The 117,785-nt window shown below is 38.8% G+C and overlaps 2 protein-coding genes across 2 annotated transcripts; one reads left to right on the top strand and one right to left on the bottom strand.

Annotated features, from left to right (window-relative positions):
* Positions 1–42,375: 42,375 nt before the first annotated feature.
* On the top strand, positions 42,376–89,053 carry LOC140228008 (integrator complex subunit 2-like). Its single transcript, XM_072308403.1, has 22 exons — positions 42,376–42,806; positions 44,597–44,729; positions 45,860–45,959; positions 56,268–56,381; positions 62,454–62,584; positions 63,057–63,230; positions 65,845–66,014; positions 73,666–73,791; positions 74,204–74,272; positions 75,292–75,406; positions 75,716–75,784; positions 76,105–76,239; positions 77,044–77,368; positions 78,079–78,384; positions 78,964–79,165; positions 80,822–80,938; positions 81,905–82,151; positions 84,653–84,763; positions 85,159–85,266; positions 85,750–85,855; positions 86,635–86,805; positions 87,590–89,053. Exons 1-22 carry the CDS (start codon positions 42,523–42,525, stop codon positions 87,751–87,753), a joined length of 3,477 nt encoding a protein of 1,158 aa, XP_072164504.1. The 5' UTR covers positions 42,376–42,522; the 3' UTR covers positions 87,754–89,053.
* On the bottom strand, positions 89,054–116,549 carry LOC140228010 (probable ATP-dependent RNA helicase DHX37). The gene is made up of 29 exons (XM_072308406.1): positions 116,136–116,549; positions 113,411–113,511; positions 112,360–112,777; positions 111,420–111,568; positions 110,731–110,820; positions 110,327–110,423; positions 109,122–109,235; positions 108,454–108,555; positions 107,473–107,556; positions 106,428–106,527; positions 105,369–105,531; positions 105,006–105,120; positions 104,479–104,679; positions 103,907–104,031; positions 101,824–101,920; positions 101,313–101,378; positions 100,908–100,986; positions 100,271–100,416; positions 98,509–98,553; positions 97,766–97,828; positions 97,339–97,495; positions 96,433–96,500; positions 95,306–95,358; positions 94,618–94,778; positions 93,791–93,928; positions 92,740–92,834; positions 92,084–92,157; positions 91,418–91,515; positions 89,054–90,757 (listed from the first exon to the last, which is right to left on the bottom strand). The coding sequence occupies exons 1-29, from the start codon at positions 116,448–116,450 to the stop codon at positions 90,669–90,671; spliced, it is 3,603 nt and encodes a 1,200-aa protein (XP_072164507.1). The 5' UTR covers positions 116,451–116,549; the 3' UTR covers positions 89,054–90,668.
* Positions 116,550–117,785: the final 1,236 nt, after the last annotated feature.

Below are 117,785 nucleotides of genomic sequence, written 5' to 3'. Positions count from 1 at the left end.
TGTACTCAGAACATCCGAACGGCAAAAAGAGTCGCTGCAATGTTGCGCAATGTGATGTAGAATGTACACCTTTGTACCACCTTACGCTTCGTTATATATCAAAGCTATATGCTAGATCATTGATTTTGCAGTGTTGCTTTACAGACTAGTCTATATTAAAATGCGTTGCTTTGCCAGTAATAAACTTGACCTGGGCTATTTCCTAACTTTTCCTATGTAAAACACACACACACACACACACACACAACACAAACAAGTAGGGGATGTAAATGCAGATTTTGGACATCTTTCCCCCGCTTGGTCACCTCGACGCCCCCTCGCTGGTCATACCTCCCCCAATCATGAACATAAACCGACACCCTTGACTACCTGGATCGGGGGGGGGGGGGCACCGGGCGCGCCCCTCCCCCTCTTAATTTCCAAAACGAAAAAATATAGCTACAAACGGCAGTTTTTGGACTGTAAAATGTCAAAATTTTCAAGCTCGCTCGCATTTAATCGTTATGCCATTTTCCTGATGTTGCTGCCAGTAATTGCCAGCACTTGCGCCCGGTGCCCCCCCCCCCCCCTTAATTTCCAATTGAAAAAATATCGCTACAAACGGCAGTTTTTGGACTGTAAAATGTCAAAATTGTCAAGCTCGCTCGCTCCGCTCGCTCGCATTTAATCGTTATGCCATTCTTCTGATGATACTGCCTGCAGTTGCGCCCGGTGTGCCCCCCCCCCCCTTAATTTTCAAAGCGAAAAATATAGCTACAAACGGCAGTTTTTGGACACTAAAATGTCAAAATTTTCAAGCTCGTTCGCTTCGCTCGCTCGCTTTAATCGTTATGCCAGTCTCTGATGTTGCTGCCAGAAATTGCCAGCAGTTGCGCCCGGTGCACCCCCCCCCCCCCTTAATTTCCAAAGCGCAAAAATATAGCTACAAACGGCAGTTTTTTTGACTGTAAAAATAAAATGTCAAAATTTTCAAGCTCGCATGCTTCGCTCGCTCGCATTTAATCGTTCTGCCATTCTCCTGATGTTGCTGCCAGTAATTGCCAGCAGTTGTGCCCGGTGCGCCCCCCCCCCGCCCCCTTAATTTCCAAAGCGAAAAAATATAGCTACAAACGGCAGTTTTTTTGACTGTAAAAATAAAATGTCAAAATTTTCAAGCTCGCATGCTTCGCTCGCTCGCATTTATCGTTATGCCATTCTCCTGATGTTGCTGCCAGTAATTGCCAGCAGTTGTGCCCGGTGCGCCCCCCCCCCCCCCTCCCCCTTAATTTCCAAAGCGAAAAAATATAGCTACAAACGGCAGTTTTGGACTGTAAAAATAAAATGTCAAAATTTTCAAGCTCGCTCGCTTCGCTCGCTCGCATTTAATCGTTCTGCCATTCTCCTGATGTTGCTGCCAGTAATTGCCAGCAGTTGCACCAGGTGCGCCCCCCCCCCTCGCCTTAATTTCCAAAGCGAAAAGATATAGCTACAAACGGCAGTTTGGGGACTGTAAAATGTCAAAATTGTCAAGCTCGCTCGCTCCACTTGCTCGCATTTAATCGTTATGCCATTCTTCTGATGATACTGCCTGCAGTGCGCCCCCCTCCCCCTTAATTTTCAAAGCGAAAAAATATAGCTACAGAAGATATCTCTCCACTCTAATTCTTCTAACTCAACTAAATGATAATACTCAATAAGAAACTGCCATATCGGCTTTACTTTCGCACAATCAAAAAATGTATGTGAATAAGTTTCCCTTTCCAATTGGCAAAAAGAACAAAGATTATCATTCACAAAACCGAACTTAAACAAATGTTCCCTTGTATATATATATCACCCCGTGTAACAACTTAAACTGAAATTCCCTATGTTTACTAAGTAAAGTCGTGCTTCTAGGTCTAATAAGTAAATTTCTAATTTCCTTATCACTGAAATCATACTTCACTTCACCATATCTTATTTTCAGGGTATACAATTCTTGTAAAGATGTAACAAAATACTCATACAATATTTTTGACTTAATATTTTGAAATTCTAATATTTTGCCAAAAATCTTCACCTGTATATCATAATTTAATACATCAATTTGCTGAAACCTTGCACTCCCTGTGGACTCTTTCCACTTTTCTGGAAAAGCATTATAAATATCATTTATCTAAAATATATAATTTCCCATGATACCTAAATTTCGAAAATACCAAACGGGTTTAATAAAACCTCCTTGTAAAATATGATGTACAAACACCCTTTTCGTATAAATCGCAATCAAAAATATTCTTCCCTTTTATACATATTGTTCTATTATTAAATATAACTGGATTCATCACTTCATCTTAAAAATTCCTACATTTATCCATTTCCTGCCATAACACCTTAACCATTTCTACATAAAAAGGTGGAACTGGATTTGTCAATGTCAATCTAGACCATTTGTTTTTTTTTTTTTTTTTTTTTTGTTTTTTTTTTTTTTTTGGTTTTTTTTTTTTTACTCTTTAGACTATGCACAAAGCCGGGCCTCATGGTCAATGAGCTATGTTATTCTTGAATTGCCTGCTTAACTATGACACCACATTCTAACTGAAAGTCAATTAACTTGGTCTGTGGGATTGTCCGGACATGAATGAATAGATTATTTCCGCATCCCCTTAATTGCCAGTCTACAAAACTGTCCTTCTTCTTCGGTGGAAAGCGTCTATTGTATTAAATTGTTTAAAGAGCTTCTGTCTTCTTTGTAATGATGACGGAAGAGAAAGTTAATATCCTGTTTGTTTGTTTGTTTGTTTGTTTGTTTATTTGTGTCCTTTTCTGTCTGACAAGATGTCTAGATGGCACATCAATTCAGTTGTATAACTACCTGGTTGTCTATGGGGGTCCACTTGTGAGTACTTGGAGTGGACCACCAGGTACAGTGGGTTGATACACCCTGGTCTTTACGATGATTAAATGAAGCCAGATCTTTTACGTGAGTGGGTTAGTGACTCCCTCACACATGGGACCTCCATTTTATGTCCTACCCGAGACACAGAGCGTTTTACCTTTTTTAAAGAATGGACAACATGTTAACACACAGCGTTGCTCAGTATGAGACTCGCTATTGGATCGAACCAGGGCTCGAACCCTAGCCATTAAATTGTAAGGCAGAGTACGCTACCGACTGGGCCACCCTGCCACTCTATAGATGCTTTAACCCAGCTCTAGGAGTGTGTGTGTGGGGGGGGGGGGAGGAGGGGGGTGAATGTGACAATTTCCGAGAGGAAAGCATCGACTAATGACTGGATGGTGAGGATGCTATTCATGATCACATCATGATATGTCTGAAAAGGTTGCACTGAAAAGGCGGCAAAGTATACATGGTGGATTTTAAAATACATTATCTTCTGTATATACGTTTTGCTATCTAGTGTACATAAAGATGTTCATCAAAATTATTCAGGGCTCCATGGAAGACCACTACTTAATGGTGAATGGGCTACCCTGACAAAAGATTATAAATGAATAAAGAAATAAAATCAATAAATATGGGGGTGCCCAACCCCTTCCGTCCACCTCCGTTTCCCGTCTCTCTTGAGGAGGAAGCAAAACCTACACTCATGAACGGCATAAACGACAGAACAATAAGCGAGGATAAAAGCATCATAGGAAAGGATAGCGCGAAGGAAATGAAACTGAAAAAGATCCCGTCTGAGTGGTTTATGAACTCCAAGTCACATGATATCGCTCAGCTACTTTTTGTTTTTTTTTCACTCGCGCTTAAAGCAATACTGGCGTCCATGAACACAAGACAAGCATTACATTCGTCTATATTACTAGCTCACAAGGTGACGGTTTACCATCGATCGTCTAACGGTCATTAAAACGGCACAGCGAAAACATCTTGTCTCTTGTGATAAATAGACGGAACGTTTTCTTTGTAGGCACGGGTCTTATCGTTCGACGTCTATCAGAGCTGCAGAAACAAACGTCATGATGAATACATTGCCCAGCGAATCGTGTCCGTCTATGTATGGCAGTGTTCAACTTTTCAGCTTTGTCCTTAGTATTGGCGTGTGCATAAGTTTCTTGCCATTTTTTCCACTAAAGACAGACATACCGCAATCTTGTAGAGAAATCCTATATCCCATCTCGTGTGCCATTTACGGCGCGTGTATGTTGATCGCCAGTTTTCTTGCATTGGTTTTTCTGTGTTGTAAATCGAAGTTTCATCGGACGCACACAATACTCTGGCCTACATCATGTCGACACTGCGAACGAGTTTTGCACGTTTCATCTGACATCAACACCGAAAGTGAAGAAGAGCAAACCGTCACTCCTGGACCAACTTATCATGGCGTCGCAACTCGTCGTGGCTCCAAAAGAGACCCACTGACTGAATCACTGATCTCGCCTCACCATGGTCGTCCAGTTGGTTCACTCTCTCCCGTCGCATCAGGGGAAGATGTAAATAAATCTTCAGGACGTATGCCATTTGATCCTGTTCCTACTAGCGCGCATATTGACTCGTGTGATCCACAGATCCCATCACATGAAATGTCACCCTCGACAAGGACAGTCGAGTCAACTGCAGGTTTAACACATAAAGTATTATCAAGCACATCTGTTTACTCTGCAAACGTGCCAATATCTGACCAGTGTGGCAAAGTTTCGGCTCCTACTTTTCATCGGCACAAATCGATGCTCAGGTTGTATCAAATCTCGAGCATGGTGGAGTTCATCGGCCGCATTTCGGAAATTTTGTTCTTGACTTCATGCGCGCTGGATAACACCGGATCAATTGCAGGGCTCATGCCCATACTATTCTCAAATACCAGCTGTTTGATTCTGTTTACCCTAATGTTTTGTGTTGTTACAAATAACTATGACGTCGTATTTATTGGTAAATCGTCCTCCTTTTACGCCCTCGCATTTATGTCCGCAGCATTTTGTTGGGCATCTATTCGTCAGTTCGTTTTTCCAATTGGCAGACTTGTCATAGACAATGACGCTGGGCTGCATCAGTGCTTCAACGCTTCGCACATACATGATTCGCATTTCGCAAGTTTTTTTACTGTCAGGAAGGAGACATTTCCTATTTTGGTGGAATTGCTTATCACAGGAATGGTAATAATGTGTGAGACTTGGTCGTCAGTTGGTCTCTACTCTCTACAATCGCAGCCACAGGGTGACATTACATTTGATTGGATGGAATCTTCAAGTCACTTTTCTGTGCTCCACAGAGCAAAGGGCCTCTTTGGATGTGACATCGTGCAAAATGAACCGTGTAGTTATGATCGGGATACGTCACTCCAAATCCCGACAAAGGGAGATCGTGGGTGCAACAATAGGCTTGTAGTAACATTCTTAGGCCTCTCGGCAGTAACGTACGTCGCCGTGAACAAAGTCCTGGACTCACACGACATCGTATCCAAGTTACCGGAGACAACGCCGGAGTATCTTAGGTGTTGCTGCGACATCTTTTTTACTTTGCCCTTAGTCATTCTTTGTATTGGTCATTTCTCGATCACGAAAACTTTGTTATGGTTCACTCCCGGAAAGCTGCGGTCCATGCCCACGGATTTCTGGGAGGACACGATGTCATGTTGTTAGTCTGCACATTTGGGATGTTTGCCAGTAATATCTTTGAAATCTGCTCCGCCATCGGCCTCATGGTATCCGAGGGGCACACTATTCTCTACTCCCTCGACATCGTAAGGTCTGTTGTGGCGATAGCCAACGTCGGACTGATGACGCTCTTCCTGATTATAATTCAACGACAGACAGTTGTCGGTGGTCGTGAGAGGAAGTGGTCTTCGACTTGCCTACTTTACGCCATGACACTAGCGGGATCCCAGTGGGTGGCGGAACTGATAGATACCTCCTCGATATCCTTGGTCAACAGATACTTTCACGAGACATACGGCCATGTGATACATGTTCTCTTGGAACCATTCAGGACGATATATGGATTGCATTCTGCGCTGATTGCCTACGAAGCCTACAAGTCTCTATTTATGAGAAACACTCATTAACACTTTATCTTAAGTATTCCGCAGTATTGTAAACTGGTCAACAATGAAACTGATAATCGTGAGGATCATAAAAATACATAAAGATAGGTGAATATATATAGTTCATTGATAATTTTGTATGGGAATTTGTGTGCGAGATACATTAGTGGATTATTTCATTTCAATCATCATGTTTTCTCTTTGGTGGAACACATATGAATTTTAGATACCATAGCAATCACCAAGAATAAGAAACAAAAAAATCTAACTTTTCAAATGCCGTACATTAAGATATTGTCATTGTTTGAAGTCTATTACTGTTCCTAAAACTAATGGACATGATGTCCATAATAAAACGTAAAATCTTAACCAGTACTCCATGTATTCTTCAAAGCATTTTCCTTCTTAATCGAAAACATAGGAATGAAGCCCATCATGCGAGAGTCTGGTATAGGGCCTACATGAAATGTTACATTCAAAATTCACAGTTCCTTCATGAAGTATGAATATATATATATTACAGGAATGATAACAGATTCGATTTTGTATATCACTCGAGATAGTGTTCTGACCAATCCGTGTAGCAGTTTTTACACTTTTAATCAATGTTTCTTTACGCACGTATTTCCGCAAAGTACACACAGTGTTATACATGTCATCAGTGAAAAAAAAAAAAAAAAAAACAGGTCTAGAACTAACATAGTTATTTCACTAACTTTGAATTGTCTTTTATTTTGCCTAATTTTGAGATATAAACTTTACACAGTGTAAGCTTTCTAAAGAAATATGCCTATAACATAGAATAAGGAGTTGGTTGGAAAATAAAATGATATCTAAGACAAATTTACCTAAGCATAGTCATGTAAGATACGGGTATAAAACGCAGACTCGAGTGCCTTCAGTCAACATCAGTTGAATCATTAACTTTCCAAAAAGTTAGGAATGTTTTCTACTAGACAGTTCCATTTCGTCCACACATTTTTGTACCTATATGTATGTATCTATATGTATAAATGGAAGTTGATATCACACTATCATATATAATTTTATGTATGTATATAAATCAGGATACGTATAATGTATAATGTTATCTATCTAGTTGCTGAACATGTCTCGGTGTAGGTAGTTGCCATGATATTCCTGATAACTGTATGGTTTTCTAGTGTACTATACGCGAGCCATCAATGATGGTAAACGGTATTGTATTTTGTAAATACAGAATAAACCTCTCATACAAGATTAACTTAGACGGATTGGTTGAATTCAAACTATGAGAACGGTCTCATTATCAGCTGATATCAAATCGTCCTCGGGTCCATTTCATGTGGTCACAATCGATATCACCGTTTCTATAGACAGCACGGGAAAATCTTAATTTCCATAAGATTATTTTGTTTTAAATCAGATTTTGAGCAAAACGTCTTTCGTTCTGTTTGTTGATAGGCCTATACAAGATACTTGGCATATCGCTGTAACTCTAAAGTAATTATATCAACTCTTAAAAGGAGCAAGAAAGATGTGAATACGAGGATGATATTGGATGAAAAAGACCAAGACCAGAAAGTCCTCAAACATGGTGTGCAATGAACACCGACACTTTATACCGTCTCATTGTAAATCACACGTCTTATGTTTATACGGTATTATTGTGGGCTAGGTCGGTATCGTAGGTATCCAAGCCTTTGTTCGAAGTCCGCCGGACTGACTCGAGGATCTTTAATGATTATGATTACTGGTAATGGGTTTGTAACTCCACTCTTTATGCACTGAACAGAAACAAAAAGAAAATCTAAAGACTGATACTTGCTGTTTGGGGTATTTCTGCAACCTAAGAACAAATAATCCCCTAAACACAGAATGTGAGCGCACACAATAGGCCTATATTATCAGAGTGAGCTCAGATACATTGAGGGATCATTCTTGCGCGATCTCCCCACATGAAAGACCCGAGTTCATTTCGGCAATCATGACGACACTTCATTAGTACGTGTGGTTTCATTAAGTTGGCATTTGCATTTGACACAGTATATTCGAACAAGACGGCTCTCACACGCAACTTGGGAGATTTTTTTTTTGTCGCGACCGTCCCTCATTGCCATGTTATAACGTTGCTTGATTTATGATGATGGAATTGTGTGAGGGGCCCACATTTTATTGCCATTGTTTGTCTAGTGGGTCCTCCATTTTTCGCACAATGCATATTGATATACTTCACTTTGATTACTTCACTACACACTACAATGCATCGTTACTTTAAGGTTTTAACTATGAATCTGTTCAGTCCACACTGTCTTGTTTACGTTATTTCTGACCCTGAAGAAAGTGATGAATATTGTGTTATTGTCGAAAAATGGAAATAAATTTGAACTTGAAAACACATGAAATATACAATGTAACATGTATTATATTCATTATGAGAATGTACAGACATAATGTAGTATGTAATGTGGTATACTAAAGACAAGACACAAATGGAGAATAAAATACAAAATGGCAACAGTATTCAATTTTGGTCAAGTGTATCAAGCACAAGTCTTGTAAAATCCAACAATAACAATTAGGGCCTAAAAGAGAATGGCAAAGAGACTGTTTGAAGAAATGGACTTATTTTCCACATTTCATGGAGTGAGAAGTATTTTTACATATTTCATGTACAAAGGCATTGACAGTTGGATGTAAATCAAGATCACACCAAGATTCCTGGCAGACTCAGCAACCTCTTGAACAACTATATAAAAAATTAGGTTACCATGGTAACAGAATCGATTTAAATACTCTCTCTCTAAATTTACTAGTTAAGTCAGTTAACTCTCTATAAATTTAACAGTTAACTCTCTCTAAATTTACTAGTTAAGAAGTGAAGTATGATTGCCAACCATGATGATTGCAGTGATAAGGAAATTAGAAATTTATTTCTTAGACCTAGAAGCACGACTTTACTTAGTAAACATAGGGAATTTCAGTTTAAGTTGTTACACGGGGTGATATATACAAGGGAACATTTGTTTAAGTTTGGTTTTGTGAATGATAATCTTTGTTCTTTTTGTCAATTGGAAAGGGAAACTTATTCACATATATTTTTTGATTGTGTGAAAGTAAAGCCGATATGGCAGTTTCTTATTGAGTTTTATGATTTAGTTCAGTTAGAAGAATTAGAATGGAGAGATATCTTTTTAGGTTTACGAGGTAGTTCAAATCGAATCAAATGCGTGAATGCCTTAATAATTTTGATGAAAATTGTAATATTTCGGTCAAGAGAACAAAATAAGTTACCCAAGAGGGAAAAGATAAAGAAATTTGTTTTGGATTTAATAGAGGAGGAAAAGAACGTTGCGGTTAAAGCAGGTAAGCTCGGTTTTCATTTGCAAAAATGGGAGCAGTTGAAACTTTCATAGAGTCAGATGTATGGTCAGTTTAGGTTTTAGCCGTATTAATGTTTAGGAATCGGTATATGTATCAGCATTATGGTGGTCACTTTTTTTTCCCCCATGTAAAATGTTTAGTTAGCTTCGGTTTTAATTTGGTGTGTGTTTAACTGTCAAAGAAACAGGTAACCAAGATACCACAAGTATGTAGTGTGATTTGGCGTGCAAATGTTGGTGTTTGTGAGTGCGCACTGGTGGGTATGTTGTTGTTGTTTTGGGTGATATCTAGTACATAATATGGGTGTGTGTGTGTGTGTTGAAGGAAGGCTACGGGGGGGGGGGGTATGTTAGTGGGGAAATAGGTGGGGATGGTTAGGGTTATAGGTAGATGTAGTTAGGTTAGAGTAGAGTAATGGTTAGCGGGGAAATAGGTGGGGATGGTTAGGGTTAGGTAGATGTAGTTAGGCAATGGTAGAATAATGGTTAAGGGGTCAGGCAGGAATATGGTTTGTTTTGATGATATACACATATGGTTATTTTGTGCTTGTACGGGGGGTGGTTGATAGGTTAGATGGAAAAAAATGATGAGTTTTGTTCGGTTAAGTAAAGAATGCTTTTTTAATATGTTTTAGGAACTGCTGTATTCTCAAGAGAGTGTAAGAGAATTTATATAATGACGTGGATATTGAGCAATCTGATCAAGTTGATCAAGATTTTTTTTCCCTTTAAGAGTTATACTTTATCTGATATATTTATGTATATAGTGTGTGCTCTGCCAAAAAAAAAAAGAAAAAAAAAAGGAAGTTAAGTGAAAAAGTGATTGAGTAGCACACATTTCTTAGTCGGTGTGTGAGTGATAAGGCACATTCGGATTGGCTTGATTAGGCTGATCAAAATAGCTTTTTCTGAGAATTATGCAGATTTGTATGTCATTTCTCTTATAAAAACAGGGTATGATTTGGTAAAAAGAATCAAATATATCGTACTGTATGTTTGAAAAATGATTTAGCAGCACAAGAAAGAAGAATACAGCTGCTTTCTTTTTTTGTTGGTGGACGTATTAATTCTATTGTTAATATGGATTTCACATGGAATGAAACTCACATAAAAGAATATTATTTTTAAAAAAAGTGTATGTGTGTGTGTGCGCGTGTGTGCGCGCTGTCAGTCTGCAAACTTAATGGGGACTACAATACATTTGAATAACGGAATGTGATACATTCCACACCGCAGTCATTGAGCAACATTGCCACGAATAGGAGTCTTCCTTTTACTGTACGTGTAGTCAGGGGCGGATCCAGGAATTCCGTAAAGGGGTGCGCAAAGAGAGCGTAGCGAGCGAGGGGGGGGGGGGGGGGAACGTCCCCCCTCCCACGGTAGGGAGATCTTTTACATTCATGTTGGTCATCGTGCGATTTCATGCATACTTTTGGTAGATATTTTAATGATTTTGTAACACTGAATAATTCTGGAAAATGGAATGGAAATATTATTTTACTCCAGGAATGTGAAATATGAATGCAGTATAATATAAACATAGTTTCTGCGCTCATTATATAAATGATTGATTGATTGATTGATTGATTGATGATGATGATGATTAAAATGGTCTACATAATCCCAATGTTGCATTGATTATAGATTATTAATTATGATCATGTTCTTCACTACGAAATAGATTATATGCGCGAGCGAGCGTAGCGAGCGCTCTATATAGAATACACAATTTATGTAAGAGAAAGTTATCTTTCTGATAACCCAGGACGTGTAGCTCCAATCTCTTATTGCGGGCTATAACTGCTGGCATTGCTGATAATTTATTGCAAATACCTCATAACAATACCCTCTTAAGTCATTCCATATATCCAGAATCGTCATTTAGTTCACTTAGTTGTGTGTGCGAACGAGCGAAAGCGAGCCATTACCTAGAAGAAACATGATCATTTTATGTGTTTTGAACACATATGTTATCATTTTTACCCAATGAATACCTTTCCGAAAAATATAAGTTCCAGGTGCAAAAACTCCTATCTTTCTTGTCGGCGCAATGTTTGCTACATGTTAACAGTTTTCCTTACATTGATTATGGAATGACGGTGTGAAACAATTCAATTCAATTCAATTCAATTCAATCATAGTTTATTTCCAATAAACGAAAATCAAAACATAGTACAAAGTATACATGTCATGAAATTATATTGTTCAAACATTTGCAAAAGAATCATGTAGTATCCGAGATAAATTATATATCATATATTTATATATATACAATAATTAGGAGGAACAATGCATATATACTTCATGGGCGTGCGGAAAATAGATTCGATTATGGAAAATAGTGATCCACTAAAAAGCAAAGCTTGTGGGACGTGGATCGCTAGATAAATAATGAGTAAATAATATACTATTCGAGGGTTTTTTTTTAATAACTATTGTATTTGATATAAATTATTTAAGTCATTTGTAAAGATATACATGTAGTTATATTGAGATACGCAGGTCGGGAAAAAAAAATAGAATATCAGTGTTAATGCCCGGACACTGTTCACTGAACCACGTGTACCGGGAAATATGACAAGGACAACACACTCTTACACACATTACCCACACATTATAAGACGCGAGACAATACCGAGAGGAGAGAAGACGGTAACAATACAAGTCTACGAAGAACAAAAGACAGGAAAGGAAGAGGAGAGAAGTAAGAAGAGAGGTCTGCATACAGAACACGCCAAGTGCTGCGACATCAGGACAGGTGAAAGCTCTAGCATGAATTAAAGCAATTTGAATTATCTAGAATTATAAGTAGAGAGTAGGTGTTTTCTGAATTTGTATTTAAATGTGACGAATTTGGGGGAATCTTTTAAACTATTATCTAGATTATTCCAAAGTCTGGGTCCGGTGTCCGGTATAAAGAAATGTATTTTGGGCATGTGCGGTTCTCATTAATGGAAGATGAAATTCGTCGGAATGTCGCGTGGGATAGATGTACATGACTGTTTCGATGAAATGAGTCGTGAAATATTTTAGGTAAGAAGTTGCTGTTATAATTGAACATAAACTGGCCAAGTTGAAACACATACAAATCTTTTATTTTTAGTAGTTTATGGTAAAAAAAAAATAGCATATGTATGTTCTCGTGTAGCTGTAGATTAAAAACAATTCTGAGCGCTTTCTTTTGCAAAAAAAAAAAAAAAAAAGTTTATCAAGTAATATCTGATATGCATTACCCCAAGCAAGGATCCCGTAGTTTAAATAAGGTAGTATCAAACTAAAATAAAGAGTTAATAATGCAGATGAGGGAAGATAATATTTTAATCTCTTCATTACGCCAATGTTACGTGAAATAATTTTACATATGTTATCAATATGATTCCTCCATGAAAGCTTGTTATCAACACAAACACCAAGAAATTTAAAGGAAGAAACTTCTTCTAGTGGAGTAGTATCAAAACGACAAAGTACTGGCAGCAACATCAGGAGAATTGTATAACGATTAAATGCGAGTGAGCGGAGAGAGCGAGCTTGAAAATTTTGACATTTTACAGACCAAAAACTGCCGTTTGTAGCTTTATTTTTTTCGCTTTGGAAAGTAAAGGGGGATGGGCGCCCGGCGCCCTCCCCTCCCCCCTGTTTTGTGTTTTAAGTTCTCCATCATTTTGTGTCTTTTCCTATAATATATACCAGCTGCATGTTACATATATGTCTGTATATTTTCAAGATAAACATAATACATGTACGTGTTGTTGTTGTTTTTTTTTTTCAAACCGCTTCATAACAAAATACTCGGGACCGCAAGAACGTTCGCGTTATGATATCCACAAACAAACAATGAAGGACTTTTAAATAAATGGTCGTGATAAATAAAGCTCCAAATTGCAAGTGAGAATCGTCTTGTTCGCATGTGTTTGTGTCAAATACTAAGTATTTTGGAATGCATATTTGTGAACGTGTACTAGTATATGAAAATTCAATTAAACCACCCGTACTAGTGATATCTCGTTATGACTTTCCGAAATTAACTTGGTTCTATCGAGAGGGGGAAATCTTACAATACATGTAATGAACTCTCCATGTACCGTATTTGCTTAAACAGTGTTCGGCTATTATACAGGCCTACTACTGGTATGTCTGTGTGTGTGTGTGTGTGTGTGTGCGCGCACACACACACACACAGAACACAGACATACTGGTAGTAGGCCTATATAATAGCCGAACACTGTTTAAGCAAATACGGTGTGTGTGCGCGCACACACACACACACACACACAGACATATAGTACGACTGTTATATACACCTGTACTATGACCCGAATTCACGAAGGTGGTACAAATGAAACCATGGTTTAAACCATTGTTACGACCAAAATCACTCTGAGAATGATCGCACAAAAGAAACAATCAACTGATGTTCAGGCGGTTTATTAACAGTGATATTGTGGGTACAGACTCGTACTCATCAGCCATCAAGGCTGCTTTATGCAAACTTGTCACTTTGTGATCATCCAAATGCGACCTCACACTGAAAGCAACACTCTTTTTGAATTCTTCCAAGAGAACAACCTCACGTAGGTTATCAAAATCCTGATCCACTTTCAGGGATCTGTACCACCTATCAAACATCATTTCTTTTTCACGAGCAAACTCAACATGTGTCTGGCCTGGTTTGCGGTACGAATTTCTGAACTTATGTCTGTATGCCTCTGGCACCAACTCATGAGCATTCAACACTGCCTTCTTGACTGTAGCATAGTCACGTGATTGCTCTTCAGAGAGAGATGAGTACACATCAGCTGCTTTGCCGACAAACACACTTTGAAGGAGCATGGGCCAAAATTCCTGTGGCCATTTCAAACTGTTAGCCACCTTCTCAAATGACACAAAATATGCATCAACTCTGTTTTCTTCAAACTTTGGCACCAATTGAATGTTCTTGGCCAAATCAAATTCAAAGGGAGCCCTTTCACGATTTCCAACAGTCTGTGCATGAGTCAATTCCATCTCACGCAATTTCAGTTGTTGCTCCATTTCCCTCTCAAATTTCTTCTCTTCAATTTCAAGTTTCTTCATTTCCAGAGCCCTTTCCCTTTCCTTCATTTCCATTTCTCTTTGTTCTCTTTCCCTCTCTCTTTCTAATCTCATCTTCTCTTTCTCCATTTCCATTTTAGCAAGCTCAAGCCGTGTCTACGATCAGATATTTGAGTTTGATCTGAAATTTGAGTTTCTTCTTTGAGCTCCATGTGACCAGCTACCAAGTCAAGAATTTCTGCCTTTTTTACACCTTGTGGAACATCAACATTTAAATGCTGTGCAATGGCAGTCAAATCACATCTGCGTAACCTTTGCAAGTCTTTGAGGGACAAATCTGTCCTCTGAACAAATGCCTGAACATCCATTGTACTGATTGACATTGTCACATGTATTACACACAATGTACAATTGAACAATCAACTCACTGGTATTTTGTCTGTACCAATATTCTGGATTCCGGAACGTTTCAAATTCTAAGTTTTGGCTTTAAATTCACTTCTCGGACACAAGCCCCCAATTTTGTTACGACCAAAATCACTCTGAGAATGATCGCACAAAAGAAACAATCAACTAATGTTCAGGCGGTTTATTAACAGTGATATTGTGGGTACAGACTTGTAATCGGTTTTCACATCAGTACAATAATGATCAATAAAACAATTATAAATCAGTAGTGGAATCACTTACACGTATCTGAAATCAGGTAATCCTTTAATTGAAAAGGTTCAAATGCGATGTTCGATGCACAAATGAATAAGCCTTGACGTGCCGATGAATGATTCCTCCGACGTAACTCCAGAGGCACAGGTTGCATTAATCCACAGTATAAATCCGGGGTAAAATCCGCGATATATGTATACACGGTATAATGTTCACAGCGAAACGTGCAGAATCCAAACGTTATGACGACCACGTCCAGTTGATGCGTTGAATGATGATTCACTTTATAATGTCCAGTGAGGAATCCAGCCCGTCACAGCTTTGCCGTAATAATGTCCGTTGACACTAAAATATGGAGTCTATCTCCAATAAAGGCAAATTAATTCTCTGCAAGCAAAATGTCTCCCAGGCCGTATCTCCACAAACACAGTTTGTATAGCAGGTCAGCAGGTAACACAGGACTGACTATAACAAGTCGCTTCAGAGCCAGAAGTGACGTAACTCTCAGAGCAGAGGTGTTGGGTACTCTGCCTACTGCAGAATTTCTCCGGCTTATATACTATCCATTCACCCCTTTCTAGTACATTCTGTAATTTTCTCCAACCTGGGGCCACATACCTGAACATACTAGCAAGTCCAAATTCCAGGAATCCTGGATGACTCACTGCCTAACTATGTGCATAACATCATTGCCAAAATTAACTACCAATCACATTGGGCTACAGGGACAGTGCCTTTCTCATCTAAATATGTAAGCACTTCCCAGAATATTCTGGAATGGGTTAAATCATTAGATTGAGTGAGCTATAATGTATTTTCTGTCACATGCATACATGTACTGTAGCTACATTGTATACCACGTAGAAAATTCTCCACTGATCTGGTCAGCCTGTATGTACTATATCCAATATCATATAGAATGTTCTACATTAATCTGGTCACCCTGTGTACATACAATGTACACATTAAAACAACCATGCATACAGCCTTGATATATTAAACATGTACATAACTACTTGTGTGTACATTTGTGACACCATGGACAGAAACCATGGAGCGCCAAGTGTCGCACAATATTTCGTTACGAAATTGGTCATTTCGTCGACAAAATGACCGTTTCGTTAACGAAATTATAATTTCATGGACGAAATGTTCATTTAGTTACAAAATGTCATTTCGTTACAAAATAATCATTTCATCGACGAAATGACTGATTTCGTAACGAAATATTCCATGCAACACTTGGCGCTCCATGGTTTTTGTCCATGGTTTAAACCATGGTTTTATTTGTACCACCTTCGTGAATTCGGGCCTATATGTCTGTGCGTGTGTTTGTGCGCGCACACACATAAACACACATTCAGTATATTTCTTGGGTTGATTTGTTTTGGGGGTCTTAAAAATGCATAACACGAGAAGTGTCAGTCTTCAGATTTTTTATTTTTGTATTAACTTTGTTCACTGCACAAACAGTGAAGTTACAAACCCATTACCATGAGTAATCGTAATCATCAAAGACCTTCAAGTTAATCCAGCGAACTCCGAACACAGGCTTGGATGCCCACAATACCGAGACAGCTGACATAATATAAGACGTGTATTTAAGCTGAGACTGCAAACTTTCGATGTTCATTGGACGCCATGCTCAGGGACTTCCTGGTTTGGCGATGCGTTCTTTTTCATCCAGTCATCCTCGTATTTACATGTTCTTGCTCCTTTTAAGAGGGTGGGTGGAGGAGACAGGTATGGGGAGGGGTGTGGAAAGAGATGTGAAATGAAATGACGTCGTTCAGACATTTCTGACGTAATGTTTGGGAAGGCATCAATCCACAAAGACCTAGTGTATACATTGTATAGATGAAGGGAAACCTAATGAGGAGGGTTGATTGGAGGGCAACATGAGTGAACTTTCGAATTTTTGGAATTGAAATGACACGTCTGATGTGCACACTTTGGTATATTTGGGAAATTTTCAATAAAAAAGCAAGAAAAATATTACATTCCGTGTATTTTCCTAATGTCTAAATCCATGTAAAAGTGCAGGGAACCTTTGGAAAGCAGTTTTGTACAACTGAATAAGCCAGCTCTGCAGGATGATAGAAAGAAAACAAATAAAATCAAATGAATAAATTAAACAATAAATAAATAGATAAGTTACTTAATTGATAAATTAACTTCTCCATGATCCGTGGATAATGATTACCAGCGTATGTGAAAGCAAATCTCATTTGCAGTTATTTTCTTTTTTACTCTTTAAATTATGTACAAAGCCGGACCTTTGGGTCAATGAGCTATGTAATTCTTGAATTTCCTGTTTAATTATGACACCACATCTAAACTAAAAGTCATTGTCCTGACATGAATGGATAGCTGATAACCCCGTCCCCTTAATTGCTAGTCTACAAAACTGTCCATCTTCTTGGGTGGAAAGCGTCTATTGTATTAAATTGTTTAAAGAGCTTCTGTCCTGTTTGTAATGATGACGGAAGAGAAAGTTACTATCCTGCTTGTTTGTTTGGTTGTGTCCTTTTCTGTCTGACAAGATGTCTAGATGGCACATCAATTCAGTTGTATAACTACCTGGTTGTCTATGGGGTCCACTTGTGAGTACTTGAAGTGGACCACCAGGTACAGTGGGTTGATACACCCAGGTCTTTACGATGATTAAATGAAGCCAGATCTTAAACGTGCGTGGGTTTGTGACTCCCTCGCACACGGGACCTCCATTCTATGTCCTACCCGAGACACAGGGCGTTTTGCCTCTTCTATAGAATGGGCAACATGATAACACACAGCGTTGCTCAGTATAAGACTCGCTATTGGATCGAACCAGGGCTCATATCCGAGCCCTTCAAAGGCAGAGTACGCCACCCCGCAACTCTATAGATGCTTTAACCCAGCTCAAGGAGTGTGTGTGTGTGGGGGGGGGGGGGGTGTGAATGTGACAATTTCTGAGAGGGAAGTCTCGACTGATGACTGGATGGTGAGGATGCTATTCATGATCACATCATGATTATGTCTGAAAAGGTTGCACTGAAAAGGCGGCAAAGTACATGGTGGATTTTAAGATATATTATCTTCTATATACGCTATATATGCTATCTAATGTACATAAAGACGTTCATCAAAATTATTCAGTGCTCCATGGAAGACCACTACTTGTTGGTGAATGGGCTACCCTGACAAAAGATTAGAAATAAATAAAGAAATAAAATCAATAATATAGGGGTGCCCAACCCCTTCCGTCCACCTCTTCGTTTCCCGCTTCTCTTGAGGAGGAAGCAAAACGTACACTCATGAACGGCAGTAACGACAGAACGACAATGAGCGAGGATAAAAGCATTATAGGAAAGGATAGCGCGATGAACATGACACTGAAAAGATCCTGTCTGAGTGATTTATGAACTCCAAGTCACATGATATCGCTCAGCTACTTTTTGTTTTTTCACTCGCGCTTAAAGCAATACTGGCGTCCATGAACACCAGACGAGCATTACATCGATTACCATCGATCGTCTAACGATCATCACAACGGTACAGCGAAAACATCGTGTATCTTGTGATAAAAAAGACGCAACGTTTTCTTTGTCTGCGTGATCTTGTCGTTGGATGGGAGTCTATCAGAGCTGCAGAAACAAACGTCATGATGAATGCACTGCCCAGCGAATCGTGTCTGTCTATGTATGGCAGTGCACAACTTTTCAGCTTCATCCTTAGTATTGGTGTATGCGTGTGTTTCCTACCATTTTTACCATTGAAGACAGACATACCGCAATTTTATAGAGAAATCCTATTTCCCATCTCGTGTGCCATTTACGGCGTGTGTATGTTGATCGCCGGTTTTCTTGCATTGGTTTTTATATGTTGTAAATCAAAGTTTCATCGGACGCACACTATACTCTGGCCAACATCATGCCGACACTGCGCGCGAGTTTCATCTGACATCAGCACCAGAAATGAAGAAGAACTAGCCGTCACTCCTGGACCAACTTATCATGGCGTCGCAACTTCTCGTGGCTCCAAAAGAGACCCACTGACTGAATCACTGATCTCGCCTCACCATGGTCGTCCAGTTGGTTCACTCTCTCCCGTCGCATCAGGGGAAGATGTAAATAAATCTTCAGGACGTATGCCATTTGATCCTGTTCCTACTAGCGCGCATATTGACTCGTGTGATCCACAGATCCCATCACATGAAATATCACCCTCGACAAGGACAGTCGAGTCAACTGCAGGTTTAAAACATGAAATAGTGTCAAGCACATCTGTTAACTGTGCGAACGTGCCAATATCTGGTCAGTGCTACAAAATTTCAGTTCCTGCTTTTCAGCGGCACAAATCCATGCTCAGGTTGTATCAAATCTCGAGCATGGTGGAGTTCATTGGTCGCATTTCGGAAATCTTGTATTTGACTTCATGCGCCCTGGAGAACGTCGGATCGATTGCAGGAATTATGCCCATAATATTCTCAAATACCAGCTGTTTGATTCTGTTTTCCCTAATGTTTTGTGTTATTACACGTAACTATGATGTTGTATTTATTGGTAAATCGTACTCCTTTTACGCCCTCGCATTTATGTCCGCAGCATTCTGTTGGGCTTCTACTCGTCAGTTCGTTTTCCCGATTGGCAGACTTGTCACAGACAATGCTGCTATGCTACATCAGTGCTTCAACTCTTCGCACTTAGATGATTCCCGTTTCGCAATTTTTCATATGGTTAGGAGAGAGACATATCCTATTTTGGTGGAATTGCTTATCACAGGAATTGTAATAATGTGTGAGACTTGGTCGTCAGTTTGCCTCAACTCGCCACAATCGCAGCCACAAGGTGACATTACATTTGACTGGATAGAATCTTCAAGTCACTTTTCTGTGCTCCACAGAGCAAAGCGCTTCTTTGGATGTGACATCGTGCAAAACGAACCATGTAGTTATGATCGGGGTACGTCACTCCAAATCCCGACAAACGGAGATCGTGGGTGCAACAATAGGCTTTTAGTAACATTCTTAGGCCTCTCGGCAGCAACGTACGTCGCCGTGAACAAAGTCCTGGACTCACACGACATCGTATCCAAGTTACCGGAGACAACGCCGGAGTATCTTATTAGGTGTTGCTGCGACATCATTTTTACTTTGCCTTTAGTCATTCTCTGTATTGGTCATTTCTCTATCTCGAAAACTTTTCTATGGTTTACTCCCCGGAAAGCTGCGATGCATGCCCACGGGTTTATGGGAGGACACGATGTCATGTTGTTAGTCTGCACGTTTGGGATGTTTGCCAGTAATATCTTTGAAATCTGCTCCGCCATCGGTCTCATGGTATCCGAGGGGCACACTATTCTCTACTCCCTCTACATCGTAAGGTCTGTTGTGGCGATGGCCAACGTCGGACTGATGACGCTCTTCCTGATCATAGTTCAGCGACAGGCAGTTGTCGGTGGTCGTGAGAGGAAGTGGTCTTCGACTTGCCTACTTTACGCCATGACACTAGCGGGATCCCAGTGGGTGGCGGAACTGATAGATATCTCCTCGATATCCTTGGTCAACAGATACTTTGACGAGACATACGGCCATGTGATACATGTTCTCCTGGAACCATTCAGGACGATATATGGATTGCATTCTGCGCTGATTGCCTACGAAGCCTACAAGTCTCTATTTATGAGAAACACTCATCAACACTTCATCCTAAGTATTTCGCAGTATTGTAAACTGGTCAACAATGAAACTGATAATCGTGAGGACCATACAAATACATAAAGATAGTTGAATATAGTTCATTGATAATTTTGTATGGGAATTTTGTGTGCGAGATACATTAGTGGATTACTTCATTTCAGTCATTATGTTTTCTCCTTGGTAGAACACATATGAATTTCAAGTACCATAACAATAATCAGGAATAAGAAAAAAAAATCTAGCTTCCAAATGCCGTACATTAAGATATTGTAATTGTTTGAAGTCTATTACTGCCCCTAAAACTAAAAGACATGATGTCCATGATAAGATGTAAAATCTTAACTAGTACTCCATGTATTCTTGAAAGCATTTCCTTCTTAATCGAAAACATAGGAATGAAGCCCATCATGCGAGAGTCTGGTGTAGGGCCTACATGAAATGTGACATTTAAAATTCCCAGTTCCTTTTTGAAGTATTATTATGTATACAGGAATGATAACGGATTCAATTTTGTCTATTCCTCGGGACGGTCTTCTGACCAATGCGTGTAGCAGTTTTTTTACACTCTTAATCAATGTTTCTTAACGATTATATTGCCAGTATTTCTGTAAAGTACATACAGTGTTATACATGTCGTCAGTATCAAAAAAAAAAAAAAAAAAAAAACCAAACAAACAAACACAGGTCAAGAACTAATATAATTTTTCACTAACTGTAAATTGTGGTTATTTTGTCTTGTTTGAGATATAAACCTTACGCAGTGTAAACTTTGTAAAGAAATATGCCTAGAACATACAATAAAGAGTTGGTTGGAAAATAAAATAACTAAGACAAATTTACCTAAGCACAGTTATGTACTATTAGTAAAACGCAGACTCAAGTGCCTTCAGTCAACATCAATTGAATTATTAACTTTCCAAAAAGTTAGGAATGTTTTCTACTATAGACAGTTTTCTATTTCGTCCTACACATTACCTGTACCTATGTAAATATATGTATCTATGTAAATGGAAGTTGATATCACACTATAATTTTATGTATATGTATATGAATCAGGATACGCATAATAAATGACACACTTCTTGAATAATTCACATTATATAGGCCCTATATATGTCATGTTAGTTACCGAGTGAACAGCCATCAATGTTATCTTTCTAGTTCTGTGCTGTCTAGGTGTACTCCTGGTAGTTGACATGATATTCTTGATACAACTGCACGGTTTCCTAGTATACTATACGTGAGTCATCAATGATTCATATCGTAAACGGTATTGTATTTTGTAAATGCAGAATAGAATTGTCATACAAGATTAAGCTAATATAGACAGATTGGTTGAATTTATTCAAACAATGAGAACTGTAGAAGTCTCATTATCAGCGGATATCAAATCGTCCTCGGGTCCATTTCATGTGGTCACAATCGATATCGCCTTTTCTATAGACAGCACGGGAAAATCTTAATTTCCATAAGATTATTTTGTTTTAAATCAGATTTTGAGCAAAACGTCTTTCGTTCTGTTTGTTGATAGGCCTATACAAGATACTTGGCATATCGCTGTAACTCTAAAGTAATAATTGTAACAACTCTTCAAAGGAGCAAGAAAGATGTGAATACGAGGATGATATTGGATGAAAAAGACCAAGACCAGAAAGTTCTCAAACATGGCGTGCAATGAACACCGAAACTTTACCGTCTCGATATAAATCACACGTCTTATGTTTATGCGGTATTATTGTGGGCTAGGTCGGTATCGTAGGTATCCAAGCCTCTGTTCGAAGTCCGCTGGACCGACTCAAGGGTCTTTAATGATTATGATTACTGGTAATGGGTTTGTAACTCACTCTTTGTGCATTGAACAGAAACAAAAAGAAAATCTATACTGATACTTGCTGTTTAGGGTATTTCTGCAACGTAAGAACAAATAACCCCCTTCACACTGAATGTGAGCACACACGTAGGCCTATATTATCAGAGTGATGAGCTCAGATACATTGAGGGATCATTCTTGCGATGTCTCCCCACACGAAAGATCCGAGTTAATTTTGGCAAGTCATAACGACACTTCGTCGGTACGGGTGCATGGTTTCATTTAGTTGGCCTTTGTATTTGACACAATTATATATTCGAACAAGACGACTCTCACCTGTAACTTGGGACTTCCTTTGTCGCGACCGTCCTTCATTGCCTATGTCAACGCGGCTTGATTTATGATGATTGTGTGAGGGCCCACATTCTATAGCCATTGTCTTTCCAGTGGGTCCTCCATTTTTCGCACAATGCATATTGATATACTTATGCTAACTTTGATTACTTCACTACGCATTTATACAATGTATATCGTTACTATAAGGTTCTAACTATTAATCTGTTCAGTCCACACTGTCTTGTTCACGTTATTTCTGTCCCTGAAGAAAGTGAGATGTATATTGTGTTATTGTCAAAAAATGGAAATACATTTGAGCTTGAAATGACATGAATTTAATGTACCATGTATCATATACAGACATGACATTGTAAGTATGCAGTGTGGTATACTAAAGACAAGACACAAAATAATGGAAAATAAAATAGAAAATGGAAACAGTATTCAATTTTGGCCAAGTGTATCAAGCACAAAGTCTTGCAAAATCCAACAACAACAATTAGGTCCTAGAAGAGAGTAGTAAAGAGACTTTGAGACTTTATAGCTAGACAGTTATGCAGTAAGAAATGGACTTATTTTCCACATTTCATGGAGTGAGAATGAAGTACTTTTACATACTTCACATCATGTACAAAGGTATTGATAGATGTAAATCACGTTCACACTAAGATTCCCGGCAGACTCAGCAACCTCTTGAACAACTGTATCAAAAATTAGGTTACCATGGTAACAGATGCGATTTAAATACTCTCTCTGAATTTACTAGTTAAGTCTGGACGCCATCAAAATAATTCATAATAGGGATAGAACCTTGACGTGATGTAGGTAGAAAAGTTGCACTAACTGCATGTTCATCTATAGACATACGCATGATTAATGGTACTTCTGTCAATGATAAAGACTTAAAGTAGAGAGATGAGTTATAATAAAAAACAAACAAATAAACAAACAAGTACAGAACTATTCCAGCATGTTCATGATAACTACTTACTAGTACACTATACCTGAATTACAGCTCATTACAACGTATTATGGCAATGTAACTTTTCATTTTGTTATTCTGAATTATATGGTTCGTTAATCCGAAAATGAGATACTAATCCGAACATTTAAAAAAAAAGGTATATCTCGAAGGTCTTTTAATTCGAAATTGAAATAAGGTTCTTTCAAATATATTTACCATAATATTGAAAGATAGCTGAAACCAAATTAAATGTAAAACCTTCACCAGTTTCCCTATAATCACTGGTCTTTGAATATACGATAAGTCAATAATATTTAGGTCGTATCCTAGCCCGGACAGAGTGCTGGCCATTGTGATATCTAGCCACAGCGGTTTTATGACACAGTAGCCGTCGATCGGGGGGGGGGGGGGAGGGGGAGGAAATATCAATTTGCCTCCCAACAATTAAAAAAATGATAATGCAGGCAAACTGTTAAAACATACATAGAAAATCGTAGGGGAACGTTGCATTTAGCTATCAATACTTAACAAATGTTTAACAATAATTTTGCAAATATTCCACGGAAAGAGTGTATCAGATCGTGTTATGTCAAGTCTAAAAGTGCAAAAGCTCCCTGTCATGGAAGTAGGCCTACCCAATAGGGAGCTTTTGCATCCCGTCATAGACAAAACTCGCAACAAACCAATGTTTGGCAAACGCCGAGCCTCATGTGAGTCGGAGTCAACAGTTGATATTCAGCGCACTGTTACGTTTACTTCTGTGAAACTGTCATTGTATCCCTTCCTTTTTGAAACACGTTTTCCTTCAGAGCATCGACACCGTTATGTAAGGCTAACAGTGGCCAATATACATTTATTATACTACAATGATAGTAACTAAAAATAGGACTTACACACTTTACAGTGTACTCCCACGCGAAGGAGATTTTGCATTTTGCAGTTCAGAGTTGAAATTCAAATGCCGCGAAATATTTTGACAATTTTGGTCCAAAAATTGGTTAAAAAGGCTAGAAATTTTCCACATATCTGGAATTATGGTGGGGGGAGTTGAAATGAAACTTGAAATTTGCTCCAAACATATTCATTTGTGGCAACAGCCTCATTCCCCCCGCCCCCCTTCCTCCCGATCGACGCCCCTGAATTTATGCTGTCTGATTCACTCTCCAGTTGTATAACTTGATGTGTGTAATTCATTTACATGATAGATTATGTTCCTTGTATTTTCATGATAAAATTGCAACAAGGCGCCTTATGGCAGCAGTTTTGTGAAACTGAAGAGGGTAGGACCCTGCAGGACGATATGAAGAAAATAAATAAGGTAAATGAATAAATAGATAAGTAAATTAATTCATCAATTAATTTATTAACTTACTTAATGAGTAGTGCAGACTGTTGTTTGAAAACTGAATCCCATTTGCAATGATTTTTTTAACACTTAAAAACTTTAACTTAAAAATACTTAACGTATAAAGCTGGGCCTGTTGCTTATTGAGTAACTTATTCTTAAATTTCCTGAATATACTATGACACTATACACCTAAACTGAAAGTTATTTGACCTGGTCCGTGGGAGTGGAATGAACGAATGATAACCTCATCTCCCAGGGACGTCGATCTGTTTTCATGATTGGGGGGGGGGGGGGGGACTTGGAAGACCTGCGCGAGGAAGCGGGGGGGGGGGTATCCCACACCAGGGTAACTTGCATTTTCAGTCCTTTCAATTTTTTATATGAGAAAATAAGATTGCTTGTTTATTATTTTGTTTATTTGTTTCATTTTCCATCTGACAAGATGGCTGGATAGCCCATATTCAGGTGTACTAACTGGTCTTCCACGGGGTCCTGTTGTGAGTGCTTGCATGGAAAGAAGCACCGGGTTCAGTGAACAATATGCACCCTGCTCTTTAGATGAATGAATAAAGCGTGATTTTTTTTTTTTTTTTTTTTTTTTTGCGTCCCACTCGACGGACAAAATGTTTCGCCTCTACTAGCGGGGACGTAACCAGTTTGACTGAAAAGGCAGCAATCTACATGATGGATTTTCGGGAGGGGAATGAGATCAACCCCTTCCGCCCCCCCCCCCCCCTTCCCTCCATTCCCGCCTCCCTTGAGAAGGAAACAAAACTTACAATCAATTGCAACTAAATATTCTTATATTGGGGGGGGGGGGGGGGGGATAAACCTCATCATACGGAAGGATAGCACAATTGAAATGGAACTGGGAAAGATTCCGTTAGGTCACATGATATAACTCTACCACTTTTTATTAGGTGATCCGAGTATCCTCTCGGATCACCTTCTGTATCTGTACGGATTCTTTGTTCTTCTTAGGTGATCCGAGTATCCTCTCGGATCACCTTCTGTATCTGTACTGATTCTTTGTTCTTCTTTTTAATCTTCTTTATTTCTGACAAAATTTGTGCAGAGGTTAGCTCAGAAAGTGCATTGCCTCTCAATGTCAAACTTATACCATATATGTATCATGTCGCAAAGACGACAGCGCAAGTAAAATCATAGTGATCAGTCGACCGTGACGTCACTATGACGTCATTATATGAAACACATTTTCATGCATATCTCATTAATAGAATGGAATTCTTCAATGAAATTTACGTCACACATATTTCAAGTCAAGTGAATTCTACTCATATTCTCAAAATTCATTTTTATCTCAAAACGCGCGCGTACGCGCGCGTTGAAATATTTGTATGCTCAAATCGAGCTCAAATTTTTTTTGCACACGTTTCAGACCATTTGGAGCATTTTTTGAAAAATTGAAAAAATTGGACGGACGCGTACGCGCGCGCACATATTCGCACACACAGCTCATATGCAATAGAAATTTCCCGTTTTTTTACATTTATCGGATGCCTGAAATGTCAAGGAATATTTCTACCAAGTTTCAAGTCAATCCGACTTAATATGACGTCATACGGGCCCGTCAAAGTTGAAATTCCGCGCGCGCGTCAATGGCGATATACAGTGCAACGATGCCAAAAAAACGCCAATTTTAAATCCGATTTTACTTGTCAGGATGGACGGTGACCCCCCATTTTCTTTACATATTCTGAAAGCTGATGAGTTGAATATGTTATTTCATGGGTTGGCGATGCTGGAAAAATGATTAAAAGATATCAAATATCTTAATAAAGTAAAAAAAGTAAATTTTCAAAATGACGTCATCAAATTTCAAGTTCACTCAAGCGTATCTCACTTATCCTTTGCCAATTTACACCCAGATTTCAGTATGTTGTAGCTTATTATATGATCTTTCATTAATATAATTACAACATTTTGATTGGATGACGGCATCACCTCGTAAAAATGGATTGAAAGTAATATTGTCAAATTTGACCAGTGTACGTGTTATCTCTATGGGAGAGCAGTTTTTCTGGCAGTGAAAATTGACATGACTCTCTTTTTCGAGCACTAGCTCACTTATGCTTCGGTGAATTTCTCCCAGATTTTAGTATGTTGTAGCTGAGACTTTGGGCTATCGTAAGTGTGCCCTCCATTTTTTCATACGATGTCGGCATCACGTCGAAAAACTTGGTTGAAAATGGCACGAGGCTTCGATGCAGCGTCATTTTGCTTAATACACAGGGCCTATGGAGAATGAAATACTGTAGGTCATTGCGTAGCGCATCCGACTCGTAATCCTAAGGTCCCTGGTTCGAGGCTCACCCCTGCCAATATTTTTTTAAATTTTTTAAACACTTTTTTTCTCCTTTTTCTTTAGTTAATCTTAATCTCCCTTTCCTTACTTTATCTTTTTCTGATTTTTTATGCTTCTCCTTCAAATTCTATAAAATAACATAATTTTTTCTTTATTTTTCTTTCTTTCTACTTTCTGTGCAATAGATGAACAACAACAATGGCTATCAATCCCATATTTTGCACATGTTTAGTACATGTCACGTACATTATTTCATAAGATAACAACTACTTGATCGGACACCATCTTGGGTATGTAAATTAGGGTCAAAGGTCATAAATGTTTCATCCAGTATCTTGGTGAATACATGTCCTATCTTTCCCATATTTTGCACACGCAAAGACCATGTTACAAGAATCATTTCATAAAATAATCACTTTTGCTTAGACGCCATTTTGGGTGTGCAAAGTGAGGTCAAAGGTCAAATATACTTCATTCTGTATTTCCGTTAGTGTATACGGAATTCGGTACCAAAGATGGCAGGTCTCACTCCCTTTTCTAAATGAGAATCCAAATATCACACGGCCAATGTCTCTAAACAAGGATGAAACCTTATGGTCATGCCTATTGTGATCAGGACTCGAATCATTGATTTAAAAAAAATCGGATCACCTAATTTGTCAGTCTTGACAAATTCCGGGTCTAGTTCTTCTTCTTCTTTCTTTCTGGACAAAAGTTGTGCATCTACTTACTCAGAAAGTTCTCAGTGTATCAATTTCAAACTTATAGCATATATGTATCATGTCCCAAAGACGACAAATCTAATGTATCATTGTGATTGGTCAACCGTGACGTCACTATGACGTCATTATAGGAAAACACATTTTCATTCATATCTCATTAATGGAAAGGAATTTTTCAATGAAATTTACGTCACATATATTTCAAGTCAAGCGCATTCTACTCATATTATCAAAATTCATATTTATTATCAAAAAGTGCGCGTACGCGCGCGTTAAAATATTTGTATGCTCCAATCGAGCTCAAATTTATTTTGCACACGTTTCAGACCATTTGCAGCATTTTTCGAAAAATTGAAAAATTGGACGGGCGCGTACGCGCGCGCGCATATACGCACACACAGCTCATATGCAATAGAAATTTCCCGTTTTTTCACATTGATCGAATGCCTGAAAAGTCAAGGAAGATGTCTACCAAGTTTCAAGTCAATCCGACTCAATATGACGTCATACGGGCCCGTCAAAGTTGAAATTCCGCGCGCGCGTCAATGGCGATACACAGTGCAACTATGCCAAAAAACCGCCAATTTTAAATCCGATTTTACTTGTCAGGATGGACGGTGACCCCCCATTTTCTTTACATATTCTAAAAGCTGATGAGTTGTACATATCATTTCATGGGTTGACGATGCAGAAAAATGATTAAAAGATATCAAATTTCTTAATAAAATAAAAGAAGTAAATTTTCAAAATGACGTCATCAAAATTCAAGTTCACTCGAGCGTATCTCACTTATACTTTGCCGATTTTCACACAAATTTCAGTATGTTGTAGCTTATTAAATGCTCTTTCATTAATATTATAACAACATTTTGATTGGATAACGGCATCACCTCGTAAAAATGGATTGAAAGTAATCTTGTCAAATTTGACCAGTTTACGTGTTATCTCTATGGGAGTGCAGTTTTTCTGGAAATGAAAATTGACATGACTATCTTTCTCGAGCACTGGCTCACTTATGCTTCGGTGAATTTCTCCCAAATTTTAATATGTTGTAGCTGAGACTTTAGGCTATCGTAAATGTGCCCTTCGTTTTTTCATACGATGTCGGCATCACGTCAAAAAATCTGGTTGAAATTAAAGCTTATCTTCGATGTATTGAGATATTTCTTTCTTTCTGCAACTTTCTTTGCAATAACTCAAGAAAGACAGCCCCTATCACCTCCATGTTTTGCACATGTTTAGTTCATGTTACGTACATTATTTCATAAAATGACAACTACTTCATCGGACACCATCTTGGGTATGTAAATTAGGGTCAAAGGTCATAAATATTTCATCCTGTATCTTAGTAAATACATATCCTATCTTTCCCATATTTTGCACACGTAAAGACCATGTTACAACAATCATTTCACAAAATAACCACTTTTTGCTCAGATGCCATCTTGTCTGTGCAAAGTGGGGTCAAAGGTCATATGTACTTTTTTCTGTACCTTCGTTATGACGTGTTATCTCTATGGGAGGGAATTTTTCTAGATGTGAAAGTTGACATGATTGTCCTTATCGAGCACTAGCTCACTTACCCTTCGGTGAAATTCTCCCAGATTTTAATATGTTGTAGCTGAGACTTTGCGCTATCGTTAGTGTGCCTTTTGTTTTTTCATACTATGTCGGGATCATGCTAAAAAACTTGGTTGAAATTAAAGCTTATCTTCGATGTATTGAGATATTTCTTTCTTTTTGCATCTTTCTTTGTAATAACTCAAGAAAAACAGCCTCTATCACCCCCATATTTTGCACATGTTTAGTTCATGTCAAGTACATTATTTCATAATATAACGACTACTTGATCGGACACCATCTTGGGTATGTAAATTAGGGTCAAAGGTCATAAATGTTTCATCCTGTATCTTGGTGAATAATTGTCCTAACTTTCCCATATTTTGCACACGCAAAGACCATGTTACAAGAATCATTTCACAAAATAACCACTTTTTGCTCAGATGCCATCTTTGGTGTGCAAAATGGGGTCAAAGGTCAAAATATACTTCATTCTGTATCTTCGTTAGTGCATACGGAATTCGGTACCAAAGATGGCAGGTCTGACTCCCTTTTCTAAATGAGAAATCAAACATCATATGGCCAATGTCCCCTCAACACAGATGAAACCTGTATGGTCATGCTATTGGGATCTGGACTCAAATCATTGATTTCCCAATAGATCGGATCACCTAATTTGTCAGTGTTGACAAATTCCGAGTCTAGTTATTTACTTGGGCTTATATAGGCATTATTATATAGTATACGTCAATTACACTTTCAGACCATTACATCGATATTATAACCAGCTCACGACGTGTCGGATTACCATCAACGATCATTACAACGGCACAGCGAGAACATCTCGTCGCATAATCTTCTGTGTCTGTGATTGTTCGACGTCTATCAGAGCTGCAGAAACCAACGTCATGATGAATGCATTGCCCAGCGAATCGTGTCCGTCTATGTATGGCAGTGCTCAACTTTCAGCTTCATTCTTAGTATTGGAGTATGCGTGAGTTTTTTACCATTTCTTCCATTGAAGACAGACTTACCGCAATCTTATAGAGAAGTCCTTTTTTCCATCTCGTGTGCAATTTACGGCGCGTGTATGTTGATCGCCAGTTTTCTTGCATTGGTTTTTCTGTGTTGTAAATCGAAGTTTCATCGGACGCACACAATACTCTGGCCTACATCATGTCGACACTGCGCGCGACTTTTGCACGTTTCATCTGGCATCAGCACCGGAAGTGAAGAAGAGCAAACCGTCACTCCTGGACCAACTTATAGTGGCGTCGTAACTCCTCGTGGCTCCAACAGAGACCCACTGATTCAACCACTGATCTTGCCTCACCATGGTCATCCAGTCTGTTCACTCTCTCCTGTCGCATCAGCCCGCGCATCAGGGAAGATGTCGGTACTTCTTCAAGACATATTATGGGCCTACCACACGAGTCTTTTCCTACCAGCGGGGACATTGACACGTGTGATCCACAGAGCCCATCCCAAGAAATTTCAACGTCGACTAGAACAGTCGAGTCAACTCTGGGTCCAACACATGAAGAACTATCAAGCGCGTCTGTGATCTCTACAAACATGCCAATATCTGGCCAGTGTGACAAAGTTTCGGCTCCTGCTTTTCATCGGCACAAATCGATGCTCAGGTTGTATCAAATCTCGAGTATGGTGGAGTTCATTGGTCGCTTTACGGAAATCTTGTTCTTGACTTCATGCGCGCTGGATAACATCGTATCAATGGCCACACTCATGACCATACTTTTTTCGCATATCAGCTTTTTGATTCTGTTTACCTTATGCCCCAGTCACACAGTGCTTTGCGATGGGTTACGTCCGCCGCGGATAGATACGAATGAGTGAACGCAGGGGGACGCAGCGTGGACGCAGGCATCCGCTGGGACGTATGTAGACGTAACTGTCCATAACTCATCCGTAAAGAAACGCAAAATGACGGCGCCAAGCCTGCGAAATTTTGAAATGTTCAAAATTTCGCAGAGGGATTCTACGGATGTAGACTTTCGCAAGTAACCGTAACCAAACGTAATTATCCGTAACTGAACGTAACTATCCGTAGCCTGGACGCAGACCATCCGCAAAAAAATTTACCTCCCGTCCGTTTGCGTTCGTTTACGTCCACCGTAAGTATCCGAAAGTAATCGCAAGTTAACGTATATCAACACTTTCATCCGCTTACGTATATTTGCGGACAGTTACGGATGCCGCGGAAGATTACGTCCTTCGACGTTTTCCGTTTTCCACTCGCATTGGAACACAGAGACTCGTGGGAAGCCACACAACTCGTGTTGCCAAGCTGCAGCGCATTTACCTGAAGGAATGCTACAATACAGTCGGAGCAGTGGAGAGGCAGAACCGCATGGTCAAATTATGACATTTCTACCACAAATGGTCATTTTAGGTGGCACCCATATACTCATGACATCGGTTGACCCTTGGTGCTGAACTTTTTTTTCTTGCACTCTTTGAATGTATATTTTTCGAAAAGGCAATATTTTGATTACGGGAAGGGGTGACAGCATTTCATTCACTTTTCTGGCCGGGAAAGGTGTGTGACAGCGATAACTATATAAAATTCTCTATGTCAATGGTATGTCAAAATTCTCTATGTAGGGGATGGGGTGAGAGCATTTCGTTCACTTTTCTGGCCGGGAAAGGTGAGTGACAGCGATAACTATATAAAATTCTCTATGTCCATGTCAAAATTCTCTATGTCAATGACATGTCAAATTCTTCAAACATCCTCTCTTTCTTATTATTTGCGGATGATAATAATGTGTTTTATCTGATTCTGATTCTGATCGATTAACACATGATACTTTAAACTGTGAATTAACGAAGTTACTCCTTTGGATAAGAGCGAACAAACTGTCAATAAATTTGCAAAAAAACTGCAAGAAAAAATGCATGCTGTTCAGTAATTCGCTAGAAAATCTACCGAGAAACGTTTTCCTGGAAGACACGGTCATAGGACGAAGTCTCCTCCATCAAATTTCTAGGTTTGATTCTGGACAATAAACTTACCTGGGGTTTGCATATTGATTCTGTTTGTCGTGTTATTTCAAGGAATATAGGTATTATAAACAAAGTTAAATTTTATCTTCCCAAAAAGTTACATTTTATGTTATATTCTGCTTTGATACTACCTTACTTAAACTATGGTATACTCGCATGGGGAAACACTTTTTCTAAATATACAGAAAGAATACTATTATTACAGAAAAAAGCTCTTCGTATCATTTGTCACGAATCGTGGAGAAGTCATACTTATAATTTATTTCACGAAAATAATATTTTGAAAATTTGACCTTTATCGTTTGCAATTAGGACAATTCATGTATAAACTCACCAACCATTCTCTCCCCCTTGTGTTTGATTCCATGTTCTTAAAGAATGAAACTGTTCATGCATATCCAACCCATCAATCCCATGAATATCATTTGCCTTTGACTAGGACGGTTTTTACAAAATCTTTATTCTCCTTTTCTGGACCAAAATTCTGGAATTCTTTTGATAATAATGTAAAAGAAGCTTTAATTCTTAATACATTTTCTTTAAAGTTAAAGAATTATTCAAAAACTTCGTATGCAGCAAAATGAATAATTTTTTTTTTTTTTTTACTTTTGATTTTCAAAATCGTCTGTGCGTCGGTAACCTCACTACTCTTTGTTTATCAGCGAGCCTGTGCCTCCAGTGCCCACCATTTCCCTCTCCTCCCCCCCCCCCCTCCACCTCGGACTTCCTTCCTCCCGTACTATCTTTCTATCCTCTCATCAATCTTTCCTTACAAGAGAGCCTCTTTCTGTTTGTTAATGTGAGTTGGTATGTGTGCATGTATGTGTGTATTGCTCTGTCTGTCATTTTTTTTTACTATCGTTAAGGGAAATTGTTGTTGTTGTTGTTGTTGTTGTTGTTTTTTGCTATTATATTTTTTTTCTGTATGAGGGGACTGCATTCTACAAGCCCTGTTTTTTAGCAGTCCTCTCCATTTCCAGCAATATTGTTTATGCATTCACCACAGTGACGTAACAGTTATTTGTATCTCTGTTGATAATTTACCTGTATCTCTTTTACAATGTTATTCTGTTCATCGCATTGTGGTACTGATTTCATGACATCTGTGTATTCGAAATGTTTCATTGTATTTCTAATTATTTCGTTTGATGGAAATGAAATAAATCAACTTGAAAAAATGAGAACGAATTTGGTATTTCTCTATAGTCTTACCCACTTTACGCTCCATGGAATGTGTATTACATTTTTTGTATATAATACAGTGCTTGGGTGTGGGAGGGGTGTTTGAATGTCTCGATGTCTTTTTTTTCCTGGAAATTTAATAAGCATTACTTTATTATAAAAATCTCCTTAACAAAACCCAATAAGTCATGAATATCGCTGCACAACGACAGCGTAACCACAGTTTGTCTATTCCATGACTGTAAGTAATAATTTTCTTACTCTAATGTTTAACTTATCGAGCTATATTGTATTATATTTGTGGTATAATTATGTTATGTATTCTTTATGAAGTTTATTCATATTTGAGTTGCACACATAAAATTTAAACCTCAAGTTCAAAAATTTCATATATCTTTTATCATTGCAAAGCAAATTAAAGGATTACGATTTTTTTCACAAATTGTACGTAATTGAATTTCAGTTTTCCCCAGTCATGCCAGTGCACAATGTAAGACAGTCCACTATGTGATAACCATAACCTTGCTGTCATAACACACTGACTTAGCAGGGATCGTCACAGAAAACAATACTGTCCATAATTATCTATAACAATCTGTAACTATCCCTAACTATCCGAAAATATCCGCAACTCTCCGTAAGTGTTCAGAACTATTATGTGCCAATTTGTAAGAATATCCGCAAGTGGACGCAAGTATTCGCATCTGATCGTATTTGTCCGTATCACCCGCACTTTTTCTCGGTATGTTTTGAATAAATTTTCTAGTGATGGCAAAGGATCCGCGGGAGTCCGCAATAGAAATTACTTTTTTGGACGTAACGCCGGACGCAGAGCATTATGTGACTGGGGCTTTGTTTTGTGTTATTACACGTAACTATGACGTTGTATTTATTGGTAAATCGTCCTCCTTTTACGCCCTCGCATTTATGTCCGCAACATTTTGTTGGGCATTGACTCGTCAGTTCGTTTTTCCGATTGGCAGCCTTGTCACCGACAGTGATCTACATCCGTGCTTCAACTCCACTTACATGAATAATTCGCATTTCGCAGGGTTTTTTTACTGTTAGGATGTCGACATATCCTATTTTAGTGGAATTAACTATTTCCGGGATGGTAATAATGTGTGAGAGCGCTCTACTCTCTACAATCGCAGCCACAAGGTTACATTACATTTGATTGGATAGAATCTTCAAATCACTTTTCCGTGCTCCACAGAGCAAAGTGTCTCTTTGGGTGTAACATCGCGCAGAATGAACCATATGATCGGGATACGTCACTCCAAATGCGGACAGACGGAGATCGTGGGTGCAACAATAGGCTTGTAGTAACATTCTTTGGTCTCTCGGCAGCAACGTACGTCGCCGTGAACAAAGTCCTGGTCTCACACGACATCGTATCCAGGTTACCGGAGACAACGCCGGAGTATCTTAGGTGTTGCTGCGACATCTTTTTTGCTTTGCCTTTAGTCATTCTCTGTATTGGTCATTTCTCGATCACGAAAATTTTGCTATGGTTTACTCCCCGGAAAGCCGCGATGCATGCCCACGGGTTTATGGGAGGACACGATGTCATGTTGTTAGTCTGCACGTTTGGGATGTTTGCCAGTAATATCTTTGAAATCTGCTCCGCCATCGGTCTCATGGTATCCGAAGGGCACACTATTCTCTACTCCCTCTACATCGTAAGGTCTGTTGTGGCGATAGCCAACGTCGGACTGATGACGCTCTTCCTGATCATAGTTCAGCGACAGGCAGTTGTCGGTGGTCGTGAGAGGAAGTGGTCTTCGACTTGCCTACTTTACGCCATGACACTAGCGGGATCCCAGTGGGTGGTGGAACTGATAGATACCTCCTCGATATCCTTGGTCAACAGATACTTTGACGAGACATACGGCCATGTGATACATGTTCTCCTGGAACCATTCAGGACGATATATGGATTGCATTCTGCGCTGATTGCCTACGAAGCCTACAAGTCTCTATTTATGAGAAACACTCATTAACACTTCATCTTAAGTATCCCGCAGTATTGCAAATGGTTAACCATGAAACTGATAATCGTGAGGACCATACAAATACATAAAGATTGGTGAAAAGTCCATTGATAATTTTGTGTGGGAATCAGCCTGCGGGTTGCATCAGTTGATTACTTCATATCAATTATCAGGTTGTCTCTTTGGTGGAACACAGTTGAATTTCATAATATACCACAGAAATCAACAGGAATACAAATAACTTTTATAAACTTTTCAAATGCCCTACATCAAGATATTGAAAGTGATTGTTTGAAATAGATCCATACTCCCAGAACTGGTATTCATGAGGTCTAGAAAGTAAAATGTTTGTGCTCTTGAAAACATTTTCATATTAATCGAGCACACCATTACACAAAAATCTGGTATTAATATTATGTACCAACAGCTATAAATGTTACATTGAAAATTACCTCCTCCTCTCTTGAGTAATATAGGGAATACTTTTCCCTTCTTTATTTAATTATCTCTTCTTCTTTTTTCTTTTTTTTTTTCTTTTGCTAACAGCTTTGTCTATTGCTCGGTACAAACTTCTATACATGTACTATAAAACCAATGGAAGTAATAGATTTGATACTCTTAAAGATGATATTACACACAATTATTTACGTAAAGTATAAACACAGTGTTATAGGTACATATCGTCAGTTGAAAAAAGAAAAGGTTTCGAACTCGAGTAATCCGATTGACTACCATTATATAGGTACACACCCATAGTCGTTATTTGACATTGTTTTATACGCTGAACGCATGTGTATAAGCTTTGTAAATACATTCATCTAGTCACAGTCATGTAAGAATAGTAAAACTTAGACTCTAGTACCTTCACTTAAAACATTAACTTTCTAAAACGTTAGGAAAACGATACGCTATAATGAATTTGCTATTTGCTGTCTCTTGTTCGGAGAGTGCGAAATCACTGAGGCTATGCAGGTGGGGTGGCGGGAGGGGGATATCCCCTCCCACATGAAGGAGCTTTTGCATTTTTAGAATCGGAAAAACACAATCTAATGCACACTTTTTGTGGAATATTCGGAAACTTGTCAATCCCCAAAGTGTTCTATGTAAGTCCACGGAGGGGAAGCAAGCAAGGGAGGTTGGGTTGGGGGGGGGGGCCTTCCACACGAGGGAGTTTGCGCTCTTTTTATTGTAAGTCAACGATCTGGTGTACATGTAGTGTTTGATCTAAGTAAGTCTTCTGGTAAATCATGAAGCATTATAAAGAATCTGCATTCCATATCCATTAATGGAGGGCATTCCAAAGCTTGGGTCGGCCGGTCCAGAGATGTAAGGCTCTGTCTGCCCAAGATGTGCGGCTGAGAAATTTCTTCAATTGAACTTGGTTCGCTGATCTCAGACTACAAGCTGGTTGATGCCTCTGTATAAGAACTCGGAGATGTTAATATAGGATATAGGGAGATTTGCGCTTTAAACACAAGAACTCCGAGTTTGAAGTTAATGATAGGAAGCCAATGAAGATCTTGCAAAATGGGGCTATAACTGTGAGCCCTCTTCCTTTGTAGATCGAGTCGCCAACCGTGCAGCCATATTTTTTGAGTCTCTGTCTATGCCGTAGACTTTGGCTCAAACCAATCAGAATTGAGTTGCACATGTCCTGCTGATTTGCCAGGAAGGCATGAAGCAGTTCAGCACCATGTTTATTCACATGCTTGCAGATTCTACCGTGTGGACATCAAACACTTCCCTCGAAAGTCATGACAAGGGTTTGTTTGCTAAAACCTTTACATATCGGGGCGGATCCATAGAATGAGGCAGTTACTCTTGTGACATGTTTGAAAGTAATGCAAACAATGCTGGTGAATTTACTCTATCACGAGTAATGAATATAATGCTATGATAAGTACCTCTCCCGAAGGAAACTATATTGGTGTCGGTTCAGTTCATTGTATAGTGAAGGAGAAATTATCATCTACGTCGCAGAGACGGAAATATGGACAACTTTAGGTGATGTGTGCTTCAGGTACATATACATCTGAAGATATACAGATATCCTTTTCTTGGCGTGAAGTTGATAGTTTATTGTTGTCGTTGTTGTTTTTGTTGTTTTTCGTTACGATCATCAGTGGCGGATCCAGGCGGGGAGCACCGCGGGCGCGCGCTCCTCTTTAATTTTGGTTAAAACAAAAAAGAAAAAGAAACAAAATGGTGGGGGGGGGGGGGCGTGCGCTCCCTTTTAATTTTGTAAAGGCGCCCCTCCTTACGGAATTGCTGGATCCGTCCCTGTTTTTTACAAGTCACTCCCCGTCCCCTTGCCTTACTCCAAGGTGCTAGCCGCTGAGTGTGATTTATCCCTGAAGTTGAAGCTATGATCTGTACTGTACATTGGATATTGTTAGCCTTATCTAATGGTGTCGATACTGTTATGAGGGGACATGATTGTTTCACAAATGAATGATACAATGACAGTATGAAAGTAAACATGATAGTGCGCTAAATATATCAACTGAATCCGACTCACATGAGACTCAGCCTTTGCCAAACATTTTGTTGTGGGTTTTGTTTGTACGGCAAGAGGAAACAATAGTATAACTGTAAAAAAAAAAAGAAAAAAAAAGATGGACGTTAAGGGGCCAATCAATACTTCAGTGTCATTCAACTGATGTTGGCTACCTCATAACTTTTTCAGTGAACAGTAACTGTATAATCCCACCTTCTCGGAGCATGACGACAACATTCAGCACACTTTCCACGGATTAGAACTATACTCCCTCCCACAACCCCCGAAGAACCGCCCGACCTAACAGGTTTTCAAGGCGGATCTTCACCAAACTTGGCAAGTCAGGAATCCGTAGGGAGATAGGATCGGGGGGGGGGGGGGGATGTACCCCCTCGGGGCTTGGGGGCAAATTGGGGTCCAATTTTCACATTTAGGACTTCTTGAAAACGCATGGTCAATAAATTTTCAACCAAACTTGGCCACAGGAATTACAGCTAATAGTAATAATTTACATGGCAGAATATGTTTTCATACAATACCATGGGGACCATGCATGACCCATCGGGCCCCCAGCAGAGAACCCCCAGATTCTCCATATTAGAGATTTAAAAAAGATCTGTAACACCAGAAATACTATGAGGAAATATATTAGTGAGTTTACTTACTTCTAATCACTTGAGTTTTATGACAATGTATCATAAGATGCTACAATCATTGTACATTCCATTCTTTTGATCCCACATAGCTATACGCACCTTAATTTCTGTTACAAAAAAAAAAAAAAACAATGATGTCTCCATGTTCTTATCGAAAAATGAAATAAAAATTGAAATTGAATTCAATTTAATTGAGTGTTACTTTCAAGTTTGTTTATGACAGGGGTGGTCCCCATTTGGGCCGGGACCAAACTGTGGGACCAATTTTCCACATAGGCCTATTGATCTTCTTGAAAAAACATATGGTCAAATATTTTACAGACTTGACATGTATTTATATCGCCAGTGTGACAAAATATATACGAATGGATACCACATTCCCTAGGATGCTTCCATCCCCCCCCCCTCCCCGTTTGCTATTTAGATGATTAATATACATAGTCTGCAAGAGTGCGTGAAAGGTGAACCTGGGAGACTCACCATCAGGTGAGTGTATGGCAGACCAGACCGGGCCACTGAGTTTGTTGTTGAATTAATCGTGTCTTGATATAACAAAACGAGAAGACAGTTCCAATAATAATCTATCAAATGGATAACTAAAAACCTAATATTAGAATAGATTAATCAAACTGATATCACAGGTACTGATAACATTACCATATGTGAGTGTGTATATAAATACGTGACATTAAAGGGGGGGGGGGGAGGAAAATTAGACACAGATCAAACAATGACAAGATCCGGGAGACTGTCTTATGTACTCCACAATCATGATGAACGAAAATTCTAGTCACATGTGTCTTGGCATTAATTTGGTATAGTTAGTGAGGGCACGGTGTGTCTGTGATATACGATAGATAGACTCACCCGTTGTCGGTTCAGAGGATGCGGAAGTATAGGTTAGATATGGGCCTACGTCTCTGGGCAATATTTATTACATTGGGTACACGAGATATTCGTCATTTATTTAAGAGTTATAGCTTTCGGTCATCAATAGAGAAATGGATCGACTATTTATTTATAAGAGAAAGTGTTCATCGTTTGCGTGTATTATTTAAAGTACGCTTTCAGTCCACCTCCATGTTGGTGCAAATCTAAAGAAAATCCAAATATCGAAATAATAAACGTTTCGGCAAAATCTGACGTTATAGGGATGATTATGGTTTTGGTTGAGATGGGGGATTTAAGTCTTTAACTGCGTGATACCAATTAGAAATCACTTACATGAAATATCAAAGAGCATACAAGTTCTAAGAGGAATTCAATGTTTATTTGATGAAAATCGGTTTGGAATGGCTGAGATATCCAAAAACAAAGTAAAACAAAGTGGTAATACAATAAAAAGTGGGTTCCACTTTCTATCAGGACAATTTTTTGTTGCTTTTAAATATCTCAGTCATTTCAAAACCGATTTTATCAAAGTAACTTTTAACTCCTCTTAGAACTATGTGCTCTTTAAAATTTCATATAAGTGGTCTCTAAAATTTCATATAAGTGGTTTCTACTCGCAAGAATCTGAATCCCCTTCTTAGCCAAAACTATCCATCCCTCTAGGCAAGAAAGTTTCAAAACAAGTTTCAAATGTCTTTAGAACAGTGACTCGCAACACAACACCCAAATAATGAAGAACTGATACGTGGCATTGTGATAAATAAGTTTCCAATTGACCAGCACTCAGATCTTCCCCAACACATAAAACAAGGGCAAAAAGTTTGTATCATTCGCATTCATAGTTGCGCTGACCTTGTAATGTTGTATAGCTCTAAATATTTATTCTAAAAACTTTAACAATACGCCTATATCACTGTTTCATTTTGGATGTTACACTTTAAGATTCAATTTGTTAACATCTTATGTCCGATTTTAATGAAAATGCGACTTTTTTTCCCTATTTTTTAGTCAATCAACAATACGTGCCATTGCATTTTGTTTTTGCTTTCTGATCCAAGTATGTAACAACATTCTGAGATGAGCAAGATTTAATCGTGAATGAATTCAAACGAAACTATCTACATATTAACATAGATACCCATTTCATTAACCTCTCAACTGGCAGGTTTGTTTGTTTGTTTGTTTCACTATATAAAAAAGTGAGAGTAGTCTACCACCTCCGGACCACTTTCAGCATGATACTCGGTATAGGTGCCTATTGCCAACTGTTATTAAAAACATCTCAGGGAAAACATGATACCATAACTCAAGCACTACCATAATTATATATGATGGAAATTTAAGTTGACCTGCGATGTTTGCAATTAATCTCATTTATGCAACCAAGGATGATGAAGACGGCAGGTCATTATTCGTTTAGAACTATATATACCCCTGGGCAATTACCCCAGACCCTTCCCCTACTGACTCTAACCCCAGCCCTAATCCTATAACCCTAAACCTAATCCTTAACCCTAATCCTTACTCTAACTTAATTATCTCTAACCGGTATATTTTAGCCGGGGGTAATTGTCCTCCGAGGTAATTTCCCTGATACGCATTATTCATCTCGCAATGGGTAACACTCAGTTTCAACCTCTCTCTGATGTGAATCGACGCGAGTTGGCGCCACTTCTGCAAGGTTCCCCAGCTAGTGATATCATTCTGATCTTGGACATGTAGTCATTTTCCAGCTTCTGTTCGCTGATGCTTTGTTGTTTATTTGTAAACTAGTCAATGTTTTCACATAACAGGTTTGTTGCCTGAGGCGGTTTTTAAATTACTCAGAATGAATAGGCCTATAGCTACCCTGTCCAGTCAAGTGTCTTGTCATCCCACAAGATGGAAGAGGTTTCAGTAGGTATCCCGAAGGTGCACCACCCCTCTCTTTCAAAGGGGAAATGTTAAGTTCCTCATACGTTTTTTCTGTTCATTCCCTTTAATACTAAATATGGTATAGTAGGCTTTTGTATGTTGAGATCTATAACTGATATTTTTGTACATTATCTACGGAAATTCTTATTGCTTATGTCTCATCGGCATCCCATCGGTAATTGCAATTTTGCACAAAATGATCTTTGTGTTGCAGTTCGCACTTCTCTTTCACGGCTGTGATGTGCATGCACGCTGTGAGCATGCAGACTCGCTAGCGCAGCTAGCTTGCAAGCTTGCAAGCTTGCAAAGAGTACTAGCCAAAGAGATTATACACATTGTACCTATAATCTCTTTGGTACTAGCAGGGAGGTGGAGGAGGCGCACGCAGTGGCGCACTGCGTGCGCCTCTATACTCTTTGCTAGCTAGCCATCTTGCTAGCTTCGATCGCGAGATCGCCTCTAGCTAGCTAGCTAGCTAGTTATAGCTCTTTGGTTCGCATAATGTACCGTACACCACGACTGACTACAGACACGTTACTGATCCGAAGTATGACTTTCTGTATCTCCTGAAATACCAAATCAAAAATCTGGAACTTATGGCAGTCGGGCCTGTTGTGTCGCCTGCAGCTTTCCAGGCGATGCAAAATGTCGACATTGACGCTATTGTTGAGCTAGAAGAGAAAAAACTTCGCGTTCTTCTGCCTTGCCTTGTCCGAATGTCACTGTGCGCACCGCTGGACACGAGCGAGGCCTGGGTGCAGGGACGCAAGAAGTTACTGCGAGTGCTCTCGGGGCTGGAGGTGGTGAATTCGATCGTTGCTCTGCTGTCCGTGGATTTCAGCACCCTGGAGCAGGACGCACTGAAGGAAGCTCGAATGAGGTATGGCCAATGGGTAAACGGTTACGAGTACAGTAGATGGTGGTAGACGTGAACTCGCGGGATCGGGATCTACTCAGTATATATCCCCAACGTGTTGACCTCTACGTTTTTACATTGGCATTTTTGTCTGATACAAAAGAACACGACGTAATCTATCCTACTAAAGCTCTACGTCTACTAGAAAAAAGCAACAACAACAACAAAAAAAAAAAAAACATCTTGCGACATCACCGCAGCTCAGGCACGTCAGGGCATTATTAATCATGTTAATAGTAGTTAATAGATTTAATAAACATGGATAAACGTTAACGGGAATTCAAGTAACACATTTAAACTTCTTTTAGAAAACAGGGGGAATAACCCCGGGCTGGAAGTTCAACATAGTTCTATGTCAGCAACAAGTTGAGGATGAGGGAATGCTGATTAATTTTGAAATGAAAACTATACAGCTGGCTGTACACAAGTGTCACAATGTCGCTGTACACAAGTGTCACAACAAGCTTTGCACGGCGTCTGGTAGGGCTAAGGCCAGTAAGGGAATGTGTACTGTTAATTATGATAATAATGTAAACCCCCCCCCCCCCCCCAAAAAAAAAAAACAAAACAAAACAAACGAAAAAAAGAGAAGATATTTTGTGGAATTCACTTTAGATTTTATTTATTATTATTATTTTTTAGGTCACTTTATTGTCATGCAGCCACTGCGGGAATGATTTGCTGCATAGATACAAGATTACAAACTAAAAAATGGTATAAACTACAGGCAAGATCATGTTGCTGGTATTGGCTCTACCTGAGGCTGTAGGGTTATGGCTTTGCACGTAACAAGACTTAGGGTATATTTCAGAAATTGAAAGGGCGCCCGGGGGGCAATATATTGTGCACACGGCCCTAATCAAGCAGTGTGTGCGAATTTGAGTACCTATCAGGCACCGCGGGTTTGACAGCATGTCTTCCGGTACTGTACTGCGTGTATTGTGTGTGAGATTTGGCATTGGGATGCAGTGTGTGTACACCGTATGTGTCAGCCTGTGTTTGCGTGATGAAAGCACTTAGGGTACGCCACATGGTTGCTCTAATGCCCTTCCCTGTGCCCGCGGCGAGGCGTGATCGAGCGCGAGCGGAGACAAACAGGGTGCTGGGCATACTGTATCGATCTAGAACCCTGCTAGTTGGCACACAAACGGAACACAAAGAGTGGTAAACTTTCGTCCTTCAATCATGATTTTAAATGAATGAATGCTGAGTTAAATCTTAAGCAGGGAATCACTAGTTAATCCATTGAAGAGGACATATGTCCACTTGCGGCCAACCTTAGCAAAATTATTCTGTGAAATAATCATGACAAACCCCAAAATCTTATCCCGATTCGTCAGTCTGTTAGTGTTTATATCATCTACAGAGTTACCATTTTACTAGCCCGACCAACCAGAGCAGAGACAGACGCCGTGCAAGCGATATCGCGATCTCACAGTGTTTGATTTGCTAGCTCCGCAGAAGCACAGTAAGGCGGGCTTTCAGTGACCTTATCACTTGTCAAACGGTGTTCCATGCAGCAAGAAAAGCTCGCCAGCTGCTCAACAGTGCATGGTGGTTCACGGGATATCACCTTGGTATATGGCGAATGAGGTACTGATAATATAGGGCTGTAAAGTGCACAAAATGCCGAAAGGGGTTCTGGTACCAGTAGTATTACAGTACATCATGGTTATGTCAACTAATGTAACATCAGATATTGCGTCTAGCATGTTTTTGTTCCCAACATTTGTGTATTGTGTTGATTTTTAAAGGCAAAAGCTTGGTGATGTGGAGAATCATCTAACTGCTCACATCCAGCATGGTTTGGCCCTGGAGTTTGAGAAGAGTGACTCTGCCAGGAGACTGCGATTGCTCATCAGTGAAGTTCTCTTCATTTCAAGTCAGGTATGCTGCAAGAAGACATTGTTAATGTCCAGCTAATACTAAAGTAACCAGCAATTTTCACAGATAATAGATCAATCCAGAGACCATTTTATGAAATCATTTGTAGGAAGAACATGCAGGTAAAACTCTCTTTTAAAGGATAAATGCATTAAACATGGAACAGTCGTAATGACTTTACTAACACTTACTGAGCCTTCATTGCTTATTAGCACATATATCTTGACTCTTAAATGTCAGTGAACAAAGATTATCTAGTCCCCTTCATCCCTTTTGCATCACCTGTGGCTTCATGCACTATAAATGTGGCATGTGGCATTGTTACTTGTACATTTGTAAGTGGACTGTCCTAAATTTACGATAAGTCCATGCATAAGGCACATACATGAAAAGGGATGTATAATGTATGCCAAGGGTGTACACAGTCTTGAAGTGAGATGCTGGGAAACCAAGCCCACTAAAGAGGGTTTAAGTCTGGCACTAAAATTACAAAGGTAAAGCATGCCTGCATTCAGTCTATACCAAGAGTACCACAAGTCTCAATTGGCATAGATATAATTTTTTTCATTTTTGGTATTTTTTAAATCTCTAGATGAAATAACAATGAATATTTTTGAATATACATTTATATAACATTTTTGATATTTTTTTTTTAAGTCTAGATGAAATAACAATATTTTGCTATGTCATTGGTACAGAGTCATGCAAATCTCATTCACACAATCCAATTGAAATGCAAAAATTTGGATTAAAGTTAACAGTATAAATGTGTTTTAAATACGTAAATTTGTGAATATGCATATCTTTACATTGTATGTGTAATTTTTTTCTTCTTTTTTTTCCCCCTTCAAGGGATGACAATTTTTATGACTTGTAACAAATATCCTCTGCATTTTGGACATAATGCAAGTTCTCACACACAAAAATGAATATGCATACCAGGTTACAGGTATTTAGGAGGCAGATTCGCGTGCAAGTTGCTTAAACAGAATTTTTGTCATAAACAGTGGCAGGGTAGCCTACATTGTAAGATCATTCTGGACTGATACCTTTGCCTTGAGTTACATCCACATTTCTAGCCAAACTTCCAGTACAGTAAGTGTCATGTCTCTCTCTTTGCTTGTGATACACAGATCAAAGAGCCCACTGACTTTGCCACCAGATCCTGTGAGCTGTTTGAAAATGAGGTCTACCAAGAGGAGGTATCAGATGTGATCTGCATTGCACAAGCAGGTATGCTAATCAGATTCTTCACACTTTCCCAGACTTGGAACTAACTGATCTCTAGGGGGACACAGTATTTTCCTCTCTTTGAGCAGGATGGACATCAAAATTGTATTTGTTATGCCATGCTGTGTTACAAACAAACAAAGCTACTGTTTGCATCTAGCTATGATATTACTTCAAGACCTCCTATCTGAAATTTTGGTGAAAATGACTATTTCTTATTAATGGTCGGATTATCAGTTAAGTGATGTCCTGTCCAAATCCTAGCTGTCTAACTCTAACCCCCAAAATAAAGCCACCAAGGCATGGCAGAGGAAAGGCTCTCCCATTTGATGCAGTGATTTGGCTGCGATGTTTTTTGCTCTCCTGAACATTTGACATTTTGTAGATATGAGGTCTTGTCACCCCAGCGATGATATGTGCTTCTGAATTGGCATTGCTACAAGCATTATCTTGTGCTGTATTCTAAATTCTTCCAAAGCAGGTTGTGTGCTTGTATGAGTGTTCATGTTTCATGGTGTCTTTATTGTTCATGATCTTTAGATTCTTAAACGAGGAGGCCCCTGTAGGCTGGGGTGGTAGAATAAGCCTACTGTATCCATGCATGTCGTAAGAGGCAACTAAAATTGACAGTCTGTTTGCCGTGGACTGCAACCCGTGTCGGTGGAGAAGGGGATCCTGGTGATTGAGTGGAAGGTATAGCTGTGGCATACCCAAAGCAACACATCACTTTGGCCCTGGATTCACCTAGTCGGAGGTTTTACAGGCCTGGGTAAAACCAATCGGCTGGTGGTGTTTAGCCCTTAGACATTTTGTAATATTGTTCATGAAGTGAGCTCTATCTATCTTTGGCTCGTGAGCTATAGAGTTGTGGCATTGCTACTGTTTTAATATTTTGGACAACATGTCTAAGAAGGCAACTGCTTAATCAGGTCAATCGGGTTAAGCCCTGGTTTGCCCCGAGTATATCGCTGTTGTATCTCTGGTGCCATTGTGAGTGGTATGCCTCACATATAATGGCACCCCCTTGTTGGGCTCCGTGGTGGGTGGGGAGCAATAGTGATGAATTGTAATCATTTTAATATGGATACTTCAAACTCAAACCAGCCAAAGAAAAGGAAAGGTAGTGATTCTGACCCTGACCCTGGTCCAGGGTCATTTCCTCGTTTTTTGTTGATCCAAAGCAAAGATCTGGATCATCCACTCAGGTTGTCCCCCTTTGCGATCAGTAAAGGGGTTGAGGCTTCTGTGGGTACAGCCAGATTGGTTAAATGGTTGAGATCGGGTGACATACTTGTAGAGGTAGACCGCCCAAGTCAGGCAAAGAATTTGCTTTCACTTGAACGTTTCGTGAACATCCAAGTTAAAGTCTCACCTCACAGGACACTGAACTCATGTAAAGGAGTAATACGATGCCCCGAATTAAGGGATTGTAGTGAGGAGGATATTGTGCAGGAGCTGGCAGATCAACAGGTGACCGGTGCACACTGTAAATCAAAATAGAACAAAGCGACCCGCAAACACAATCTTCCTAACCTTTAAAGGAGAAGTCCGGACGATTTTGAATAAATATCGCCATAATCTACATAAATCAAGGACAATAATGCCTAAGTTTCATTGAAAAAAACCCTCCCAACTCATCACAATCGATTTTTTAGCATCACCAATTTTGAATCGTAACTGTTCAATTTCTGTACGGCGGCGAGAAAGATCACGTGATGGTGTGACGTATTAGCATCACATTGCTTTTTGTTTGGAGCGTCAGCTGGCTCGGGGAGCCCTGCTTGAGCAACGGCGATACGGGCCGAGTAAGCGGTAGCATTCCGCGTGGTTCCGGCCACGCAGCGGATGCACGCGGCATGATCTATTGCTTCACTTCGAAAATGCCAATGTGTGAAGCGTTGGGTGTTCTAATAAACCGGGCGATGGCCAGAAGAAGAGTTTTTTGCCATTCTGAACCCAGAAAATGAGCGGGAAAGGTGTGCAAGATGGCTCTCCAATATTTTAATTGACAAGTTTGTCGTCAAGACTTACAAATACTACTCGATGCAGCCTCGTCATACTCCCCACCAGCAGCGTAACTGCAACCAGCAGCCCCATACGCATAGCGTAATGGGGCTGCGCACTGTAGCATTCAGGATCATGATAAGGTAGTATCGCGGATAAATATCAACTTGAAATCAAAAAATTTCTTTAATTTGAAGACTTACCAGTGAAGTTGAAGTATTGACAACAGGCTTTGGGCAACGTTTGGTTCTGCCGATAGTCCCCTTCTGTTCGAATTAATGACTTGATGTGACTCGGTCGAGAGGAACCTGGGAGAGCTACATTGAATTGACGGCCAGCGCATAACCGGAGATGTGTGCGCAAAGAGATGTATCTTTGTGTGTGCGCCTGTGCTGGCCGTCAATAATTCAGTGTAGCTCTCCAAGGTTCCTCTCGACCGAGTCACATTAAGTCATCAATTTGAACAGAAAAGGACCATTGGCAGAACTAAACGTTGCCCAAAGCCTGTTGTCAATACTTTAACTTAACTGTTAAGTCTTCAAATTGAAGAAATATTTCAATTTTAAGTTGATATTTATCCGCGATGCTACCTGATCAATATCCTGAATGCTACAGTACGCAGTCCCATTACGCTATGTGTATGGGGCTGCTGGTCGCAGTTACCGGTGGCGGTACTATGATGAAGCTGGCGCTGGCGTTTCTTCCGTGGTTCAAGTTATACTGTCGTAATTTACCACCGTCAGACATACTCAACAGTCTCGGACAACACGAGAGGCAATAATTCTGAAATTGACAGACTGATTTCAGATTGTTTACACTCAGAAGTAAAAAAAAAAAACGATCACGGATTGTGAGAGCATTTTGCAGCAGCAGACGGTTTGTAAATGTATGCCTGATCACTCTGATGACAACAATATCCAATGAATTGTAAATTATGGGGTGGCAATATTACAATACATATAATATTTCAATAAAATGAAAATGTTATAACATTGCAACTATTTTACCTTAATCTTTGACGGATTTTGTATAGATATGTACCGAAGATTATTTGAATAAAGAAATACAGCATTTGGCAACAGCACTCCTAAAACAGTATACGGACTCCTGCGGTAGAGCCAACTAGGCAGACCTCGGCAGGCATGCAGATACCGCGCCGCAGTCAGCAGTGCAATGGGAGATCGCTGCGTAGCTGGGCTGCACTGGCGGTGCTCTGCTGAGGAAAGTGAGTCTGTGACGTCACGCGCAATGCGTACTAGGACAGATAGTACGAAGGGCTGCTCGCAATGGATTCGAACATGAAGAATTACCTTATTTTAAAAAAAAATCATAGTAAATGTATCTGATGGTCTTTTCTCGTCGGGAAAAGGGTATTAGATTCATGAAATATTGTTCTTTACACGGGAAACGGCTAATAATCGTCCGGACTTCTTCTGTCCCACAGTATGTGAAAGCAGGTTATCTTCTCGTCAGAGTTGAGACTTATATACCGAATCGGTGCTTTAGGTGTCAACGATTTAGCCATTTCCATGGGAACTGTACAAGAAAGGCATGTTGTGAAAAGTGTGGCAAGGAAGACCATGTTGCCACAGACTGTAAGGGCATGGAGAGCTGCGTAAATTGCTCCGGTAATCATGCAGCTAACTCCCGGGCATGTCCTCAGTGGGTTGAAGAGAAAGAAATCCAAAGGATCAAAGCTCTTAATGCTCTTTCGTACCCCGAGGCACGGAAAGTGTACAAGTCCCAACATGCCCAATTGACAGCCTATGCCAAAATCACCAAACAAAACACTGACAAGAATAACCAACGACCAGTAATGAGACAGAGAATGGCAGTAGCCACTCAAACTGACTTAACATGGGTGAACAAAAAAGAACCTGTTTTGATTGAGAAATCAATCAATCCGGACAAACTGCAACCTGAAATGGCAGTAGCCACTCAAACTGACTTAACATGGGTGAACAAAAAAGAACCTGTTTTGATTGAGAAATCAATCAATCCGGACAAACTGCAACCTGAAAAACAGAGTCAACAGAAAACAAAGAAAGTACAGACTTCGACAACAGACACCTGGCGTAGTCGTAGTCTGCCACGTGATCACCCTGGAAAAACAAATTCCAGCACCAATCTGCAAACCAACAAAATAACAGCTAACAAAAATAGAACTCAAAGTGATGTAGTGAATCCGACGTTAATGGATACAATAAAGACAAAGAACAAATTTCAAGTTCTGGAGGATGATGCGATGGATGTCACCAATCACCACGCCTCCTCCAAAAATCAAGGTAGCTCCTAGATCAGATACTACCTGACATGTCGAGTTATAGGAAAGGTAAGGCCGTCGTACAGTGGAATTGCCGTGGGCTTAAAGGGTGTGTACAGTTCTGGTCGAGGTGAGGATTTACCTTTTAACGTTTTGCGAGATATTCAGAAGCCACCCTATGAGATGTCAAAAAGCGTGCAGTTCTAAGGGGTATCAAAAGTTTATTCGATGAAAATCGGTTTTGAAATGGCTGAGATAGATAAAAACAAGGTGAAACAAAGAGATCCTAATAAAGTTGTGGCATGTCGCCTTTTATTATTAGCACTTTTTTGGATATCTCAGCCATTTGAAACCAATTTTCATCAAATAAACGTTGAATCCTTCTTAAAATTACATGCTCTTTCATATTTCATGAGAGGCTTTTCATTATCTCACTTAGGAATGTTCAAAACATGAATCACCACCTCAACCAGTACTATACAGTCCCTTTAAGCCTAACTATGAAGAAATTAAATGTATTTTGTGTGATTATAACCCTTATGTTATGTGTTTACAGGAAATAAAGTGAATTAGATAATACTAGTCAATATACCCGTGGAGTGCCAGAAATCCTCTTTGGGGATTCTCCCAAAATGGTCAAAGTCACTGGGTCAACGGAGGTCAAATAACTGTTTTGCGCTACTCCTTGGTCCGATCTTGGCCAAACTTGCTGGAAGCATAAGTAGGCGTACACCTGGGAATCCCCATATTATGAGTAGGACTACATAGCGCCCTCTATCGGGTGTCTGATTATATTTCTGGGGAATCCCCGTATAAGTAGGCCTACATAGCGCCCTCTATCGGGTGTTTGCTTATTGCAGCTGACGAAGATTAGAAGTTATTTGACCTTTGACCCCAGTGACCTTGACCTTTTCAAAAATGAACCCCTCAAGGGCAATTTCGTGTTCAACCTGCATCCACCCACTAAGTTTGATGGAGATCGGACCAAGGACCTGGGAGGAGTAGAGGAACAAACAGACAGACAGACAGACAGACAGACAAACGTTGCTCAAATTATAGTATGATGATGATTTCATTTCGGGGATATGATTTGTATAGTAAAACTAAAGTTTCTCCGGTGGATCAAAGACGTATTGGAGGTACTTCTATATTAGTTAAGAGGGGAGTCCCACATGAAGCTATAGAGCTCCAGACTCCTCTACAAGCGATGGCAGTGAAGGTAAGCCTTCACTGCACATTTATCATATGTTCCATATATATCCCCCCAAGTTATGATCTCACACAAGCTGTACTAGACAGATTAGTCAACGAGCTTCCAGCACCTTTTTTATTAGTCGGTGATTTTAATGCTCACAGCCCTTTTTGGGGTGCCAAAGATTAAACAGATTTGGAAACATTGTTGAATCAATACTGAATAACTTTGATTTATGTTTTTTAAATGATGATTCTTTTACTTATCTTCATCCGGCCTCCGGTTCCATGACGGCTATTGATCTCTCCATTTGTTCACCAAATATCTTTATGGACTTTCAATGGAAAGTTCATAGTGAACAATGTGGGAGCGATCATTTTCCTATATTCATTGATATTATCAACCAGTTGCCAAAAGAGAGGGTACCAAAATGGCAACTTGAAAAAGCAAATTGGGATACTTTTTTAAATCAGTGCTTGCAAAACATTAATCATGATTCTTTTCAGGATGAAGAAGATCCTTTGACATTGTTTGTTGAAAAATTAGTTAGTATAGCTAGTGACACAATACCCAAGTCTTCCGGTAATGCACACTCTAAACATAACCCATGGTTTAATGCCGAGTGTAAAGAAGCTGTCAAATGCCGCAAAAGGGCATTACGAAAATTCAAAAAATACCCAAGCAGTGAAAATTTATGGAAATACCGTGAAGCACGAGCAAAAGCACGTCATATTATAAAGAAAAACAAACGTCTGTCGTGGAAAAACTATGTCACTAAATTAAATGTCCATACTTCCCTTACTAAAGTGTGGGAAATGGTGAGAAAGATTGCAGGAAAACATTTGAGTGCTTTTGTATCGTTTCTGATTGGATCAGACGGTGTTAAATACACAGAGAAATGTGACATTGTCCAGCTGTTAGCTGATGAAATTGAATACAATTCATCAACTAACCATTACACTCCTGCTTTCCAGATTTATAAAAATCAAGCAGAAAACCAACAACTTAATTTCACATCGAACAATAAAGAGAATTATAATGTTGAATTCAACATGACAGAGCTGAAAAATGCTCTCAATAAATGTCATGATACATCAACAGGTCCAGATGAAATCCATTATCAATTTTTAAAGCATCTTCCAAAAACATCACTTCAGATTTTATTAGACAATCATATTCAACAAAATTTGGAGAACGGGCCATTTGCCGATTCTTGGAAGGAAGCAATCGTTATTCCTATACCAAAACTGGGTAAAGATTTGTCTAAACCAACAAACTTTCGCCCTATTTCCTTAACGAGTTGTCTTTGTAAGTCTATGGAGAGGATGATAAATTTCCAACTGGTGTGGTTGTTGGAAAAGAATGGCATGATATCCAACTTTCAAAGTGGTTTTCGTCACAACCGGAGCACAGCTGACCAATTAATCCGACTTGAATCTTTTATTCGTGATGGTATTATTCGTGGTCATCATGTTGTATCTGTCTTTTTTGATCTTGAAAAGGCCTACGATACCACTTGGAAATACAGTATCATGAGAGACCTGTACAATCTTGGGTTGAGGGGCAGGATGCCCATTTTCATCCAGAATTTCCTCTCAGATCATGTATTCAGAGTTCGCCTTGGGGCGACATTGTCTGAACTACACAATCAGGAAATGGGTGTTCCTCAAGGTAGCATCCTTTCGGTCACCTTGTTTTTGCTGAAGATCAATAGCATTGTGGAAGTTGTCAGTCCAGGGTTTGATAGATCTCTGTTTGTTGATGATTTTTGTATTTCCTGTTCATCTGAGAGTATGTCAACCATAGAAATTTTGTTGCAAAATTGCCTGAACAGAATTGGAATGTGGGCAGATGAGAATGGCTTTCGCTTTTCCAAAACTAAGACTCAAAGTGTGCATTTTTGTAATAAGCGATCTTTACATCCTGATCCTGAAATAAAAATGAATGATACAATCATCCGAGTAGTTCAACAGACAAAATATCTAGGCCTCATTTTTGATAACAAAGTGAACTTTAAAGCTCATATTGATCATGTAAGACAAAAGTGTCAGAAAGTTTTAATTCTTTTGAAGGTTGTTTAAAAAATGAACTGGGGTGCAGATCATGTTGTTCTACTCCGACTTTGCAGGTCATTGGTTCGATCGAAACTGGACTATGGTTGTGCAGTGTATGGCTCTGCCCGTAAGTCTTACCTTGAAAAGTTGAAACCCATTCAGAATCAAGGTCTTAGGCTTTGCTGAGGGGCTTTTCGTACATCTCCTATGGAAAGCCTATATGTTGAGGCTAATGAGCCACCCTTGCATTTAAGGTACGAAAAGCTATCACTACAATATGCCACCAAACTAAAAAATAATCCTCGCAATCCGACGTATACTGGTACTTCCATGCCTCGTTACAGTAATTTCTATACTCTCAAACCATCGGCCATTAAACCGTTTGGTTTCAGAGTCAAAGAAGCTTTGCTACATATACTCAACATAGCCAACATAGCTCCATTTGTAATTCCTAATATACCACCATGGAAGATTGTTGAACCAGTAATTGATTTAACATTGAAGACACTTAAAAAGGACTCTACAAGTGACTTAGTTTTCTTAAATAGATTTGGAGAACTTAAACACAAATATCGAAACTACCGGGCAATTTATACAGATGGCTCTAAAGATGGACACAAGGTTGGTGCAGCATTTTTAAGTAGATCTGAAAAAGGGCAACTTAGAATACCAGACCATTCATCTATCTGGTGAGCTACCGCCTCTGAAAATGGCGCTCGATTTCGCAGAGAATAGTGATGACAGACGCGTTGTTGTTTAAACCGATTCGTTGTCTAGTGTCATGGCTTTACAAGGTAGAACTCATAAACACCCTTACATCGTTCAGCTATTGGAGACTCAGCATAAACTCGCTTGTCTCGGTAAGCAAGTCATTTTTGTTTGGATACCAAGTCATCGAGGAATTTTAGGCAATGAAAAAGTTGACAAGTTAGCAAAAGAAACCCTTAAAGGTAGGGAATACCTTTTACAGACCTCCCAAAATGCAGCAAAACATTAAATATGAACCTCAGGGGACTTGTTTAGGCCACTGCTGAGAAATTTGGAAGTCAACAGTTATCTACAATTTGAATAATGCACAAAACTCAACTACTCAGTAGTTCTGTGTGTCAGCCACACTTAAGCCTTTTTGTTTCAGTCTTCTGTATTTTTTTATCTATAAACACAAATCTAAAAGTTTAAGAGCTGATGTAATAACATATGGAGTGTGTGGCAAGAATGTATATAGAAATGTTTGTAAGTTTTGATGAACTTTCTTCACAAAATATACATGATGGACACACATGCAGTGCATGGGTCTGCAAAGGTAGCCTAGTAATGTACTGGAATTTACAGTGAGCCCCGACAAAAAATTCAATTCAAAATCTAACGGTCAATAAAAATGTACTAAATGTTACCTTCCACTTTCAATACTTTATGGGAGTTTCTAAAATGATACTCTCTTCAACATACCACTGTATTTATACAACTATTCATTTAAGGCATGCAAATGGGATTCCCTACCTTTAATATGGACATAACAGACATCAATAGTAATACCTTACACAGATTTGAAATCTGGACTGATTTTGTACATAAGCAAATGGCAGTCACAGTGGGATGCAAACCTCGATAATAGACTGCGCCAACATCACCCTGTCCCTGTCATTCAACCACCTAATACTCTGCCATTAACAAAACGACGAGAAGATATTGTGTTGACCCGTGCTTGCATTGGTCATTCTCATTTAACACATGCTTATTTATTTGCAGCCGAGAATCCTCCTCGCTGCATATCATATGATTGTTTATTTACGATGAAACACATTCTGCTTGAATGTGTGGAGTTCACTCACATTCGCACAACTTATTACAATGTTCCTGATTTGTTAACTCTATTTAGAGACGTTTCACGTGGAACAATAGTATATAGCTTTTCTAAAAGCTTTTCTAAAAGCTATCAATTTGTTATCAGTTCTAAATACATGTAGGCAACTGTTTGAATCCTAGTCACAACAGGTATACCCTTGGGCAAGGTATCTTATGCTAATTGCCTAGTCTTTCGGAGGAGACTTTAAATTAGTCGGTCCCATGTAAAGGAGAGCCACACCATTTGCATGTTAAAGAACCTCTTCACTTTTCGAAAAGAGTATGGAGTTATCCCGGTGAAATAGTTCACTGTGTTTTTAGTCAATACGTTATATGAATATTATGATTGAGATGCCTATTATTTTTACTGTGCATGTTAAAACTGTATATGAACTTAGATTAAGCTAAACTGTTCAACAATTGAATAACACTAAACGTGTTGATAGTGTCGTTAAGCATATATCAATCAATCAATCTTAAAACGAGGAGCTCTTCTTCAGTTTCTGCAGTGACAATAGAGTTGATGGCAATACTTCAGAATTACATATGTATGTTTTAAAGGGATTGATAGTAACTGATCAGTGGGAATCAGTGGGGATGCTGGGGGATGATTGTTCCAATTCTTGTGGGATTCATTTAAAAGTACATTATATATCTATTGTTGTGTGAAAATTATTTGCTTCAGAACGGTCTCATATTCAAGTAATGTGCAGTTTAATGCCTCGTCAGTGTACAGGCATGCTAACCTGGAAACATTTGAACATTTTAAACTACAAGAAACCCAAACAGAAAAGACCAGAGGATAGTGACCTCAGTTGTATCAACTTACAACTGTAAATGTCCACATGGACTTCTATAGAAATTCTTGCCAATCTGATAATAATTATTAAATAGGCTATTCTACCTTTTCTACCCCTTTCTACACTAACTTTATGTGACTTTGACACTGTCAGAGCTGCCATCTCTGCTACCAATGAACAAGCTAGCTGAAGTACTACTGAGGGTTAAGCTGGGTCCCACAATGCTTTGCCGTTTGGTGGCCAATGTTCCAGACAGCTTTTTCCAAGGTATATATTGTGGCTTCTCACTGTAAGAGACATCGTCTGGTTTCGTTTTGTTAGACTATAAGTATCGGTATGTAGATTAGCTCTTACTGCATTTGCGCAAGTGGTGCTGCAACATACATCAGACAGAACACATAATCTCTTTTCTATAGACCGATTCAAGCGACTGTTCATGGAAGTGCGCCCTCTTAAGGCGACGCCATAACTGGGGGCCAAACAGGCCGGGTCGGCAAGCGCCCCGCGTGCGTGGCAAGGGTGCCAGCGACAGCCAGTGCTTTTACCACCCAGCGCCAGCCGGCCAGCTAGCTATCTCTGGCGCTGGCAGCGATCGACGCATCTGGCTTTGTCTCAACTGTAGTCTACATTTTTTTTTTTTCGCTAGCTGACTAAATATAAATAAAATTAAACAACTTGTACCGACTGTGAGCGAATGGGTAGATGACATACGGCTGTAAAAAACTTGAATTTCAAGGTAAATATCGGTACGATCCGTGAATGTTTGTAGACTCTATTTCTTTAGCGATGACTTTTTAATGGGTACTCGCATGTAAGCCCCGTATATTCACATTTGTGTATACCATCTGTAAGAGAATAAAAACCGCTGGGGAGAATTATTGCTAGGCGCAGGCAGACGACTTGCTAGTAAGCCTAGACTATTGACAAGTTTTCTGATATAATTAGATACAATATGGATGGGTCAATCCACGTCAAATCAACCAATTTTCAGACAATTTGTAACCCGACCCCCTTCAATTTTTTTTTAACCCGCACCAAATGTGCCCCCAAGTGTCTGACGGAAGATTCTGAAATATTTTGTCCCAAGGTCAAACGGTTGCTAAGATACGGCCTCCCTTAGCAACCAATGCGTGGCTGAATAACCGAGTTTAAATAAAATTTGCTATTTTTGATTGACTGCTGGAACCCAATTAGATGAGATACATTGCTCATTTTCTGTAAATTGGAAGAACTTTATGACCTTAACATGTACAATATATTATGGCGCGGATCTGACAATCCGTTATTGCGCAAGAGGTCACTGAAAATTGTGTTAAGCGTCAAAGTTAATGTTTTCGGGTGCATGTTTGGAAGCTGATAACTTCAAAATTCAATTAGCTGAGATCCCACTATTATGCATATTTGGAGACTCTCACTTGCTCTACACACCTACCAAAAATCGGCCAAAAAGTATGCGTCGCTTTCTTGTAGGGCGCCCTCAAAGTTGGATTTTTTCAAAAAGTTGTCAAGTTCAAGGTCACAAATCACCCCACGTCCCATCGAGGAGTGACACCAATTTTTGTGTATTGATAGACATTTACTTATATTTTCATTGGTTACCAAAAAACTTTTGTAACCGGAATGTTTAATAGCTGGTTTACGCATTCGAAACTGGTCATAAACACCCCCAAAATCAACGTAAAATGACACCTGGGGTTTACAGCACATTTCAAATTGTGATAAATCAGAGATGAAGTGCCAAGACACAATGGTATCTTCTGTGATGATAGTCTGTAATTAGTACAAAAAGGATATACATCACAATTCGTTTTGTCTTATTGGCAATGACCTTGAAAATGTAGCTGAAAACAGCAAAAAAACAATAAATCAGTCAATTTTCTGTAGCCACAATGGTGTTAAAGTGTGTTTACACTGACTTTCATTTGTCTGCCATTTCAGTACTCTTGGTGACTTTAAGCTGAAAACTGCTAATCATGTTCCATTTTTATTCTATTTTAATCTACAAATAATATTTCAGGTCATCTTTAGATCTTTTGACCTTGACAATGTTCTGAAAATAGCTATAAATTCCTTAATATTAGCATATTCCCAACACACAAGATTTAGCCATATTTCAAAACTGATTTTTCTCTCAGGTAGAATGCCTGATCATATTTATATTTACAGTACTAATTGTAGTCTGTGACCAGTATTTAGAGGATCTGGGATTAATTTATTTGTCTAACATGACAATGACCTTGAAAATACAGCTGAAAAACATAAAATCAATAATTGTTCAAATTTCCAGTAATTATAGGGTGTTTGCACCGACTTTGAATAGTACGTCATTTTAATATCAATGATGAGTTACAGCTGATAATTGCAAATCATGTTCCCTCTTTTTTCCATTTTGAGCTACAAATAGTAACAAAAGTCATCATTTGACCTTGACAGTATTCTAAAAATAGCCATAAATGCCTTGAAATGAGCATATTCACGACACTTGATCTTTACAGCACATTTCAAAATTGATTTTTTTTTTCACAGACAGAATGCTGAGTGTGTGAAATTCAGAACCAGAAAATCTAAGTCAATGACATTCATAGGATGGAAGTAGTCTTGAAATTGTTAGTGTTTTGATCACTGTAGGTTTCTGGTTAAAATGTTAATGGAGATAATAATGTGCATCCACAATCTATAGGCCTACAACCTGGATAAATTAGAAACTACTGCATGTGTGTACATTGATCATTACAGATCCTCAAAGCAGGGAGGTGGAAGAAACCTCCCTGCTCAAAGTATCCATTACAGACTACCAATACTGCAAATATCAACAAGATCAGGCATTCTGTCTGTGAAAAAAATCAATATTGAAATATATGCTGTAATGCTCATGACTGCGTGTTGTGAATATGCTCATTTTAAGGCATTATGGCTATTTTAAGAATAATGTCAAAGTTAAATGATATGGATGTGACTTTTGATACTATTTGTAGCTCAAAATGGAAAAAAAAAAGGAACATGATTTGCAATTATCAGCTATAACTCATCAGTAATGTTAAAATGACGTACTATTCAAAGTCGGTGCAAACACGCTATAATTGGCAATTTGAACAATTATTATTGATTTTATGTTTTTCAGCTGTATTTTCAAGGTCATTGTCATGTTAGACAAATAAATTAATCCCAGATCCTCTAAATACTCCTTACAGACTACAAGTACTGTAAATTTAAATATGATCAGGAATTCTGTCTGAGAGAAATATTTATTTTGAAAATGGTTAAATCTTGTGTGTTGGGAATATGCTAATATTAAGGAATTTTCAGAACAATGTCAAGGTCAAAAGATCTAAAGATGACCTGAAATATTATTTGCAGCTTAAAATAGAATAAAAATGGAACATGATGAGCAGTTTTCAGCTTAAAGTCACCAAGAGTACTGAAATGGCAGACAAATGAAAGTCAGTGTAAACATGCTTTAACACCATTATGGTTACGGAAAATTGACCGATTTATTGTTTTTTGCAGTTTTCAGTTACATTTTCAAGGTCATTGCCAATAAGACATAACGATTTGTGATATATTTCCTTTTTGTACTAATTACAGACTATCATCACAGAAGATACCATTGCGTCTTGGCACTTCATCTCTGATTTATCACAATTTGAAATGTGCTGTAAACCCCAGGTGTCATTTTACGTTGATTTTGGGGGTGTTTACGACCATTTTCGAATGCGTAAACCAGCTATTAAACATTCCGGTTACAAAAGTTTTTTGGTAACCAATGAAAATATAGGTAAATGTCTATCAATACACAAAAATTGGTGTCACTCCTCGATGGGACGAGGGGTGATTTGTGACCTTGAACTTGGCAACTTTTTGAAAAAATCCAACTTTGAGGGCGCCCTACAAGAAAGCGACGCATACTTTTTGGCCGATTTTTGGTAGGTGTGTAGAGCAAGTGAGAGTCTCCAAATATGCATAATATTGGGATCTCAGCTAATTGAATTTTGAAGTTATCAGCTTCCAAACATGCACCCGAAAACATTAACTTTGACGCTTAACACCATTTTCGGTGACCTCTTGCGCAATAACGGATTGTTAGATCCGCGCCATAATATATTGTGCATGTTAAGGTCATAAAGTTCTTCCAATTTACAGAAAATGAGCAATATATCTCATCTAAACTGGCTGCAGCAGTCAATCAAAAATAGCAAATTTTATTTAAACTCGGTTATTCGGCCACGTATTGGTTGCTAAGTGAGGCCGTATCTTAGCAACCGTTTGACCTTGGGGCAAAATATTTCGTGAGGGCACATTTGGTGCGAGTTTAAAGAAAATTGAAGGGGGTCGGGTTAACAGCATTGGTTGATTTGACGTGGATTGACCCGGATAAGAATCGTGAGCTAAATATGGCGCAAGTATAATAAATAAATTGCAAGCTATCAGTTAACTTAATCTTTTTAGGGCAGGCTTTTGCCTCGGCAGGCTTTTTTTTTTTGAAACTCGGGAGTGTCGGGCCAGCAGGGTAGAATCTGTCTAAGGTTAGATCTTGTCTAGAAATCTAGGCAAGAGTCCAAACTAGGTCTAGACCTATTGACTTCTAGAATCCTACATCCTATATCAGTTTCGGTTGTCGAAAACTTCAGGCAAGCCTAAGTAAACCAAACGGAATATAAATCTAGGCGTTTCTAACGACTACGTCGCCTGATGTCTACAACCAAAACTTCTAGGAGCCTATTGTTTTAGGTCTAAGTAACCTTGCATAATGTCACGCGGCTAACGCCTAATATTATAATCTACAAAAGTGATTTTTAAATCATACTTTCTTAGTATGATTATGAAACGGATATGCTTGTCACCATCCATGGTTTAATATTTATAAGTATCACTTTATCAAAAGTCAAATTCAGAGTTCCAGGCCAAAATTGAATAGGCCTATGGTCAATTCAGTGCTGAACATTGAAGAAGTGAAAACAATATAAGAATTTAACGCATCTTGAAACATTTATTTAGCTGTAGTGTAGGCTGTAAAATGTTTGTCATAATAATGAAATCTAGCCAGGAAGTGTATTCTTACTTTTGCAAATAGGACACCAAGGATAAGAAAAAAAAAATCAGTGAATTATCAAATTCTTTGATCTAAACTTGTCTTCTAAGATGAACAACATGTTTTACGAATATGCAGTGATAACTTAATCGAAATAGATAAAAGAGAATCTAGTAGACATAGTTTGTTTCGAAATCTGTGTATTTTTTATACCGTTGTAATTCACTTAATTGTCTTTAATTCTTGCCTTAATTTATCATGCGTCAGCGGTGTCTAAATTTCACACACTGCCGTGCCAGCTTCCATTTCCATTTTTCTGTTATTTGTGCACCCAGCAACTGCACAATATGTTTTCCTGATCCTTCCTTTGAAGCTTTCATTGTAGATCAATATGTCTGAATCACTCATATCAATTTGTCTAAAAGAAAAGCATTAAAAACCGCTGAATGACTTTTCCCACAGTGAGTAAACAATCACAATATTAGCGCGGCGGTCGCCGGCCGCGGCGCAGTGGCCAGGCCCGGCTAACTATGCGCGATGGGTACGCTAGGCTGCTGAGCTGTAAGTGCAACTCGCTGGGTAGCTAGCTCGCTGGAAGCCCCCGTTGGCCCCCAGTTATGGCGACCGTTATAGCGCCGCTAGCGGCGGTAGGTGAATAGGTCATCGAAATTGAATCGGTCTATACCTTGGGATTGGAAACTATTCTTATTCCAGATCATGTTACACTTCTCAGGAGAAAATTCTGTGTTTAGACATGAACAAATCAAAGTTTGCATGCTATGTGAAATTTACTGGTGTGCTAGCCTTACACAATTTCTCTGTCAGAGAAAAGGAATAATTATACAGTCTGAGTGTAAATACTGAATTCAATTTTAGTCTTGCAGCAAGATTTTATCTCCAGAAAAAAAAGAAAAAAAAATCTCTCAAGATTTTTAAAATAAGGTGGGCTCAGGTGGGCTGCCATGAATGTAAACTGTGATGCTTAGATGAGAGCTAGACCTATGGGTTCTTATTTGTATTTAAAGACACATTGCTCAGCAAGAGAATTTAATCTATAAATGTATATGCTGGTGTGCAAAGTGTATAATGTAACATTCCTTACCGCCGACATCATTCTCGAGTGAAGTCAGCATTTTATGAAATCGGTTTATCAGCATTTCCCACAGTTTAAGGCTGCAGTAGAATCTGTTACCATTTTCATTTAACATTGAATTTACTTGTATGACATGAAGAGAAATATGCTAATGTATAATGAACAATGAACTCACTTTCCATCCTTTTCTTGACCCCCCCCCCCCCCCAAACATCAGTTTGTCACATTTTGATCAAGAGCGGAGAGAGGCAGGATGAAGAGAGCGTTGGTGGGCGTCGCCGCACTGAGAGCCTACGACTTCTAGCTGCCATGAATCCAAGTCAGACACTCAAACTTAGGGCGATGGCTGTGAGTATTCCCTATGTGAAATCATTTCTTCACTAGCAACTCGCAGACAGCTTGTTTGATTTCAGTTATGCTTGATATACTACCTCTCTGTAACCCAGCACCAGGAAGTGTTCAGCCATGTCTTGTAAGTCTCATCAAGGAGGTACTAGGCGAGCTCGCCTACATAGTACCTCCTTGGTCTCATCATTTATTTCTTTAGTTCTATTTACAGGTATTTCACCAATTTGTACACACGTGTATGTTGTTTTAGACTCTTAACCCTAACTAGGCCAAGCTATTTGGGTAGATGATAGAGCCAGGGGGGCCTCCCAGGCCTCCTCCAGATCTCGACCGTCGACCGCGCAATCGCGCCGAAAATTGGCACACACATTGCCTATGACGTAATCATTATATTGTCATAATCTTCCTGCTTATGCTGTTTCCAGCCCATCATTTCCTCACATGAAAGATTACATTTGTCTCTTAAATCCAGGTTGACCAGTGCCGCCTTCCTGGTCTGGCAGTGGCACTGTCCTTGGACCATGCCACAAGGAGCAAGGCAGCTGGAGGTCAGGGCGATATGGTCAGCTTCCTCAGTGGCCTGCTACTGGGCAGTAGCTCCACTGTTCGCAACTGGTTTGCCCAGTTCGTCCGCATCAGCCAGAAGGTGGGAAGTAACTCTGTCTTTGTTTACGTTCTTTCTAGCATGGAGGACTGCAATCCAGTCGACTCAATTCAACAATCCTCACCATTATTTTACAGCCTATTTATTGATTAGCAGTATATTATTGTACTTGGAGAAAAAATAGCAACACCTTACACTGTCCATTTTAACCACAACCAACGGGGATTTGACCGTTTAAAAACATTGTTTTATGTCTGTCCTTAAAAAGTGGCTGACTGGTAATGTACACTAAAAAGAAAATTCAAATTCCTATTTTGACAGTTATGAGTTTGATGCCAAATATGTATGATATAGGCCCTGAATTGGTTAAAGACCATCAAGATAGCTGCTTTCATGCCCACATGATTCCTCACTAGTTCTGTTTAAGAGTACACAGGAAAGCAATCATATTAAAATTGTAGCTCCCAGACTTTAATATATCCAGGGGAAATATTCAAAATGCTGCGTTACAGTTTTAAAGGTAGGGAATCCCATTTGCATGCCTTAAATGAAGAGTTGTATAAACACAGTGGTATGTTGAAGAGAGTATCATTTTAGAAACTCCCATAAAGTATTGAAAGTGGAAGGTAACATTTAGTTCATTTTTATTGACCGTTAGATTTTGAATTGAATTCTTTTCGGGGCTCACCGTAAATTCCAGTACATTACTAGGCTACCTTTGCAGACCCATGCACTGCATGTGTGTCCATCATGTATATTTTGTGAATAAAGTTCATCAAAACTTAACAAACATTTCTATATACATTCTTGCCACACACTCTATATGTTATTACATCAACTCTTATACTTTTTAGATTTGTGTTTATAGATTAAAAAAAAAATACAGAAGACTGCAACAAAAAGGTTTAAATGTGGCTGACACACAGAACTACTGAGTAGTTGAGTTTTGTGCATTATTCAAATTGTAGATAACTGTTGACTTCCAAATTTCTAAGCAGTGGCCTAAACAAGTCCCCTGAGGTTCATATTTAATGTTTTGCTGCATTTTGGGAGTTCTGTAAAAGGTATTCCCTACCTTTAAAGCCATATGGAGGTCAGTCAGCCTTGAGGACCTCAACATTCATATGTTCATATTCATATGTAAATTTTACATTTTTCAATGTAGCATTATGTCGTTTTTTATAAGAGTGTGTGAATAAGAGTTAGATTTTCCTCATTTTCGTGTAACATTCCCAAAACCACACTGGACTTCATACCAGAATAATGAAATCTTGGTCAAAAGTTATCCAAGGAACAGGATTACCAGGTAGATACCATAATACATTCTTCCTTTTCTGATCCCTGTACTACAATTCCCCCCTTTTTTTCCTTTCTTTTTTTATGCCTCCGCCACAAAGTGGTGCCGGAGGCATTATGTTTTCGGGTTGTCCATCCGTCCGTCCGTCCGTCCGTCCGTCCGTCCTTCCGTCCGTCCGTAATGAATTTTGTGGACAAGGTAACTATCAAAACCTGTTGAGGTATCCTAATGAAACTTGGCATGTATGTGTATTAGGGGGTGAAGTTGTGCCTATCAACTTTTGGGTGCACATTTAGGTCAAAGGTCAAAAGGTCAAGGTCAAATACATGAAATTTCACTATTTTCGCCATATCTATTGAATGCCTGAAGATATTTTCTTGAAACTTAGTGTATACATGTATTACCCAATTAAGATTCTCTGATGAAAGTTTGGGTCATGAGGTCAAAGGTCAAAAGGTCAAGTAAAAAATATAAAAACTTCTTTTTTTTCTCCGTGCCTTGGAAAATTGTTCAAGGTATCTTCATGGAACATAGTATATACATGTACTGACTGGAAGTGATTATCTAGAGAATGTAGGGTTCATGGGGTCAAAGGTCAGGGGTCAAAGGTCAAGTGCAACACTTCAAAATTTTACTATTTCCCTCATATTTATGCAATGCCAGCAGGGTTATTATTTTTTTACACTTGGTGTATGCATGTGTAACCTAATAGAAATTCTCTGGAAAGTTTTTTTTTTTCTTCTTTTTTTGCCTCAAAGGTCAAAAGGTCAAAGATCAAGTGAAAGTGCTGAACTAACTTTTTCCTCCATATCTCGAAGTGGCTCAAGTTATCTTGAAACTTAGTACATATTATGCATGTTCTACCTGAAAGTGATTATCTTATGAATTTTAGGGTCAAGGGCCAGATGAAAATGGTAACAATTTACTATTCAATTCAGAAATTGCACTTTTTCTCCACACCTGTACCTTGAAAATTACTCAATGCCTAAATGTATGAATGGGTCAAAGTCAAGTTAAAGTCCTTAAATCCCTAGATACATGCTCTCCTATTCATCCAATTAAACCTAGGTCAAGGAAGGTGAACATTCAACACATTTGTGACAAACTTGTCATTTCAATATTTTGCCAATTTTGTGAAAATGTAATCACACATTGTCCACATGTACTATCTAGACCTATTGGGAAAATCATGCATTATGGCGGAGGCATACCAGTCGCCAAAGCGACATTTCTAGTCTTTTCTTTTTTTCATGAGGATTGAATCCGTTTGCAAGCGTGGTCTAATACTTTGCAGGATGTAGAAATGTAGTTTTTCAGTGACTAAGATTAAGCTATTGTGACTGCTTCCTTTGGTATCAGTTGAAGCAAGACAACACCATGCTGCAAAGTCTCAGGGACCACCTGCTACAGGAGCTGAGGACTATCACCCCCTCCCTGGAGCACTTTGGGGACCTCCCCGCCAGAAACGTGGTACAGGCCAGTGCCTTCATGAGACTCTACTGTGCCCTGAAGGGCATTGCTGGCATGAAGTAAGTCATAAGGTTTAGAGTGACAGAAACACATGTTTTACGTATGGATTTAACCCTAACTAGGCCAGGCTATTTAGGTAGATGATAGAGCCAGGGGGGCCTCCCAGGCCCCCCCCCCCCCCTCCCCTCCAGATCTCGGTCATCGACCGCACGATCGCGACAAAAATTGGCACACACATTGCCTATGACGTAATCTAAAGTACCATGAAGTCAATTTTTTTTAAAATTATCATTTATGCTAAATTATGCTAATTTGTGCATAATGATGCATGAAATCCGACAATTTGGTATGAATTACTAAATAAAGCTCAAAACAGGCAATTTTTTTGTGTAAATATTCTTTTTAGTGTCCTTAGCAAATATAAGAGAAAAAAATTGTGCCATCAGAAAAAAATTTCTTAAGTATTTTATTGTTTTTTGAATTTCTTACGTATTTCTTTGTTTTTTCGACTTTATGTTTTTCATTGTTTTTTTGATGAAATTTGTCCGCACATTGTTCCGAACAAGAAAATATGTTATTAATTGATTTTGATCAATAAAACCCCAAAATAATCATGCTTTTATGAAATTTACCTGTAAGCACAGTTTACATTGAAATTGTACACGAATTCATGTTTTTGAGCAATTTTTGGTGTGATATGCAGGGTTCTCGCCAGGAATTTCTTCACGCTTGTCGGCATTTATGCGCGCTGTTCTGGGGGTGGGTACGGGAGGGGGGTTCCCCCTCCCGCGCGAAGCGCGGAAGCCTTCGCTAATGCTCAATACAACACAGATAAATCGCCGCTAAAATGCCACTAAATGTGACATTCTCACGGAGATGTAATGAACGTTGTGAGGGGCATATTCTCACAGAAACAATGCAGAAACTCCATACCTTATGTTAGCGGCAGTTCCTAAATAATACCGGTAAATGAAAGAGAAGTAGGTGCCGATGGTGGAGGTTCCGATTTCTTTTAGGCCTTTCCTGTTTCACTGTTGCAATAATTAGCCGCCTCTGCATCGCAACAACGCGCGCCGTGTTGCTTTCTCGCCGTCTGCTCGACCACGTGGTAGGCCTATTGCATGCAGATGCGCGAGAAGCGATCGAGAACTTTCGGGACATCGTTGCACTTTCCTTTCTGGGTATACTGCGGTAGTTTGGCCGTGACATCAAAGAGATATCCTACAATTTTAAATGTAATGATGGCCATTATTCCGAAGGTTTGTTTAATCATAAAATGAAACGATTCATTACTGAGTACTTCGAAGGTTTGTAATCGAAAACAACAACAACACCAAAGGTCGGTACTACAGATGAATGTTCAAAATAAAACTGATTTCGTTCGAATTAAGATTAACAAGCATTTTTTCTTTATTATTTTCCGATCAACGAACCTTCAGAAAGGAATCTATCATCTATCATCGTTATTGTTTCAGAATAAAAAACCTTCAGAATAAGAAAACACCGTTTTGGGGCCGTTGTTGTATTCCGAAATTATACTGGCAGAACATTCGAAATAACAAAACTGATTTCGTTTGGATATAAACGAATATTTTCTCCTTTATAATCTTTCTATTAACGATCATTCAGAATTAAGAATGTAGAGTATTATTTTGCCATTATTCTGTCGGAGTAACGAACCCTGAGGGTAAGAAAACTATAACCGTTTTCATTTCTTCTTTATCGTTTTCCGATTAACGATCGTTCAGAATTAAGAATCTAAAGTATTATCGTTATTCTTTCGCAGTAACGAACCTTCAGAGTAAAAGAAAACTAACAGTTTTGGGGCCGTCGTTTTATTCTGAAATTTCACTGACGGAAACGTTCGAAATAACAAAACTGATTTCGTTGTGAAATGAACGGACATTTTTTAGAATCATTTTTGGATTAACGAACCTTCAGAATAAGGAATATAGCATTGTTTTATCATTAATCTGTCGGAGTAACGAACCCTAAGAGTAAGAAAAGTGCAACTCTTTTTTGGGGCAGTTGTTTTATTCCAAATTTCACTGGCAAAACGTTCGAAATGACGCACTGATTTCGTTTTGAAATTTACGGACATTTTTCTTTATTCAATTTTCGGTTAACGAACCTTCAGAATAAAGAATCTACAATTTATTATTTCATCATTACTACTTCTGTCGGAATAACAGACCCTTATAGAGTACGAAAACACGCTGTTTTGTGCCGTCGTTTTATTCCGAAATTTCACTGACAGAAATAATAACAAAACTGATTTCGTTGTGAAATGAACGGACATTTTTTCTTAATCATTTTTTTTTTTTTTTTGATTAACGAACCTTCAGAAGAAGGAATCTAGCATTATTTTTTCATTAATCTGTCGGAGTAACGAACCCTCAGAGTAAGAAAACTGCAACTGTTTGGGGGCAGTCGTTTTATTCCAAAATTTCACTGGCAAAACGTTTGAAATGACGCACTGATTTCGTTTTGAAATTTACGGACATTTTTCTTTATTCAATTTTCGGTTAACGAACCTTCAGAATAAGAATCTACAATTTATTATTTCATCATAACTACTTCTGTCGGAATAACAGACCCTTAGAGTACGAAAACACGCTGTTTTGTGCCGTCGTTTTATTCCGAAATTTCACTGGCAGAACGTTCGAAATAACAAAACTGATTTCGTCGTGAAATGAAGGGACATTTTTTCTTAATCATTTTTGGATTAACGAACCTTCAGAATAAAGAATCTAGCATCATTTTATCATTAATCTGTCGGAGTAACGGAAAAAAAAAATGAACCTTGGTGGCGATAACTGATGCTGGTGTAGAGAAAAACAAAGACAGCTCGCTCAAAAGATGCTTCCTTCTTTCAGTTTATTTTCTCCCCAGTCATTCTTATCGTTCTCCTCCCATGAACCCCTGCCATGCACGGACGATGAACAAAACAAAATGTTACCGACGCTGCAATGAAAAAAAAAAAGAAAGAAACACGTCCTCGAAGCAAATTATCTACACTTTTCAAGTTGAAAAAATTGATGTTCGTAATGAAGAATAAAAAAAAAAGCACGACCTCAAGCAGTGGGGAAACTTGATATCATGGCTTGTGGAAATTTCCACGAAATTTCCACGAAAGCCAGGTGTCAGATAAAGAATGTCGCGCGTACTGCCACCTTGCTTCAGTAGTCGTAAACAGCGTGTACATAGCATGTAAACCAACTGGGAATATTGATGAATGATCAGCCATTTATTTTCTGCCCATGAAGGCCCCCTAACCCACCTTTTAACAAACCAACCCAGAAGCACGTGGAGCACAATACGTACGTTGAACTTGAAAGACCATCATGACAGAATTACTATAAATTTCGGCCCGGAGAAGGAAAATGGAATATTCACGAATGACGTTTACAAATCCATGGAAATTGAAAAGGCTAAAATGGAACGCATGGCTTTTTAGAAAAAAAAATAATAACCCACTGAAACTACCAAAACCTAAATAACAATTTGCATTTGCTTACTCCATCGCACGTTCTTTTTTCTTTTCTTTTTTTTAAACGAAAATTGGAGTTAATTTTCTCTCTGCGGCAATGCTTTGAACGCATCTAATTTTGCATCATTGCCGATGGCCAGCTTCCTAAAGAATTGATACGAATCCTTTCAAATATACGAAACAAAGTCTAAAAATCCTGGATCCTGGCGGTGAATTTCGATGGTATTATAAATCCTGCTCACTATCAAAATTTAATCACCTGTTCCTTGCGCCATTTTACCAACCAACTGTAACTGTTCCTGAAAATTTCATCCTAATCTGTTCCCAAAATTTGACTTATTTTGCGAATAGAGAGACAGACAGGCAGACAAACTAACAAACAAACCAAAGCAGCAAAAAAAAAAAAAAAATACAACCTTTGGCGGAGGGGGGCATGCATTTCATATCGTTTGTTTTTGCGTAACCGGACAACAAGCGTGACAACAAGCGAGCACGTGTCAGCCTTCCTCAGCCTCCTTCGGCCTCCGACCCTCTCTTTCCGTCCTCTCTCTCCCTCTCACAATACACTGTACCGTTGTACACGCAGGCAGCTGTAAGTGGCCGCCGGCTGGGTGCTTGTGCATGTGTGTGTGGATCCCAAATCAGAGCGCATGCGAGTGAGCAAGTGTGTGATGTGGTGTGTATCAGCAGGGAGGGCTCCCTGGTATCAGCTAGTACGTCGCTCTGTTGAGCCGCGTTGTTGTGATCGGTGCGGTGACTGCGTAGATAAATTTTTGCGCTTGTATAAGTATGTAAACTGCTGCTTTCAACATCTAGCTTCTTTTCTAGCCAGATAATAAAGACTGAAAAAGGCGAGAAATTGGTCCGAACTTAGCTCGTCAAGCAAGTTACCCTTGTCGGCAAGTTCACGCGTGGTGTTACCCTTGTCGGCAAGTTTTACCCTTGTCGGCAATTGCTTCTTCAAACCGCACGCTTGTCGGGGCCGACAAGGGTGATATACGCTGGCGAGATCCCTGGATATGCACGTACATATTTATGCGCAACTTCGGAACCGCGCACCCAGGCATCGCAAATTTGGTGTCAAAAGATGCGGGAGACTCAAAAGAAAAAAGTCATGAAACACTGCGGCAATAGCTTTTCGCGATAGTGATACATGGCGCGGAACGTCGAGGGGGGGGGGTCGTATCGCGAAAAGCTATTGTCGCGGTGTTTCATGACTTTTTTCTTTTGAAAAGAGTTAGTTAGGGTTAACCCATTGAGGACGGGCTGATTTTGTTATAACACGCATTTCCCATAAACACCTGCCCTAGTATACTTGGGACTCGTCCTCAATGGGTTTATAGGGAAATAGTCAGGTCGCTTAATGTCAAATATTGAGATTACCGTTACACGGCGGATAAAAGCACCAAATTTGGAGAGATGACCCCTCAGGACCTACTCATTGATATTTGAGTAGGAGCCCTCTGTAAAATTTTCATTTTCATGGTATAAATGCTGAATTTCAATTTGCAGAAAATTTTGCGGGCATGAAACTTTCGCAAATTCGCGAGGAGCTAATATTCGCAAAAGCAAAATGCGCGCGATTCTAAACAATGCATTAGATGCCAGTGGCAATTCGCTGAATTTTCATGCTGCGAAAAGACCGTCAGCTCCAATGTGCGAAAATTTCATGTCGTGAATATAACACTGTATTTATGTATCTGAGGAAGTAAACTAACAAAAAAGAGGTTTAAATTTGTTGTATTTTTTTTCATTTTTTCATGGAACTAGAAAAACATGAACCCAATCTTGAATTCCGTGATCAACAAAGCATTTGAAACATGGAGGTTATTGAATATATTACGATTTATGAATAGAAAATGCTGTTGGGTGTCACAGTGTGATGTACTATTGGCGGTTCAGACTTATGTACTATACATGTACATAAATATAGACCCGATATTAAAGGGGCTGCAGAACGTTTTCTAATGATTGGGGGGGGGGGGGGGGGATGGAGGGGGATGCGAACCATTGAGGGAGGGGGGGGTGTTCAAGGGTCAGTGATGTCCCACCCCCTTGACATTAGAAAACGTTCCAAGCCCCTTTGATATTGTATACGTAGTCAAACTGGGAATATTAGGGACTGTGACACCTTAACAGCATTAAGCGTTTTTCTCTTCATAAATCGGTCATTAATTCAACCACCTCCGTGTTTCAAATGCTTTGTTGATCTAGGAATTCAAGATTGGGTTCCTGTTTTCCAGTTCCATGAAACTTGAAACATGTACAGCAAATGTGAACCTCGTTTTATTGTTACTTTACTCCCTCAGATACATAAATACGGTGTTATTTTCGCGACACGAATGATTCGTGACTTAGAGCCGACGGTCTTTTTCGCAGCATGAAAATTCCGCGAATTGCCACTGGCATCAAAGGCATTGTTTAGAATCGCGCGCATTTTGCTTTTGCAAATATTAGCTCCTCGCGAATTTGTGAAAGTTTCATGCCCGCGATATTTTCTGCAAAATGAAATTCAGCATTTATACCATGAAAATAAAAAAGTTACAGAGGGCTCCTACTCAAATATCAATGAGTAGGTCATGATGGGTCATCTCTCCAAATTTGGTGCTTTTATCCGCCGTGTAATGGTAATTTCACTAAGCGACCTGACTAAAAGGGGATGAGAGGGGTTAAGTACAGCAGCTCCATTAGTGATGCTTAGAGAGATTGCACATTGTGACAGATTTTTTTTTTTTTTTTTCTGTAGCAATGATTACTCCTTGTCTAGCATCTTTTATTTTCCATGATTGCCAGGTAAAGTAGCAGTGCAGTGGTAATCCTAGATGTATTTGTTGTTTCATTTTGATTATCCCCGTTATCATTGGTTTTCTGGAGGAATGTTTGCATTATACTGCATTCAGCGAATATACAACCAAATGTGAGAGGAAAAAGATCAGTGTTTCTGCTGGGGTAGACATAACATACCCAAAACCTATGTTGACTGCATATTAGAAATGATGTGCTGTGTACTAAATAAAGGTATTTATCAAAAGCAACAGAGGGATATGTACTTTAACCCTATTCTAACTGGGCTATTTGAGACCAAGTTTTTACTGGGGGAGGTCAATTTGACCCCCCCTTCAGACCTCGGCCGTCGATCGCGCGATCGCCGCAAAATTTTGCCTGAACATAGAGCTGGATGTCAACTACAAGATTACATGGTCATACAATAGAAAAATGTTGATTTCATATTTTTTAATAAATTAATTATGCAAATTAACGCATGAAAACATAGTTTCACCTATAACTCCATCAAAAAAACTGAAGGATTATTAAATTTTTCTGTCAGAGTTCCTTAAGACACATCAAACAATTTTCTTGTAAAAAAATAGCGCAATCAAAATCATTTTCTTTTGTTTATTATTGTTTTGTTAATTGTTTTTTTGCCAAAATTTGTTGGAGGCACTTTTTCAAGCTTATCTACATTAGAATTGATTTATTTCAATGGTTAAAAGTTGAAATAATCTAATTTATATCAATTAAACAAGAAAACACAGTTTGCATTGGATTTGCACACGAAATCATGAATTCGAGCGGTTTTCGGGTTGACATGCACATGCAAAACATTGCATAACTTCAGAACGGTGTACCCGGACGTCGCAAGTTTGGTCTCAAAATATGCGGGAGACTTTAATGAAAAAAGTCATGAAACGACGCGGCAAAATCTATGCGCGTTGCGGAATCGTGGCGCGAAACGTCGAGGGGGGGGGTCAATTTGACCCGCCCCCCTGTTAGAATAGGGTTAATCATCATTTTAAGTTTGGAAATAGGAAAGGGAAAGTCACAGGTTTTATGGCCTCATGAGAGAGAATATACAAGCATAATATGCTGTCTGTCATATATTATATGACAGTTAGCATGTGTATTATGCTTGTATTGAATTGTTTTCACCAAAATAAAAGATGAAGATTGCAGAGACTCTCCACGTTTTTTAACTGTAAGAGCAAAAAGGCCACTTGATTGTCAGAAAATGGGATACAAACCTCCCAAAGTCCTTGTTCATTCATCTGGCTACCAAAGACCATTACAGGTCTCGTTTCCTGGCTTAGTTGGTGTGGCTACTTATTCTTAGCAGATATTACCCAGTACATGTGTACCTCCCAGAAGCAGGGATGTAGTTTGTTTACAAGAGTTAGACCAATGACAGGTGATGCTCCATGATCAATTGATTGGTCACACAGGTTCAGTGAGACGGAAACCAAGCAGCTGCTACGACTACTGACCAGCCACCCTCCGCCCACAGCTGCAGGCATCAGATTCATATCTATGGGCTTGTGCATGCTGCTAGCCTGCCCCTTTCTCGTCAGGTAGGCTTCAATCTATCACTGTCTTCCAAAGTAGTCATAACTAGTGTTCTTTCAGTCTATTTGGTGCTGAAACAAACAGCATACAAACAATGTACCAACAAAAATTGTAATCTTTCATTCAAGCTCCTTTTTGAGAGTTGTATAACAGTAAAGTGAAATAGGTCCATTTTATCATGTCACAAAGACAGATATTTTCTTGATCTAAGTAGCTGCAGATGTGGTGTTGATGTTTGCAGGTCTATCAGACCTTTAAAAACAAATGGAAAATATTCAGGAGCCATACAAGTGTACACATTTGAAGACCTCAATTCATCTTGACAGTAAGAACAGTCCTGATGATCAAAGCTTTGATATAGATGGCAAATGAATGTGTTCTGTTTAGTACTGTTCTGATTTCATGTGCTCTTGACAGTGGAGATGATGAGAAGATTGTGACGAGGTGGATAAATTGGCTTGTGAAGGAGGGACCAAGATTTGAAAGGTGAGCAATGTAATCCAGGATATTTATATGAATAATTGCTTCTAAAGGTGTTTTGATTTTTTTGCGTTATGTTTTTATCATGTCTCACTTCCATGTCTGGCTACAATTTGAATCAGGGTTTTGAGTTTAGATAATGCTGTGCATTTACTGGATTTCATAATAACAAATTTAACACTTAGAATTTAAACTTGTTTTATTCAAAACTGTAATAATGAGGATCTTTGTTATCATTTAAGATTGTTTAATTTGTTTGTCTCAAGAATGTTGGGGAAAATTCAACACAGTGCACATTAGAAATCCTGCCTTTAGGTTGGCTTCTGCTCTGTCTTTGGTGTTTCAGCTTACTGCAGCAGTTTTTTTTTTTTATTATGATTATTTTTTATAAAGAGTATAAGGCTGCATGCTCTTACAAACTGTATTTAAAGCAGCAGACACACCTTAAAAATAGTGATATTAACATAAGTCTTTTCAAGCATACAGTACCATATGTCCCAAAAAAAATTGCAACGGGACCCTCCACAATGATAACTTTAAAAAATAGCAAGTCAGTCAAAATATGATTTCAGGGTATGAAACTATAACTCATTGCGCATATCTTACAGAAAACCCCATTCGATTTGCTTGAGTGGTCAAAGAGAAATGAGGAATTTTGTAGAGCATGTCAGGAATCACTTCCCTCCAAGTTCTGTCTATTGTGTTTACACAGTAATATGCAGTACCAAGAGCATCCAAGTGCTAAACTTGGAAGAATCAGACTCATGACATGCTTTACAACAATCCACATTTCTCTGTGACTGCTTAACCAAATTGAATGGGGTTTTCTGCAAAATAGAGCTAAGATGTTATATTTTAAGACCCTAAAGTAGCATTTGAACAGTTTAATCATATTGGGTATTATCAATGCGAAAATCCGATTGTAATTTTTTTGGGACATACTGTACATTGCTGTAGCTCAGTCAGAGTCCCTTTATACAGAGCAGTACCATGTATGTTGAATATGTCTTTGTTATTTGTTGCAGGGAGAGTGGTGTCAGTGCTTCATTCAGTGAAATGCTTCTGCTGATGGCCATTCACTTCCATGCAAACCAGATGCAAGCCATTGTAGAACTGGTGTGCACCACTCTGGGAATGAAGGTGAGTGAGGGCCTACAGATTTGTCTGTAGTGGATACAGTAAAACCTGTCTTAGCGACCACCTGTCTATAGCAACCACCTGCCTTATACAAGCACTAAAACAATTCCCTCTGAGAGAAAAAGCATGTTAAAGAACCTGTCTATAGCAGCCACCTGTCTTTATCAGCCACTTTTTTCATCTCCCCTGGGTCGCTGCTATAGACAGGTTTGACTGTATTTATATCTGTGATGTACAGTCAGGAAATGAATGTTGTATATACGTAGTCTTGCCACTTGTTAATTGTGTGATTGTTTTCCTGTTTCATTCCAGATTGCAATGAGAACCAACTCTCTTGCCAAGATGAGGCTTCTTTTCATCCAAGATATATTCACAGAACAGGTAATGTGGCTACAGTCATCAGGTATAATGTACTTGTCCAATAGTGATAGTAACAAAGGTTTTGAACATTTTTTTTTGGGGGGGGGGGTGGGGGGGGGGGTTGGGTAGAATTGATCACACATTGTGCGTCATATCATGCAAATATCTTGTTCTCAATCTTTTATCATGGTGACTGCATGTTATTGCTATGGACACAAACATATTCCTGTGATACTGCCAGTTGAATTGAATGGACAGTGTTGTCTATGTAGATAATTGATAGCTAGTCTTCATCTCACTGTATGACTGTGTCAACTTGCTCTCTCTGATTCACCTTGCAGGTAGCCGCTGCCCATGCTGTCACAGTAGCCGTCACCCCAAAGCTCAGTGCATCCACAACAGGGTTCCTTCCCATCCACTGTGTCTTTCACCTCCTCAAGAGCCGGGCATTCACCAAGCATAACATCCCTATCAAGGTAGAGACACAGGCAATAGCCTCACTAATCACCAAACCAAGCCAATAATGCTGATGTCCAATGCTTCATTTATCATGACGGTAGTTGCTGAATAAAGCATAATATCTCTATCGAGGTATAGGCACAAGCTTAGCCCCACTATTCACCAAACCAAGCTCATGACACAGATGTCCAAATACTACCTTAAATATGAAGTTAGTTGCTATGTACTATAACCGCAAAAGATGATAGTGTATAAGTCAAAGACATGGAGTTGGTATGTGATAATGAACATTATGTAACCACATGGACCACAGAGAGATGTATATTGTAATGATGAAGTTTGTTAATGGGCTATGTGCAGTCATTGTGCCTTTTTTCAGACAAATTCAAACAAAAATCTTGTAAAGTTGACAAAAATGATGATGATGGGGGTGGTTTCTTAGCCTGGTATCCGCCTTTGAAGGGCGCTAGTGGTGCTTCATCTAGAATGTCTCCAACTTCAACTGTTCAATCATCACTTTATTCTATGACAAGACAGTTTCAAAACTGTCCATTTGAACTGAGGTTGAACACACAAAGCTATTAGGTATTCATGCTAGGCAATAATAGTAATAATAATGATAATAATAACATATTCATCTTTATCCAGGATAGCCTCTTCAGAATTGACACTGTTGTACTGGAGGGCCCTGCCATTATTACACCTGCATCAAACTTGACAATGTACTGTAAGGAGTTGGGTTCTGTGGTTCTAAATTGTATTTTTCTGTGCTTATTGAAGCAGCATCTTCTGATATGACTTATATTTGTTTCTTTCACTAGGATTGGCTCTTTAGGCAAATATGTAACGCCACCCCACCCCTCCACCCACTGCTGCCCCCTCTGATTGAAGTGTTTGTGACCTCTGTGGTCATGCCCACTCAGTCTGGCTCCAAACACCTGCGGAACACTCCACTCTCAGAGAGGGAGATCCTGTCGGTCTTCAAGTCCTCTGCAGTGTCCCTCGTGCAGGGCAATGCATCAGATGCTATGGAGGTGGAGGAGAAGGTGGAGCTGGGGGAGGAAGCGCGAATGGCGGCACAGCTCCTGATGTTGTACTATGTGATGCTGTATGAAGACTGTGTACTGAACAATATGAAACATCTCAGTGAGTGTTTTATTTCACTGATTTAATGCCATACATCAACGTCTGCATCTCCTGTCATAAAGAGTGGCAGGTTCCAGCATGTTATAGTTATGAGTCTTCATCCTATTAGCTCTTAATGATGCTAATTAAAAAAAGAAACAAACAAACACTGTTGATGTTAGATTCAAGGCCACAGTGTTATATTCCCATGGGAAATAAAACATTTTGTTCAATGACAGAAAGGTGTATCATGTGTGAAAAACAAAAATGGAAATCCAATGAAAGATAGTTATCGCTTGTTGTTTTTTTTTCCCAGAAGTGAGAAGCTTTTTTATCTGAATAAGACATGTGCCAATAAGAGATGTGCCGAAAAGCCAGGGACAATTGAGTGCAAGAAAATTTCCTGAGCTATGTCTAATCTTTATACAGAAGGAAAAATTACTATTTGACTAATCACATGAACACAGTAGTAGAGATTTTTGAGTCCCATTTCATTAAAATCTTTGGCATGGGGTAATCAAGTTCTATGAGCATTACGATAAGTGCCCTCTTAGCTGTCACAGTAAAGGCAAAGACTAAGGTAACGTTAGGCGTTACAAAAACTTCAGTGCAAGACCCACTAAATTTGTCATTTCTCAAACAATAGCGCTGCTGTATTAGACATATTTGGTAGTGATATGGAGAGCTATTGGTAAGCTATCATTTTTCTCTCTCTGTCTCTCCCACTCCAGTGATAATAAATGAACGACCTCTGACCTACTCCAGACAGCTGATCTCTCAGCTGCCCATCAAGTACCTGGTGCGACACGCCCAGGCCAAGCAGACAGAGTATGGCGCTCTCTACCCAACCTTGCTGCGCTGCGTCTCCACCCACTACCCCCACCTGTGCCTGGTGGAGGACTGGCTGGCCGATGAGATGGAGGAGAGGGATCGCCAGGGGATGAGGAAGAGGAAGCGAGGAGCCAATGGTGGTGGGAGGAGGCTGGGGAGTGGTTCAGGGGAGAGGGAGAGATGCAGTCCAGACAAACTCAAAAAGGGTGAGTCATTAAAAATCTCATCAAGCAGTGACTGGGATAAATGCTTTCTCACATATGAATCACCCTCACTGGTGTCATCACTTGTAAGCATCATGGTTGTGAAGAAGCAAGCTACTTGTGCTGTTTGGCATCTTATTTGATAAAAGAAATCACATTCAGTCTATGTTAACATTTTGATGTTAATCTGACAAATTTAATTGGCTTATCTCAGTGTGAGTTTCATGTTGAGCACTTGTTATTTGATGTGAAACACGGCCTTGCTAAAAAAACAGCTGTCCAGCTGAAAGTAGGCTTTTATTTCCGTGTATAAATAAAATAAACTCACACTCAACTCTAAAATAAGAGTAAATGAAAGGAACATCTTCATCTCATCATGCAGGAGTAAAATTCAGTATGGTCCGAGGCAAAACATGGCTCTCTAATAAAAGTTGATAACAACAGATGACTTTCCATAGATACTGGAGGATCTGTCATAGGACCTCCCCCCCCCCCCCCCCCATTTGCAGACCATCTGAGCCTCCATCAAGTCATGCAGCAAATGTATAACATCTCTTTCCCACCACTCTGATCCCATGACAGCTCTGTCCGTGGCAGCCACCAACCCAACCCCAGCCGTGCTGATCCTAGAGGCCCTGTTGGATAGAGACAACCCCCGTCTGATGGAGTACACAGACATCCTGGTGGCCAGCCTGCCTGGACTCCTTGCTCCTGATGTACCCAGGAAGGTCACCAGCATGGCAGTCAGTCTCTGGCACAAACTCAACACCGTTATGCCCAGAAGGTAACATGGCCAGCAATGTTCAATTCCTCTCCATATTAAAATGGTAGGGGGGAAGGACGTCAGTAGGACTGGAGAGATACATGTATATATTACATATATTTTTTTGCTACCTTTGCCAAAAATTCAAATTTGATAGTGTGTTGTTTGGACATCCACCTTTCAAATCCTCTAATAATCACATGTTTTGACTCGGAAAACTTGAGTGATTCTGTTTTTGTTGTGTATAAGGCTTCGTACAGCACACATAACATGCAATGCCAAGATGACTGTTAATATGCCCTATGAAGATGTTGTAAAGTAGAAGGACCTGGTGGCTTTGCAGCAGACATTTCAAATTCTTTTGACATTGTTTATGTATTTGCATTGTGAGAAGGTACATGAGTAAGGGCAGTACATTGCCACAACACTAGGTGTGGTTTTGCAATTCTTTTTTCAGTTGTGTTCGTGTAAGTCGTCCATGAAATTAGAATGTAAATTTCTAGAGTTATGTTATCTACAAGCAGTTGTAAGATTTGTGTAGTTATGGGTTTTCTTATTCATATGCAAAATATATATATATATATATATATATATATATATACAGGGGAAACTCGGTATAACGAACACTGCTATAACGAGATATCGGTTATAACGAGGAAATTTTCTCGGTCCCAAATTTCCTTCCACACAAGTCTATGTAAAATGCTACTCTTATAGCGAGATCGGCTATAACGAAATAACTGCTATAACGAGATAAATTTTGTGACTTCCAAACAAAGAAAAACATAGTAAATCAAACCTGCTATAGCGAGGTAAAGCAAAATGCCATCGGTAAACTTTACTTTGCCTGTGCTATCATCTTCCGAGATTGTAAAGCTTGATGCGCCAAAAACTGTCTTGTACACACATAATCACTTTCTTCAGTGCACCACCTAGCACTGCATGTTGTACGTGTGAAGTGTGTGTGTGTGCACGCACACTGTAAAATGTGGTGGGACGGCCATACATGACATCATCATGACGTTTAGCAGGTGTGAGGCAATCTGATGCTGTGATTGGCCTTCTACTTAGGGAATTTCCCGTCTTCACACACACGCAGTCATAATGTAAGTATACAGAATGTGTCACATACACACACAACATTGTGCAGACCATATTCAAGCTTTCCACACAACACACACCCGTACAATATAACCACATACCAATCCACAGACGATCTTGATACAATCGCAAGCTATATAAATTTGCAAATTCAAACATCTACAATTAATAAGAATCACATTCTTGATATTGGATTTCCTTGGCGAAAAACATCTTCTTACCCATAAAGGTGAGTAATTCCCTCACACACAATATCAAGTTATCAGTATTGATTGAAATATGATGGGTAGTCCCACATGTGCAAATTAATGTCTTTATTTTATGCCTTCTTTTATGCCTACTGATATAACGAGATATCGGCTATAACGAGGAAAATGACTCGGTCCCGACCATCTCGTTATATCGAGTTTCCACTGTATATATATATATATATATTATATTAATTGAATAAATAAAATAGATAAGGAGAAAACTGATATCTGCTATGGATATTTGAGGGGGGCAGTTTCTTTTTGGGAAGCTTCCAAATCACCCGACTATCAAATGTACTTCTCTGTCTGACCCCTTCATGTCCAGGCTCCATGTCATGACGGTCAATGCCCTGTCCAAGGTGAAGCCAGTCTCACCATACAATGAAGAAGACTTGACACTTGACCCATTGATAGTCCTTCGTTGTGATCTCAGAGTTTTCAGGTATCCCATCTGGCTTTTCTGATATGAACCTCTTGTCTCTGTAAATCCAATGATTTCTGTTTTATCTTAGCCAGTAAACATCACTTGATACTTATCAGGCAAAGGTTTTAAGTTGATCTTACCTTTAAAGTTAGTCTCCTTTTAGATGCTTTAGGTCTTTATATTTCAGTTTCAAGTACATTGTTTGAATTCTAAATCACAAATATATTAATATACAACCCCATTCACCATGTACAGGTAATTCCTGTTATAATTAAGTTCTTGGACTGGCAGTTTCTTTAGTTACAAAGAAAATTTTACTGTAGTTAAACAAATCAAGTATAAAAAGAAATAGAGATGATCATTTTGAGACATGAATTTTTGTGTTTGTTATTGGAGGAGTGCACCATACTTTTATTTATTTGTTCTACCCAGATTCTGTTTTTATTAAAATAAGTATTGATGAGAGCACTGACCAGGACTGACACTTGGTTTCAAGTCAGTCAGATTCTCGGTGTTAGTCGTGTGTATCTAGTTGTGTCTAAAGGTAGAGGAAGCATCGTTTCTCCTCACCTGCACAATTAGGCAGCAGCAGGGACTAATAATTTATTTCAAATTCACAAGCCATCAAGTACCATTGTAATTATAGCAATTTTTCTATGAGAAATATGACACTGATGCTATTTTTACAATTTCCTGTGAAGTCTATGTCTATGAATCATCTTGGAGTAGAATTGGATGTTTTCAAATCATCTGTATTTGGAAAATGACTGTCATGTGGAATTGTATCCAGTTGCCTACATCCTACACTGAACAAGTTACGTATTAATATATCGGGGGGGGGGGGGTGTTATTACTTTGTAGAAGCAAACAGAGGCTATGCTGATTGTGTAGATAACAGCAAAAGTTTCAATAGCACAGACTTCGTAGGGAGATATGAATCCATTCCTTTACCTTGAATCTCTCCTACACCCCTCTCCTACCCAGATGTCCACCTATCTTGGAGCTAATCCTGCAGACGTTGCGTGCCTACCTGGCTGCATGCCGTGCCTACCTCTCCTCCCACATCCTGTCCAACCCCACCGTGGCCCGAGCCCGACCTGACCCAGCAGCAGCCAGCCCCCTACCCTCCCAGGTGGAGAGGGAGGAGCTGAAGGCAGCCCTGCTCCTCACTCAGGAGAGTGCTGCAGTGCAGATCCTGCTGGAGGTCTGCCTTCCATTTGATGAGGAGGAGGTAGGAGGACATCAGTGGGTGAAGGCCTTGGTGTGCCCCATCCCACACACTCCATACCCAGTAGTGGGTACTATTTTGGTAGCAGGCAACATTTGCACTTTGCCATCAATTTGTATAGATGTGACTTGTTGGAATAGATTTCCAAGTGATTGCGAATTAGTTCACCAGTTCTGTGTGTAGTGAAAGTGGATGAAAATTGATGTGGAATAAGAGAACTGCATGTGGGAATATGGTATCAAAAAATAGCGCTTATCAGAAATAGATTTGGTAAACTATTGCAAATGGCTCTGGCATGAATGATTGCTACATCACAGATCACCACATCAGCGTGTCACAATTCACTCAATGCCATTTGCAAGCAGTGTAGTATCGGCAAAGTGGCAATGTCAAACGCTGGCCAGCAGATCATTTGTGAAAATTTGTCAGGCGATTATTTTTTCAAATTTTTTCAAATTCAAATGAATTTATTAGGAATTTTCTGCATCGAATTTATATTACAAAAATGAAATACAGTCATTTCTTTTTGTTTACAAGACAATGGAACATACATGTGTGTACATCTGAATATAAAACTGAGATATACGTGCACAGATTAAAGAAAAGAATAAGAGAACACGTCAATTGGGAACCACTTGAGATATAAAAAAATCAAATGATCTGACTGAATTATGGCACATGAATTTGGAGTGTAAATGCAGAAGACTGTCATCAAATACGCATATAGCTTGAAGATAGCCTTGAAAGAGAAAAATGGGCAAAACATGCATCATGTATACTTATCGAAAAGAAAAGAAAAAGTGAGAAAAAAACAAACAGTGACATTCTGGCATCACATTGCAATAAAAAAAAAATGTAATACAATAGACACTATATACAGTATCTCGAAAAAAAAAAACATTACAATCAAATTTTCGCATTGATAACACTCAATATGACTAAACTGTCTAAATGCTACTTCAGGGTCTTAAAGGGACTGTACAGTACTGGTTGAAGTGGGGATTCATGTTTTGAACATTTCTAAGTGAGATAATGAAAAGCCTCTTATGAAATATGAAAGAGCATGTAATTTTAAGAAGGATTCAACGTTTATTTGATGAAAATTGGTTTTCAAATGGCTGAGATATCAAAAAAAGTGCTAATAATAAAAGGCGACATGCCACAACTTTATTAGGATCTCTTTGTTTTACCTTGTTTTTGGATATCTCAGCCATTTCAAAACCGATTTTCATCGAATAAACTTTTGATACCCCTTAGAACTGCATGCTCTTTGACACCTCATAGAGTGGTTTCTGAATATCTCGCAAAACGTTAAAAGCTAAATCCTCACCTCGACCAGAACTGTACACACCCTTTAAAATATAACATCTTGGCTCTGTTTTGCAGAAAACCCCATTCAATTTGGTTAAGAGGTCGCAGAAAAATGTGGAATGATGTAAAGCATGTCATGAGTCTGATTCTTCCAAGTTTAGCATTTTGATGCTCTTGTGTGTGAATACAATAGACAGAACTTGGAGGGAAGAGATTCCTGACATCCTCTACAAAATTCCTCATTTCTCTTTGACCACAGAAGCAAATTGAATGGGGTTTTCTGTAAGATGTGGGCAATGAGTTATAGTTTCATACTCTGAATTTGTATTTTGATTGATTCACTATTTTTAAAGGTATCATTGCGGAGGGTCCCGTTGTAATTTTTTTTTTTTGTTTGACATACGGTATACAGAGAATGAGGTGAGTGAGGTGAGTGCTGGTGCAAGTGGAAGAGCCCAGCAGGCGCGCGATACTAGGTGCCTTTTTAAGATGGGAAAACTTTAATATGTTTATTGAATAGTTTTGACGTAAGGAGACTTGGGGGGGGGGGGGTATCAAAACATTAAAAATTAATCTATTAAGTTTTTGGTTTCAAAGATCAGATATCGGCTTTTTGGTTCAATCTGAGAGTAATGGGTAAAAACATTGGAATTGAAAAGAGACTCCATGTAATATATCGTCGCTGGGGCGATAAGACCTCGTATCTACAAAATGGCAAATGCTCAGGAGAGCCAAAAAACATGGCGGCCAAAGCACTGTGGCGAATGGGATAGCCTTTCCTTTGACATGCCGTGGTGGCTTCATTTTTGGAGTAAGACAGTTGGGATTTGGACAGGACATCACTTAACCCATTATTTGACCATTAATCCAAAAAACTCATTTTCACCAAAATTGCAGATACAAGGTCTTATCACCCCAACGACGATATATTGAATATATTATTTCAGTACCATGAAGTATCACAAAACCTTTCTCTTGTGTTAGTCAACAGCTTGGTCATTGTACCAGCATCTGTTCTTGTTGATAGGATTTTAACTTTTGAGATGTCATACATCATGTTGTGGTTTCAGCCATGCATGCACAAGAATATCACAGAGAAGTTTGCTCCCTCCTGCTAAAACGATGTGTGTGTGTGTGTTGTGTAGTTTAAACTCCACTTCATTTTAATAGCTTGTTGTTTATTGCTTGGACAGGACGGTGGGAGTCAGTTGTCATGCCTACGAGAGGTCAGATGTCAGGTCTGTTCTCTCCTCCATCAGATGTTTATTGCTGACCCAAGTCTGGCCAAGCTCATTCACTTCCAGGTGAGACACAGAACCCAGGCCTTTGTCTGTTGTCATGCAGCAACATATGATGCAGCATGCCATAATTGAGTATCTGCGTACTCCAGGTTACGGCGCTGTGTAGCACCATCTTGCATTTGTAAGATGTACAGATACATGTTTGTATGGCAGCCAGTATGTTGAGTCAAAATAGTGTTTTTTTGTTTGTTTGTTGTTTTTTAGTGTACCTATTATTTGTAGACTTGGAAAATCTTTCACCCTTCAGATTCAACCTGTAGTAACAATGTCACTGCTTTCCACTTTGAAGAGCCTTGCTTGCATATTGATGCATTTTCTGCAATGGTAAATGTGATTATTAGAACATTGTCTCTGCTGATGAGTTCAGTAATCTCAAAATCATTCTTCCCTACCCCCAGGGCTATGCCAGCAGTCTTCTCCCATACACTGTGGCTGGGATCCCTTCAATGCACATCTGTCTGGATTACATCCCAGAGTTACTGGCCCAACCCGACATCACAAAACAGGTTGGTATTTTACTGCTTCTTCACCCCTCCCCCTGTCACTATATACTTCTCTAGTGTGTATAAAAATAGTGGTACATCCAGTCAGATTGGGAGGGAAGCTTGTTCAGTGTTGACCAAGTAGATCATGTTCAAATAAATTCTTTTCTGCCCATCTGTCTCCATTTTTGTATTGACATATGCAATTTGCAGTTGTTGTTTTTTGTTTTGTTTGTTTGTTTCTTGAAGTTCTTAATCCAGTGAGGACAGACTGATTTTGATATAACCCACATTTCCCATAGACAACTGCCCGAGTATTCTTGGGACTCGTCTTCAACGGGTTAACAAAAGTTACAAATAGATATAATGATGAAAGTTAAGAGCCAAGACATTAGCTGATCAAGCTGAATCTAAATGTCAAAGTACACAAGCTTCTCAGTCATTGATTGACAAGTTGACCATGAATCTCTCCGCCATTTTGGGTTGTCTTCTTTTTTCCTCCACCAGATGTTTGCGATAGAGTTGACATCACATCTGTGCCTCCAGTACGCCCTGCCCAAGTCTCTCAGTGTAGCAAGACTTGCTGTCAACGTCATGTCATCTCTTCTCACAGGTAAGTTCTTGTCGACCGTGTGTAATGGGCATTTTGTCAGACAAGTTACATGAACTAACCTGTGTGTATACATTTGCCATCTGTGCAGGATGCGTGGTGTTTCCTACAGTATTTTTGCCCTGAGCACTTCTGTCCACCAGCTACTTAGAACAGATGTCTTTCACAATCTGTTCAGTGAGTAAAACAACTTGAATAAAGGATATTGATGAATTTTACTTTCATTTCTTATTCACCAAAAAGAACTTGATGGCATTATCCAAACTTACAAGAATCTCCCAGAATATTATAAATGGATGGATGAAGTTCACACCTTAATGAGAAACATGTGATCATCTCTTTAATTCCCTGTGATATGATGTTTAATTTCCAAATTGGTCTATGTACTTAATGAGAAAATTGTTTTCCTGAAGATATAACAATATATGAATGTATTAACAGAGCTGCCAACTAGTACTGATTCTCAGTAATTTCTACTGAAATTGGACAAGAATACTGAAGGTTACAAGCAAATTACTGATTTTAGAAATCATTGTCCGTGATAAATTCTATAACACTGTTAAGGATTACTGATTTTCACTCAAAAAAGGTGCAAATTACTGATTTTCAGCCATCATAGTACTGAAAGGCTTTTACAAAAGTTGGCAGCTCTGTATTAAATGAAGAGCACCTTCTGTGAGTTTCCTCAACCATGGATACTAACTATGAAGTGCATGATTATGAATTGGAAGCGAGTGATGTAATGTCTTTGTGCACACGTCTCCTCACCCTCTTGACAACAGTCCTGACAGTGGAGAGATGGGCCATCTTCTACCAGACTACTCTGCCCTCCCTCGTGCGTATCTGTCGAGCCTTCCCACCTCTCTACGAGGATATCACCTCCCTATTGATCCAGCTAGGGAGAATGTGTGCCTCTAGGATATCAGCAGCAGGTAGCAGCCCGTCATACACTGGTGAGCATGGCTTCTCTTTTGAGGCTTTAGAATTAATGCTTCTATTCAGGTGTGAGTTTCATCTGTAAATTAACAAACATGTCGGAAAAAAGGAACCAGTGGGACTCGAACCTGTCATCTACTGCTTTCCGGGCAGCAACACTACCACCAGGCTGTCCCTGGTTGCGGGCAGTGACACGATGAACATGGAACAGTTGCTTGATCTTAACAAATTTAATTTGTAGAGGGAGACAAACTGAAGAAACTCACACCTGAATCATTTCATTTCGGGTACTGGATGTGTAAAATTACAACATTTGCTATTCTTAATCCATGAATGAAAGCAAACAAACAAATTTATTTCGTAACTTTTGGATGACTGTACTTCACTTCTGCTGAGTGCTATGACTGCACTGTGCATTGAATGGCAGCATGTCATATATCATTTAAAAGGGAATTTTATCCTCTTTCAAATGATATATAACTTGTCTGTGTTTTGTTTACTTTTTGCTAATGAAGAGCGATTGTTTGGAGAGTTGTCTGCCTGTCGGCGTGTGTGCACAAACGGTGCTGGGCCACTGAGGTGTTTGTTTACACAAGTGCGTTGGCCCGATATGGGTTATGTTGCATTTTCAATGTATAGAAAAGATGAATTATGTTCAGTGAAATTCACTTCTTTTTATTTGACCCATATCAAACCATCAGTATTGTAGTTGGCATGTTTATTTCTGTATTGAAAGAACTCTGCCTGCCTCCTTCACCACAAAGTGATACCTTGCTTTGCCCTATGTGGTGGTTCCTACAGGGAATGATGCTGAGCTAGCCATGCTGATGAGCCGAGAGGGTCAGATGGCCAGTGCCAACATCAGCAACGAGAAGAACAGTGACCGTGCGCTGCAGGCTGCCATTGAGGAGACCTTTGGTGACATCGTCAGGCTTGCTGTCCTACAGAAAGACACGGACAGCTGATTCCTGCACCAAGCTTGGGATCATCCCATCATCCTTTGTGGATAGAAGACCTTGACAATCTGGCCATTGGTTACAGAGACATTCACAGTTGAACATTACCATCGAGTGTGAGAGTAAAGTCCTGTTTGCATGTGTGCAAAGTGACTGGACCTTCAAAACAAATCAATACTCCTCTCCTTGCCAAGGACACTACCATGCAATTGTAGTTACAAAATTCACTCCCCATCCGCACATCAACCAGTCTGTACGGAAGGAATGGACTTCCCAGGGATACTTGGAAGCCAGGTTTCTCTTCAAGCTTTATGCCAACTTCAAGGCTTCATGCACATCAGTTGTAGCATCATGCAAGAAAAATTGATTTAAGTTTTATGAAACTGCCATGAAGCCAGTTGAGTGGATGCTTGTAAATCAGTCGCCATCAAGAAATCCTTCCTTGAAGTGAAGATGATGGCCATGAGAAAACACAGAATTGGAAGATATCCTGAGAAAAGGGCTCGACTAGAAAATACTGTGAACCTGTGTCTGCATGCAATTGTCCAAGTTTCTATTTGAATTCAATGATAGTCACGTGGACTATTACAAAAGATGGGACATAGTAACATTTTCCAGCAGGGCAGTGAAATGGATCAAATGACCACCAGGAGTACATTGTATGGCAAACTGATTAAAACCAAACTAGCAGTAGTGGAAAGAAAAATGTTAATTTAGAACAATGGCCATTATTTCCATATTACTGCTGTACTGTACTGTGTGTTGAGGACAAGTTACTGTGTTGTATTGGTGATGCTACACAATATTTTTGTCCATATAAAAAATGAACCTATAAACCCTGCACTGCTCTCTGAAAGCTTTCATAAACACCTGTAGAAGATGAAAAAGGGGGAAAATATATCCTTGTCTGTTAATACTCTTCACCAAAACTTGGAAGTGAGATATGTATTTGTGCCCATATGGAGTAGCAAGAACAGTCATTTTTCTTCCTAATGAAACTGAGGATAACAGCCCAAAAATCAGAACCTTGGCTTTATTGCTATATTCAAAGAGTATTTCCTTGTTTGACCAAGAGTGTCTGGTGGGTATGGGAGGATAAAGAGTTAGTTCCGAGGTTGGAGCAAATGTGCCTGCAGCATAACTTCATGCAAAAGTAAGTTCACAGTATTGGCTCATATAAAACAAACTCAAAGACGTTTGTAATGCTATTGTATACACAACTGCATGGCCCTGTACCAAGTACATGTCCACAAGACTTGAATGTGAATATTAATATTTTGTGAATAAAACAAAAACAAGGAGACCAGTATTAGGTTGTCTGTAGTGTATTATTTTCTTTATTTACATACAATGCATTATCTTCAGTGCATTTGTAGGAATAAGACACCATGGTACTCTGCACTGACAATTGACACAGATACATCTTGCATGTACTGACAATTAGCTGAACTTCTCTCATAGGTGCTTAAAACATGGTACAGCTGATATGCACAGTAGCTACAGGAACTAAAGCATGACAATGACACATTCACTTGTATGGCATCCATTCACTGACGAAGGAGTATGCACGGTGGTTGAACCATATGAAGAGCCGATGACTCCAACATACAAGGACACACTGGGATTGCCAAAATCACCTTGTACCAAAAGGAAGTTTTTATGGGAGTGTGTAACAACTAGGTCTCCCTGCAGGCATGTATTTCCACATTGTAGTCAAGGAATACAATTACTTGGTACAGTGAATTGAATTCAAAATCACTGGCTTTGACATAACCCAAACATAAAGACTAAAAACAATCATGAGAGAAGAAGAAATATATAATCACATTTTTTCTGAAGGTAGAGACTATCAAAAAAGTATATTGTCACAAATCAATGAATTTCTGCAAGGTAATAGGATGGAATTCAAGTGTTTTGCAAGAATCCTTTACATAACTGGCATCTCAAGTCATGCACAATGAAAACAGTGTGATTAAAGTAGAAAGCTTTATGAAATGTGTAATTTACCATTTAAAAAAAAATAAAATCAGTTTTTCTGCTACCAAAAAGTGTTGAAGCTGCTTTTGATGCCTAGAATCTTTGGCAAGAAATGCAGGGTCTGAGTAAGCAAGCATTCACTGACATTCACTATGTCCAGGTCCTTCCTGGTTAAAGTCCTCTATACCTTGCATAATCTAATATTCTCTCTACTTACTATTAAAGTTATAAGAGGTCCAACACAGATCGTATCCATGCGATAGATGTAAAAAGACAGCACCAGGGCGAACAACATCTGAGATTCATTCCTGCCTCATATCAGTCAACGTGCTTCACACAATTTCAGCTACCACATGATTTGATGTACACTGTAACCATCAGACGAACTAAAGTGTAGCTTGCAAGAAATTAGTTTTGCATTGAGTTGTCAGTCTCTCGGTGGAACTTTGCTTGATCAATAACAACAGTGTCCTCGTCAGTCATATACCACTTACGCAACACTGCATGTGCCAACACTTTCTATATCCATTTAACAAAGAGGGAGTCTGGCAGGCTGTTGATGTGACCATTCAATGAAAATTTCATGCTTGCACATACCAAATGTAAAATCACTACGGCATGACAGACAGTACCTCTTATAGCTGCAGGCACATTACAAATATGAGCCATTTTTAGTCACTGAAGTGCAATAATGCTCATTGGTAGAGACTACAAATAGTTGGTTTTTTTTTCTGGTTTAATTCCTTGGATGGTAATACAATGTGAGTCACTTCTGTGTGAAAATGCATAACTCGAGTGACCTGACTGGTCATCATGACAGGACCCACAGAGTGTGGTCAAGAGCAGTGTCATTTTTATTAGAGCCTGGCCCACTGTCTTCCCATCATTCATCACACTAGTCCAGACGAAGATGACATCGCCCATTCCTTTGACCAGTGGTAGCGACGTCACTCGTCTAGATCAATCGGGGGCCATGACATCAGGAGCTCAGCATGCAGATCTTGGGGCAGCCACTCCTGGTATGCCTGCAGCAAATCTGGTGATTGGCAGTGGGGAATGAGTGGGTGGAGAGATGGAGGCAGAGAGTGTCAAAATGATGATGATTAGAGAGGGAGAAGGAGGGTATGAAACAAAGAGATGGAATGAAAAAAACGAGCAAAGGGGGAAACAAGCAAAAAATATAGAGGTGATTGGGTAAAGAAATGGAGGTAGAAAACAGTGGCAAAATGAAGATTATCAGAGAGAGGGGGGAAAAGAGAAAGACAGAAGGAAAGGAGACTGCACTCAAAAAGTAAGTACAGCATCATCCTATACAAGCACTGAACACAAAATTTAAATACAAACTTGCAGCTCAAGGGATATTTACAGGAAAGTGAACAACTGGTTATCTCTTCATCCAACTTAATCATCCATCAAAATGTCATGTAAAACTTGTTCCATTACATCCGGACTTTCGTGTGTCAGCTGAATGAAACAGAGACTTTCTTTTGAACAATGATGGGCAGTACTTTCATTGTACACATGCCCAATGTTTTGAAGTGCAAATTAAGCTCTAAAATGATACACAAAGTAATAACAAACTTGGGCATTATACAATACACCTGTCTATGTGATGGGTCAAGTCAAGGCCAACAAAAGCCTCCTTTGGCAAGTAGAGACATGAGGTAATAATATAACATTTGACACAGAAACTCACATTGTTTGTCCTCTCTCCAGACCTGTACAAGAGCTGCCTTAGTGTCCACATTCTTCCCTGCCAGGGCTTTTAGCAGGATCTCAGTTCTGGGTTGTAGTCTGGAGAAATTCAGAGGATATTGGTCAAAGATTCAAAGTAGCACAAGGTGACTCTGACAAGTGTGTCTACATTTTTACACTGTGTCTACCAAAAGCTCTCAATTTCTATCTTCTTGTTGATATTCCTTACAATGTGTTGCAGTTTGTTAAGTACTTCCCAATGAATCATAGTCACTTATAACCGAAGTTGGCAATGGATGAAAGTGTCTTTGTCATACCATGCAGTGTAATTATATAGTATATCTCCTTCGTAAACACAATAAACGATTCATAACAGCTTCTCAGAACACCTCAAGTCAGATGCCACTCACAAACTTAAGCAACCTTGCTTGCCTTGCCTCATGAACTGAACTAACAATTTGTACTTTCCATGTATCACAAATTTGCATTGGTACATCAGAATCAAAGCTCACATCACAGTAAAGTGACCACACTGTTTTGTTGGCTAGATTATCATCAGAGTAACCTTATCCAAAATTTGACAGAGAGAGATTCACACATTGGAATGGTGGTGGTAAGACACCTATTGTACAAACATTAATCAATCAAGCCTAACTAGTTCACTTACTTTGCCCAGGTCTTGATCATGGTGCTGGGAGTAGACAGCAGGGACGAAGTGTACTTCTTCAGACTAGGTACCACCTACACATGTATCACAATATCAATCAGATCAAGTTGTATTACTCAAGTCTTTCACTTCTCCAACTTGCTATGAAGGAGCTACAAGACTACAGATACAATATGCAATTAAACAATGAGATAAACTGATATAATGCAGTAATTCAAAACGAATATAATACTCACAAAACTTACATGAGTATTCCATTACCATGTATTAAAAGTATTGTAGAAAACTGTGTAATTCATGATGCCCACATATGTGTGCTTTCAGCCATGTGGTGCCATGAAAATTACAATTACAAAGTACAAGAAATAAATTTCAGATGAGATACAAATCAATATATTAGGGCTTATAAAGGTTAACAGATAAAGATGAAAGATTGCCACAAAATTTCAGAACGGCATCAAAAAAGCTAATTGACATGTTGAATTCACATATTTCTCAGAAAATTTCCTTTTTTTTTCTCTTTCTCAAAACTCTCCCAATTTCTTTCTGTATCTTCCATTCTGTACTCAATGTAATGTTTCTTCAAGACCAAAATTCTGGTAATATATTTGGTGTGTATGATAAGAGATAGGAATAGTAAAGTTGGCACGACCTACCTTTCCTTCCAGGAGGAAGCGGGCAAACCACTTGACCCTGTCCAGACACTTTGGGTACTCAAGCTCCTGGGAGGGGAGCTGCCAAGCATTCCGCCCTGTAGATTGATGTCAGAAAACATCCATGATATATTAACTCACTCTATATCTCATACCAGTTAACACAACAGACCTCTTTAAACCCAATTGCATATATTATACAAATGGTGAATGGTTAAGAGTGAGATGGCACAAGATTTTCGTCAACTGTGTTTGATGCAATAGAATTCCTCTGCAAGCTTCATCCCAACTGAAGGTTAGATAAAATTTCCTTAATAAAAGAGTGGCTGTATTTTTGTTTGCATGGATTCACAAACACATGCATACAATTTATGTGGAATACTTAAGTCTAGCTTTGACAACCCATGGGTAGAGTGAACTAGAAAGGCCCTTTGATTCCATGAAACAGGATAATTCATTTTAAAAATGCTACAAATGAATGACACTGCATCGTGTGTATTTTCAGTATTTTCTGTCTATTGTACATCACATTTCATTAGGAAGTCATTTTTACTACACTGTATTTATAGAGTCCTGATAGAGCCTTCATGGTTGTCCTGTCTGGTAGTGCCATGTCCTTATAGCAGGATGTAAAGGGGTTTAGTACACACACAATCTCTTATGACAATTTACCATGTGGCTGGTAAAATGGTGTAGTCTTGCTCTTCATCCTTACATTTGATAGCAACCATTCCCTCCTATAATTCATGACATCTTTATCATGTTGGTAACGCTGATCTTGGTCAAAGGCCAAAGTGGATCTTTGAGTCCGTGAAATTGAAACTAAAAGCAAAATCACTTTTTATTGGGTCAATTCAAGCTAATACCTTTATGTAAGCCTATCAAATCTATAATTCATTCACTATACTATTTACTATACAAAGCCAATTGATATAATATTTTATCTTTTGTGTGTGTGTAGTGAGTAAAATTGATTATATGACAAAAGATAATTCATCCTCTCAAAATATATTGAGAAGGAAATGAGAGAGAAAAGGGCAACAAGTCAACCTACCAAATGTGCTGGTCATGTGACACCTCACAATGCCAGTGGGAGAGTGGTAGGATGGTGCAGGTTCTTCCAGCGGCCTTGAGAACGTACACAGATGGGGGACAAGAAGGGGTAACCAGTCTCCATCAATGGCTGCCACACCTGGGAGAGTAAACAGAATACTAAACTGGTTAAAAAGATAATCATAAACTGTCAATTGTTTTAACTCATAAAGACATTGAATGCCTCTGATGTTGTTCTTGTTTTTTTCTTTTTTTCACCCTTGAATCATTAAGTCCAACACTTGTGGCCTTAGCAAAGAATGATTTCCGTCAGTGCTTTGCTCATACACCAACAAAAGGAGAAAAACGCCTCCCAGTTGTCAAAGATATAGGTGTAAGGTAAAGACACAAAAAATTGGTGATTTTTTTTTTTTTTTTTTTTTTTTTTTTTGGGGGGGGGGGGTTGTTTTGTTTTGTCTTTTGTGAAAGAAGTGCATACAACAGGGCTGGCACTTTGTTCTGCTCAAAATCGCATGGTCAGTCATTTCTTTGGTTCCTTTGTGACAAAATCACTAGCATGCATGTCAGCTTAATGCAACAAATACAAGAAGACTGTAGCACAAGGACTCACAATGTTATCTCCACCCCCCCCCCCCTCCTTCCATATCTACAAAGATTTATCATTCTCTCTTCCAGTACAGGTGCTAAGTCAGCATATCATTTGCACTGACTCTCAAAACAGTCAAGCAGATATTTTATTCAACTTTATATGTGAATTTTTAGCACTTCACAAAGAAGTGTCCCAACTTGATACTGAAAGGTGATTTGTGTCCCTGGTACTTCACTGACCTCTCATGTAAGGCTTGGTGGTTTCAATGATCTCCTGGTAGACAACATACTCAGGCATCTGCTTGAAGAGAGCTGAATTGGGATGGATGAAGACAGCACCCTCTAGGCCCACGCTTTGGTAGCCACCACGCTGGAACCCTTCCTGATCTGGCAACATGCGTCTGGAAGACCAGATTGAATCTCACATAAAGCAATCTGTACTGAGAGCATTTACACTTAATTATACTAATTAAAGACTAAAGTAAAGGAGAAATTAGTATATTAGTAAATTGGGCAATATAATAATACATTACTTTGAAAATGCCTTCTGTGATCTTGGAGACTGGAAAATGATTGCATATCAACATCTTTACATAATGAAGAACTGATAGAGATCAGAAGGCACCAAAGATAATAGGATAATGTAAGTACAAACAATGCATTTATTCCATTAATTCAGGCGCAATTACAATGATCAAACTCAAGCAATCTGAGTCAACAAAATACGGCAACATATTGCACAGAAGGCATATTGAGTTTGCAGATGACAAGATGAAAAATCTGCAATCAATCTGCAACATTATGTGTTTACTTCTTTATTCTTCTGGCTTTTGAGCCCTTCTTCCTCACATTCTTGCCTTCTGAATGCCATTAAGGTTACAGGTAGAAGGCGTTTAAAAAAAAGAAAGAAGAAATAGAGTGCACTCACTTGGCCACTTGATGGGCGAGGCCTGCAACAACTATTTGACGAAGCATTTTGACCTGTGAAGAGAGAAATCACCCATACTTATGTACCATACATCAATCATATATCAGTTTCTCGTAGCCCCTAATCATGCAGCATTATTGACTCAAGCCAGAGTCTGATTTGAATCACAAAGAGCCATAAAAACAACTACTGGTACTGATGTGCACATACCTGAATGTCTACTTTTTGGCCCCCTTCAGATCTCGGTCATGGATCGCGCAATCCTCGCGAAAATTTGCACTAAGGTAGAGGCTAATGTAATCTACAAGACTGTATATTTAGATTTTTCAAATTTTAATTTATGTATTTTAAATTAATCAATTTATGCTAATTTACACATAATTTTTTTGCCTATAGATAAAAAAATAAAGCTCCAAGACTTCTAATTTTTGGTGAACATATTCTTTTCAATATCCTCAACAATAATATTGAAGCAAAATTTCGCCTTCATAATTATTTCTTATGTATTTTATTGTTCATTAAATTTCTTAGTTTTCTTACTTTTTGTTTTTGTTGATTTTTCATCAAAATTTATTGCAGAAACTTTTTAAAGCATAATCAGGCTAAAATAAATCATTATCAGCCACTGACAGTAAAAATATTTATATTTATATGAATTAATTGCAAAAACACAATTTACATTGGATTTGTACACAAAATCATGTTTTTGAGCAATTTCTGGGTCGACAAATTTTTTTCAAAGGGGCGTGGCTTCAAAACGGTATGCCCGGGAGCAACAAAGTTGGTCTCAAAAGTTGCGCGATACTTGAAAGATAAAAGTCATAAAATGTCGCGGCGAGAGCATCACGTGTTGCAGAATAATCACACGAAACATCGAGGGGGGCCAAAATGCCCCCCCCCCCCTGAAGGGAATAGGGTTAAGAGTATATTCGTAATGGAAGAGACAATCCCTACACATTCACACATAAATCATTGAATAGCATGCAGTACATTGTATGTATATTTAAAAAAAAAAAAAAAAAAAACTGACAACAGTGAAAGAGAGAGATGACTTTGTACACAGACTGACTGTATTAAGTCTGACTATTTATCTGACTGTCTCTCTTACATTCACAACTGGTAAATACCTGAGTTGGGGATGGCGGGCTCATCTTAGGGTCCATGAAGACTCCACAGTCTGGATTAACAACATTCACTGACAAAATCAAAAGAAAGGAAAGCGAACAGACCAAAAAAAAAATGAATAACAAAACATCAACGAAAGAGTCACACTCATTGTTCCTTGCCCACTCAGGAGAGCCAAGAACATGATAGTCTTTTGTGTAACAATTCCATCCTCTACCTGACACATTAACACTAAGGAGAGGCATGAACTCAGGCTAATATTTCAAATACAGATTCACTTCCAACAGTGCAAGATTGAATGTCGTATAGATTCTTGTGGTTTCAGGGCATCTCCCTGTTGAGGGATGGAAAATACCTGCATGACACATCTGGGTCACAGAAGCGCTACGCCTTTTATCTCTTCAATACCCTTTATTGTTTCTCTTCTCTCCTCAAGCAGAAAGGTGTTTCTTATCTTCTAAAATCTGAGAAATGAATGTTCGATTTCATCAGTCAAAACTTGGTCTTTGAACACCATTACTTTTATACTGATCATCCTAAATCATACGGTCATGGTCACTTCCTTTAATAAAACATCCTTTTTTCCCTCTCTCTCTCTGTGGTAGAGGTAATAAAGTCTTTACAAGTGAATGCCCTGTCTGCAAACATGAAGAGGCAGATAAATCATCTGCAAATAGGCTGTGGTCACCATCTCATAATACTGAGTGAAAACTAAGCAAATTATCAACAAAAGGGATGTGGTAGACTCCTTAACTACACACAAGGTTACATTTTTTTTTCCCAATATGTCTCTTTGTGTTTATTTTTGTTTTTGTTTTGAGGTCTCCATGAATGAGATATAATCCCACTGGCTTGCTCTTGACAAACCAAGAGATCACTTACGGAATGTCATAATGTATATGCATTACCTGCATTGGTGAGAAGTCTCCGCAGCTTTCTGATCTCTACCATAGCTTTGTGCCTTAGTCCATGTGCAGCACAGAAGGCTGGGGTACAGCCTGCATACTCAGATGATCCTACTGCCCCAAGCAATACCATCAGGTCACCTAGGAGGGCGTTGTCACCCTACAAGTTTAAGGTTAAAGACAGATCATATTATTCCATCATAATTGCCAACTTGGATATTTTGACAACATGAAATTTAAAAAGATAGTCACAAAGTAAAGCTGACTTTTGATTACATTCTTCAAACAATGTGCATTTGTGACATTTTAGTGCATGGCATTTCATCACATTATGGAAGTATGAGAGAGTGTGTCATCTTTGCCATACATGCAAAACAGTTTTGTTCTTGAAAGACAAAGAATGTGATGTGATCAATTTATTTATACAAACCTTTCCTGCCCAGATACGCTTGTTATGAGTGACTTTCGCATGCATTTTCTTGTGTGCCTCTTTCTGAAAGAAAAAGAAAAAGTTATGAGAAACCATACATTAACTCTTCAACCAATATAAGAGTGATTATTACAGCAATATCTTTTTTCATAAACACACGCCTGTGCTAAAACTACCTATAACTCATTAACTCATGGAAAATACTTCACAATTTAAAGTATACATCAATAAAATGAAATATGTATTCATTTAAAATCTTACAAACACAAACCCCTTGGTATACACAGACTTTAATTTCACAAAACTGAGAATGACTCTTGTAAGGAGTAACAGTAATACCAACCAATTGAGAAACACACAGATTTGAAATCACAAATACATACACATATCAGAGATATATCGTCGTGCGCATGGCAGATTGTCGTTAGCGCGCTTCCGTGCGCATGGCAGATTGTTGTTAGAGCACTTCCGTGCGCATGGCAGAATGTTGTTAACCCTACGCGCACTCCCACACCCTAACGACAATCTGCCATGCGCACTCCCACGCTGTAACGACAATCTGCCAGGCGCAGGGAAGCGCGCTAACGACAATCTGCCATGCGCACGACGATATACTATGCTTTTCATAATATCCACATACATAAACTATAAAATCCTTGCATCTGAGAAACCACTCAAACACACACAACACTTGGAACACAAGGATCCATCTGATAATTAAAGGAGCAGTACAAAGTACTTACCTCTTTCTCACTTTCTCCTTGTAGAGAACTTTCTTCAAAGATCTCCTGCAAAGAGGACACAGAAATTAATCTCAAACCCCTTCCAATAATAATCTTTATTAAAAACTGATACACATGCATCATCAAAATTTCTGTTCACACTGAGAAGAGTATGATAAAGTTGCCTTCTAAATGTCCAAGTCAACAAGAGACTGTCATTTTGTCTAATTTTGATTCAATCATTTCTTTATTCAAGAAAATGTTTATACATAACCAGGTCAATTATCTCTTTAGATAATTGCAGGTACACATTGAACATACAACACAAATAACATCCATGAAATTAATGTGCCAGTATCAACAATAATATTTAAAACTAACAATCATTATAACATTTATATCAATTCTTTCATATATATATACATTGTATATATATATATATATATATATATATATATATATATATATATATATATATATATATATATATTGGACATTTATAGAAACTTCACACTCCGGGCGGACCAATAATCAGTCGATGTTCTGCTTTTTTGTTTTCTGATTTCGTTTTGTACATAATCAAAAACTCCATTTACTTTCCCATTGGAAAAAAAAAAATATCTGTGGTCCTAAAAACTGTAATAAACCTTCTTTCATTGTATCTAATTCAATATTACATATACAAATATAAAATATTACACATATAATATACTAATCAACAGACTTCAACATTTTGCATACTATAGAGATAAACCCATGAACTGAGAGTGAGAGTTGAATTCTGATAAAATGTGTATCTGTATATACTTTTTGTTTACTTTGATAATGACGTTTATTCGTCTGCACAAAGGGTATTAATGATATTTTGTCCGTTGAGGTCATAACCATGTTTACATTGAAAAAAAAAAAAGAAATTATATATTCCAGGAGAGGGTTATAACAGTAAAAACATATAACTGGGGATGGATGGTCGCCTTAAAAAAAAAAAATAATAAATAAAAAAAAAAAATTCAAAAAAAGACTATTAAACTGCATAGCCAGGATTGGAGCCGGATTTTGGATTAGGACTAAAGACAAAACAATGACTAGGACTAGGATTAAGGTTCAAAACTTTGGGGTACGGTTGGGCATGTAAGACATCTGATGAGGGTCAAAGCCATTGTTTACCATTGGGAGCGGTGATGATTATCTTTTTTTCTTTATTATCTTTTTTTTTGTGATAAATTATCACGTTTGATGCATTATATGTTTAGTTCAGCTGTATCACAAAACATCCTACCATATAAAAATTTGGCAATAAAGCACCAAATATAAGATATCACTAATTTTCTCAATAAACCATAACTGTAGATGGTTTAGTTTACAAATGATTTTAATAAAACTATTGTTCACATTCTGTATATTCAACAATACTTAACATTGATTGTACTGATTAACATTTTTACGTTTGTTGTTTTGTTTTCCAAACTCATATCTTATAACTATTTTGAGGCACTACACCTGGTTTTTTTCTGCATTTGCAAATGATAAATAGTGGTTTTAAGTTGCAGGTTGGAGAAGTTAACAAGTTTATGCATGATGCATTCAGCTAGGTTGGTGCAGATTAATGAAACAGTGTACTAGCCTCTAATCATGCTTTGATCACAAACCTTGCAACCAACTCAAGGTACATGGTGGAATAAATCATGTATTAGAATTAACGTTTCTGTTTCTTTGTGTAAAGTTCATGGTAACATACCAAGTGACTTTAAATAGTCATGGTAAAGTGGCTGCTTGTACATACTCTGACAGTGAGTGCAGCCACCAGGGCAATAACATATGGCAGACATCCCTCCTGTTGGCCCAGTGATATCATCTTAGCATAGCAGGGAGCCACTGGGAAGCAGGCCATAGCCTTCCCTACCTCTGTGATCCTGGTACTGAAGGATTCTACAATCATAGAATCAAGCATTGAGGCATTATCATTCACGGTGTTTTATCATTATACGGAGTATCTGTATGTCATGTAAGTGAACTTATCAAAAACAAACTCGCAAACAATGATCTCTACAAACATTTCTTAAATTCAGAGAAAATATGTATTTTCATATATCACAATCACATTTCTCCTAACTTTAAAATTGTAAATACTGATGAAATTTGCTATAATGATTTATATGTCACAGTAACTATTAGGGAAATCAAGACAGTGTATTGTGACTGCACCTTACAGAAACTACTAGCTTGCTCCTCAGTGATAGAAAAGGAAATAGATAAAATTGCAAATACATATGACTTATCAGAATAATGTCTTTAAGAGATTAATAACAACTTCAATGTTAAGTTATACGATGTCAACAAATAAAGTACTTCAATGATGTGCTACCAAGCTGTTTGTCTTAGTGAAAAACGAGGTAGTGAGAGTCACGGTCCAGGCTCACCTTTCTTGATGTCTTTGAAGCTCTTTGGTTTGGGAGGTTGTTCCAGGGCTCCAAGTGCTATGAGTAATCTCTCCCCAGTCTGGTGAAGACAATAAGACATAGAAAGTCATATCACATGGGAGAGACAGTTTGGTGCTGTGCTACAATTCATGTAAGATTTTCACACACTAGATGGTTAGATGCAAACAAGTAGACATCCCTAAGTAATCAGGCAGTAAATTGATATACTTTTCAACATACAAGTGGTTAAATGAGACAAGCTACAGATTACAGATATTGTAAAATTTCTGGATCAACAAGTGCATCCAGACTGAGCAAGTTGGCACTGAGCTTCAGACACACAAACAGCACTGAAATGAAGCTTCAAGGACTGAACATTAAAAAAAAAAATGGTGATAAAGGTACCTTCAAGCTGTCCTCATCGGGGCAAGTAGGGAAAGGGAAATTGACAACTTTGTCAATCCCCATGTCCTGTAGAGAGGAAAAGAGGGAAAATTGTGAAACTTTTTCTGAAGATACATGTACATATACATCAGTGTGGATTTATATAAACATATGCTCATAGAAAGATAGCTAGATTGATGGACAGAATCCAATAGATAGACTAAGATCTACATGAATATAAAGATTACGTGGTTGATTTTGTAACCATGGAAACAAAGTTTCTTTGCCTTCGTATTTCTCTGCTCTGAACTATGTAACAAACCCAATTCCTTTGGAGAGGATGCATAAACGATTTGAGAAGATTGACAGGAGTTATAACTGGATTTGTCCCCATCCATAGAAAAATAAAACGTAACGTAAACGATTTTCTTAAGAGATATACTTGCAGATATGATATTACAAGCAGGTCACAAAGGGCTTTCCACTATAATAGGTACATTTAAAAAAATCAAAGAACAGACATTCTACATACCTTCATCTGCAAGATGAGGTCATCCACTGGTCGTCGTGTGATCTCCGGAGGGTCAAAGGTCTCGAAGTCATTCCCAAACACAGCAGACGAATATAACCTGGTAGGCAGGGGTAAACACTTGGATGGATGTGGGAATTTCAGTCTTTCTTACCTACACAGACTGCTTTGTCAGCAACATAGTGCCTGAACTGAGTCACCAATTTTTGTAATGTTTCTGTAAAAAGTGATTGCTTTGTTCAACCAAGGTATAACAGAAACTTCAAGTAATGTATTGAACTCTCAAACACAGATTTCCTATAAAGAAAGATGCAACAATTATGAAATCAGATTTATCCCTCATCCAATTTCAGTATAGGACATGACATACATATCGAAACTGATAAATCAAGTTCATTTTGTGAATGGTAGACTATATGTTATAACTTTTAACATTTCACACATTGCACATCAAATGCACACTGGATGTCAATTACCATAAATACAAAAAGTTACCCAAATATATACTGTAACAAACGCAAACAGAACAAGGAAAAGTAGAAATTACGCGGTGCGTAATATATGTCCCCGCCGGAAGTAGCATTTAGTAGCAAAATGTACAATATAGGTAAAAAGATCAAGGTCAAAGGTCAAAGAAGTCAAAGGTCAAAATTCTATGTAGAAGTTTTGAAGCCCTCACCTAGTGCCATCACATAAAGCAAACGGAATCGAAATCGGGTTAGAAATGGCGAAGGAGTAGCATTTTGTAGCCAATGTACAATATAGGTAAAAAATCAAGGTCAAAGGTCAAAGAAGTCAAAGGACAAAATTCTGTGTAGAAGTTTTGAAGCCCTCACCTAGTGCCATCACATAAAGCAAACGGAATCGAAATCGGGTTAGAAATGGCGAAGGAGTAGCATTTAATAGCAAAATGTACAATACAGGTCAAAAATCAAGGTCAGAGGTCAAAGAAGTCAAAGGTCAAAATTCTGTGTAGAAGTTTTGAAGCCCTCACCAAGTGCCATCACTTAAAGCAAACGGAATTGAAATCGGGTTACAAATGGCGAAGGAGTAGCATTTTGTAGCAAAATGTACAATTTAGGTCAAAAATCAAGGTCAAAGGTCAAAGAAGTCAAAGGTCAAAATTCTGTGTAGAAGTTTTGAAGCCCTCACCTAGTGCCATCATATAAAGCAAACGGAATCGAAATCGGGTTAGAAATGGCGAAGGAGTAGCATTTTGTAGCCAATGTACAATATAGGCAAAAAATCAAGGTCAAAGGTCAAAGAAGTCAAAGGTCAAAATTCTGTGTAGAAGTTTTGAAGCCCTCACCTAGTGCCATCATATAAAGCAAACGGAATCAAAATCGGGTTAGAAATGGCGAAGGAGTAGCATTTTGAAGCAAAATGTACAATATAGGTCAAAGGTCAAGGTCAAAGGTCACAACTGAAATTCTTTATAGAAGTTTCAAAGCTCCCATGTAGTGCTATCATATAAAGCAAACAGAATCAAAATCGGGTTAGAAATGGCGAAGGAGTAGCATTTTGAACATTTTGATCACACACGGACGCACGGACGGACGCACGGACGCACGGACGGACACACGGACGCACGGACGCACGGACGGACACACGGACACACGGACACACACACGTACGGAGCCCGTTTCATAGTCCCCTGCTCGAACTCGTTCGGCGGGGACAAAAACTGACCAGAAATGAATATTATCATAGTGGAAAATTGAGCAAAGGAAATGGAATTCCATCGGGATGGAATCCCATTTTCTTTGCTCAATTTCCACTACAAATATATACTGTTCGTCAAAGAGCAATCTAAACTACCAGTGACATACAATCTCTGAAAACATTGTACATGTCTGGAAAATGATATCATCATGTAGAGAGGAAATATCATCTGATCTACTTTAGGTTTAGAAAGCCTGCCTCAGCAACGAGGAATTCATTGAATCAGCAGATACTGACAAAGAGAACTATGCTGAGAATGAGTCATCATTGGCAAGGCTCCAACTCTGCAGATACTGACTTCAGCCTCCTTCCTTACAAATACATCAGACTCATTACTATGACTCCGCCTTGTCATCTTTCTCACCTGTAGGCGTGGCCTGGTTCTGTGCGGCCAGCCCTCCCTGCCCTCTGATTGGCCGATGCTTTGGATGTCCAGGTAACTTTGAATGAGGACACTCCAGTGACCTTGTCATAGTACCGCCTCTTGACCTGATTAATACAACACACATCAACAAATTACTAAGTTTACCATCTTAATTTGCATACCATCAGATTATTTGTGTTCATAACATGTCTGAAGATACATGGACTTTCAAATATATCTGCAAAAATTAATGTGTGATTACATATAGCACAGTCTTGTGTACTACGGGGGGGGGGGGGGGGGGTGTATCTTTATTATAACCCTTGCTACTGGAAATTAGTTTTAGAAAAAAATACATTACCATAATTACAAATAATTCCCACCATACTACATACAGGATTTCCAGGCATGAAAAGGTTGAACAGTTTGTGGTAACAAAAGACTAAAATATGATTTCCACGTCACAATCAACAAAAATATCAAAATAAAAACTTGGGGTTCATCAAGAGAGACATACACAGTTCCGACATGAATTCAGACCTTATTGACTCCAAATAATGGGCACAACCCACCCTTCCTGTGTCCACAACATATTTTATGCCAGGTATGGTGAGTGAAGTTTCAGCTACATTGGTTGCTACAACAACCAGTCTGCTGCCCTCTGGAGGTGGCTGGAAGACCTGGGCTTGCCGGTGAGGAGCCAGCAAAGAGTACATAGGCAGGACGTGTAGAGGGACTTGGTCTTCTGCTGCCTCCATGCTCAGGATTTTCTCCTTCATATGGCAAGATTTGAAGAAATACATGGTTTCGTAGAAAAGAAAATTAGCTAAATCTCACGATGGAGAAAACATGTGCTTCAATATAAACATGGGAACAGTAGATCAGATTACAGACTGTCAAATTTTAGGCAGAATCTCTTCACATAGAGTCATCCATAGCAGTCCAACATAACAAGTAATAATAACAGCAAAATGTATCAGCCATTTTATCACATAAGCCTCTCACACAACAGTGCTATTCGAACCATTAAAGCCATATCACTTAATTTACTGAAATTTAAGTTGTACAATACTAGGAAAACATAAGATGACATTGCTACCTCATTCTCATCTTCTTCTGGAAGAACTCCTGCTTCATCGTCAGACTGGTCATCACCATCAAAGTCATCATCGTCATCGACGTCACTCTCCTCATCGTGGGGCTGTGCTGAATAACTAGGGGAATGAGAAATAATCGTCTACACATAGTGAGACCAATCACACTTTGTGGATCACTTAGACACGTCTCTGAAAAGGTACAGTACTCATCAAATACATGTAGCTCCTCCTCCTCTATAATGTTGCTAAGGAAACCCGTCTCGTGGCCATTTAAATATCTATACTGCTTTATGCTTACATATTACAGAATCAAGTTTTGAATACCTCTTGTAGGACATTGGAGGTAGAACACACTGATGTCTTACCTGTCTAGGCTGATCTTGGGCAGCTTCCATTTTTTGAAGGCTTTCTTCTCCTCCTCCTCCTTTGTCAAATCTTCCTGACTTTCCTCTTTCTCTCCCTCGTTCTTTTTCCCACATTCAGTCTCTCCTGTCTCAGACTGAACTTGCTTGGGTCCCTGCCTAGTGCCTGAGCAGTAAAGATTATGTTCAAGCAAGAATCATAAATGTGACATTGTATAATGATCTAAAATGAACAAACAAACATTATGAACAATAGATTTGGTAACAAGGCTTATTTTCAGACTAATTCGTAAAACTGGTTATGATAGATAACAGATGAAATACAACATTGTGCACATATTCATAACTGTGAGGATTAACAAAATGAATTCATAAAGACTTGCTGAAAGGCATGTGAATGTGCAATAACCACCAAAAGTTAGATTAAATGTGGCGTGAAAAATCATTCTAGTTTCACTTCAACCAAATGATAAACAAGTACTTCAACAGTTAGCGTTCTCATCAGAGGTGAACAACAAGCTATCAGCAAGTTTGTCACAAGCAAATAGAATGCAATACAGTGAATTCTCTGACTACTGAAAGAAGTAAAAATATAATATACTCACAACATGCTCATTAATTTTCTGATTAATTTTCCTTTTTTCCCACCTCATATCTTTTTTTTTTTTTCTTAAGGAAAGTAATTGTATGGAGGTCCTATGTATGAGAGAGACATATCCCACCCAAATAATAGCCCCTACTTCATTTATTGATTGCAAAGAGCAGGGTTTATAACCCAGTTAAGTGGTCCATCCGAAATACACATTGTACACACAATACATACATTTGGTTCCCATGGAATATCAAAAGCAATTACACTAGCGCAGCTGATGAACATGGGATCATGCAGCCGTTATCTTGTCTTGGCGAAAAATTCAGATTTGATTCATTCGAATTTCAGATAATTTCAATGAGCAACTGAACAGAAGCTTTTTCAAACTACGTGGCAAAAGTGACAAAATAATCTTGAAGAAATCTGAGATTGTCACGTCACTGATTTTCCCTACAGAGCAGCCAACTTACCTACTGCCTTGAGCTTCCTGCAAAGTGTGCTGACCTCATTCTGACCTGTCACAAACACAAGGATGCCCCCTGGTGGCAGAGTCCGGTGAATCTTCAAGACCTGGAAACAGAATTCATGTTGTGCTTTTCTTTTGGATTGCTTTCATGCGGTTACTGAGGAAGCATCTTATAAATGCTTAAGAGTGAGCAATCACAGGACCAAGTTATAAATCCCGTCCAAAGTAAATGGGTTCTCTTCTCTCTTCCCTCCTTTCCTGAGCATTTATTTATTTCATCACCAGCTTTAATGTCAAATGTTATTCAAATGTTGTCTTCTAGTCTATTCACATCTAGCACTTTTGTCATGTGAAAACTGTGAAAAAGTGCATTCTAATGGTTAGAAGTTACAGATTTGTGTCTAATAAAAAATGAAATGACTATCTAGATCTACAGTTGCTCAAACATGGGAGTACTTTGTCCCCCTTCCAATTTTGCTCCCAGTGTGCACATTATACACAACTTACTGAAATTCTACATGAAATAAAGCCACCAGACAGTAACTGAAAATCATACAGTGGATTTATATATCTGTGATTCTGCTCATACACTCTTGGTCTGTGGATGTCAATTCAGAAAACACTTTTGGCAATATTCTTCACCATTCTGATATGACATCGCTGTAAGTCAAATCATATATGTTTAATTGTAGTTTTGGTTAATTTTCATGTAATTTTAATGTAATATTGGATACGGACTGGGTTTGAAAGGTTGTACTGTTAGCTGTTCATGTGTACACAGCATGTGTGTTGAATTATACAGGCTCTCATGCTCAGAGAGTATCAGTAATGATAGATACGGCGCATTATAAATGTACTTTATTTAATTTTTTTTATTATCATTATTAAGTAACTACCTAAAGAAAGAGTAATGCTTCGGTAAACTTCTTGTCTTACCATCCTTGCAAAATAATGCATAATTAAAATCTGGTTGAAGCTTTGATTATTGGATTCAATGAGTAGATTACTCAGCAGGGGCAATAATAAGTCCCATTCATAGCTCAATTTACCTTGCGGTAGGCTTCCTTTAGGTAATCTTCCAGAGGGGTGCGTTTGTTGAAATGAACAGTCACAGGATACTGCCTTGACTCAACCTTCAGGGGAGATTGTCCATCATGAGAATGAAAAGTGATTCATTGTAATGCTTCACTGTCATGTTTCATTGGCACAATTGCATTGATGTTACCTGTTAATATACAGCTTTCTTTAGCTTACCTGTGCAATATACAGAACTATCATCTATATAGGACATTTTAGCAGCGCATTAAAAACGCGTATTGTTGTCCGCTCAATATTTACCGTTCAATATCACAGCATATTGAACGAAACGCATAGGCCAACATATTAATTCCCCGTTGGCTACTGTTGTTACTGGCCGTTCAAGATCACACCGTATTCTGTCTCGTCTGTAGACTAGTGCGCATCATTTTGTTACCATTCAAAAGCACGCAAGCATTTTGCTAGTTGCTTATAGGGGCTTATAGGGGCTTGTTTTAGGGGCTTCTCCTTTTCAGCGCTGGGATGCGACTGCCGAGCGCACTTCAAAGACGAGTAGCCTGGTATTTTTGTGCAGTTTATGCTTGCTCTACTTGATTGTAGATGATAATAATTATATTGGATGGCATTAATTCATGGAATACCAGTGAATATTGCACTCGTTAGGGTCAATACTCCCTGGTATCCCATTCATAGCCATCCAATATAATATAAATACTTCATATGCTGTTGCACAGTCAACATAACAAAGAAATAATGTCTGATTGCAAATCATGCCTTGATATCGATTTAATTACACAATTGTATTACATCACATAATTCATCAGACATCTCTATCACCATGTGGATCATTTGAGAATAGGTGAAAAATCCACGGGAAAGCTTGATTCACCATAAACACAGAAATGTACATTGCTATGGAATATACAGGAATTCTGCATATTTTATTAAATTGATCAATAGTTAAAGAGGCAATGATGTTACTGTTAACCTACCTTGATCACTGGTGGGGTGACCTTGAAAAGTCTGGTGTTTGCTGTGAAGTCTTCAACTCTCAGGGTAGCAGACATGATCACAAGTTTCAAAGGGCTCCCTTTCTGTGGTATAGATAAATATACATTACTCTCTTAGCTTTTAGTTGCCTTTATCAAACAACTATAATATGAACCATATTCTGAAGGTCACTATGTGTATGACTACAAAAAACCCAGTACAAACATTTCTTATATAATACCCTATAAGGCATTAGTTGAAAACTCTCTTTCCCCTCAAATGCAAATTTTATTATAAAAACATTAGAGGTAGAGCTCAGTTCCACCGGCACTTGAATTGACCACAGGTACTTGTTCACAGATGTACATGCCAGCAACTTCAAGGAAAACTCACTGTTATCCACTAATATAGAAGAGTACCTTGGAAGAATAGTTACCTTCACTAACTGGTAGACACATGCATCTTCAAAGAATGCTTGGATACATGCATGTATCCTGCACCTGTTACTGTCTTATGTTCGGTGTCAAAAGTGCATTTTATAGCATTTATGCCATTAAGATGAAATGAAAAAAAAACACTGCAAATCTTGTTCAAACAATTGGGTTTAAATACATTATAGTGATTAAGGGTTGATTCTTTACCTGAAGGTTAATTCTAATGCTGCCCTCACCTTGTGTCTGAGTGGTACGATCCTGGAGAGCAGACCAATCAGGATGTCTGTATACACACTCCTCTCATGAGCTTCATCAATGATGATCACAGAGTACTTTGACAGCAAGAAGTCCTTCACAAAATTTAATGAAACAGAAAGCATTACAACAACAGACAAGAAGAATAGACATGAAGAATGTATCCTCTGTGTAATCTGGTCTCATCAATGCAAAAATGCAGGAGCCTACTGAGTTTAAAGATTAGACCTGCCAGGCCTACTAGTCAGTAGTTGGTGTTAACATCTGACATAATCTTGACTTCAGCTGCTTGAGGAATGTGGAAATCTTACCCTGAATAAGTACTGGGTATATCTCACCAGAACTTTCGACATCGGACACAAAGAAATGCATTCAAAAAATTATGCATATACCAGGTATGCAAACAAAACACACTTTTTACAAATATAAGCATCTATCCAAGTATCTTGTAGTTGCTTTCACAACAAACCACTATTGAGTGTATAAGATGTTTTGACACCTTTGTCATACAGTGAAATCAATGTGATTTACTGTCATGCATTCTGTTGCAAATACACTCTCTACCTAAATTTCTATGTGCACTTACAGTGGACACATCCTAAAAATACCACAAACTGATAGATAATTATGTAAAACATGATTGGCTTCTAGTGCATAGCACCTAACAATAACAATTCTCACTCACTGTACACTTTTCATATGAGAAGTTCTCCACCACTACACTGTACTGTTATTTCTAGGAGCAGCAACAAACCAATCCTGCAGGCACACATCATACAACTTGAAACAATGCTCTGGTTTGGTTTGCTTTGGTTCTAGATTTCATAGGGTGAAAGTCACAAAGAACATCTCATCTTTCACCAAGTGGGAAATCTTGCTCTCTTTCATTTTCTGGCCTTTTCTTTTTCTTTTTAATAGGACTCCACAAATTTTAACAGGCATGGACCAGCAGACCCCAGCAGACCTGATTAAAATGATGATGACAATGGAGTTGCAAAGGAGTAACATGAAGAACCAATGACAGTCACGTACATAGTTGGTAAGGTCATTGTGTGCCATCTAAAACTGCTTGATGGCAAATGCCTTGTGACAAACAGTTGAGTTGACCAATTGCATAGCATGAATTATTGCAAGTGTTTGATATTATCCCTTAACACAACTCGAAATATTGTACTACAAGATATACCTTCTGAACCTCCTTCATTAGTACTCCATCCGTCATGAACTTGATCTTGGTCTTTTCTGTCACATTTCCTTCATAGCGGATCTGGTAGGATACCTCGCTGCACAAGACATAAAGAAAGGGGAATGATAAGAGCCAAGCTGATATGTTTATGAGGACATTCTCTTAATGGAGCAAGTGTGTGATCCATGTTGCAAGCACACAGATAACTGAAACTGCTATAAATGAAACTGCAATTCATCATATCATTGGGGAACTCAATTGGTTGAAAAACACCAAAATTGACATGCACACAAATTTTAAATAAAAAAGCACAAGAAAGAAAAACAAAACAAGAAACCCAAAAGAATCTGATAAGCTTGACTGAAGACTTTGATAGAAAATTATTAAAGAGCTTTTGAACAAACCTATTTGAGAGGTTCATCTCCTTGGCAACCCGCTGAGACATACTGACTGCTGCCACTCGCCTGGGTTCTGTCACACCAATCAAACCTTTCCTAGTAGAGCAAGAATAAAGCATGTATTGAAGAAAATAAAGTATAAAAGTCATCTCCACTTTTCACATTTACCAAACTTAAAATTCCATCTGTACATAAATGTGTGGCCACAGAGGAAAAATATATTTCAATATGCCAAATCAATTGTAGAATTTATGGGCATATTTTTGTTATCTTAAATTGCTGCATCTTTCTTGGTTGTCCATGTACTATAGACAATTAAAACAAGACTTTACCTATTTTTCTACTCAAATAGGACTAACTGTAACCAGATATAAAGTTTGCTTTGGCAACACTAAAATGATTTGTCAAGAAAGCAATATAGCAAAGTTCAATTCCATTTGGCAAATTAATAAACTAATCTTTTTCCTTTATGCAATCTTCACTAACTACCAAATATGACTTCAAAAAAACACATTATCACAACACTGCACTGTAGGCAGGTAGGAATTAGAAGTCCGGGCTCCTTTCATTTTTCCCCCCATACCCACTCCATCCCCCCCCCCCCCCTCCCCCATTACTTTATAATAGTCAGATGCAGCAAATAACTTCATCTTTCAGGCAATCCTATCCTGCACGTGATAACAATGTCTGCTTACAGTGCATAGCCAGCCTCATAGAGGAACTGGGGGACCTGGGTAGTCTTGCCACTCCCTGTCTCTCCACAGATGATGACAACTGGGTTGTCATGGATACCTTCCATCACTGCCTGCTCTTCAGCCAGAATGGGTAGAGCCAACCTTGCCTCCTGGGGAATTGGAATGTTTGGACACATAAATATAGAGCTTTTATTTCAAAATATGCAGCACAGTGGCCCCTGCTTTATACAGTTGTGAGGGGTCAGGAAACAAGGTTATCTCCAGTTTAATCAGGGCTCCAGCTTAAGGAGTGGCTGTTACTACACAGTGCAAATCACCCTACAGAGTGAAAAATGTATGTGGGTATTACACTTGATAAACCATGCCTTATTATTGTAGCAACTGATACCCATAGGAACAGGTAAACACATGCTACGACATCCACAGATATAATGGTAATCATAGATAATACTGCAGTCTCAGAATTTGGGCAACTCTATCACCGAGACAAACCCTTATTCATTTGTTCTACAAAATAATCCTTTTTGATTGTGTTACATTCAATTTGTTTCACATAGGCTTTTCTCGGGTGAACACAGTATTGGAGACTTTGTCCACCAAGATTTCTGATGTTGATATCTTTTTTGTCTGTATATATGCAGAAATCTTACCAACACACAAATATTCAGTGTTTATTTTTATTATAACGTCAAATTACAAAGGTCTTTGATCCGCACAATTTCACCCTACCAAAAGCTGAATGTAAAATATTCTAGAACCTACTGTATGTCCCCTTGAGTTTTACAAAAAGTCATCCCAATTTTCAAACACATAATGCTTGGAAATTGAACATTAATTTCTTCACCATGAGTACCTGGTAATTGTTCAATCATTGTTAATGTATCAGTAGAAGGAAGAGTAAAGCCTCTGCTCCTTCAAACAAATGCATCACACAGCTTACCTGAATTTCTGGTGTCCGTTGCACACTAACAAATGTGGCTGGTTCCTTTTTCACAGCTTCTTTCTGTAGCAAAGTGGCCTCTGTCAAAGAATCATTTAGGTCAGTCTTGTCTGTCTGTTTCTCAGTAGGATTTTGTCCCACGCCTGAAGTCCTTTCATCGTTCACTTTGTCACAAACATTTGTTGCCACTTTTTGCTTCACACTGCCTCCTTCAGACCCTTTTCCCACGGCTGTCTGTTGCTCCTCCTCAGCAGTGCTACCATCTTCATCCTCTGATGATGATGACGATGATAATGAATCCTCCGCTTTTGTGTCATCTTCGACATCTTCCTCCTCATTAGTCCTGGCTGTTTTCCTTTTTTTGTTACTACCCCCAATGCTGTTGATTTTAATTGCTCCTGATTCCCCATCTGATTTCCTGTGAAATAATTAAAAAAAAAAAAAATCCAACACTGGTGAAAGACAAACTGTTCGCCTGGCTAGTGAATAACGAAAAGTTTGATACATACAGTGTAGATAATCACACTTAAATGTTATCAGTCTTATATCCTTGAATATTTGGATAATAGTCACACAATGGTTACAGTCATTTCATTGTCAAATCCTCTCCAGTATGGCACAATATCATTAGAGAGTGAAACAAATTCAAATGATTAACAGATGTTTGTAGGTTAGCTTACTAATTTACATGAATTCTGACATACAGCCTTGTTACATCATATTTACACATAAGCTAGAAGACAACATAAATCTATTCCAACACATTTGATCAATATTTGCTGCTGGAGTTTAGATTTCTTATCACTGTCTTTTGTCAGTGTGAAGATAACAAGTACATCACAATTAGGAGTAGGGAAAATATGAAATGTTTCTATCAGGTAACTACTGCAAGCAGGGAAAAGTCTGTTCCAAACTTAATACAGAGTAACAAACTTGAGATTTACATGACAAATTAAATTGAAGTTCCCCTCCCTGCACTGATTATAGAAATAGGCTTGAAAATAATCATCACTAGTTATCTAGCTCTGATCCACAGCTAGCAGTGTCACACCTTTTTGAAGTCTTTTGCCCAATATGAGCAAATGACGTAAATTGGGCCAATTCCTCTGAAGAAGCCTGGTGTTCACTGAGAGATGCCAACAGCTCTGCCCTCTGTCGACAGAAAAAAAAAGTTAAACCAGTATTATGCAAATCATTTTCACTTTATTAAGTTTACAGTATACAGAATTATAATTCAATATAATTCTTGTGTTAATCTTATTACAACTGATTATCAAATTGTCCTTCAGTGACATAAATTAGCACCGATTATTCAGTGTTTTAGCAATAGCCATGATTTAAAAAAAAATAATGATAATGGGCATACATATACTTGGGTTGGACACAAATCAACAATATAATCTCCTGATTGCTATACACAGGCATTGTTAGTATTGCCTATGTATACTAGCTTTTGCCCAACACCAACTCATGCTGATTCTTATCCCTTGAAGCAGCAGGTACAACATATTTTTAATCAAAATGAATTCTTGCATTAACCCTTCCTAGCAAACTGATTTGGTTCAATTTTATGAAAAAAAGATTGGTCATAATCTAACTTTAGACCATGATGTACAACTTCTACAAGTATAACCTGTGATTTTGGTGCATCAAGTAAAATAAGCCCACAAGTTACACAGCCCATGAGTTCAACACTACACACAAAAGGCTCACGAGACCGACACTATGCAAACAAAGCCCATGAGACCGACACTACACTTAAAAGGCTCACAAGACCGACACTACACTTAAAAGGCTCACAAGACCGACACTACACTTAAAAGGCTCACGAGACCGACACTAGGCAAAGAAGGCCCACGAGACCGACAGAATGAACAGTGCCACCTATAGACCAATTAATTGTATAGGGTGTCCAAATAATGGCATAAGAAAGATATGATTGAAAAGGAGAGTTGCTAGGGGATTACCTCGTCAATTGCCCTTTCTCACCCCGTGAACTGCTCAAGATTTTTAATTGCATTTGCGCATTTGAGTGTTTGTGAAAAAATAAGCAGAATTCAGTTAAAGTGTGCACATGGGATGTTTCAACATTAATTTCGAAAATGCCAATACAGCCTCGTTTCCCTTTCTGCAAAACATATACCGGTATTCACCTGCTTAGAAAAAATAATATAAAATAAAATGATGTGGACATTCAGATCAACCAACTAGAATAATACCCAGGTGTGGAATGAAGTTTACAAGAAAATATTTTACAAAACGGTCAATGTTGCAGTGCACACTTGCTTACATGATATGGAAGGGGAGTAGTCATCTGCAAAGGTGCTGATTTAGTACAAATTCACAGAAATGATATAATCGTCTATTAAGGTAGCTCTAAGAATTCGGAAGAAGTAGATGCATCCATGAAAACAGCTATTCTACTTCATGAAAAATGTATCGTTTTGAGGAAAAAAATTTTACAAATAGAAGCCACAAATCGAGGTGAATCGCTGCGATATAAAACGTTTTCATCCTTTGAAATGTCATGCATTATAGTTACAGAAAAAATACAAATTGAAATTTAAGCAGGCGGGTATAAGCAGGAGGATAGGATATCTAATAAGGAATACTCAACTAGTGAAGCGAGAAAAAAAAAGGTGAAAAAAAAACCTTACATCCTGTCCGCCATCTATCTAGAAATTGGTAAAGCCTATTAAAAATAGCACGATGGCATATAAAATCAAACCATACATCGTTCTTGTCCTTTATTATTTTTCATGCACTTTTTTTTTTTTTGGGGGGGGGGGGGAGGGTCCCCATGAAGAGGACAATTTTATTCAAAAAAAAAAGAAACATAAACTGGTAACAACGTCGCTCCCCGCAGCGTTACACAACTGCCAACTAAAAGCCACACGTGTAGAAATACATAGTTACTTGATGTCGTATGTAGATGGTACTGTCCAATTAGTTACAAATACAATCTCTTGCTCGATAGCGTGACGAAATTGCACCCGCCAGTGTGTAATTTTCCCCTTCATGGAACACCCTGTACAGGTAATTGACATGTAGATGGCGCTGTTCATCCTGTCAGTCTCGTGAGCCTTCTTTGCCTAGTGTCGGTCTCGTGTGCTTTCTTTGCCTAGTGTCGGTCTCGTGAGCCTTCTTTGTCAGTGTCGGTCTCATGAGCCTTCTTTGCCTATAGTGTCAGTCTCGTGAGCCTCTTCTGCGTACTGTCGGTCTCGTGAGCCTTTATTGAATACTATAAGGATAGTGTCGCGGTCTCGTGGGCTTTCTTTGCTTAGTGTCGGTCTCGTGAGCCTTTTGTGCGTAGGTTGCCTAGTGTCGAACTCATGCCCATGGGCTGTATGACTGGTATGACTCATGCGATGGACCTGTTTTTTATGTCGGTCTCATGGACCGTATGACTCGTGGGTGTCGGTCTCGTGGGATAACCCCACTGCACTGTAAATTTACCCCAATTTACTCCCCGATATACAATACAGATTCTGTTTCTGTTTCTGTTCCATCGCCATCGGTATACTCACAATTACACATGTACTGTAACTGTACTCCACCAACGTTGTGACTAGCATGGTCGTGTATGTGCAGATATACGAATACCATGATTCATGAACCGGGCCTGCATGATATACCGGTAAACTTACTATATATTATGTCTATAATACTAGATCTACTTCAAATCAAGGACTAACGTTAGATCTACAATGTAGGTGACGAGGTCTAATTAAAACAGCATGCCATGGCAAGATTGCATTATTTTGTTGATAAATTACCTTTCCTTTCTTTTCCTTTTGTTCTAAAATTCTTTGTAGTCTCTTTCGTTGCTTTTTGCTCAAGCGTTTGGGTTGGTTCTGATGAAGAGCGAGTTTCTTGGCTTCTTGGTTCGGAACTTTCTTTGTGGGAAGCACGAGGGCATTACTTCCCAGCTCAGTGTCTTGACTCGTCCCCGGCAATTCCGGGGAGGCGAATGGTTGACATCCCGCTGGCTCGATTGGTACACACGGGGTTCTCTGAGATCTTCGAACGTCTGTGTCGTCCACGACCCGACGAGCCTTCGCGTTGAAAGACCGTGATTTCTTGCGCCCCATTATATTCTAGTTTGCTTGGCGGGGTCTACAGAAACATGAACATAACGAAAATCAAAATTACTACAAATTTATCCCGTTTCTTTCATCCGGTTAACCAGAGAGAGGTCTAGCCTTAAGTTACGTCCTTTACATGATAGCGAGCGATCGAGCATGTGCTTATGTTTACCACAAGATGGTGTTCACTCATTCGCTGTTCGCTCGCGTGCCGCGTGCACACATGTGTGTTACGCATACGGGGTGTAACTCGATGCCTAGGCTTCTGAAAATGTGTCTCGCGTATAGAGCGTCAACTGTGGTTTTGGTTACGTTTATGGGCCAGTTCTTTCTGTCGTTTGCTCACTCACCACTCACCTTTATATCTGCCATGGTTTTAAAATAGAACAAGTAACATTCATTCTGCATGCCTATATTTCTGTATGTCATAAATGAATATCATTATTTTCTTCACTAAACTCTTGTCATTATGCATGAAGTGTGCTTATTTTTTAAGAGGCATTATAGAACATTATGAAGAGGTGAATGACAGATGGGGAGATGACGGCGTAAATGGCACTGAAGGGGGGGGGGTAGAATGACACGTATGTGTGAAAAACATCACAACTCCATCATACTGGAAACCTACATTTAAGAAGTGAAAATTGACATCTTTTCATGATTTGGTTTTGTACCTAATCTATATGTATACCTTGATGTATGTGAGTGTTGGTGTGCGAGTGTCTTGTATGATTTTAAGCAGCAATATGATGCTAGTAGTCTAGTACATACATATACAAACCTCTACAATACTTGTTGATAGGCCTATATACCAAATTTTCCTTCTTACAGTGAATTGTAAAATGTTTCTACACTTAATAATCACAATAGGCATGATGATTTCTGTATGCAGGATATTTTATGGGGTGCATGTTTTCGAGAACAATCATGTGCAATAAACAACCCATTGCGTGGAACAGACATTTTACCTTCAATAATATACACATCACGAACGCGAAGCTACAGATGCTTTCAGGGTCCTATATGAGCTATTCTTTTCATTTCATTTATTGCTGTTTCTGTGTGGTACAATTAATCAAATCACTTTCGAAAACATACTTATCGATTCATCATTAATTGTGGCTAACTTTGCACATGAGAGATAAGGAAATCATCATGAAAGAAAGCAGAGATAAAATAAAAGTAAAAGTGGAAGCATGAGGAATGAAGTTTGAATTTCCTGATAAACTTGTGAATTTTATCATACAAGCAATTGACACCTCACCGATCAGGAAAAAAAAAATAAAATAAATATCATGAAATCACTTTCCTACGCTCATGCATCAATGGTCACCATGTAGG

This window comes from Diadema setosum, chromosome 4, assembly GCF_964275005.1.
Source record: "Diadema setosum chromosome 4, eeDiaSeto1, whole genome shotgun sequence".
NCBI lineage: Eukaryota > Metazoa > Echinodermata > Echinoidea > Diadematoida > Diadematidae > Diadema > Diadema setosum.
The sequence above is the reverse complement of the archived record's forward strand: the minus strand, read 5'-3'. Positions and strand labels throughout refer to the sequence as shown.

Coding starts and splice junctions, on each gene's coding strand:
- LOC140228010 (XM_072308406.1), bottom strand. CDS start 116,450: ATGGGGCGCAAGAAATCACGGTCTTTCAACGCGAAGGCTCGTCGGGTC. Junction 107,557..108,453: donor TCACCCCACCAGTGATCAAG/GTAGGTTAACAG, acceptor TCTCCCCTGAAG/GTTGAGTCAAGGCAGTATCC. Junction 96,501..97,338: donor GAGACTTCTCACCAATGCAG/GTAATGCATATA, acceptor TGATTTTGTCAG/TGAATGTTGTTAATCCAGAC.
- LOC140228008 (XM_072308403.1), top strand. CDS start 42,523: ATGGCAGTCGGGCCTGTTGTGTCGCCTGCAGCTTTCCAGGCGATGCAA. Junction 82,152..84,652: donor TTCCATTTGATGAGGAGGAG/GTAGGAGGACAT, acceptor TTGCTTGGACAG/GACGGTGGGAGTCAGTTGTC. Junction 85,267..85,749: donor AACCCGACATCACAAAACAG/GTTGGTATTTTA, acceptor TTCCTCCACCAG/ATGTTTGCGATAGAGTTGAC.